Genomic DNA, 139753 nt, shown 5'->3' with positions numbered 1-139753 from the left:
GCAGGAGAGACGGAACGCGGACATGTACTCTGCTCGGGTGCATGGTCCTTCTCGGTGTGGTGGTAGGAAAGATGCTAGGGCGCGCCGTGTAGGTGGAGGTCAGGGAGACGGTGGTGGTTACCGGGCTCCAGTGGGTGGTTGCTTTGCCGGCCGTGCTCCTGGTCGTTTTCAGTACGGCTATGGACTACGGGACCGAGGCTTTGAAGGAGGTTTTGAGGCTCCATGCTTTCCTCGCGGTGGTGTTCGTCAGTCACGCGGTAGACGGGACGGGGGATACGCTTTGCCTGGTTTTGCTAACCCTTCTGTAGAGCAAATGGCTCGACACTGGTTTGCTTCTCACTTTGCTAACCCCAGTGTTGAGACATTTGCTCACCCTTTGTCTTACTACTGATGTGCAGGTCGGAGGCTTGGAGAACAGGTGGATCATGGACTCCGGTTGTTCGCGCCACATGACCGGAAATGACAAATGGTTCTCCAGCCTCACCCCGATGCGCTCAAAGGAGTATATTGTGTTCGGGGATAATGGAAGAGGAAAGGTACGTGGACTTGGCGCTGTTCGAGTTTCTGATCGCTTTACCCTGAGAGAGGTTGCTTTGGTTTCGAACATTGGGTTCAATTTGCTTTCTGTTTCGCAACTTCTTGATGAGGGGTTTGAGGTTTGCTTCAAGGAGGGTTGGTCGCGTGTTTTGGATTCCAGAGGAGATTTGGTTTGCCGGATTATACCTCGCGATCGGGTTTTCTTGGTTGACTTCTCTGGAACTCCTCTTGGCCCTTCTCGTTGCTTGTTGGCTGGTCCTTCTTCTGATTTGTGGAAGTGGCATAGGAGACTTGGACATTTGAGCTTTGATATGTTGTCTAGACTGAGCTCATTTGGCATGATCCGAGGATTACCCAAATTAAAGTTTGAAAAGGACCTTGTTTGCCATCCGTGTCGCCACGGGAAGATGATTGCTACTTCACATCCACCTGTTAATCAAGTGATGACCGCTCACCCTGGAGAGTTGCTACACATGGACACAGTTGGTCCTTCTAGGGTGATGTCTGTTGGTGGGAAGTGGTACGTTCTTGTGATTGTGGATGATTTTTCTCGCTATTCTTGGGTCTTTTCATGAGAACCAAGGATGAGGCTTTCGAGTTTGTTCGAGACTTGATCTTGAGGTTGAAAAACGAGCTACCCCAGGCCATGTGAGCGATTCGTAGTGATAATGGCACAGAATTCAAAAACGCTCGTTTTGACGCCTTTTGCAGTGATCAAGGGCTTGAACACCAGTATTCTTCTCCTTACACTCCACAGCAGAATGGAGTTGTAGAGCGGAAGAATCGGACGTGGGTTGAGATGGCGAGTACGATGCTCGATGAGCATAGGACTCCTCGCAAATACTGGGCTGAGGTGGTTAACACCGCTTGTTACGTGTCCAACCGCATTTTCTAGCGTGCTTTCATGCACAGGACTTCTTATGAGTTGCGATTTGGACGCCAGCCCCGTGTTGACCATCTCAGAGTTTTCGGTTGCCGGTGCTTTATGCTGAAAGATGGAAATCTTGATAAGTTTGAGTCTCGCTCGTCTGACGGCATTTTTCTCGGTTATGCTTCTCACTCTAGAGCTTACCGTGTGCTGATTATTGATACTAACATCGTCAGAGAGACATGTGAGGTCACTTTCGACGAGACTGCACCGTGCAATTCTTTTGTCTTTGAAGTTACAGGAGATGATGAGCTCAGCACCTCCATCTTTGAAGATGAGGAGGAAGAAGCTGCGGAGGGCGAGGCTGAGGCTACCATGCGTGTTGTGGACCCAGTTGCCTCCGCCACGAGCTCGGACGATGATGACGGCCCCGATCTGACTACGTCTACTTCCCGGGGGCCGATTGAGGAGGTGACTCAGGCTTCACCAGCTGCACCTGAGGAGACACCAGCTTTGGTTGAGGAGGAGGCGACTTCGACACGGGAAGCACCTCGACACATTCAGCGTCGCCATCCACCTCAACAGATGCTAGGTGATCTCAACGAGCGAGTCACCAGGTCCAAGGTAACAAGTATCGCTGGCTTTGCTCATTCAGCGTTTGTTGCCTCTTTTGAGCCCAAATATATTGGACACGCTCTTTCTGATTCTAATTGGGTCAATGCCATGCATGAGGAACTTGAAAATTTTGAAAGAAACCAAGTTTGGGTTTTAGTCGAGCCTCCACCTGCTTGTAATCCCATCGGAATGAAATGGGTTTTCAAAAACAAGCAGGGTGAGGATGGGTTGGTTGTTCGAAACAAAGCTCGACTTGTTGCCTAGGGGTTTTGCCAGAAAGAGGGTATTGATTTTGAGGAGACTTTTGCCCCTGTTGCTCGTTTGGAAGCTATTCGAATCTTTCTTGCATTTGCTGCTTCCAAGGGATTTAAAGTTTTCCAAATGGATGTTAAATCTGCCTTCCTGAATGGATTTATTGAATAAGAGGTTTATGTGAAACAACCCCCTGGTTTCGAAAATCCCAAGTTTTCAAACCGTGTTTATAAACTTCAGAAAGCTCTTTACGGTTTGAAACAAGCACCTAGAACCTGGTATGATAGATTGAAAACATTTTTTGCTGGCTCAGGGTTTTAAAATGGGATGTGTGGATAAAACTTTGTTCCTCATGCGATCTGTCACTGATTTCCTTTTAGTTCAGATATATGTGGATGATATTATCTTTGGTGGCTCTTCTCACGCTCTTGTCTCCAAGTTTTCTGAGCAGATGTCCAGGTAGTTCGAGATGAGCATGATGGGTGAGCTGCAGTTCTTCCTCGGGCTGCAGATCAAGCAAACTCCTCAGGGCACTTTTGTCCATCAAGCCAAGTACAATAGAGACTTGCTGCGGAAGTTCGACATGAGCGACCTGTCTCCTCAGCCGACTCCGATCAGCACATCGACGGCGCCTGATGAGGACTTGGACGGTGAGGCGGTGGACCAGAAGGAGTACAGGAGCATGATTGGCTCTCTCCTGTACCTAACGGCGACGTGACCGGACATCCAGTTCGGCGTATGCCTCTGTGCACGCTACCAGGCTTCTCCGCGCACCTCCCATAGGCAGGTGGTGAAACGCATCTTCAGGTATCTGAAATTCACCCCTGAATTTGGTCTTTGGTATTCTGCGGATTCTTCTCTGATTTTGGTGGGCTTTTCTGATGCCAATTTCAGTGGGTGTCGGTTGGATCGCAAGTCGACATCCGGCACTTGTCAATTTCTCGGTACATCTTTGGTGTCTTGGTCCTCTCGCAAGCAGGCTAGTGTAGCGCTTTGTTCTACAGAAGCTGAGTGTTGCCGCTGCTACCTGCTGCTCTCAGATACTTTGGATGAAACAAACCTTGCAGGATTATGGCTTGAGTTTCGGTAGGGTTCCCATCTTTGTAGAGAACATGTCAGCCATTAGCATTGCAAAGAACCCTGTCCTACACTCCAGAACCAAGCACATAGATATCCGATTCCATTTCCTGCGAGACAACCATGAGAGAGGACACATAGACTTGATCCATATCCCTTCAGAGAGGCAAACCGCAGATATCCTAACCAAACCGCTAGAGCAGGACACCTTTGCTCGCTTGCGAGGGGAGCTTGGGGTTTGTTACCCCTTTTGATCGCTGACTTTTCTTTGGTTAGCTTTGTAGGTCTTGTTTGCTCTTCTTTTTGTTTTCTAGGTTTGGTAGTTGCATTGTGCATATGCATTGTACATATTTGCATTTTGTATTGCCTCACTTGCACTAGCATTCTTGTATACATTGATATGATCTTCTAGTGCCTGCTAGTGTGAGTTGATAAATTTGATCATGTATAGGTTGCTCCACTGTGTATATGACATCATCTGAGTTAAGCTATTTTTCTTTGAAAATCTGAAAACATGATCACCCTGTCTTGGCTACTAGCATGTTAGGGCGTGTTGATATGATTTGCTATCTTATTCATGCTAGTGTAGCTTCTCGTTCAGCAATTCATACTTGAAATGATCTAAAATCTGATAAAATTGTTTGAACTGCTCTTGAAATGGATTGAAAAGATCCAGGTGGGATTGCTTGTCGCACTGATCGAGCTTTCGGGACGGCTCACTTTGCACTTGTGAGAACCCGGGCAAGGCTGTGCATGACTGAAACGAGTGCTTTAAGCTTCTGATTGTCTTTTGGCATAGGCTTGGCCTCGTTGCTAAGTGAAGCATGACAAACTTTCAACCCCTGGCACTAAGATTTGCTTGATATAAATTTGATTGAAAAATGAATGTTTGCAACTTGTTTTTGGCTGAGTTTGGATCACCTGTATGAGTATGATTAGCACTGCTTTCCATTCCCTACTTGTTAGTGCTAGATCATGGGTGATGCTTTTATTTCTCCTAAACTGAACTTGCCTAGCTCTAGGCTGATTTGATATACCCTGTTGAGTTAGATGCAGGTCTTGTTTATGAATGTACATGTGCTTGTGACTAGATGTTGCTCATATCTTTGTATCTCTGAATGCTTTCACTTACACCTTCTGCATTGCATTGTAATAGGGGACCTCAGAGAGATCTTTCTCACAAGTCCAAGAAGAACTCGCAAGAACAAAGGTGTAAGTCACTCATCAGCAAATCAGCTGGAATATCATATCGGTTTATCAAATGATCAAAAGTTCTTTTCTGAGTACACATAGGGGATATTTATACTAGGAGCAACCCTCCTAGATAGGTATGAACTGAAGTCTCCACGTTGGAAGGTAGAAGGCCAACAGGTGAAACATTCACGAGATGGTCATCAATGCCCGCACGTCTCCTGGGCTTCTGCGCAGTCTTCAATAAAATGACCATTTCTCCCTACTCGGAAGTCAAAATGATAAGCCGTTGGTTGGGTATGAAACTAGACTTTATAAGCATTCCAAGCATATGTAGCATGCAACATGAAACATTGTAGAGTAGTACAGTCTTGCACGGGAATTTTAGCAAGATAAATCCTCGGGCAGACTCTTGACCTTCTGAGCAATCTTCAATGATTCGACCATAAATCATTATTGGGAAGTCTAAATGACATGAAACTTATTGGGTTGGAAAGTAGACTTCATAAGCTTTCCAACGGGTACTCATGGGCCTTTAGAGGTTGTGGGAATTAGGAGATAGAGCCATTTCTTTTGGTGGTCTGAACTGGTGGTCCGAACTGGCTGGTCCGATCTGGTTGTTCCGATCTAGCGGTCCGAACTGGTTCAGACTGGTCCGAACTGGTTGACGTGAACTGGTTGTCTGATTGCTTGGTGTTCCAATCTTCTTTATGTATATGTCTAAGTAAAATCAAAGTATAACATTTAGGCAGTACAATATTCTCAAATATATTGAAGTTACTTTCAGATAGGAGTGAGTTCACCTCTTTTTGGAGTATTTTTGCACGGTTACGCGTAATGGTCCATCATAAACATGTTTATCTGTAACTTGAGTAGCCTTTGGTGGCATGTCCTCATCAGGTTAGGCCACCAATTTTGGAATATGTGTGCTTTGGGTGAGCGAGAAGCGGGATGCCCAACTCTACACAGTGGGCGTTCTCATTCATCCAGTGTAACCATTACTGGGTAGGGGTTAACCCTTTTGGCTCTTTAATCCAGGGTTTGTTGAAAATTGACTCGCTGGATTTTTTAGGAGCTTTAGATTTTCCTTTTTTAAGCTTGACTTATTCCCAGAGGGCATCTGCCATGCCCGGTGGACGGGCCATGGCTTTTGTAAACAAGTCGACGTCGTCTGACCAGTCCTCGAGATCATCAAATGGTTGAGATTGTCAAGGCTTTCCATGAACTGATCGAAATCCTGATCAAATAAGGGATCGGAGATATCGGTTGGTTCAGAAGTCCACTTGTGAGCAGATTTCGGTGAAGGGTTCTAGGGTTTCCCAGAAGGAGACGGTCACATCCAAACAAGTCGGGGGTTTGCCTCTTTGGGTTTCCCGTAGATCTCTCCTCCTGAGTTCTCCTTCTTGTTTTGCAGAGTGCTCTTGGCCATGTTGATGCAATCGATGAGCTTAAAATCTACTCGATCGATCCCTAAGAACATGTCGCCCGACCGTTCTTGTGGTGGGTTTAATATTTTTGGGTTCTGCTGTATTTTAGATGAGCCTAGAGCGGACTCTGCGAGTTTGATGCGCCCCTCAATCGATCGTGAAACCCGATCTACTCCATCGAGTAGTTCTGAGTTGATGATCTTAGGGCGTTTGATTAACTTGAGATAAGATACGTTCTCTATGATATCCGAGTCAAGCTAGAGTAGAGCTTGTTTTCCGTCGAGTTCTGTAGGCTTGCAGGTTTCGGCGGATTGGTTGATGGTTTTCAATTTAGGTGATCTGGGCGTGGTGAGGTGGCTAGAGAAGCCGCCCAATCCATCAGCCGTGCAAGCCCAGGAACCGAAAACGAGGGTTGTGCCCTTAGGCACGCTGTTGGCGTCGCTTGATCCGGGCATCAAATTCACTGGCGAACTCGCTGAAGCCCCTACCTGGCGCACCAGCTGTCGGTGTTTACTACCAAGCCTGCTCAGGGATACCCTTAGCAGTAGGATTGTATGTAGGGATCGACTACTCTGAAACTCGATGGTGCAAGAAACACAAGGATTTAGATAGGTTTGGGCCGCGAGATGCGTAATACCCTACATCATGTGTGGTTGCTTCTATTGCCTTAGGTGTTGATGTTGTTTCGAAGGGGTCCCTGCCCGCCCTTATATATCCGGGGGGACAGGGTTACATGGAAAGTCCTAGCCGAGTACAGTTGGAATCCTACTACAATACAATCGGGTAGTTTTCTTGTACTGCAACTAGTTCTACGCCTATTCGGGTAGTTACAAGAGAGATAAGGTACATCCATGATCTATCTCTTACTCTAGAATATTCTATGGCTATAAGCAGTCCCGCTGCCCCAGGTCTGACAGAGCTAGAGCTTCAACTTGTGCTTGCTTCATTTTTGCCCCCCCCCCTCTCATAATTATAGGGAGAGCCAATGGGGGGTCTTGCGCCAAGTTGCAACAGTCCTGGCACTTGGAACCGGCCTTGGGAAGGTGCAAGGAAGCTTCCTGCAGAGGGGGTAAGATGGTGGAGCCTGGGCCCACCCAACCGACCATGGTGGTCGGCCGACTGACAAGTGGGCCCCACTATCCCCCATTGCTCTGGTGGTCTCACACATGTCCTCTTATCCTTTCCCTATGTGCCTGGACCTCTAGTATGTCAGTTTGCTTCTGCTGTGCTCCCTTTGATCCATGTGAGCATGTCTATGCTCTGATTGGTCGATGATTTTTCACGTGGATCACAAGGCCCTCACAACCTGCATTTTAGTCCTTTTTCCAACATTTTGTAGTTTCTAAGAGCATAGTAGGTTTTTGACTTTATTTAAGATAGATATGCACATGAAATATTTAAACTCTAAAGATTTTCTAGTCAAATTGACGCTTGAAATTGGACGCTAATAAGCGTCAACACCTGGCAGTGCAACTCGCAAAGTCGACGAAAGGCATCCACAGAAACTTCACCACTAAAGGTTCGAACAATCCAAATAAAGTTCGATATCTGAAACATGCTGTTTGGGGTAAAGTGATGAAGCTTCGCGTTAAAGAGAGGAAGAAACTTCAGAACAATGGGATCTACTGGTAATCGTAAGCTAGCGGTGAAAAATTCCCTAAAGAAAACGACTTCCCCTTCTTTTGGCTCGGGAGTAGTTTATCCAACCGAAGGTCTGCAGACTCCCTCCTTAAAATATCCCGTAGAAACATAGAACTCGATGGTGTTGGCCGAAACAACAGAAGGTTCGAAGACCAAGGTCTTACACTTTTCTGGCTTTTCTGGCGCCGTAAGATAAGAAACACTTGCAGAAACCTCTGACAGGTTCTCTCCAGAGGCAGCCGGCTCCGGCTAAGAAGTACCTTTGGCCTGAATATCTGCTGAATCGACTTCGCGTTCTGTACTACGCGTCACACGCCTGATGTTAGCCATAAATGAAAAAATGAGAAAAAATCAACAGTCAATGAGTGCAAACCTTCGATGAGCCTCGCAGTTTGCTTAATATGAGCCATAGTTGCAAGCAAAGCAAAAACACTTCGACCCACTCACAGAAGGGGAAACCTTCGCGAAGAGCCTCATGGACCCAGCTACAAATCAAACAACAAAACGTGTACACTAAAGGAGACGAAGCGAAGGTTCTAGCGGTAGTGAGGGCACAAGTCTCTATCAACCCCCCACCCTCGCCTTTTATAGGGACGGTAAAAATCAACAGTAACTTGGCACTTACATCAAGAAGAATATGAACCGACATCCAATAACGCAACGACACGTCAAGATTTAAAATACCTCAACCTTTGGACCCCAATAAAATTTAATGCGCAGGGGAGATGCTTTCTTCGGATGGCATCATTTGATTCCTTATCGCTGACTTGGGCCATCTGCGGCAACCCTCCCCAGTGAGGGGCTACTGTTGGGGATCGTAACCTCCGAAGGTGATGTACCCGAAGGTCGAGGTTTTGCACATGATCGCGGTTAGCCTACGCTTGGAACCTCCGAAGTTTATCTTATGACATAACCACCATGCTACATAGCACATCTTGATGCAGGATGGACAGCTCCAGACTCCCCCTAACCTTCGAATGGGACTCTCGAGGATCGAGGCAATCCAGTACCGCGGGAAGCTTGCAAGGAGAGATCGAAGGTGGGTGATGCGAAGGACAATCAACATTGGAGGTTCGCCTGACCTCCGGAGTCACGAGGATGGTGTGGCGCTGCGGGCCCAATCACGTGAAGATCGCTGGTCAAAGTAGATTGCGTGCCATAAATGGCACTCGGCTGTAAGACTCATGCTTGTGGCGTGAGTCAAGTGAAAGACCATGATGTCCTTCGCGACAATGTACTCAGTAGATTCGCCATGGGCAAGGATGTAAATGGATCCGAGGGTTGGGGGATATAAATACCCCCCTCCCCATTTTCATGATGTAACAACTTTTTGATCATCAGTGAATATACTCTGTATTTTTGCTCAAAGGTCTTGAAGCCCTTGTGTTTTCGTTACTTTCTGTTCGGATAAATCGGCTAAGGACCCAACAATACAAAAAAACTGATGTTTTAGTGTGAATATTGTAGAAAAAGATTTAGTGGATTTGTCTTTTAATGGCTTACACTCTCATATCAAGGAAAGATTAGAGGGCTATGATTTCTTTACTATAACTCAGGTGCACCAAAGAGCTTTGGCTATAGAAAGCCGAAGCAAAGAATCTCGAGAGTCTCATAGGTATCATTGTTCTAGTATGCATACGCTAGAATGCAATTCAGATTGTTCGGACGATGAGTCTAAAGATGTAAATGTTGCTGAGTTCATTTGGCCATCTCAAATCAAATCTTATATTTGTTCTACTCTTAAGCAAATTCACAAAAATTGGCAAGAAGAAAAGTTTACATTTGATGTATCCAAGTGTGAAAAATATTTGATGAGTTGTATAAGAATGGATACATCAAGATGTCACATACTATACCACCGCTTGAGGAGTTAAAGTGGCGAGCTCATTGTAAATGTCATAATACTTTTTCACATGCCACCAATGATTGTAATGTTTTGCGTAGACAGATTCAATTGGCCGTTAATGAAGGATGATTGGTTCTTCCTACCATGCAGGTTGATCAGAACCCTTTCCTAGTGCACACACTTGAATTGAGGAATCCGAAACTGCTAGTTCGGCCAAGTCAATCTGAATCATTGGTGATGAAAGACTTGAAAAGAAGCTGATACTGAAGAAGGTCCCTCTAACCTGTGCACAGATCGGTCTAACCTGTGTGTCCCCTTGACCGTTCTGACCGCTCCATGCAGGAGGAGCTACAGCGAGCCCCTCCTCGCGACGCGCGACTTAGCGCGTTCGTGTGTTGATCCAGAAAAGGCGTCAACACTAAGTTATCTTTTGTTACAATAACTCCTTTTTTAAAGAATCACATAAAAATCTTAATTTTCAGCGGTAACTTCATATGCCAAATTTCCTGAGTAACTTTTAACTCCGTTACTAACGAGATGCCTGTACATCGATCTTATAGTAAAACTTTCGTTTTTATGTAGAGACCAAATGAAAATATATTTCCCTTCATTAAGGTTGACTTGTGCTATTTTAGCAACGAGGCTTTGCCACTCTAATAGCTTATCACCAATTAATGGCCTCCTATATGATATATTAAGCGGTATAGCACTAAAGACATTAGCCATTGTAGCATGTTTGTTTGGGACTGTATTGTACAAGTTCGGATATTGGGACCTTAATGTGCTATTTCCAAACCATGTATCTTCCCAGAATCTTATTTGTTCGCTCGAATGTATTTGGAACTTTCACGAGTTCAAAAAATCCTCTTTTACTCCAACGAGACCCTTCCAAAACTGTGTGAGTCACCTGGTTTTTCGTAAACCTAGCTGCCCTTGTGGTTTTTCCTAAGGTCTAAGGTATTTGTTCCTTCCAAAACTTGAAAAGCAAATTACTTAGCAAACATTTATTCTGAATATCTATGTTCATGATCACCATACCTCCTTGTTTCGGTTGGCAGAGCACCTCCCATCTAGCTAGCCTATATTTTTTTTATATTGATCATTCTGCCAAAAGAACCTAGACCTGAAATGCTTATTTTCTTAAGTACTCCTCTTAGGACCTCAAAGAATGAGAGCATAAACATTGGCAGAATTTATCAACACTAACCTACCTCTATATGATAGCATTTTGCATTTCCATCCACTTAGTCTTTTTTCAATTCTAAGTTCAATGGCCTTCCAATCTTTGTTATTTATTCTCCTATAATGCATCGGGATTCCTAGATATCATAAGGGAAATGAGCCAATTTTGAACCCAAACAATGTTGAGTATATGTGCTCGTGTTCCCTTGCTTGTCCGAAGCAGAAGATTTCACTCTTAGGAAGTTTATTTTAAAATCAGATAATTGTTCAAACATGCATAAGAGTACTTTCATATTCTTTGCTTGTTCAATATCATGGTCCATAAAAATCACAGTATCATCCGCATACTGCAGAATGGAGAGTCCATCATCTACCAAGTGTGGAACCACTCCTTTTATCTGTGATCTTGTTAATTTACCTAGTTTTAGAATCACTACTAGAAAACGGGCCAAAGGTCCTGGCCAAAGGTACCAGCTGCTGTTGCAACCGGTACTGATGCCACGTATCAGTACCGGCTGCAAAAGCAGCTGGTACCTTTGGCCAGTGGCGATCAAAGATAAGGGGTTTGGTACCAGGTTAAAGCATCACCCGGTACCAAAACCCTAGTATAGGAACCGGTTAGTGCCACCAACCGGTACCAAAAGAACAAGGAGAAATAGGTATCAGTTGGTGGCACCAACCGGTGCCTAAAGAGCAGACAATGGCACCGGGTTCTGCCATGACCCAGTGCCGCCACGTGCCCACCACAAAGGCACCGGTTGGTAACTTCAACCGATGTCTAAGCCTATTGTTTGGCACCGGTTGTTGAGCACCAACCGGTGCCTTTGGCCCACGCCTATAAATACCCCAACCCCTCCCCCCTCCAAGCTGCCGTGAACTCACTGTTCATGGCAGCTGAGTGAGGGGAGGGGGGTGATTTTTTGTTTTTTTTCAAAAAAGGTTAGTTATTTTTCTCCATAACATAGCAACTGGTTTTTAGAAGCAGATATCATTTAATTTAGTTTATACATGTGATAATTATTTTTATTTGTAGAATTTTATTGTAGTTATATGTGTTATCGATTTATTTGATATGTGAATACTATCAAATTATTGTATTTATATGTTTTATCAATTTATTTGATAAGTGGATAGTATCTATTTATTATAGTTATATGCATTATCAATTATATATTTAAATTTAAATTTTGTATGAAAATATTATCAATTACATATGCAAGGGGGCTTTATGTAGTTCCCTTCAAAATTCCAAAACTTTACAAGATTCCACATTCGAGATGCATGCTGCGCCAATTCGAGACCCGCAGCTCAGCTAGGCCTACCGCTGCTGCACTGCAGCGTGCGCGTCTACAAGAAAAAAACATTATCATGCCACTGCCATTAATAGCTAGAATTACCGTGCCAAAGAGAATCATTGCACAGACGATGATCCCAAATCCTCAAGGCTCTAGGCATCGTTATAATTTTATAGTTAAGTTTTATTAATAGCGTATTCAATGTTAGTTATAAATTGGTAGTATGAATAAACTATTTGTACACTATAATGATGTATATAAACGTATTGTGGACCCAGATGAGTCGGCAATGGATGTACATGGCTGACCGGCATTCAAAGGAGTTCATTGATGGCGTGCATGAATTCGTAGAAGCGGTCGAGAAACACAAATATGGCGGTTTCATTTGTTGTCCATGCAAATTCTGTAAGAATGAGAAGGATTACTCATCATCAAGAACCATCCACAGTCACTTGTTCAATAGTGGTTTCATGCCAAACTACTATGTTTGGACCAAGCATGGCGAAAGAGGAATTGTGCTGGATAATAATGTAGAAGAAGAGGACAGGATTCCTGACTTTGCAGCCAATTATAATTCCTTTTTCAATGACACTGCAATGGGTGAGCCTAAAGAAGATACTGAAGGATATGTTGTAGAAGATGATCTTGGTCAGATGCTGCGCGATGCTGAGGAAGGTTGCGAAATAGAAAAGAAATCGAGAGATCTGAAGCATATGTTGGAGGACTACAGAACATTGTTGTACCTTGATTGCAAACAAGACCAAAAGAAGTTGGGTACCACATTGGAATTATTGCAATGGAAGGCATCAAATGGTTTGTCTGACATGGGATTCGAGGAGTTGCTTAAACTTATAAAAAACTTACTCCCTGAGGGTAACACCTTGCCGGAGACAACATACGAGGAAAAAAAAGTTGTTTGTCCTTTAGGATTAGAGGCACAGAAGATACATGCTTGTCCTAATGACTGCATCCTATATCGAGGTGAGTATGAAAATTTGGATTCATGCCCTGTATGCAACGCATGCCGGTATAAGATCCCTCGAGATGATCCAGGCGACGTTGAGGGGATGCGTGTCAAGAAGAGGGTGCCTGCCAAGGTGATGTGGTATTTTCCTCTAATAACACATCTGAAACGTTTGTTCATAAACAAAACGAATGCTAAATTGATGCGATGGCAGAAAGAAGAACGTAAGCAAGATAATATGTTGAGACACCCCGCTGATGGGTCGTAGTGGAGAAAAGTGGACAGAACATTCCCAACATTTGCAAATGATGCGAGGAATATAAGGTTCGGCTTAAGTACGGATGGCATGAATCCTTTCGGTGAGCAGAGCAGTGGCCATAGTACCTAGCATGTGACACTCTGTATATACAACCTTCCTCCCTGGTTGTGTATGAAGCGAAAATTTATTATGATGCCTGTGCTTATCCCCGGCCCGAAGCAACCCGGTAACGATATAGATGTGTATCTGAAACCACTAATTGAGGATCTTCTATTGTTGTGGAAAGAGGAGGGTGTTCATATATGGGATGCACACGCAGAGGATCATTTTAACCTTCGTGCATTGCTTTTCGTAACCACCAATGATTGGCCAGCACTAAGTAACCTCTCCGGACAATCCAATAAGGGTTATAGGGCATGCACCCATTATTTAGAAGAAACCGACAGCATGTACCTCAAGCACTGTAGGAAGATCGTGTATATGGGTCATCGTCGATTTCTTCCGATCAAGCACCCATTAAGGAGGAGTGTAAGGATCACCGAGGTGTCCGACCCTAGAGGGGGAGGGGGTGAATAGGGTCGCTAATCGCTTTCTATCCTAGGGCTCAATCTATTTGCATAAGATAAACCTAACATGTCCACATGCTAGTTATGACTAATTTTTATCTATGCTACTCTCTACTTACCCCTAAAAGACTTGCAACCTATAGTCAATCCTAATCAAACTAACTAGGAAAGTAAAGGCACACAAGATAGAGTAAATGCGAAAACGTAATATGGTAAGTAAAGAGGTAAGGGAGAGAATATGAAACTCCCGTGAAGACACAAAGACACACGATTTAACGTGGTTCGGTTAGGACACCAAGTCCCTCCCTACGTCCACGGCCACTTGTCCAACACGAACAAGTATGATGCCGAGTCTCTTCGCTTGATCACCGTCTTGCGTTCGCTACCAAGGCTTTCGGCAAGCAAAGGCTAAGTGACCCCAAGTCACCAAGACAAGGCCACCACCACCGTCTCTCTCGAAGCGTCACCAACGGCACCGTCTTCATTATCGAAGCTTCTCACCAAGAGGGGTCTCCTTCCCCGCACAAAGTGTCGTTGCCTCTCCACACCAAGTCGGAGGGTCACAGGACGATTACAATGATTGCTTGCCGCAGCAAGGCTTCTCTCAAGGGAGCTCTCGCAAGAACTAATCCCTATTACAAGCACTAAGCCTACTCTCGCAAGAGTGCTTAAGCTTATATGATGTACAATGAAGCTCTATGGTGGTTGGAGGTGTTCTTCAAGTATAGTAGACTTCTCTATCTCTTCAACAACTCCAGCACACCCCAAATGACCCGGCCTTGGTGGAATATATAGCCACACATCCAAAACTAGCCATTGGGAAAGACCGACAAAATTCCTTAACGCCGGTTAAACCGAAGCTCCATTTTTGTCATCACCGGTTCAACCGGTGAATGCTATTTCCCAGCAACTAGCCGTTACTGCTCCAACGGCTACTTGATCAATTGCACCGACGCTCTTGAATTCATCGTCGGTTTAACCGGTGAGTGCAAGTTCAGAAACCCCCCGAAAAATGGAGACTCTGGACAACTGCACCGACACTCACTTTTTCTTCATCGTCGGTTCAACCGGTGCCTCTAGGTCTGTCTTCACTTCAAGTCATTGCCCCGACGCATTGTCTTCAGGCATCGTCGGTTCATCCGACGCAAAACCCTAGCCTCAGCTTCTAGGTTTATTGCACCGACGCCTTCACTCTTCTCCTCGTCGGTTCATCTGGTGCACTCTGCTAACTGAGTCTTCTCTGAGCTCATTGCACCGGTGAGTGTAATTTGCCTCACGTCGGTTTAACCGGTGAGTGCAAATTACCTCTGTCTTGGTCCTTTCGACCTGATTCCTTCGGGGTTTTGTACCTTTTCATCCCTTGGACCTATAAGCCTGATAATGATCATCTTAACACATATATTAGTCCAAGTGTTGTGTGTGTCATCAATCGCCAAAACATTATATTGAAATATGGCATGAGAGGCCATTTTCGCTACAATCTCCCCCTTTTTGGTGATTAATGACAACACAACCAAAGCAAGCAAGATGAATTGCAAGAATATGAAATTGATACCAATTTGAAAAGTTAGAAACTACTTAGCTTGCTCGGATGACATTTCAATGCTCATTTTAAAAGCCACCGGCATTTGATTAGTCCATAGGACAAAATGCTTCCGGCTTGATAGCAATTGTGAAACAATGGCTTGTGGCCAATGTTAGATAATTGTGTGGTTTGAACCATATGAGCAATGAAAATTTTTGTACCTTAGTCCATGGGATCATCAAATTGCACTTCTCCCCCATATTGACTAAGTACCTCCCCCTATCACCATGCATCCTTTTGCATTGTATTTTCCATTCCTCCCCCTTGCTAATGGCATCATTTACTCCAAACTATTTGCTTGCTTTTAGGGTACATTTCTCCCCCTTTGTCATCAAACACCTAAAAGCTTCATAACCACTAGAAACAAAGAGCATTAGTTGCAAAATGAATTAATTTGGTGATAGGTGTTTTACCTAGCCATGCCTCCCTATATCATTTATCTCTTTAACCTTTGGAAGTTATGGCTTGGTCTTCTTCCCTTGTCCAATCTTTCTTGATCAATTGATACCAATTGTAAGGTTAATTGCAATGTGCATCATTTTGATATCGAAGGATTGAGTGAATTACCATATGGACTAAGGGAGTGTGACTACAACAAATATCACTTTGAAAGCATGTTAGTCACAAAAACACAAGCTATAGAGTTAGCTCCCCCTAAATGTGTGCAATAGTGTTTGAATCACCTAACCAAATGTATGCACTTGTATTTCACATAGTGGGGATCAAACTATATAACTTGAAAAACATGGCACCAATTGAAACAACATACCTTTGTTGAATTTGAGATACCACTTGTAAGATTTTATTTGTGGAAGGTGGTACCATTTTGAAGTGCATGTGCAATGCAAGAGTGGTGCATTTCACACCAAGATTAAGCTCATGTAGAATGCTTCAAGAATAATTATTAGTACAAGCAAACTACCATATGATAGTCTAGGATTGCATATTAAATGAAAGATACCAATAGTAAAGATAAGATCATGCAATCCTAGAGAGGCATTGAGCTACAATGATGCATGAAGGATATCAAATGAAATTGAGATCATCCTTTTACCTTGCTCATTACCTCATATGTAGGGGACGGGAATTTGGGTCACTAATCTTTAATCCACAACTTGGCTTTAATTCAACTTTGCATGATGCATCCCTACTCATGCATCCCAAACCTTGCCAAGCCTCCAAATTCCCCGTAACCGCTCTCATCTTCTAAGTCTTTGGAACCCAAACCCTTTGGGAGCCATCCATGGTATTGATTATTTCCTTAGGCACCCAAATAGGCCAGTTCCATCCATGATGTCTCCACCCCTGTGACAGCCCAGGTTTTTAATTAGCTAATCAAAGGTTGTTAGCACCAAATCATGCATTATTAATCAGAAAACTTTGAAACAAATGCCTGAATGTCAGTGTGTCCAGGTGTATATGTGCTTAGGTCGAAAGCTTTAAATAGTTTTTAAACTGATGCAAGTTTGCTTATGAAATTTCATAGGCACCTCACTAAAATCATAATAAACCAAAGTCTAGTTGAAGTCATGGGAAGAAAGTGAGTTTTTGCACATGAAATGATAAGTCGATCCACATTACTTTTTCTCCCATAATTAATTTCAGAAAATGCTGAAACGATCCGAAAATACAAAGTGAAAACCATAGCTTAAATTAATTTTTGCCCAAAACAAAAGTTGTAGAGTTTCATATAACAAACAACTTTCATGTTCAAAGTTTTTCAAGTTAGCACACAAAATTTGGAGAAAAATTTGAAAAACGATGTGTTTAGGGTATTTTCTTTTGCATTTAAATTAGAATTTGTAACTTTCAAACCAAACCTCAAATGAAAATGTGCCTGAAATGAAAGTTGTAGGATTTTGAATTTTGAACAACTTTTGTATTCAAACTTTTTCGAGCTCCCATTGAAAATTTTGAGAAAATTTAGAGTCAACTCTCTGACTTCTCTCTCTTTCTCTCTCTTCTCTCTCTCTTCACTCCCTGTACTCGAGCGCCGAGCAGAGCCGTGCTCGCTGCTGCGCCGCTACACCGCCCGCGCTCGCTGCCCTGCTGCCGCCCCGCTGCGCCGCGCCATCACCACCCCACTCGAGCGCGCACGCCTGCTCTCGCTGCGCCGCCCGCACGACGCCGCGCTGCTGCCTCGCCGCTCGGCGACAGCCGCGTCCGGCTGAGCGCCGCGGCCGCTGCCCGCGCCCATCCCCTCCTCCTTCACCATGCTCGCCCCTAAAAGCCGAGGCCGAGCTCGGACCATGCACGCGCGCACCCAGAGCCGAGCTCTCCCCTTGCCCAGGCACGCCGCCGCCGTCCTCAGTGGCCGCCTCCCCCTTGAGCCGCCGCGGAGCTCTCCTTTTCACCCCCTCCCAGCTCCAACTGACCCCGAGAACGGGATCCCCGCCTCCCACTGAAGCTCACCGGCCCGTTCCCGCTCGCCCTCGCCCGCCTGAGCAACTCCCGTCACCGCCATGGGCGCCGCCGCCCCTACCTCACCGTGGAAACCCATCCTCCGGCCTCCCCCGAGCTAAACCGACCCCGCCACGACCTTCTCCATGGCGCAGTGTAGCTCGCCGACCCCCTCCCCGTCGCCCAGGGCCTCTGGAGCGCCGCCACCACGGCCTAGCACCGCCGCCTGCCGCCGGCGCCCATGGGCCGCCCTCCTCAGACAGCCCCCAACCCCGTCCAAGGCCACCTCGAGGTAGAGCGCGACCTCCTCGATCCTCTCCACCCATCCCTCGCCGCCGGCGAGCCTCGCCCTCGCCGGAATCGGCCCGGCAAAGGCCGCCCCTCCCCTGTTTCCCGGCCAAGGGCCCAACTGCGAGCCCCCAATTCTTCTTAGGGTCTTCTCTACAAAATCTAAGGACCCCGATGCAATATCTGTTTTTGTTACTAAAATTTCGCAGCAAACTTGTAAATTCAATTGAAAATCATAGAAAAATCATAAAATAGCAAATAAATACTTTTTGGAATCCTTAAGAAAATATCTACATATTGGAACCATAATATGTCAGGCTTTAGTTTAAAGTTTGTACTGTAACAATAGATATTGATATATGCTTAATAGTGTTTAAATGCTAGTTGAAATTGTCTATTTCATAACTGTAGTTTAATACTCTCAGTTGACCTGAAAATTTTATGGTAGCCTACCCATGTAATTCTAGTGTTGTTATAAAAATTTCGTAGTCAGTTCTCATGTCTAGATATAGATGCTATTAAATCTTGATTTATGATTTATGAATGAGTGTGGTAGTTTTAATTTTTCACCATGTTATGCTTTTATTTTGAGTTTGAAATTTCTACAGTAGGATCAACCCAATGAATATATTTTGTGGTAAAATTTGTAAGCACCCTACTACTGTTTAACATGTCCAAATAATTGATCTAGGTTTAGATTCACTAAATCATCATGGATAGTTTCTATTCTTAGAAAATTATTATATTTTAACCAGTGAGTAGTTTTGAGTACATTATCATGTTGGGAAAAAAAAGCTTGAGACCCAAAAACTGAGTTTAACTATCTGTATAAATAAATCTTAATTAATATAGATCTAGCTCGACTTATTTTTCTATACTCTGTAACTTGCAAAATAAAATATGAAACCAGTAGGTTTAGTCGTGTTATGACCTGTAGTGCGCAGTAAAATATTTCACGTGCTGTTTCTTAAAGGTTTGTAAGGTAGTGCTTTAATCGGGTCTATTCATGCGAAGTAGGTTCAGTGGGTTGTCTATAAAAGAAAAACAACGCACCCAGCTCTTTTATGAGTTAGTATAGATAAAATTACTACTCTATAAATGACTGCCCAGGAAATATTAATTAGGAAGTTTCACGTCCAAACTCACTTTATGTTGGACTACAACTTTATCGTGAAGGAAAAATAATAACATCTATGTTGTTGATCAACTCGGAACTTTGCATTCACACATATGCATTGTTGCATTTCATTCAGGTACGATAGATGAATCACGTGAAGGACGCGACATTGGAGTCGAGCCAGAAGACGGTGAATGCTGGACACATCTAGAAGATGGATGGATCCAGATGTGCATGATCGAAGGAAGATGCTCGCCGAGCACTTATCCTCTAACTAACACTAACCTAGTGTTATTCTCAGGCAAGCCCCGGAGCATGTCCTATCTACTGTAGATTTATGCAACTGCTTATATTTCTATATACTTGTGCATTTACGTTTACAGGAGTTGATTGAAACTTTAGTTGCATGATCCTAGGTACCTATGCTTGAACACTAGTTGGTTTAGGTCGCTAGTTGGCTAGGCTAATAGTTCGGTAGAAGTCGAGTGATTTCCTGTCACTCGCGAGAATTATAGGAATTGAATGTCCTTTACATACTGCAATTATAAGGCTCACGGGCGGGGCTGTGGTACTTGTGATGCCCCGTCTGTTTAGTGAAAATGGATAAGGCCGCAGTGTGTGGTAGTGGTGGTTAAGCGTTTGAACGTACTAACTACATGCCGAGAATATGGTAATCAGTAAGCTTAAGTACTGGATTGAACCGAGGCCGGAACATACTCCCCACCGTCTTGAACTTGTTCACATCTAGCTAATGGCGAGTACAGAGTCGTCGTACTACTGTACTTGAGGGCGGTGGGCCTGTTCCGTGAAGCGGGAATTGAAGGGAACTGTTGCGTGGGTGACTCTGTTCCCATGCGTGTGTTTAGGTCTGCATGACCAGGTTAACAAACTCGATTCGAATCGTCCGTTTCTCGCGGTTATTGAGACTGCTTAACCCTTTTGCCACATAGAGTAAGAAGTGAAAGATGATAATGATGAAGATGGTTGTTTGGATGATGAAAGATAATTGTTTCCCACCATGTATGCTATTGAATAGATGCTCACCTAGAATGGTTAATTGAACTAGAATTTGGAAGCTAAAACCTGAAATTAAGGATCTACTCTTTAATGCTTTTCGGCAAAACAAACCCCTCAAGGAAAAAGCCTTGCATGTCTAGATTAAGGGCTAAGTATACCCTTAGTTGGGTAAGCCTTGCTGAGTATTAGTATACTCAGCCTTGCTTGTGGCTCAACTTTGTTTTCAGGTGATACGTTTGAAGATTAGGTAGCTAGCTTGACTTGGCCGTGTACTTTACCCCTGGTTGGTCGGTGGAATGGGATACGACTCCGGCTAACGATGACAATGCCGAGTGATGTCATGTACGGGCTTCATCATGACATCTTATATCGTCGTTTAGTACTCGCTTTATTCCCGCTGTAGTGAACTCTGAACTACTTTCAATTTGAATTTTCAAGAACCTTTTTAAGATTTCAAACTCGGTTTGTAATATTTTAAGTTAAGACTCTGTGATGTAAGAATTTGTGAAATGTTGTACTCTCCGGACTCACCTTCGTGTGAGTTGCATGTAAGCTTTGGGTTTCGAATGCAGCTCAGGTGGTTTTATCGGGACTTTACCCGACTGGACTGTCGGATTACTCCATTTGAAGTGCGTGTTAGCCGGGATTACCTTTATGGTGATGGTTAGCGCACTTGAGCCGGATTAATTCGGGCGGTACTGCCACAACCCCATGGCATGAGCAACCACCTTGCCATTTTCATTCTTCTTGAGAATGTAGTGGTCGCTCTTTTGCTTGAATTTGTGGGTGGGCTTGGTATACACCAATGAGGCCATCAAGTATGGAGATGTGTTTTTCTTGATCTCCTTGGCTTTCTTGTGGCCCTTTTGCTCTTGTTCAAGTTCTTGGGCTTGCCATTTTCTTTGCCCTTTGCTTCGCCCTCTTTCTCCTTGCATTGGTAGGACTTGTGGCCTTCTTTGCAACACCTAAAGCAAGTCACGGTTTCTCCCTTCTCAAGCTTCTTCACGCCCGCGGAGGTGTTATCTTGAGAAGGTTGGACTTGCCCTTGTATGCCTTTTCCTTTGAGCCGCCTCAAGTCCGCCATTAGCCTTTCTACCTCTTATTTGAGTTCATCATTCTCCTTGGCAATGAGATCATCACATGTTTCTATAATCACATCCTCATTGCAAGGGGTTAGATCACAAGAGGTAGATGCATATACCTTGAAAATAGGAGTATTGCAAGGAAATGATTTATCCGATGATGATTCATTTTTAGATTCAAAACTCTCATATTTTATTTTAAGTTCTTTATGCTCATTGTCTAACAAATTGAATTTGTTTAGCAAGTTCTCATATCTTGTGACAAAAGAAGCATGAAGTTTTTCTTTAGCCTTGAGAGCTTTGATTTCTTCATTTTGTTTAGTGAGATATTCTTGTTGATTATGAAGAAGTGTCATCATCTCACTAATTTCATCAGTTTCAACATCGGATTCATCATTGGAGGAGGAGTCATCACTTACATCGTTATTACCTAGTGCCTTAAGACACATGGGTGGTGGTGATGTCCTCCGAGGGCGATGAGTGGTGGAGCTCTTGGAATTTTTGTTGTTATTTTTACTTGAGCTTTCACCACCTTTCTTGGGCTTGTAGATGACGGAGAGAGCTTGGGGTCTTGACTTGTTCTTTTTCTTCACCATCTTCTCCATCCCAACCGCACTCCCTCTAATGAGAGTTTTGTACCCAAGCTCATAGAGCTCATATACATGCTCGGCAATCTTGCGGTGATGGTATAGCACGGCCCTTGGATTTTCTTCATCGGTTGAACTTGATTCATCATCACTTTCTTCCTCATCCTCTTCTTCTAATTCACTTGAGCTTGATGAGTCTTGTCACCTTGGTTGATATTTGCATGAATGCTTGGCGGCAAGACTTTTGCGGCTTGAAGAAGAGGTGGACTCTTGCTCCTTCTTTGTCATTCACATACTATACTCATGGGCAATGATTTGATTGATGACTTGGTTGGGTGTAAGCTTGACCAAGTCTTCTTTTTGCAAGAGAGCGTTGATGATGTCATAATCGGGCTTGCGAAGGCTTCGGAGGATCTTGCAGTTAATTTCTTCATCTTTAACTTGATTGAGACCTAAGGCATTGATTTCATTGACAAGAGTATTTAATTGTGAGTACATGTCATGAGCATTTTCATTGGGAAGTTCCTTAAAGCTACTAAGATCCTCGCCGAGAATATGATATTTTTGATTGGCAACATCCTTTGTGACCTCATGATTCTCGACAATTTGCTTCCATAGCTTATGAGCATTTTCATTAGCAAAAACACGATTAAACACACTATCACATAGAGAAGACAATATAATTGATTTTACAATGGTATCATATTGTCTCTCGGCCTTATTCTCATTTTTCTTCTCTAATTCGGTGGCACGCCAAACATCAAGCCCACGGGCTTGGAGATGTGCTTGCATAAGCACTTTCCATCGTGGAAACCCCATGCCATCGAAAAACGGAGCCCTATCACTAATCATCCCTTCTCCGGACATGATACTCACTCGACGGTGAAGTCGACGGGTCTCCTACGAGCTTTCTCACAAATTTACCAATGGAATTGGCTAATCCTCGTAAGAGGTGTGAGACCAAGCTCTGATACCAATTGTAAGGATCACTGGGGTGTCCGACCCTAGAGGGGGAGGGGGTGAATAGGGTCGCTAATCGTTTTCTATCCTAGGGCTCAATCTATTTGCATAAGGTAAACCTAACACGTCCTACACATACTAGTTATGACTAATGTTTATCTATGCTACTCTCTACTTACCCCTAAAAGACTTGCAACCTATAGCCAATCCTAATCAAACTAACTAGAAAAGTAAAGGCACGCAAGATAGAGTAAATATGGAAACATAATATGGTAAGTAAAGAGGTAAGGGAGAGAATATGCAAACTCCCGGGAAGACACCAAGACACACGATTTAACGTGGTTCGGTTAGGACACCAAGTCCCTCCCTACGTCCACGGCCACTTGTCCAACACGAACACATATGATGCCGAGTCTCTTCGCTTGATCACCGTCTTGCGTTCGCCACCAAGGCTTCCGACAAGCAAAGGCTAAGTGACCCCAAGTCACCAAGACAAGGCCACCGCCACCGTCTCTCTCGAAGCGTCACCAATGGCACCGTCTTCACTATTGAAGCTTCTCACCAAGAGGGGTCTCCTTCCCCGCACAAAGTGTCGTTGCCTCTCCACACCAAGTCGGAGGGTCACACGACGATTACAATGATTGCTTTCCGCAGCAAGGCTTCTCTCAAAGGAGCTCTCGCAACAACTAATCCCTATTACAAGCACTAAGCCTACTCTCGCAAGAGTGCTTAAGCTTATATGATGTACAATGAAGCTCTATGGTGGTTGGAGGTGTTCTTCAAGTGTAGTAGATTTCTCTATCTCTTCAGCAACTCCAGCACACCCCAAATGACCCGGCCTTTGGGGTATATATAGCCACACATCCAAAACTAGCCGTTGGGAAAGACTGACAAAATTCCTTAACGCCGGTTAAATCGACGCTCCATTTTTGTCATCACCGGTTCAACCGGTGAATGCTATTTCCCAGCAACTAGCCGTTACTGCTCCAACGGCTACTTGATCAATTGCACCGACGCTCTTGAATTCATCGTCGGTTTAACCGGTGAGTGCAAGTTCAGAAACCCCCCGAAAAATGGAGTCTCTAGATAACTGCACCGACGCTCACTTTTTCTTCATCGGCGGTTCAACCGGTGCCTCTGGGTCTGTCTTCACTTCAAGTCATTACACCGACGCATTGTCTTCAGGCATCGTCGGTTCATTCGACGCAAAACCCTAGCCTCAGCTTCTAGGTTTATTGCACTGACGCCTTCACTCTGCTCCTCGTTGGTTCATCCAGTGCACTCTGCTAACTAAGTCTTCTCTGAGCTCATTGCACCGGTGAGTGTAATTTGCCTCACGTCGGTTTAACCGGTGAGTGCAAATTACCTCTGTCTTGGTCCTTTCGACCTGATTCCTTCGGGGTTTTGTACATTTTCATCCCTTGGACCTATAAGCCTGATAATGATCATCTTAACACATATATTAGTCCAAGGGTTGTGTGTGTGTTATCAATTGCTAAAACATTATATTGAAATATGGCATGAGAGGCCATTTTCGCTACAAGGAGGCATGCTCACTACGATGGAAAGGAAGATCATCGTACCGAGCCTAGGCACCGTTGTGGGAAAATGGTGTTTGAAATGGTCAAAGATATAAAAGTAGTATTCGGAAAAGGACTCGGCAGCAGATCAGTGCAGAGTGATGACGGACGTGCACCTATGTGGAAGAAGAAGAGTATTTTTTGGGAGTTACCTTATTGGGAAGTCTTAGACGTCCGCCACGCAGTTGATGTGATGCACCTAACAAAAAATCTTTGTGTGAACCTTCTAGGCTTCCTTGGTGTCTACGGTAAGCCAAAGGATACATTGGAAGCGCGGCAAGATCCTCAACGTATGAAACAACGGGCCGCCCTACATCCAGAAAAAAGGGATAAAGGACGTCATTATCTAGGTCATGCGTGCTACACTCTTAGTAAGAAAGAGAAGCAAAGTATGTTCGACTATTTGAACAGTTTCAAGGTCCCATCAGGCTACTCTTCGAATATAAAGAGGCTACTGAACTTGAAAGAGAAGAAATTCGCACACATAAAGTCCCATGACTGTCACGTGTTGATGACGCAATTGATTCCAGTTGCACTTAGAGGTATTCTACCAGCTAATGTTCGAGCAACAATCATAAAGCTATGCGCATTTCTCAACACAATTTCTTAGAAGGCAATCGATCCATCGAGTTTAAGCAGGCTACAAGAGGATGTTGTCCAAAGTTTAGTCAGTCTTGAAATGATATTTCCTCTATCATTCTTCAATATTATGACGCATCTTCTAGTTCACCTGGTCAAAGAGATTGGTATTCTCGGTCCTGTTTTCCTTCATAATATGTTCCCTTTCGAACGATACTTTGCAGTCCTAAAGAAATACGTTCGTAATCGGACTCGTCCAGAAGGAAGCATTGCGAAGGGTTACGTCACAGAGGAGGTTATTGAGTTTTGTGTTGACTATGTGGAAGAACTCTGCCCAATTGGGATTCCAGTATCATGTCATGAGGGGCGGCTGATTGGAAAGGGCACACTTGGAAGAAAATCAGTAAATGCCACAGATCATGTCACGTTGAGCAAAGCACATCTCACAGTTCTGCAACAATCAGCCTTGGTGGCTCCATACATGGAGGAGCACATGCAAATTGTGCGAAGCATATACCCTTTAAAGTCTGAGACATGGATTACAAAATATCATAACGATACATTCGCCACCTAGTTGCAGAAGGAAGTCATGGCGAACGATCAAATTCATGAGCAGCTAGCTTGGCTGGCCAGGGGTCCGGCAAATTCAATCCTGATGTACCAAGGATATGAAATTAATGGTTATACATTTTATACAAGAGCCCAAGATAACAAGAGCACCAATCAAAATAGTGGTGTACGTATAGATGCCACCGACTCTAGTGGCCAAACGAACTCATATTTTGGTTACATTGAAGAGATCTGGGAACTCGACTATGGGCCGTTGAAGATACCTCTATTTCGTTTTCAATGGATTAAACTCATAGGAAAAGGTGTCGATATCGACGAGTACGGAATGAAAACGGTAGACCTCAAAGAGCTTGGCTATCGAGACGAACCATTCGTCCTAGCTAAAGATGTCACTCAAGTTTTCTATGTGCAGGACATGTCTAGCAAACCGAGAAAGGACAAGTCCAGGAATAAATCAAGTTTTGTAGGTGCCGGAGATGAGCCAAAGCGCCATATTGTTCTGGCAGGAAAAAGAAAAATTGTGGGAGTCGACGATGTCACAGATGAAGAAGAATACAATAAGGTTGAAGATATGACTCCGTTTGCAGTGGAGGTTGACACAAGTATTCTTTTAACCGAAGAGGAGGCTCCGTACGCACGTCATGATCATAATGAAGGGACGATTGTAAAGCGAATCATCGTTAATATTCTCTTAGTTGAATGATTATGTCTTGTAATATTTTCTGTGAACATTATTAGATTTCTTATGCAATGAATTAATTTATTGGGCAATTAAATGATTTATTATACAATTATTTGATTTATTATGATTTCTTATGCAATTAAAATGATTAGTTATGCACCTAAATAATTTATCATGTAGTAATTAGAATTATTGTGCATTTAAACAATTTATTATGCAATTATTTGATTTATTATGCAATTAAAATAATTAGTTATGCACCTAAATGATTTATTATGTAGTAATTGAAATTATTGTGCATTTAAATGATTTATTATGTAATTATTTGATTTATTATAATTTATTATGCAATTAAAATAATTATTTATGCACCTAAATGATTTATTATGTAGTAATTAAAATTATTGTGCATTTAAATAATTTATTATGCAATTATTTGATTTATTAAGATTTATTAAGCAATTATCAAATTATTAGCAATTAACATATTTATTAAAGAACCACTCACACACTCTCCCTCTCTCACACACACAATAATTGATTTATTAGTCATAATATTTTTTTCGAATATTTTCAAGCAATATTTGATTTATTAGGCAATTAACAGGTTATTAGGGAATTAACAGATTTATTAGGTAATTAAAAGATTTATTAGTGAATTAACAGATTTATTAGAAAATGAGAAAGGGGAAAAGAAAAGAAAGCCTTAGGTACCGGTTAGAATTATCAACCGGTACCTGAGGCAGGCAATTCGAAAAAAAAAAGGGGTTGGGCGCGGGTTCGAACCGTGGCCGCGGTGCACAAAGTACACAGAGTTACCATTGAGCTATCGAGAGATTTCAGATCACATCCCGCCAGCAATCTACAAAAGCAAATATCAAAGACCCTAAGGCACCAGTTTTGCTTCTCCACCCGGTGCCAAAGGGAAATTTCATTCCCGCACGTTGGGCCCCTAAGGCACCGGGTGGAACTGCAACCGGTGCCTAAGGCTTCACTAAGGCAACGGGTGGAACTGCAACCGGTACCTAAGGAGCTCTTAGGTACCGGTTGAAATTATCACCCGGTGCCAAAGGCTTAGCGTATTTAAGCCCCGGCCCTTCTTCCTCCATCCCCCCCCCCTCCTCTCACGAACGCCGCCGGCCTCCGATCGTCCACCTCGCCGCCTCACTGCGCCGCCGGTCTCGATGACGCTCGCGCCCTCTGCTCCGGCAGCCGCGGCATCTCCTCGACCCACCACCTCGACCTCCGCGCGTGCCCTCGACGCCCAGATGCCCCCTCGACCGCCGCGTACGAGAGACGCCGCCGCCCACCGGCCTCGACGCCGCTCCCGTCCACCTCCGCCCAAATAGAGCTCGTGGTGAGCTTCCACACGCCCTCCTCATCCTATCCGACCCCTTTCCCCTCTCTTTCCGGCGCCGCCATTGCCGGGGCGCAGCTGCACCGCCGCGGTTGGCGTCCCGCAGCCGCCGCGCGCCCCGAAGCCACCTTGCCTCCCTGGCCGCGGGCGCGCACCGCACTCCCGCCGCCCGGCACTGCGCCGGCCGGAACGCCGCCGCCGCCGTGCCATGGCGTGCGCGAGCTGGGGCTGGGCTGGGCCTCTCACTGACCAGTGGGGCCCAGCTGTCAGCCCCTGTTTAGGGTTTAGGGTTTTCCAAAATTATTTAATTCGGCTGAGATTTTGTAAAATGCATAACAAATCACAGAAAAATGGTAAAAATGCAAAATCAACTTTGTTAGTTTAGTTGCATCCAGATATTCGAAGGAAAAATACTCGTGCATGTTAGATGTCAGTGTTATCTCTGTTAATTTAGTCGTAGATATAGTGTTGCCATTATTATATATTGACTAGAATTTAATTATAGAGATATTTTTATAATTTAATTATACATATAGTATTTTTATTATTAGATATTAACTAGAATTTAATTATAGATATAGTGTTACCATTATTATATAGAGATATTTTTAGAATTTAATTATAGATGTAGTATTTTTAGAATTTGATGTCCTTATTCAATGTACATGTAGTATTTTTAATACTTTATCACCCGGTGCCAAAGACTTATATTTATGTATTTATCATGTATTTCTGTAACTCATGTATTTATCATGTAACTCATGTATTTATTATGTAACTCGTGTATTTCTGTAACTCATGTATTTATGTATTATGAATTCTTCATTCTTAATTATGAAATCAAACACGACACTCTCTCATTCTTAACGACTTCTTAACGGCGATCGGTCTCTCGCTAACTCTCGTTGTCTCCTTGTCCCCGACACTCTCTCACTGTCTCCCCACCGACGCTCTCTCACTGTCTCCTTACCGACGCTCGGTCTCTCGCTCACACACACGCACACAGACACACACACACACACACTCACTCACACACTCACACACACTCACACTGACTCACACACACACACTAACTCTCTCTCTCTTTCTCTGTCCCACTAACACACAAACACACACACACACTGACTCACACACACACACTCACTAACTCTCTCTATCTCTCTTTCTCTGTCCCTCTAACATACACACTCTCTCCCCCCCTCTAACATACACACACTCTCTCTCTCAAGCACAAACACACACTCACACTCACAAACACACACACTCTCTCTCTCCCTCTAACATATACACACACACTCTCACACTCTCTCACACACACACACACACACACTCACACACACACACACACTCACACTCACAAACACACACACTCTCTCTCTCCCTCTAACATACACACACTCTCTCTCTCTCTCACACACACACACACACTCTTTCTCTTTCAAACACGCATATTCGTTCAATGAATTGAATTCTCCTGCTTTATTTAAGGATGGACACATACTCTAACACATTTTTACGGTTTCATTTAAGGATGGACCCCTTCGGTGATGACGAGGTCGCCAGGCAATACATGTTGGACGCAATAAACGAAGATACGAGGGCCAACACCACCCAGCCAATCGGTGAAGAAGATGCTGACTTTGCGCTCCACCCAATCAACAGCAGCATGTTCCAGTACGAATCTTAAAACTATATGCATGGTGACTTCGATAGATTAGTTTTGCGATTAACATATCTTTTTTGTAATTTAGTCGACCTCCGCATCGACTTCTTTGAGCCAGTCAAAAGGGAGATGCCGGCCAACCAAGAAAATGGAGGGAAGACAGATCGTCACAGAAGTGGACGCAGAGGGCTGTCCAAGTGCTCCAGAGACTGCTAGCACAAAATTTGTCAACCAATGTGGGGTTATTGTTCGGACAAAAATTCCGATCACCACAAGACTATGGAAAACGAGCAAACCCGAAGAACAGCAACACGCCGTGCCTACACATTAGAAGGAAATGCTATGGGCAGAACTCAAGGATATGTTCACTTTTCCTGAAGGAGTTGACGAAGAATTTGTGAAGAAATGTGCCTTGAAAAAGATGGCCCTTGCCTTTGCAACTTTCAAGAAGAAGTTGTACATCAATTACATCAAGAAGGATAAGGAGCCGAACTGGGACGATCTTCCTCAGGTTAAACCATACTGGGAGGAGTTCAAACAATACAAACTATCAGAGGAAGCCCAAGAAAAATCCGAACAGGCCAAGGTGAATGCAGTAAATAAGAAGTACAGCCACCACCTTGGGGCTGCCAGGTACAAGAAGTCAGTCAAAAAATGGCAGAAGATGGAGCAGGACCTTATGGATAGAGGCATCAGGCCGACAACTTGGGATTGGCCGGCTAGATCCAAGTGGTGGTTATTTGCTAATGGCGTGACACTAAACCAGTTGGATGGAAGTTTGGTCGTGCCCGAGCATATGCAAAAAGTGTCCCGCGATCTAGTCGCTGCAGTAGATGAGGCCCAACAAGGAACATTCCAGCCTCAAAGGGAGAATGATGAGCTAACAAGGGCATTAAAGAATCCGGAACACCCTGGACGAGCCCGCGGCATCGGCGTGGTCCCATGGAAAGTTGCTTGGGCCGGAGATTCCTCTTACAACACTCACCGAAAGAGCAAAGACAAACAGGAAGAGAAACTACGTGCCATACAAGAAGAGATGAACAGGAAGGTTGCGTCCTTGGAATCTCATATGGACGCCAGGGTCAATGAGGCAGTGCAGCTAGCTCTGAGCCAAAGGGGCACTGCCGGGTAACACCCGGTTATTGTGATAAGCCCGGCCTCTCAGTGACGCAGCAGCTGTGCATCCACGGCAGCACCCGACGTACAAGCTGAACAGCAACCCCAGATTGAGCCAACGACGGTAGATGACCAGAGGTATCCAGTGGATGATGTCACCATGCCGACACCGTGCGAGCTTCATGTGTGATCAAGGAATATATCCATTCATGTCGCATACGGGTCAGCCCTACCCCCGAATCCTTCTACTACAATTCATGGAAGGCCGATACCACCTGGCTACACCTCCGTCATAGTCGAGCAGATAGTAGAAAACAATGAGGATCTTGAGCTCGACTTCGTTGGAGGGGATGGAGAGAAGACATTGGGAGACGCACTGCACGGGGTTGTTCTATGGCGCAAGACCGACATCAAACTTACTGTAAGCACAACAGCTCCCGTGCAGACCGATCGCCCGTCTCCGCGGCCTCCCTCACCGTCGTCCCCACAACCAGCTCCTTCACCACCGTCTCCACCGGCGCAAAGGGCCACGAGTACTCCAACTCCTCCTGCACCAGAAAAAGGAAAGAAAAAGACAGCATCCCTCCCAGCGGCTGGACCCTCAAAGAAGAAGCAGAAAACGGTCGAAAGAAAATTGACCTACGAGAAGACCGCTAAGGAGTTGGAAGAGGACACTGCTCGATATATAAAAGAACAATTGAAGCCTAAAGTCCCCCCGCCGAGGGAAAAGGTACCTCCAGAACTAGGGAAAAAGCTTCTAGCAAACCTAGACAACCCACCAAAACCAAAAAGCTTACCCTCGGACTATGATCGTACTCTGACAAAGGCACACAAGGTGAGAAATCTGAAGAAAAAAATATGGCAAGACCATTCCTCAGCTTGGCACACAACAAAAAGAACTCGAGCCCCTCTGGGTGCCAGGGTTGCCACTCCTACACCGGACGGACGTACAACTCCAGGCGGACCTACAGGCCGCGATATTTTTTCTGAAACTAGATTGATGCTAGAGGAGGCAACGGGGCAAGTGGAGGCGGAAATCCCTGTCGCTCCCGTTCTTACTCCATTCCAGCATGAAAAACCTTTTGTCACTGAGGAAGAGGAGAAAAGTCTAGGCACGCAGATGTTCAATTTGCATAGATGGTACCTGCGAATGTCGAATGACGAAGGGAAAATATTTGGAGTCAAGTATCGTGACCATGATTTCTTCCGCGGGGAGGACGACTTCTGGGTGTACTTGGAAAATTTATATCACATTTACCATCGACAAGCCCTTGACGCCTCTATCATCACCATTTGGATTTTGTAAATATCACTTACCTCTACATTAATACTTTTTGTTAACAATAACATAATTATATGTGTGCATTATAAAATTTCTATTGTATCATTTAGACAGGAGACCCAAAGAAGCCGAAAACATGGATGGCACCATCAGATCGGCTTCATGTCTCCTTTGCTAGTCAACCAGAAAATGCTCAATGAAAATTACAAGGAAACGTGCCAAAACATGTATGATTCGTTGACTAGGCTAAATTACAAATCATATATATTCATACCATACAATTTTGGGTAAGCCTTGGTCGACTCAATCCTCTGTTATATTACTAAATAAATACTAAGTCGTCTAATGCATGTATGTATATATCCTATCTATATCTGCAGTTATCATTGGATTATACTCATACTTTCCGTAGAGACCGGCAATCTTATAGTCTTTGACTCAATGAGAAATCCAAAGTCCGCAATCCAACATATCCTAGACCCCTTGAACAGGTAAGCTCAGTTTGCATAATCAAATCCTTTTTTTGTTAATAACAATTCCTGAATATCAAACTTAACTTTGAGCGCAGGGTTTGGAAAAAATTTGTGAAAAATAACAAAGGACATGGTCAATGGAGGCCCGAACTGAACGTTAACATGGATTATCCGGTATGTTGATTCATAAAGATTTGTCTAGTTAAGTATATAATCCCATATTGTTCTAAATTGAGTAATTTATTTGTTTCTCCTTAAGTGTGCAAGACAACAAGGAACTGATTGGTGCGGGTACTACGTATGCGACTACTTGCACATCATGACTCCATGCGGGAAGGCTACTGATGAAGACACGAGAGTACGTCCAAACCGTTCACTAGTACATTTTCATAATTGTACTAACGCACATGATGTTAATCCTTTTTTCCTAAATGATAGATGTCTCAAATGGGGAATGAATGTTACTCTACTGATCGGATCAACGCCGTGTGCGAGCAGCTCACCGAATTCATTTTGAACAAGATCTTGGATCCTAGAGGCGAGTTCTATAACGACGGTCACATCCATAGAGGACTTCCATCGAGCTCCTGAGGGGACCAGTAGTTGGACTACAAACATGACTTGTACATTTGTAAATATTTTTAAACGTTATGCCTTGATGTTTGTAAATTTGTAAATATATTAGTTCACCTAATTAGCTTAATTATATGCTCGCATTTCACTTTTAGTTAGTTTCAAATATTCTCTGAAAACGAACACAAACGACCAATGAACATATAGTACTATAGAGCTTGAGTGCGTTTAGCAATTATAAAAGAATAAATAGTAATAAATATAACAAACAAAACTGGATTTGGAAAAAAAAAAGAGAAAAGGTCATTGGTACCGGTTGGAAAAAAAAAGTGGCAGCATGTTTGGTACCGGTACCAATGGAAGCCTAAGGCACCGGTTGAAAAACCCGGTGTCTTAAGGCGAGGCCATTGGTCTCGGTTTGCGGGAACCAGTTGGAAAACCGGTGCCTAAGGCCTTTTCCAACCGGTTCCCATAGCCTGTTTTCCAGTAGTGAATGAAATGATATGATAACCCTAGAACTCTTTTTGTAAGAAGTAGCCTTTTCTGGAAACAGATTTATTTTTAAAAGGAATTAATTCTTGCAGATTTTCTTAGAGGTTTGGGTTCATAAATTTTGAAATTGAAATGGCCATATCCAAATTCCATTTGTAGCACCAACTGAATCACTCTTCTCTAGTTCGCATGAAACAGACATGACACAAGCACAGAATTAAGAAAAGAAGATGAGCATGAACCTTCACCAAGACATGGAGAGGGAGCATATGAGGATGGCCAACCTGAAGCAAGAGCAAATCTTCAGGCAACAGGTAACAACGCAATGGCAATACTATCACTATTAGGCCTTTCTATCATACACCGTTAAATGCTCTGTTACTCACTGAAATCTGAATTATATCAAAGCTTTGTGTTCCTCATCACTCTATTTGTACTTCTTCTGAATCAGGTTCATGAGTTGCACCTGTTGTACCATGTTCAGAAGCAGCTGATGGAGCAGATGCCAACCACCGCCTTGTCGAGTCGAGCTGCGGTGATCATCGACCCCAAGCTGAAACCGCAACAGGACATTTGACACGACGAGGAGGCAACAAAACTTTAACAATTCATCAGCTTCTCAAGCTACAACTACAAGGGCCATGCTCATCCTGCCCCTTCCGCTACCCCTGCCACTCAAGAGGGTTGCAACCTTAAGCTGACTCTAGCAACAGGACCTAGCTACAGCGGTAGCGGCGATAGGCAGCAGGGGAAGCATCTCAAGTTGTCGTCCAACTCGAACTCCTGACGACGATAGTATCGTCGATGTTAGAGCCGGCACAGTTCAGGAAGGTCGATGTGACGACTTTGGTGCTTAGAATTAGGTTGTAGATTTCAAAGCCAGACAGAGTACATGTTGGTACATGCACAATTGTACATCAACAGGTGATTTGAAAAACAAAAGGAGGCGATTTGTTGCATGACATGGTGATGATAGACTTGATAATTTCTGTGAACATACTAACTACTGATCATGCAAAACCATAATGATCTGCCTCTGAAGCACATAATGCTGAAGCATTTTGAGGACCAATGGTGGTCACCCTTGGTTGTGAGTGATTGACAACCGTTGCATGTGATGTCTCTTGGTCGTGATGTGCAGGTGTAGGATGTGGCATGGCGGACTGTGCGCGATGAAGGTCAGGTGAAAGGTTCATGCCAAGGGATCGTGGTGAAGGATGAGCGCAAGTAGGCTTGGACCATGGAGATCAAGCGAAAGGTTCATGCCGAGGCACCAAGACGTTGAAGGGTGAATGCGAGTAGGCTTGGACCGAGGGACAGGAAGAGTCAGGGCAAAGTCATGGGCGGTCCATATGATGCATGAAAGAGCAAGAACACATGGTGATGAAGACAACATCGGCCAAGTCGAGCGGGAAGGAGATGGCAAATTGAGTAGGTGGCTCTGTGCGGCGGGAGTGTGAAAGAATTGAAGGCGTCAAGGCACGGCGGGAGGTCGGACACGCATCGACATCTGCAGTTTGATCGGTTTGGCCTTAAAACCAGGGAGTCAGTCGCGTTATGTGGCAGCGTGCAAGAGGGTCTTTCAGTTCGGGCCTCAAAACTAGGGGTGCCTGGTGCGGTCGTGCGTCTGGGATGGAGGGCACGTGGCATCATCACGGAGCCTACTTCGAGGTGAAGGGAAGTCGTAAAATTTGATAGTTTTACCCACGAGGGGTATTTGGGTTCTGTACTTAATGTAAGGGGTGTTCTGGTCATTTGTCAGGGTGCCTATATATATGTGGTGTGGATGTTTGGGGCAGTCATCTCTTGGGTGGTGGGCATCTCATTTGTTTGTGAGAGAGCCTATGCTAGGGTTTGAGAGAGGGAGAGATGAGGGATCTTTGATTTGATCTTTTTGCCATTCTAGCATTGTTAGTGCTAAGAATTGGCTTGTAACCAGATATGATGTGGTAATACAATGTTCAATTTCGTGTCAATTTATTTCCTCCTGTTTGAATCTGAAACTATTGGAAATACAATGTTCAATTTCGTGTCAATTTATTTCCTCCCGTTTGAATCTGAAATTATTATTTTTGGTATCTCCGGAGCTATTTTTGGGTGAATTTGTGTTCTTTGTGTTTGGCTCCAAATCCCGTGAAATATGTTGGGGGTTTTTGTTGCTAGCATCCTTGTGAGCAATCTTGATGTGATCCTCTCTCAAATTTCTCACAGATTTGGCTCGAATTTATGTTTTCTCTAAAATTGTTCTTCACGAGGAGTTCTCAGTTTTATCCAAATTTGCGACCGTCGACCGCATCGCTCGTCGACCGTGGGTTTGGGTGGGTGCGGGTGAATGTAAGACCATCATTGGGTGCGGGAGGGGAGAAGACCATGGGGGCGCGGCGTCGGAGGAGTTGACTTTTCTGTTTCTTTTTTTTTAGCGAACCGGTACCTAGTGCTGTGTAATTAGTGGTCTGAGTAATTTTTTCCGAATCCACATGCTCTAAGTTTTGGTGGAGCATCTTTTTAGAGTAAATATTATAATGAGCTAAAAAAAACTAAATTCTAGGTGGAAGAAAGAGAAAGTGAAGAAAGAAAAAAAAGCGAGCGGTTCGCTTGCCGCTGGCCGAAGAAAGCTTTTTACTGTCTGCTTGTGGGCCCAAATGAATTAAAACGGCAGCATGCAGCCAGCAGCGGGCGGATGGCCGCACAGTCAGCCTGCTCGCTGGCTGCGTTATTGCCCATGCTCTTAGGGCGTCTCCGGCAGTCGTAGCCAGCATGGGTGATTTGGCTGGGGAAAAAAATCCGCAGAGTAATCTTGAATCTCATGCGTATGAGAGGGAGGCGTCTCGAGCTGAGTGCTTCGCTCCTCGCTAGCGACTACTGTGTGACTACTGTTCATTGATTAAAAAATCAATTCACCGGTCAAATAGCCAGCAATTGCGGGTGCTCTTAAGATGCTCTAGTTTTTTTTGGAGTGGAGTAGAACAAACTAAGACCCTGTTTGACAGGGCTCCGGCTCCAGCTCCAAAATTGGCTCCAACCGGAGCCCTGCCAAACGGTGCTGAGACCCAACTCTGGCTCCAGCTCGAGCGCTGAAGCCCCGGGAATCCCGGTGACTGGAGTGGGACGGAGGGCGAGGAGCCATGAAAGGGTAGCCCCAAGCGACTCCGGCGGCTCCTCCATCTTGCCTCCCACCTTTGCCCTCCCCCCTTCCTGCGCACCCTGCGTCTCCTCGCGGCCTCTTCGCGTGCTCCTCGGCCAGCCTCGCCAATTGCAGGAGGCTGGGCAGTGGCGGCAGCCGAGGCGCGGCAGCGCAAGACAGGGCGGGAGGTCGAGTGGCGGCGGGCCACGGCGGGGGCGGAGGACGGTGGCGCCGCGGCACGAGCAAGAGCTGGAGGACGGAGCAGCCGGCACCGCCATGGCCGAGCGGGAGGAGGGGGCCGAGCTGTCGGCGCCGCCGCGGCCGAGCGGGAGGAGAGGGGCGGAGCTGCAGGCGCCGCCGCGGCCGAGCGGGAGGAGGGAGGTGGAGCTGCAGGCGCCGCCGCGACCGAGCGGGAGGAAGGGGGCGGAGCTGCCGGCGCCGCCATGGCCGAGCCGGACGAGGGGGGGCGGTGCTGCCAGCAGCGCCGTGGCCTTGCGGAAGGAGAGGGTGGAGCTGCCGTGGCTTGTTGGTCAGGAAGGATAAGAAGATGAATTGAAAAAAATAGATAGACAAGGGTAGTATGGTCATTTTATATTTTTTGTGTATATTAATAACTAGAAGGATTTGTTTTGCCAAATATTTTCTAAAACGGCTCCAGCTCCACCGAAAAAGCCGCTCCACCAAGGAAGACAGAGCCGGAGCTGTTTTTGAAGGAGTTGGAGTCCTGCCAAACATGCCCTGAAGGTGTTTGAACAAATTTTTAAAGAGTAGAGTTAAATTTGGTGGAGTGGAGTACTCTCAAACACCCCATAACCACGAATCACGTGGATCTGAGGCCCAGCGCATAAATCACCTCTGCGCCGACACGGGCGGTGGAATCGACAAACTTAGCTTACGAGCGGGCGATTGTAAAACTGACATTGGGCATTTGGGCTACCAACATCAGGTCGAATATGAAAAAACCGAAGCGGCGACCTGCATGTGGGCCCCAGGAAATGGAAGAAAATCGGGTGCGCCCGGGGCGCACAGAAACCCTGGTCCCGATGTGATTCGAGTTCCATCGGAGCGCGCAGGATCACGCGTGGGAGCCGGATGTTGAAGCCGAGCTGAGCTGAGAGCTGGAGCTGAGCTGAGAGCTGGAGCCGAGCTGACCATGTGAGAGCGGAGCCGAGCTGGAGCGCAGGATCACAGTTGCAGGGGCACGTGGCGACGATCTGCACGGGGGCGCACGGAGGCAGCTGTGCGCCCCGGGTGCACCTGATTTTTTCCCCCAGGAAACCGGATACGTGGCAACCTCTTCCTCCGCCTCGTCGCCGTTTCGAACTGGGCCAGCGCCTCGATCAAACCGAAACGCCAGCGAGCCCGATTCGCCTGAGCCCTGCCCAAGCTAGGGTTTCCTCCGCCGCGCCGGCGCTTGGCCACCACCCCCAGCCGCCGCCATGTACAACGGCATCGGGCTGCAGACCCCGAGGGGGTCCGGCACGAGCGGGCACGTCCAGGCGAGCAAGTTCCTCGCCAAGCCCCGGCCGTCCTCCTCCGCGGCCGGCGGCGGCGGGACCCCCGACCCGCGGCACTCCGGCTCCGGCCTCGAAGGGGCGCGGAAGCCGAACAGGGACATCCTGGAGCACGGCCGGAAGCGGCAGGTGGAGCTGCGGCTGCTCGTGCTGAGGGACGCGCTCGAGGAGCAGGGGTACACGGAGGCCGAGATCGAGGTGCGCGTCGAGGAGGAGCGCAAGGCCGCCGAGACCGAGGCGGCGGCGGAGGAAGGCCGGCCTGCTGCCCAGGGCGGAGGGTATGACCGTGACATTGACAAGTTCCTTTCCTGTTCTGTTATTGTGTGTTCCCCTTTTTGATTTTGGTAGTTATCCTGGTATCATCAATGGTTCAATTGCATACACACAGTAGGATGGCAGAGCGTTGTGATTTGTAGGTTGTAGCAATAATTTACCTTCATGTAGGATGTCGAATTATGTTGCTGCTGGAGTGCAATTGTTGCATAAACTTTTTGTTTCGTCTGCGTTCTTTTTACTTTATTATGCTCAATTGTGCATTGGATTGCTGTCTCATACTATGTGCTGTACAGTAATACATTCTTAGCTGGATGGTGGACCATTTTGCTTACATGTTTATATGTCCATTACTTTATTCTTCCGTTTGTATATCATTTTTTGCCCTCACAAGATGGTAATTCTTCTCAGGTTCATGGACACGCATGGTCACCATGCCGCTATGCGGAAGGAGAACCAGCTGCAGACTATGAGGGCTGCTCTTGGGCTTGATCCTGAGGATGTGCAGAAGAAAGGGGGCTGTAGAAAATGATATGGAGCCTAGAGAGCTTGTTCCAAGGAAGCAGGGGAAGACATGAATGTAATTTAGATGCAGACTATGATCTCGGGGGCCCCGTGATCTCGACATCAAGAGGATGGGGATGTAGGAGAGTTTGGTGTTTGTGTACTTAGAGCGCACCTAAATTAGAGTACTGCCCTGAAACAAAATATGGTAGTAGTATGCAATTGTTCTGAATCTGTGAGAAGAGGTCACCTGGATGTATATACATCTCCCATCTTTTTAATTTTAGCAACTCGTGAGAAAGTAAGCCTGATCTCAGAAGTCACATTTTAGGAGCTGAGTAATCTTCGGTTATATACAGTATATATGGAAAGATTCAACTATTAAAAGGTGATGTCCGAAATGTTGCTAAGGTTGAAAAGAGCAGTGTTAAAAGCTGATGTTAAAAACGACGCTAAATTCAAAAAGATCTTTCCATATTTTGTTTCATGCTGAGTTGCCTCTTAAGAGCAACTCCAACAGTTTGATTTTTTCCCATCCTCTTTCCATCTTTTCTCAATATAGGAAATTAATGCTGAAAAAAATCTTTCCAACAGATTGATTTTACATCTCCTTTTTTTCTTTATTTTTTTCTCAATCTCTAATATTATATCTCCAATCCCCAATAGAAAGGGGACTCCCTTTCCCGTCCCGACTCCCTCCCACGTCGCCTTCCCGCGGTCGCCAGGGCCGCGCCCACCGCCGCCAGGGCCGCGCCCAAAGCCGCCGCCCCGCCTCCCTGATTGTTTATTAGCGTGTTGACATTTTGTATAGAGAAATTGATCGAAAATTTTCCATGGTGATTCTCCAAGCTGCCTTGTTGGAGGCTGATGAGTTTGTCATGGGGGCACCGGAGGGGGTGGACGCCGGTAGCCTGCGAGGCCCGCACCAGAGGCCTGCGTTGTCGCCGCCTGGGCGGCCTTCGCGCGCCGGTCGCCTGCCAGCCGCGCACCAGAGGGCCACACCATCGCCGCTCGGGCAGCCGCCGCGCGTCAGAGGGCCGAGGACGCTGGTGGCCCGCGAGCCGCGCCATCGCCGCCTGGGCGGGCACACGCCTAAGGGCCACGCAGCCCTTTTGCCGCGGGTGTGTGCCGAACTGCCGCGACGCCTCCTTGCCCCAGGCTCAGCCGCCACAACAAGAGGGCGCCGGCGGCGACTCACCCTGCTGGCCACAACACGAGGGCGCCGGCGGCGGCTCCCTGCTCGCGACTGGGAAAGGAGCACGAGGGGAGGGGAGGGGAAAGGAAATGGAGATGAGACAATGACAAGCTGACCCCATCTGACAGGAGAGGGAAAGGGAAAAGTCAAAAATCAAGCTGCTAGAGCACTTCTCTAAAAATTGAAAGTTGGAACGGGGATTCCCCTGTATGGTGAGAAAGAAAAAAGGGAAAAATCAAGCTGTTGAAGATGCTCTAAGATAGGAGTTCATATCAGAGTACTCAGGCAAGGATCCATGCTGAGTTCCTTGCCTTTGATTGAAGATGGCAGGAACACATGCAAAGCTCCTCAGGGCTTAGGCAATTCCACCTATGGTGTGCATTCTTTGATTACAATGTTCAAATCTACTTCAATTTGTATTTGGACCCCTGTTGATACTCAAAATTGACATGTACCAAGATATGCAAGTTTCATAACTTTTTACGCCAAAAAATGGTCCTGTTGTCAGGTACTTGGAAAAGATGTAGACTTAAGCTTGTAGGTAGGTGCACTTTGGTATATCAACGAGTCGAGTGGTTTATACTTAACTAATATGAGCTGAAAAAAATCTGGATAATTTCCTTTCAACTTCTAGTCAGATTCACATTCTCAAAATTAGGCATACTCCTAACACGGACGGGGTCTAAAATCTTCAGATAATTTTTAGGGAGCAACTCAGGTTCATTCGCCACCAATCACCTCCACTCTCATTCGTAATCCCTACTTCCTACTGAGAAATCTTTACAGAAACAGATTCATCAGGCTCATATGCGACTTCGAATATTTCTGTAACGAGCATGGCACCATTTATGCCATTTCGAGTGATTTTGGTGATCGTATGACAACGCAATTAATGAAACTAATGGTTTTGTTAAGTGAACATTTCTAGATCCCAGGGATGAAGTAAAAAGGCCATATAAAGCAATACACGAAGAAAGAACTCAAAGAAACGCTGAATTGGGTGAGTTCTGTAGAAAACAGGAGCACTGGAAAAACCGATGCATGTAGCATCGGTGCATCCGATGGTTGTCGAAAGTTCCGACGCCCTGGCATCGGTGCAAATCTGAGCACCAAATGGAGATCAAGCAAAGATCAAGTCAAGATAGCCAAGTCACCGGTTGAACCGACGGCGTCAAGCTAGGCATCGGTGCATTGGATGTACTATGTTTCAGAGACGATGTCAAGCACGCAGGAGCCAAGTCTTCAGCACCGGTTGAACCGGTGGTCCATCGGAGCATAGCACCGGTGTAATGACGTCAGCAGGAGAGAAAGAGGCCAACGGCTAGTTGAGTGTTGCGAGTGACCGGTTTAACCGACACACAGTCATCGGTTAAACCAGTGGTGTCGCAGACAGTGTGTCAGAAGCTCAACGGCTACTTCAGGCCTGAGAGTGACCGTTTGAACCGACGCCGCCCCATACAGAGGCATCGGTTCATCCGATGGTATGCTGTTTTCTGCTGACCGTTGGAGCAACGGCTACAAGACTTGGTGGCCTATATATACGCCTCACCCCGGCCATTTAAAGTTTGCTGGAGTTACTAGAAGTCATACATACACCCAAGAACACCTTCAAACCATACAAGAACTCATTGATCATATCCTTAGTTTTAGCACTAGTTTTGTAAAGTGTGAGTGCTAGATTAGCTCTTGAGTGAGTGAACAAGCAAGGTTGAGATCCTTGTGGCTAGTTCTAGAGTGAACCACACTTGTATTACGGTGCGCCAGCCCCTTGGAGCAATTGGTGGCTCGTCGGCAAGTCAACGACCCTCCGGCTTGGTGTGGAGCGGCGTCGACGATATTGTGCTGGGGACGGAGACCCCTCCTTCATGGGCAATCTCCCTTAGTGAAGATCGGGATCAAGGTGACCGTGATTGTGTTCACGAAAGAGACTTGATTGCCGGGAAGCGATACTATTCGTGAGTGCTTCAACAACGTGGACGTAGGTGCGTCTTTGTGGCAATCCGAACCACGGGATAAATCCTCGTGTCGAGAGTTCGTTTTTTCTCATCCCTCCCTTTAAACTTCCGCATTTCATATTGTAACTTATGTGCCTTTACTTTCTTAGTGTAGTATCTTGCTAGGATTGGCTATAAGTTGCAAAACTCTTTTGGGATAAGGGTTTCACACTAAGGTGCACCGTAGTTGCACATCTAAATAACTTGATCTAGTTTAAGTTTTGTGCAAACGAGTTGGAGCCCTAGGTTAAAGTTTTAATAGTGCCTAATTTACCCCCTCCCTCTCTTAGACTAGAGCACCCGATCACTTTTAATTTCCCACGGCATCAATAATGCATCTGCATTCAGCTGCTCTCGTACTCTTGAGACACCCAATTCATGTTGGAACTCCCCGCAGCAGCACTAGCGTCCGCGACCGCAATAGCAAAACCATGAGCAACTTCAACTGCCTTCAACATTTTCGCCGGACAATCTCATTGCACACGTGCCCTACAAGTGTGCCTACCTACGTTTGTTCTTCAACTTCTTCTTGTTCTAGTTGCTTGGTCGTTGGAGGAAGAACATCTGAAACATTGCACCTTAAACATTTTCTTGATGCCATTTCTTACCTTATGTCCTATCCTAATTCATATTCATATTCATATCCCATGAGAGAGATTTTTTTCCCCCAAGTATACATACCGAATCTTTTGCAGTAATGTTCAATTCAACTTATCAAACGGAGATACCATCTGGAGTGCACGAAATTAGGATTTTGCGGGAGAGTTCAAATCTGGCACTCCATCAATCAATAAATGCGAACCTCCTCCCGGGAGATTACTACATTTTCGTTGCACTTCCCATTTGCGCCACCGGCCACGAGGAGCACCATGGCCAGCAGCAGCCTCCTGAGCAAAGTGTCCATCGCCGTGGCCGCCTGCGCGCGCCGCTTCACGCGCCGGCTCCTCCGCGCGCGTCGGCTCCGTTGGGGCGGCGGCGCCTGCCTCGGCAGGCAGCTCGTGGCGGCTGACGGCGGTGGCGCTGCCGGCGATCGCGGGGACGGCGGCGGCGGCGGGCAGGAGCAGGGCGCCCTGTAGCGGCGCGCGGTCCTGATGGGGCAGCGGTGCGAGCCGCTCGACTTCCCCGGCGCCATCCACTACGACAGCTCCGGCCGGCGGGTCGAGTCGCCCCGCTGCGGCAGCAGGAAGGCGGCAGCGGGCGCGCTGTTCTGCCGCTCGTCGGACGCCGTCGACGGGGCCGTCACGGCGGCCAAGAAAGCCACCTAAGCCAGCTAGCGGTGCACCCGATTTGCTGATGTCATGCATGTTGTAGCCGTTGCTGTAACAACCCGATCCGGGATAACGGCTAAAATCTACTCTGCACATTGAGTAAATCACACATGCTAAATAACTCTCTTGTGCTTTCGTCATCGCTTCGCGCAAAAAGTTGCAACCGGAGTTATTCAACTACCCTGGGCCTGGTATTTAAGCTGGCTCGTCCCTATCTCAACTTCCATTCTGGGACTATACTCCCGCCGCTACAGTATTTTTCAGTGCTACAGTAGCCGAGCTACAGAAACCCGTGATTCGGCCCAGCCCATCTGGCCCGTTCTGTTACAATCACCCACCCTTTAGAATTCGACGACCCGTCGAATCATCGAACCAACTTAAATACCACCAGGATCTCCTCTCTTGGCCACGTCACATACGTCTAGTGCTAACGGTTTCATGTACCACGTCCGTGCGTCCAGTGCCAACGGTCAATTCTTGATCGCCGATCCTCGGCATGCATGGTTGCGGTTCTTGTGTAAACTCATATGGCATTTTTTGCACTCTTTTTGCAATGCCGTAGTTTCAACTGTACATAGCATGGCAATTCTTCATTGAGGAAAAGAATTACACAAGACATTATCATGCTAATTCATAGGTCATGACAACCCTGTCGTTTGAGCCGGGCACAAGTTCAGAAGCCAATCGGCAACAAGTTCGTTAGAGATCCATGGTACGGCCCCCAAGAACAGTCTCTGCAACACTGAATATCTGTACGAGTACGGCGCACGGACAATTACATGCCTTGGCATCCATAGTATTATTCAACAACGGAAGGACACAGTTAAATGCTCCAACAGGACAGCGTCATGTTTTTCAGAAATTGTTGCGTGACACATACAAATTCGGTATGATATTGTACCAGTTGATGGCCTAAATTGCAGCTCTGCAATTTGTTGGCCAACGCAGTCTGAACTCAGTGTTATAGCAAGATAAGACTTTTGTACAAGGTCTACTGAAATTCTTGTTCCACTGATTCTACCAACAATGTATCCTGCATTTAACCACTTCCGTCGAGTTGCCCATGGGAGAGGAGATGTGCCAGGTATTTCTGAAAAAACACAGAGAATGTATATATCAAAATGACAAAATTGTATATCGGGCAACAAGATTTGTTGATGGTAAGCATGTATAGCAACCAGTGAATGAAAGACAAGTGGGTAAATCCTTACAGCGTGGTATGCATAGGGTGGTTTCCCCTGCCTGTCAAAATGCTTTGCCATGATGGAGAACTCAATCGGGCCCCAGTCATCTATTTCAAAACAATTACCTAACGCGGCCTTGTAAAGCTGCAACCACCAAATGAAATCAGAACATCTCCTTGTGCAAGTTGGGATGGGAAATAAGCAAATAGTACTGTCGTGGTGTGGCAAACCACAGCCGGGTGGCGGAATGCACCCGCCTAAGCCCAGAGGGTGAGTACTCGGGGGTTAGTTAGGACTAGTTCTATCTCGCTGGAAGAACACGATGAACACAGCAGGTTTAGAGTGGTTCGGGCCGCCGGAGCGTAATATCCTACGTCCACTGTGTGTTGTATTGCCTTAGTCTCGAGAGAGTCTCGGCGTCTCTGGTGCTGAGTCTAGCGTGAGTCCTGTGTGTGTAGCGAGCGCCTCCCTTTTATATCTTAAGGGAGGCGCGTACATGGCCGTTGGGTCCCCGACAGATGGGCCCAACAATGCAGTATAAAATAACGTACTGTTCATACATTATGACATTGCAGACGAAGCAGATCTCATCCTCGGATTTCCCTGGTTTGTCCATGGGAATCTTCCGACCGCCGTGCTTTGCCCTGTCTTGTCGAAACGGCGCCAGGGTGTAGCGTGCGGCGTCGCCTGTAACGTATCCGAACGGGCCGTGTAGCTTGCGGCGTAGGCGGCATGATGTAAAAGTGACATGCCATCGTATCCAATTAATGCGGCAGACGGGCTCTACGCAGCCGCGGCGCAGGCGGCTACACTGTGTACCTTGGTAATATGCGGTCTACAGTGAGGCCTGACCAAGGCTGCCCCGCGTGCCGCGGCGGCAGAGCACACCTCAACCACCCGCATTGAATGCGGTGGGTGGGTGAGTCTTCCAGCGGAAGTCCCGCGCCCGCGCCCGTGCCTGCGGGACACGTGGCGGCTCCGAACCCCCCCCCCCCCCCGGCGGTATGTTGGTTCTTCGCGCGTGGGAGGTCCGGATGGACGCGGGAGGTCCCGGACCCCTAAGGGGGGTCCGCGCCCTCGGCTGTTGGTTCGGAGCTTCCCTTCCTCAGGGACACGTGGCGTCACCGGACCCGTCCCAGAGCGGGGAACGGGTCCGGGGCCGTTGGCCCGGTGAGGTCAGAGCCTGACCCGTGGGGCCTGGTGCTCCGCCCCTTAAGGCGTAGTTGGATCGCTATGCGAGTCCTGCCTTGCTGCAGTAAGAGTAGGTATCCCTGCTATAGGGTACCAACAGTGGCCCCCGGGCCCACCTCGGGAGAGGTGACGAACCCGCAGGTGGGGCCACTACTGCGATTTGGCTTGCATAACTTGAAGCCTCTTACTGCAGGAGCCTTGTCCAGCCTTTACCATCCATCGTGTTTTTCGCTGCCTCATCACATCGCAACGGCTTACTGACTCATGGCTCCCATGCACAGTGGTTCACCTAGTCATGCGTGTGACGCTCGGCATTATTGCGGCTAGAGTAAACAGGATATTTACCAACAGCGCAGTTCCCGAAAAGCTTGGTCATGCCAGCGCTTAATGCGCGCACGTCAGCTCAGCTTCCGCCTCGCTTCGCGCACGAGCGACGGTTCAGATCCCGCCCTTTCACATCTTTGTTTGTGAGCCACCCTCCCTGACAGGCGGGCCTGGGCCCCCTTGTCATGGACTGGGCGGTTAACACCAGGCGTGAGCATCGCTTGGGTTCCAGCGCCGGTTTCGGGGTGCGCCGGTTGGGTCAGGCTTCATAAAGGGACGAACCGCATACCGCGATTACTTTCCCGCATTTGCCTTCTTCCTTCCAACCTTTGCGCCACTTTGCCTTCGAGCCTCCTCGCACCTTGCTCTCCTGCGTAGATTGCTCCTCGCCATCATAGCAAGATGGCATCCCTTGCTCATCCCCGCCATTTCCAGACTAAGGAAGAGCTGAACAAGGTGCGCCGCTTGCTTGGCTGGAGTGCATAGGAGACTGCTTGGGGGATTCGAGCAGGCTCGGTTCCCCTCGGCAACCTGCGTGCCGGGGAATTTGTGCTATTCATCTCGCATATTTCCACCGGCCTGGGGCTGCCGATCTCCTCGTTCTTTCTGCTGCTGCTGGAAGATTTCGGCCTCCAGCTTCAACATCTCACACTGCATTCCATCCTCCTGATGGCCATCTTCGTGCACCTGTGCGAGATGTTCGTGGGGGTGCAGCCCTGCGTCATCCTCTTCCGCCACTTCTTCATTCTGGTGAAGTCCAGGAAGGGCAAAGACGATGTGGTGGCGTACTACTTCCAGACGAGGAGCGACCTGCGAACACCGTACATCCCCGGGCTCACTGGCGGGAAGTGGGAGGAGTGTCGCAGGGAGTGGGTGATCGCCACCACCGAAGCCAACGAGCGCTTGGTCATGCCGACCGGGGGGCCGCCTCCAACCGTCTGTCCTGGAGGGCCAAGCCGTCCCTGCCGCCGGATTTCGACTCTGTGCTGGGCAAGATCAGGGCGCTGGCAGAGGGCGGCCTTACCTCGCTACACGTGCTCGGGGACTTCTTGAAGCGCCGGATCGCCCCCCTGAAGCAGCGGCTGCATCCTGCTTGGACCTTCACCGGCCCCAACGACTGCAGCAAAACCCACCACGGAGAGGGGAGCGACCTGACCCAAGAAGCCCTGGAGGTCCTAGTGCGGGCGGTGACGGGGAAAATCTTCATCCCGGAGCACCTGATCCTTCCTCAGGGCGTCGTCCCTCTCTGCGAGGACTCATGCCTGAGGACCGCGGTGCTGGCCGCCCTGCCGACCCTCGACGACGGTGGGCTGGCCGCACGTCAGACTGGAAGCGACCCGGACCGTGGGATCCGGATCCCTGGCGCGTCCGGGGAACAAGCCGTGCCGAGTGCCACGGGGTCCGGCCCCACTGCCAAGGGCAAGCAGACCGTGGCTGGTAGCGCCACCACGAGTGGTCCCAGCCAGGCCCAGAGTAGCTCCGGCGCGTTGTCGGGGGAAGCGGGCCGGCGCAGGTTGCACCGGGGCGACGGGACCCCAGTTGTGGAGCCCGCCGTGAAGCGTCAGAGGACCGCCGAGGACGCGGGTCAGGGTAGTTCCCGGGCCCCCGGACCTGGCGGGACCCCTGGAGCAGCCGCGCCGCCACCACCACCGCCGAGAGATGCCTCCCCTCGGCAGCAGCAGCAGGCACGGGTTGCCCCTCCGCCGCCGCCACGGGAGCAGCAGCCACAAGATGCGCCTCCGCCGCCGCCACAGGAGCAGCAGCAGCAGCAGAAGCAGTCGCCGAGCCTCCGTGGGCGCTGGAGACCCGGTGCTTCAGGGTAAGTGTTCTTCCGTTCACTTCCCTTATTCTTGGTGCTCCGCTTTTTACTGAAGGCTTCTCCTCTTTGTTTGCCAGGGCCTCTCGCCCAAGCAGTTCTTCCACCACCGCTGGCTCGTCAGCAGGGGTCCAGGCGACCGGGGCCTCGGCGGCGACGGCGGGAGCGACGGCGGGTGCGGGGAGCTCGGGTGCAGCAGCTTCCGCTAACCAGGCGAAACAACGCCCGACGCGGCGACAGCGGGTGCGCCAGTGCTAGGCGCAGCAACGCCCGACGCGGCGACGGCGGATGCGCCAGTGCCAGGCGCAGCAATGCCTGACGCGGCGATGGCGGATGTGCCAGTGCCAGGCGCAGCTGCACCCAACGTGGTGGCCCTCGAAGCTCCCGACGTGATGGCCCCCGAAGCTCCAGCAACGGCGGCAGCTGTGCCGACACCAGGTGCAGCGACGGCGAGCACAGCGGGAGAGGGCGCAGCAACGACGAGCACCCCAGCAGCCGAGGTCCCGACGCCTGTGCCGGAAGTTCCCACCCCCAGCTCCGAACCTGCAGCAGAGGAAGAGCTGGAGGTGGTTTCTGGAAGGCGGCTCCTGCAGGGTCCCCCAGAGGAGGAAGCGGCTCCCCTCCCCCAGGTGCTGGTCCAGGTCCGGCAGTCGATAGAGGAGGTGACCTCTACCGCCGAGGCGGCCTTCCGGCGGGAGTGGGCTGCTCTGGAGAGCGAGCGCCAGCGCCTCGGCAACTGGCACACCCGTCTGGAGGAGCGCACGAAGGCCGAAGCCTCCCATGCTGCGCGTGTCCGGTCTGAACTCAAGGCCGACCAAGAGGCCTACCGAGCTAATCTTCGGAAGGTGTTCGACTGGGAGTTTGCGGTAGCGAGCCGGGAAAAGGCCCTGGCACTGCGGGAGGAGGTTTTTGCCAAGGAGGTGGCCAGCCTCGCGGCTCAGCGGTCCGAGCTTGAGACTCGCAGCCAGGGTCTCGAGATCCGTAAGCAGGAGCTCGAAAAGCTCTCTGAGACCCTGCAAGGATGGCGCGAGCAGCTACAGGAGGCCGCCAGCAAGCAGGCTGTTGTCAAGTTGGAGCTTGAGGAGGATAGGAAGTCCCTTGCGAAGCGGGAATCCCTCACCGCCAACATGGAGCTCCAGCTTGAACGCCAGCGCGAGGCCCTCAAGTCCCTGAAGGAGTCGGCGGCGAAGAAGAAGGCGGAGCTCGAGGAGAGGACCCGCGAGGTGGAGGTGGCCAAGGCAGCACTAGACACCCGGGTGCAGGAGGCGGTCTAGGAGGCGGTCCAGAAGCTGCAGGAGGACCAGCTCAGGGGGGCTCAGCGGATCGTCGATTGGGCGAGCGAAGCGAGCTTAGCGCTGGTGCCACTTGGAATGAGCCCAATCCAAGTGGCGGAGCTACCAGCTTCGATTGATGACGCCCTCCCAGTGCTGAACTCCGCTTCGGATAGGCTCTGGCGTCTGGAGCCGGTCCTTGCTGGCCAGCTTGAAGTCGAGGGCCGCGAGCTGATCCGGATGGTGGCGGAGCACATTTTGACCTGCCTCCGGAGCCACGACCCGGCCATCTCGCTAGCCCCTGTGGTCGATGGTCCAGTGACGGAGACGGAGGTCACCGCTCGGGAAAGCGTGCGGGAGGTCGTCGACTTCGTAGCCGCCTACTTCAAGCGGGAGCCTGCAGACTCCTGAGCTGGACATTGTACTTTTGTTTTTTTTTGCGTTATGTAACAAACATTGTACTTGTTGAAATTTTAATAAAGGAAAATTTTAATTTAGCTGTTTGTCAGTTGCTCTGGTTGCGGTATGCAGCACCCCGGCGCCCTGGCCCCCTGGGAGACAGGCTCAGTTGTTTTGAGTCTGTCTACCATAGAGACTGGACCTCGATCTGTATGAAGTCTTAAAGCGGATGCCGGGACCCCCTGGTAGGTAGGCTCAATGGTTTAAGGCTAGCTACCACCAGTCAAGGCTTAACCTGTGTACCACTCAAAGTCACAGCTTAGTAGCAGACCCGCGTGACCTATTCTGGACCGGCCCTCAGGCTAGTACGAGGTCCGGAGCTCCGGATGCACAGGTCCAGGCAGTTCAATGCTTGTTACAGAGTGGTGGAGTGTGTAGGCTTAGGGTGCGGAACCAGGCTAAGGCGCTACACAGGGCTCCGGACCACTCCAGGAAACAACACGACTTTACCGGACCTGGCTTCGACGCTCCAGACCCCTCCTAGCAGTGGGTGAGGTCATTCGGTCGTACTCGATCCTTTGAGATATGGAGCTGGACATGCCGTGTAGGACTTAGGAAGCCAACCCTTGGGCTAAAATGAGGTCCGAGCCCCTAATTACCCAGCTTCGGGTACAAGAGCACTCATTACAGGGTGGTGGAGTGTGTAGGCTTTGGGTACGGAACCGACTAAGCGGCTACACAGAACTCCGGACCACCCCAGGAAACAACCACCCCCTCTCCAGAGCAGGTCCCTAGGGGTCCGGACCCCTCTCCCAGCAGCAAGAGGGTTCGGACCTGTACGGCAGTCCAGCAACTCAATACAGATCTTAGCTGTAGCGACCAGAGTGGAAGTCCGCGCAGGGGTTAGAAAAGTAAAATCTCGAGAATTGAAATGCGAAATAAAATTTTGACACAAAGACAGAATCGGGGCAAATCTTTCCTTTGCAACTTGATATACATGGCTTGCGCGATGGATGCCAGAGGCCGGGTTTACGAGGACGGACCTCTACCGTTCTGGGCCGCGCGTTAATGCTAGCCGACGGTGCGATGGATGCCAGAGGCCAGGTTTACGAGGGTGGACCCCAACCGCTCTAGGCCGCACGCTGATTCTATCTTATTACAAAGAAAAAATTCATTTCCCTGCTCTGCTTAAGTGTAAAACTTACACAGATGCACTATATTCCATGGGTTGGGCAGCGGCACCCCATCTTCTGTGGCAAGGCGAACGCATCCGGGCCGGCATACTTGTGTAACCTTGAAGGCCCCCTCCCAGCTGGGGGAGAGTTTGTGGAGCCCTGCTCGGTTCAGGATCCGTCGCAGGACGACGTCGCCAGCCCGGAGCTCCCTACAGTGCACGAACCGTTGATGATAGCGCCTGAGCGCCTGGTTGTAGCGTGCATTTCGGATTGCTGCTCGCCACCTTCGTTCATCAACGAAGTCCACATCGTCACGCCGTAGCTATTCCTGCATGGATTCGTCAAAAACCTGGACTCGTGGTGAGCCCAGGTGAATTTCCGGGGGAAGGCATGCTTCAGCCTCGTAGACCAGGAAGAATGGAGTCTCCCCGGTGGCTCGGCTGGGTGTGGTCCGGTTGCCCCATAGCATGCACGAAAGCTCATTAACCCATTTGACACCATGCTTCTTTAAGCAGTTGTAGGTGCGGGTCTTGAGTCCCCTGAGGATCTCTGCATTCGCTCTCTCGATCTGTCCATTGCTGCGGGGATGTGCCATGGACGCAAAGCATAGCTGGATGCCGATGTCCTCGCAATACTCTTGGAAGAGTCTGTTTTTAAATTGGGTCCCGTTGTCCGCAATGATGCGGTTTGGGACGCCAAATTTGCACACAATGGACTTGAGGAATGCGACTGCTGATTTCTTAGTGATATTCACTACAAGGGTAACCTCCGGCCTCTTTGTGAACTTGTCGATGGCGACGTAGAGGAACCGGTACCCGCCGACGGCCCGGGGGAACAGCCCCAGGATATCCACGCCCCATACGGTGAATGGCCATGAGGGCGGAATCATTTGCAGAGCTTGAGCCAGTGTGTGTATTTACTTTGCATGGAACTGGCATGCTTTGCAGGACTTTACCAGCTCAGCCACATCCTGGAGTGCTGTCGGACAGTAGAAGCCATGCCGAAAGGCCTTGCCAACAAGCATGCGAGATGAGGAATGACTTTCACACTCGCCTCCATGGATCTCCGCGAGCAACTCGCGGCCCTCTCCCTGGGAAATGCACCGCATGAGGATACCATTGGCGCCACGGCGGTAGAGATCCCCTTCTACCACCACGTAGCGTTTAGCCAATCGTACTATGCGCTCAGCGGATACATCGTCATCAGGAAGGATATTGTCTTTCAGGTAGTCCCGGATCTCGGAGATCCATGCATCGGGAGCTCCCTGAGCAGGTGGGAGTGGAATGCCGCTGGGACCGCTAGCTTCGAGGTGCTAGCTTAATCCCCTTCACCCAGTTCGGCAGGCTGGGCGGTAGGTCTCAGCAACCGTCTTTCGAAGACACCCTCGGGCACGGATGCCCAGGTAGATGCTCTCGCGGAGAGATCATCTGCTGCTGAGTTGAGTTCGCGGGGAACATGTTGCAGTTCCAAGGCGTCGAAGTCCTTCTCGAGCTTCCTCACGTGGATGAGGTATGCCGCGAGCTGGGGATTGTTGCAGCTGCAATCCCCTCGGACCTGCTTGAGGATTAGCTGAGAATCTCCCTTCACCAAAAGTTGCTGGACCCCTAGAGACAAGGCTTGCGTCAGGCCAAAGCTCAGAGCTTCGTACTCCGACATGTTGATGGTGGCCTTGAACTCAAGGTGCACCATGTACTTCAACTGATCTCCGTTTGGGTCGATGAGGACCGCACCAGCTCCAGCCCACTTCTTGCGGACGGACCCGTCGAAGAAGAGTGTCCAGTGGGGCTCGATGAAGACTGGTGTCCTGGCTTCCGGCTCCGGGGGGTCCGGCGTTGAGGTCCGGACCCCCAGAATTGTTTGGGGAAGGAGTCCATTCCGCTATAAAATCAGCCAGGATTTGACTCTTGACTGCATGGTGAGGCTGGAAGTCCAACTAGAACTCAGCCAACTCTGCTGCCCACTTGGCGATGTTGCCCGTGACGTTGGAGTTGTGTAGAATCGCTCTTAGCGGGTAAGAGGTCACTACAACAACTCAGTGTGCCTGAAAGTAGTGGCGCAGTTTCCTGGACGCAATAAGTATGGCATAGATAAACTTATGCATCTCAAGATACCTGGCCTTTGCCTCATGGAGGACTTCGCTGACGTAGTAGACTGGCGTCTAGATGGTCCGGACCGTAGCGGCCGGGTCCGGCTCGCCTTTATCCACCATGTCAGGTCCTTGGGCCCCCAGTGGTTCTGGGTTCCCACTGGGACGAGGCTCTTCCGGACCGCCTTGGCCGGGGTCCGGACCTTCAGACAGAGGAGTGGTCGCCGGACCCCGATGTGCGGGGTCCGGCTCACCATCCTTGGCCGGGGAGACCCTGGTGTCCCCCTGGCGAGCTTGCTCCGTCCTCTCGACGACCAGCACCATGCTGACCGCTTCTGCAGACGCAGCAAGATACAGAAACAACGTCTCACCTGGCTCTGGAGCCACCAATACTGGTGGCGAGGTGAGGTGCTGCTTTAGCTCCTGGAAGGCTTGTTCAGCCTCTTCGGTCCAAGAGAATGGACCGGACCTCCTCAATAGCTTGAAGAAGGGGAGGGCCCTCTCAGCCAGCCTCGATATGAAGCGGCTAAGAGCGGCGAGAGATCCAGTAAGCTTCTGGACGTCCTTGATGCGGCCAGGAGGCCTCATCGCTTCGATCGCCTTGATCTTGGCTGGGTTTGCCTCGATGCCTCGATGTGAGATCAGGAAACTGTAAGGATCGATGGACCAAGAGGGGGGGTGAATTGGGCCTTTTTCAAAATTCTAAAGCAATAAAACAACCTTAACCTATGCAAGGCTAGTAAGGCTCAATTCACCAACCGGCTAAACAAAGCAAACTACACAAGCTAACAAAGATATGAAACTAAGCAAGGTAGAGCTAAGCTATGATCTCTAAGGTCAAGCACATGAAAGAAAGCATGAAAGTAAGTGCTTGAAATTGAAAGAGAGTGCAAGAGACAACCGGATTTTTCCCGTGGTGTCGATGTGTTGGCACACACCCCTAATCCACGTTGTGACACTCACTAAGAGTCTTGTCACCTCCCATGTCACCGAGACTTGGGCGCTCACTAAGAGTCTCCGTTCACCATCCCGGCGTGGTGGAGCTCAAGCCACGTACAATCTTCTTCTCCGGGCTCCCACAATCCTTGGCAAGCTCCGCGAGAAACACTTCGATCACCAAGATCGTCTAGGTGCTGCCAAACACCAAGAGTAACAAGTTCCTAAGCCTTCACTTGACCTACACTCAGTTGGCCCTAGCTCAAGCACACTTGCTACACTTGCAATGGATGAGTTCTTCAAGGTTGAAGCATAAACTAAGCACTAGATCTTCTCTCTTTTGCTCAAAGCTCTATCTCTTCTTCTCAAGGGTGGCCTCAGGTTTTCAAGGTGTCAAAAGGCAACTGAAATGAACCAGGGGGTACCCTTATATAGAGTGGAGGAGGTCACATAGCCGTTGGAGGTTTTCTGCACAAAAACCGTGACCACCGGAAGAACCGACGGTATAGAAAATGTGTTCGTCGGTTCAATCGGTCTCTCTGTGTCAAAGAAGTAGCCGTTGGAGTTCTGACACAGTATCCACGCTTGCGTCATTGCACCGGTGCATGCTCCGTAGGGGCATCGGTTCAACCGGTGCTGAAGAGGTTCGCTGATCAACTCAAACAAGCGTTCTGGAACAAAGTACATCCAATGCACCGGTGCTTTGATTCTTAACCGTCGGTTCAACCGGTGCTGAAGAGATGTTGAAGTCCACCAAAACATGCTCTCTGGAACAAAGGACTTTCATTACACCGGTGCTTTGATTCTGATCCATCGGTTCAACCGGTGCTGAAAGGAGGTTGAAATCCATCAAAACATGCTCTCTGGAACAAAAGACTTTCATTGCACCGGTGCTTATCTTCTTGACCATCGGTTCAACCGGTGCTTTACTTGATGTCTGCCTTCATCCAGAGAAGATAGACCGACAGGGCATCGGTCCTTCCGCCATGCATCGGATGCTCCGATGCTAGTGCACCGGTTCAACCGGTGCTACTGATTTTCTTTGTTTTCAGCTGTTTTGACTTGGATTCGAATGTGACTTTGATTGTTTCTTCTTCCAAGAGTTGTGTTGACTAAAATTGACCATCTTTTGCTGTTTTTGAGTGAGTGTGTAATATTTCTAGGGCCAACTCAAGTTTGATCAAGCTACTAACTCATGAACCCCTCTTAATAGTGCGATCGCTACAAAACTATAAAACCTATACTAACCTAAGTGTCCTTCTCAACCTTGTGACACTTAGGACTAGAAAGATCCTTAGCCTTGACAAATATAAGTTAAAAGCCGAGATCGCCTTTTTGAATGACCGAAATTGAGGGGCCTCTTTTGACATATGACCAAATGAGCGATAATGATTTATTAAGCTGCACAAACTCATTAGTCACAATAATGGTTGTCATTAATCACCGAAACATACCTTGAGGGCCTAGATGCTTACAATCTCCCCCTTTTTGGTGATTGATGACAACACAACCATAAATAACGAGAGAGCGAGAATGATAAAGCAAGATAAACACATAAACACAAGCGAACTCGAAAAGAAGGACCAAAGAGCTCAACGGCTCAAACGAAATTCATAGATATGTCTCAAGGCACGGCATACTCAAGCGACAAATGTACATATCCATGAATTAACACCAAATGTGATACAAAGAATCAAAGTCCTGATAACTACGAGCTCTCTCTAGCTCTACCCTCCCCCTAACTCTCTACCCTCCCCCTAACACCTCTCCCCCTTTGGCAACAAAGCACCAAAAAGGAAGGCGATCTAATCCTGAGCTGGAGAAGGCGGGGTCTTCCGGCTGGGTCCGGTGGAGAACTGAGCGGCGGAGTCGTCGGTGTCGTCATCTGTCCAGTCGTCGTCGACCGAAGAAGACTTCTGCTCGACCGGAGTCGTCGGAGCAGCAGAAGTAGCTGGAGCAGCGGTAGGAGCTGGCGCGGCGACGATCGTGGAGTCCGTCGGAGGAGCAGACGTGACGGGAGTCAGGTCTGGCTGAGTGGGGCGCACGACGGACGGACGGAGCACCTCGGGCTGAGAAGGAGAGTCGAACGTGAGTGACTGAGCCGAGGGGTGCTGGAGCTGGTGTAGGATCTGCTGCTGTCTATGAAACTCTGCACGCTGCTCGGCTGTCCAGACACTAGGCTGTGGAGCAGGAGCCGGGGCAGCAGTAGGAACAGGACTGGCAAACAACCCGGTCGGTAGAAGTGGTGACACCGGGAAAGATGACAAGGGTGTCTGCATGAATCCGCCAGCAGGTGGAGGAGGAGCAGTGGGGTCGAACTGGAGCTGCTGGGGTGTAGGGAGCTGAGGCTCTGGCAGTCCAGTGTGTTGGTACAGCTGACCGAAGCATCCCGAGAAGAAGGTAAACATCTGCTGCTGGATCTGGGACTGCTGCTGAAGCTGTAACCTCATGGCCTCCTGCTGCTGCCGAATCCCCTCAAGTACTAGAGTCTGGGCCTCCTGCTGGCGAGCCTGCTCGGCCTGCATGTTCAGCTGAGCTGCTGCAAATCTGTCCTGCTGATCTGAGAGCCGAGTAAGAATAGCAGCGAGTGCATCTGGCTGAGTGACCTGAACGGTGGAGACTGGAGGAGCGGGGGCTCGAGCTGCACCAGAAGATCCTGCCTCATCATCATGAGCTCCTCGAGGGACGGTAACAGTGGGAATGAAGTCCTCGTCATCCTCCGAGTCCTCTGAGTCAGTGATCAGGTAGTGTGGGAGCTGGGCTTCTGCAGCTGCTAGTGAAGCGTCCTCGGCTGCTGTCGGATCATCTGCAACTCTGCCCTCAGCCAAGAAACGCTCATCCAGAACCCGCTGTGCTCGGCGCTGGCCTCTCGAGCCACGACGACCGTCTCGAGGAGTAGCTGGTGAGTAAAAACTGAACTGTGTCCTCGAGTGCTCCAGCTCATCCATATGCTCATTCTGACTTAGCTGAGCCAGAATCCAACAGATCCAATGAGCAAACGGATGCCGACGGTGAACTGTCATGCCATCCAGAATCACATCCTCTAGCTCGCAGATAAAGAAGTCGACTAGGTCAAAGTCACGACCTGTCATGATATAAAGTAGAAGCCACTGCTGCAGAGCTGTGATCCCCTCGTTGTATCCAATCCGAAACAACAAGCTCTTCCTCAAGGCTAGATGGATAGTGTGTGCCATGGGAGTCAGCCTGTCCGGAGTCCTCGGTGTGCCAGGCAGGAAAGGCTGCTGAAACAGAACACTGATCTCCTCATCAGATGGAACGTGAGACTCGTGAGGACGTCGAGGAGGTACCGTGCTGCCATAAGCCTGATAGTGTATGAAGTGTGGCTCCTCGGCAATCTGAACTCCAAGATAGGTAGCCAGTCGTGCTCGGGTCAGACGATAGTGCCTTTCCTGGAACATGAAGTCTATAAACTGTCGGTCCTCCTCAATAAACAGAGTGGCGTAGAAGACTCGAACCCACTCTCGAATATACCTGGACCTCTCACTGAGTAGAGCAGGCAATCCAACATATCTCTCAAAGAGAGGAAGCACTGGAGTCCCACCTGCTGCTACACGCATAGCTACCCAGTGGAGCATCTTGTGCTCACTAATCTTGATGTCCAACTGGCAGTAGGTGTGGTAAAAAGACTCCTGAAGCAGAGTGTAAAAACGACGATCAACTCCGACATCCCTCTGCTCGGGAAACCACTGCTCTGGGGTCACATAACGCAATCTCTTGACCCTAGGTCCTGGAATACCCCTGAGATCGAACAACTCAACCTCGGGCAGCTCCTCACCACTGTCCTGACCACCTGTCTGAGTCTGACTGTCGGTGTGCTGCTGCGGTGCATGACTTGCTCCCCTCTGAGTGCCACCACCTCGAGTCCGTGGACGTGAGCGGGACTCAGGTGTGGCCTGAGCTGTCTGAGTACGTCCTGAGCGACGTAACTGCTGCTGTGGCTCCCCCTGAGCCTGAGGCTCTCTGATCCTGAGTGAGCCCTGCCTGTCAGCTGCATCTGCCACTGCCTCGGCCTGCTCTCGCTCGCGGTCCTCACGGGTGCGCTTCTTCTTTTTCTGCACAACCATCTTGCTCTTGCCCTTCTTGTCACCAGCCATCTTACATAGAGAGTCAAAACAAAGTTTTGATTTGAGCTTATGACATGAATTCTAGTGGATAACTTCTGAAAGAACACACTAATATAGATCTCATCAAGTTAAAGAGCCTATGTGTGTGAGTGAGAGGCAAAGATCATGTGTGGTCATGTGTGATAGATATGAAAAGTGAAACATGACACATGTGAAGATCATACCCTGGAGGATTAGAGAAGAGAACTCGACAAAGATCGAAGAAAACCCCTTTGGAGCAAAAGCTCGAACACCTTGAGCGCGCTTGAACCAAAGGTGCAAGGAACTCAAATCAGGGCTCGAAACGCGGTGGAAACTCCAAAGGAGTGGAGCAGGAGGGGCTACGCGCGTAAAGGAGTCTGTTGGCGACGGTGATGAGCGGCGGCGCGGCGAGGAAGAGTCGGAGCGCAGGTGCACAGGCGCGGCGAGGGCGTGAAGCAGGCGGCGTAGGCGCGGAGCGGGCGAGGCGCGGGCGAGGAGCGGGCGAGGCGCGGGCGAGGAGGAGCTAGGCGCGTGCGGTGGCGCAGGGGCGGAGCGTGTGGAGCAGTGGCGGCGAGTGGGCGCGTGGCGGCGGAGCGAGGGCACGGGCGGCGGTTCGCGAGGAAGAAGGTGAGCGTGAGACTGACTCGCGGGGCCCGCGGAACGGTTAAGAGAAACAGGACGTGCGGGCCCGCCAACCCTAAAGCACCGGAAGGTCCGACGGTTTAAAGAAAAAGCATCGGAGTAACCATCGGAGCAAAGTTGACCGGATCTGGACGAGATTGAAACGTGGTCAAAAGGGGCACCGGAAGATCCGCCACTGAGGCACCGGAACATCCGACGAGCGTCGGTGCATCTGCAGGAGTAAGGTCCAGAGGCTATGCAAGGCCCATTTACTCCACGCAGTAGCACCGGTTGAACCGATGCTGAAGCGTCGGTTCATCCGCCATACATCGGAAGCACCGGTGATCCATCGGAGTAACGGCCGGAGGTTGTTCCAGAGGCGTTGCAGAAACCTAGCCACGAAGACTTAAGCACCGGTTGAACCGATGAGATGAAAAGCAAGGCGTCGGTTTAACCGGTGGTTAAAGAAATTTTCTGCTGAACTACAAACTCTACTTCTGATCCAAAAACTTAAAGCCAAAGCCATTAACACTCAGTTTTGGATCATTTTCGAGAGACAACCTCACCCCTCAAACACTCAAACTAAATGCTCGCAAGCTTTTATATTAACTTAGGCAAATTAAGATCCAAGCGAGGTTTAAACACAAAAACCAAATGTATGAGCCACTTTGCCTATGAACTTAGAGATAGAAATTTTAAGTTCGATAGAACGTGACTCAATAGGCATGAAAGCACAACATTGATCTTATCACCCTTGTAGAGATGATATATCATATTTAGCATGAATATCTTTCTCGAAGTGTGATTTGCTCCCTTGTGATGCTACTAACGTGATGCAATGCCAATGCAAAGCGTGAAATTAAACATGGATGCATTCTATATGACAAGCACATGCATTGCAAAATTTAAATCTATCTTGTCAAGTTTGAACCCTCGTCAAGCTTCTTCATGATGAACCTTTCTTCATGCCATGAGCAAAACCAAGACCACCGGCTCATGCAAGACCCATGTTCATCACTATCTTGACAAGGTTAGACAAGCCCCTAGCTCATGTACATATGAAATGCATCTATATGACAAGGCAATTATATGACGTTAGAAGCATCTAGAACGTTAAGCTCACTCCTTAGCCTAACAAAAGTACTCTCGTCTAAAGGTTTTGTGAATATATCCGCCAATTGCTCCTCGGATCTCACACCTTGTAGAGATATATCTCCTTTGGCTTCGTGATCACGCAAGAAGTGATGGCGAATATCAATGTGCTTTGTGCGAGAGTGTTGAACCGGATTTTTGGCAATTTTTACGGCACTTTCATTATCACAAAGGAGCGGGATCCTATCTAGTTTCACACCGAAGTCCAAAAGGGTTTGCTTCATATATAGGATTTGGGCACAACATGCACCGGCCGCTATATATTCCGCTTCCGCGGTGGACAAAGCCACGGAATTTTGCTTCTTACTCGACCAAGAAACTAGAGAACGCCCAAGCAAGTGGCAACCCCCGGAGGTACTCTTGCGATCCACACGGCTTCCGGCAAAATCCGAATCCGAGTATCCCAAGAGATCTAAACTAGCGCCTTTGGGGTACCACAAGCCTATGCTAGGGGTGTGCTTGAGATACCGAAGGATCCTATTCACAGCCGAAAGGTGTGACTCCTTTGGGTTAGCTTGAAAGCGGGCACACAAGCACACACTAAACATTATATCGGGCCTAGATGCGGTAAGGTAAAGCAAAGACCCTATCATTGAACGATAGAGGGATTGATCAACCGGTTTACCGTCCACATCCAAGTCGAGATGCCCATTGGTTGCCATGGGTGTCTTGATTGGCTTGCACTCATCCATCTTGAACTTTTTCAAGATATCTTTAGTATATTTTTCTTGATGGATGAATGTCCCTTCCTTCATTTGTTTGACTTGAAAACCAAGGAAGAAGGTCAATTCGCCAATCATGGACATCTCGAATTCCCTAGACATCATGGTAGCAAACTCATGGCTTAGTAAATCATTAGTTGAGCCAAAGATAATATCGTCAACATAAAGTTGACAAATGAAAAGATCCCCGTTGACGTCTTTTGTGAACAACGTGGTGTCCACCCTCCCGATCTTGAAGCCTTGCATGATTAGGAAGTCACGAAGCCTCTCATACCAAGCCCTTGGAGCTTGTTTTAGCCCATAGAGTGCCTTGTGCAACCTATAAACATGGTTAGGATTCCTCGGATCTTCAAACCCGGGAGGTTGCTCAACATAAACAAGTTCGTTAATAACGCCATTTAAGAATGCACTTTTCACATCCATTTGATACAACTTAATGTTATGATGTGAAGAGTAAGCAAGAAGGATACGGATAGCTTCAAGTCTTGCGACCGGAGCAAAAGTTTCACCAAAATCCAAACCTTCGACTTGAGAGAACCCTTTTGCCACAAGTCTTGCTTTGTTGCGTATCACCACCCCATGTTCATCTTGCTTGTTTCGAAAGACCCACTTGGTGCCGATGATGTTCTTGTCTTTTGGAGGAGCTTCGAGGACCCAAACTTCATTGCGGGTGAAGTTGTTCAATTCTTCTTGCATGGCCATCACCCAATCCGAGTCCTCAAGCGCTTCCTCTATGCTAGTGGGTTCAATACAAGAAACAAACGAGTGATGTTCACAAAATGAAGCATGCTTAGAGCGAGTTCTTACTCCCTTGGAAGGACTACCAATGATTTGACCAATTGGATGATCCTTGGAGATGCGACCATGCTTCACTAGCGGTATTTGCGTGGATGGTTGTTGGGGTGGATCTTGTGTGACTTGTACTTGTTGTGGAACATTTTGCTCTTCTTGTTCTTGGACTTGGGGTGTTGGTGTTGGCACATCTTCTTGAGGTAGTGGATCATCTTTTTCTTGATCTTTATCCACTTGGGGTGCCTTGGAGGTGCTTGGTGTAGATGAGGAAGGTCCTCCCCCTTGATCATTGCCTTTATGCACCTCTTCCGGCTTGATATCCCCAATGGACATATTCTTCAAAACTTCATCAATCTCTTCATCACCTACATTTTCATAGCCAACAACCTCCTCTTGGGAGCCATTAGATTCATCAAACTCCACATCACATGTTTCTTCAACTAACCCGGAGGTTTGATTGAATACTCTATATGCTTTGGAGTTTGATGCATAACCAAGAAAGAAACCTTCATCACATCTACTTTCAAACTTACCGAGCCTTTTCTTCTTGTAGATGAAGCATTTGCAACCAAAGACTCGAAAGTATGATATATTTGGTTTCTTCCCGGTGATGAGCTCATATGGAGTTTTCTTGAGGAGTCGGTGGGGATACACTCGGTTGGATGCATGACACGCCGTGTTGATTGCTTCCGCCCAAAACTTCTCGGACGTGCCATAATCATCCAACATTGCTCTTGCTAGGGTGATGAGTGTCTTGTTCTTTCTTTCCACCACTCCATTTTGTTGAGGCGTGTAGGTGGCGGAAAACTCATGCTTGATGCCCTCTTCATCGCACCATTCTTCAATCTTCATGTTCTTGAACTCGGTGCCGTTGTCACTACGGATCTTCACAATTGGGGAGTTGTACTCCCTTTGAGCTCTTCTTGCAAAAGTCTTGAAGATTTCCGGAGTTTCACCCTTATCGCCTAGAAACATAACCCAAGTGTAACGTGAAAAATCATCAACGATTACTAGGCAATAGAGGTTACCACCAATGCTCTTATATGTAGTTGGACCAAAGAGATCCATGTGAAGTAGCTCGAGCGGCTTGGAGGTAGACAACATCGTCTTGATGGGATGATGTGTTGCAACTTGCTTCCCGGCTTGACATGCTTTACATAGCTTGTTCTTGTCAAAGGTGACGTCCTTCAAGCCGGTGATCATCCCTCTCTTGTGGGCTTTCTTGAGGTTGCTCATGCCAATATGAGCAATTCTTCTATGCCAGAGCCACCCAAGAGAAGACTTGGTGAAGAGGCATGTCATGTTGCTTGTTTGCTTTGAAGAAAAGTCCACTAAATAGATGTTGCCATGCCTAAACCCCGTGAATACCATTGACTTGTCTTCTTCAAGAGTTACTACAACACCATTCTTGTCAAAGGTACATGTTAGTCCAAGATCACATAATTGAGCAATAGAAATGAGATTAAAACTAAGTGCTTCTACAAACAAAACATTTGAAATAGATAAATCTTTAGAGATAGCTATTCTACCCAAACCTAAGACTTTCCCCCTTGAGTTATCACCATAGGTGACATGTTCATGATCGCCGGGGTCTTCAAGAGAGGTGAACATGCTATCATTGCCGGTCATGTGTTGAGAGCAACCGCTATCTAGTACCCAATGTTTTCCACCGGCTTTGTAGTTCACCTACACACATGAGAATTCACTTTTGAGTTTTAGGAACCCAAACAAGCTTTGGGCCTTGCACATGTGTGACAAGAGCTTTTGGGACCCAAAGTTGCTTGGGGAGCTTCTTCTTTGACTCCTTAGTGAGTTTGCCAATGAATTTGGCCTTCACCTTGCCCTTCACTTTACTCAAGAGAAAATGGTTATTTTCAAACGTTGAAGAGTAATTCTTGGGTAATTTAGGAAGAGGACGTGATGGTAAAGTGCACTCCCTAGTGTGGTGCCCGGTGACTTGGCAATGTTGGCAATATGATCCAACTTCCTTGATGAAGCTAATCTTGATCTCCGGAGAAGGAGTAGTAGCTATGTTTGGCTCCGGAAATGAACCAAGACCTCTCTTGCCATAGTCACGGGCATTGTTGAAGAGAATCTCCTTGTGGATGTATTCTCCTCTTGAGAGCTTCTCCACACTACTCTTGAGGCTTGCAACTTGATCCATCAATTCCTTTTCCCTAGAAGGTGCAAGCTTGGGCAAAGCATTAGTAGCATTTGCATTAATGAGTAGGTCATCACATGAAGTAGAAGCATTGACCTTCTCAATAGTTTCATGAGCAAAGTTCTCAAGACTTGGGTCAATTGCTTCATAGGCAAATTCAAGTTCTTGATATTTGTGAGCCAACTCCCTATGCTCTTGTTTAAGCTTTTTGTGGCTCTCTTCAACTTGCTTAGCAAGTACAAGTGACTCATTGTGCTTTTTGAGCAAGTCATTGTACTTGCCAAGCAAGTCGGAGTGGGCAAGCTCTAACTTGGCATGAGTGCTCTCAAGAATCTTGACTTTGCCCTTTTCCCTCTTGATGACGGATGTATACTCATTAATGAGGTTAGCAAACTCATTAGGGTCAAGCTCATCATCACTATCATTTTCACTCTCACATACCTTAGAGTTACCTTTGGCCATGAGGCACATTGGAGGTGGAGGTAGTGATGGTTCTTCATTTGTGAGGGCGATGGTGACTATGTCTTCTTCATCACTTGATTCTTCGCTTGATGAGATATCGGTCACCCACTCTTGCTTTTCCACCAAGAAGCTTCTCTTGGTGTGCCCTTTCTTCTTTGGGAAGAGCTTGGTCTTCTTGTCATGGCTCTTCTTCTTCCCAAGCTTCTTGTTCTTGTTCTTCTTCTCATCTTCTTCATCATCACTTGAATCATGGCGATGTTTGACTTTGTTGTCCTTCTTCCTTTTGTCCGGCTTGGGGCAATCGGGAGAGATGTGGCCTTTTTCTCCACAATTATAGCAAGTTTTGTTCTTGACATCTCCCCATGGCCGGAACATTCTTCTTTTGGGGTCAAAGTTGAAACCCTTCTTGTTGATCTTGTCATTCAAGCGTGTGAACTTTCTCATCATGAGAGCAAGTTCTCCATCATCTTCTTCATCGGATGAGCTCTCATGATTATCCTCTTCTTCATTGCTTGAGCTTGATTCTTGCTTGACCATCTTGAGCTTGCGGGATTTGTTAGCCTTGGTTTTGAGAGCAATTGACTTGCTTGTTGTTGGCTCTTCGGTCATACCAAGGATACTCATTTCATGAGCGCGAATTTCGCCCACAAGCTCTCCCACTTCCATTGTATCAAGATTCTCCTTTTGAAGCATAGCATTGATAATGTTGTACTTGGGCTTCGGAAGGAGCATGAGAATCTTGCGGTTGATGGAGCCACTGTCAATTTTGGAAACTTCAAGAGCATTAATGTCCTTGACAATGACATTCAAGCGGGAATACATATCATTGCAATTTTCATGAGCAAGCATTTTAAAAGAATCATATTTTGCTCTAAACAAGTGATATTTTTGTTCACGGACTTTTGTGGAGCCTTCATGAATTTCAATTAGCTCTTTCCATATATCACTTGCTAAGTCCATGCCATTTACTCTAGCAAAGACTTCCTCACTAATGGCTTCGAAAATTGCATTTCTAGCCTTTGCATTCCATTTTAATTGCTCCGTGGTGGGAGTTCCGGTGAACCCGGTCTTTGTTGCCAACCACACTTCGGGGGCAATCGCATCAAGGTATGCGGCCATACGAACTTTCCAATAGGCAAAGTTCTTGCCCTCGAAGTGAGGCGGCGAACCTCCCATCTTGGCCATAGCTCTAGGCGGTGAAGCCTAATGATCCAAATGAGCAACGAGGCTCTGATACCAATTGTAAGGATCGATTGACCAAGAGGGGGGGTGAATTGGGCCTTTTTCAAAATTCTAAAGCAATAAAACAACCTTAACCTATGCAAGGCTAGTAAGGCTCAATTCACCAACCGGCTAAACAAAGCAAACTACACAAGCTAACAAAGATATGAAACTAAGCAAGGTAGAGCTAAGCTATGATCTCTAAGGTCAAGCACATGAAAGAAAGCATGAAAGTAAGTGCTTGAAATTGAAAGAGAGTGCAAGAGACAACCGGATTTTTCCCGTGGTGTCGATGTGTTGGCACACACCCCTAATCCACGTTGTGACACTCACTAAGAGTCTTGTCACCTCCCATGTCACCGAGACTTGGGCGCTCACTAAGAGTCTCCGTTCACTATCCCGGCGTGGTGGAGCTCAAGCCACGTACAATCTTCTTCTCCGGGCTCCCACAATCCTTGGCAAGCTCCGCGAGAAACACTTCGATCACCAAGATCGTCTAGGTGCTGCCAAACACCAAGAGTAACAAGTTCCTAAGCCTTCACTTGACCTACACTCAGTTGGCCCTAGCTCAAGCACACTTGCTACACTTGCAATGGATGAGTTCTTCAAGGTTGAAGCATAAACTAAGCACTAGATCTTCTCTCTTTTGCTCAAAGCTCTATCTCTTCTTCTCAAGGGTGGCCTCAGGTTTTCAAGGTGTCAAAAGGCAACTGAAATGAACCAGGGGGTACCCTTATATAGAGTGGAGGAGGTCACATAGCCGTTGGAGGTTTTCTGCACAAAAACCGTGACCACCGGAAGAACCGACGGTATAGAAAATGTGTTCGTCGGTTCAACCGGTCTCTCTGTGTCAAAGAAGTAGCCGTTGGAGTTCTGACACAGTATCCACGCTTGCGTCATTGCACCGGTGCATGCTCCGTAGGGGCATCGGTTCAACCGGTGCTGAAGAGGTTCGCTGATCAACTCAAACAAGCGTTCTGGAACAAAGTACATCCAATGCACCGGTGCTTTGATTCTTAACCGTCGGTTCAACCGGTGCTGAAGAGATGTTGAAGTCCACCAAAACATGCTCTCTGGAACAAAGGACTTTCATTACACCGGTGCTTTGATTCTGATCCATCGGTTCAACCGGTGCTGAAAGGAGGTTGAAATCCATCAAAACATGCTCTCTGGAACAAAAGACTTTCATTGCACCGGTGCTTATCTTCTTGACCATCGGTTCAACCGGTGCTTTACTTGATGTCTGCCTTCATCCAGAGAAGATAGACCGACAGGGCATCGGTCCTTCCGCCATGCATCGGATGCTCCGATGCTAGTGCACCGGTTCAACCGGTGCTACTGATTTTCTTTGTTTTCAGCTGTTTTGACTTGGATTCGAATGTGACTTTGATTGTTTCTTCTTCCAAGAGTTGTGTTGACTAAAATTGACCATCTTTTGCTGTTTTTGAGTGAGTGTGTAATATTTCTAGGGCCAACTCAAGTTTGATCAAGCTACTAACTCATGAACCCCTCTTAATAGTGCGATCGCTACAAAACTATAAAACCTATACTAACCTAAGTGTCCTTCTCAACCTTGTGACACTTAGGACTAGAAAGATCCTTAGCCTTGACAAATATAAGTTAAAAGCCGAGATCGCCTTTTTGAATGACCGAAATTGAGGGGCCTCTTTTGACATATGACCAAATGAGCGATAATGATTTATTAAGCTGCACAAACTCATTAGTCACAATAATGGTTGTCATTAATCACCGAAACATACCTTGAGGGCCTAGATGCTTACAGAAACCCAGCAGCTTCCCTGCCGAGACGCCGAAGATGCACTTCTCGGGATTCAGCTTCGTGCGCTTGGCGCACAGTCGGTCGAAGACGAGGGACAGGTCCTCAACTAGTGTTGACCATACCTTAGTCTTGACCACAATGTCATCAACATACACCTCAACTATATCTCTAATTAGATTACAAAAGGTTTTGTTCATAGCTCGTACAAACGTGGGTAAGGCATTCCTCAGACCATATGGCATGACAATATAGCAATAAAGTCCATCCACTATTACAAAAGCAGTATGCTTCCTATCCTCTCTAGACATCTGAATCTGGTGGAAACCAGAGTACGCATCTAGGAAAGACAAAAGGTCACACCCGGAGGTGGAGTCCATGATCTGATCGCTACGTGGAAGAGGATAGGGATCTCTAGGACATGCCTTGTTGAGGCTGGTGTAGTCGATGCACATCCGAAGCTTCCCGTTGGCCTTTGGGACGACGACTGGGTTGGCCAACCACTCAGGGTGGTGGACCTCCTCGATGAAGCCAGTGTGCAGCAGCTTGCGGACTTCTTCGCGGATGAAGTTCTGCCGCTCCATGGACTGCTTCCGAGGCTTCTGGCGCACCGGTGTGGCGTCAGGGTAGATCCTCAGATTGTGCTCGATCACTTCCCTGGAGATCCCGGGCATCTGTGATGGTTCCCAGGCGAACACGTCGACATTTGCCCGGAGGAAAGTGATGAGCGCGTCTTCCTATTTTTTCTCCAGGTTTCCCGCGATGAGGGTGGTCCTGGAGGAGTCCGCTCCGATCTGCACCGTCTTCACGGGAACATCGTCCGGATCAGACGGCTGAACCCTTGGTGCCTTTGCGGGCACCCTGGATTGCGAGGTGGATGGATCCTCCTCGAAACGTGCAGCCTCTGCCGCCAAAGCATGCAGTCTCTCAACTGCAGCGACGGCAGTGGTGCGGTCGCCCCGCACGGTGAGGACACCGGCAGGGGAAGGCATCTTCAAGACCAAATACCCGTAATGGGCAATGGCCATGAAGCGGTAGAGTGCCGACTGGCCAATGATGGCATTGAACAGGAGGTTCACCTCCGCAACATCGAACTGGACGCTTTTTGTGCGGAAGTTCTCCTCGGTCCCGAACGTGACCGGCAAGTTGATGCTCCCCAGAGGGAACACCAGATGTGGGCCCACTCCGGAGAAAGGGCGAGAGGGAGTCAGCTTGGACTCCGAGATCTGCAGCTGATTGAACGCTGCATAGCTGATGACGTTGAGGCCAGCCCCACCGTCTATCAGCACGTGATAGAGCCTGATGTTGGCTATGACAGGGGCGGTGACTAGAGGTAGTACACCGGCCCTGGCCATATTCTCTGGGCAGTCGGATGGCCCGAAAGAGATGGTGGTGTTCATCCACCTTTGGTGCAGCGCCGCCTTCGGGACCCCTGGCTTCACCGAAAGGTCCTCTCGACGAAGAGTCTTCACGTCCCGCCGGTAGACAAGCTCCCAGCTTCCGCCGTACATTACGTACAGCTTCTTGCGGCGGTCGTCGTTGTCATTGTCGGAGTTGTCTTCGTGGTACACGTTCTTCAGCTCCCGAGCGGGGGATTGGTACCCCAGCTCCTTCTCCCCGGCAGCGGTCCCGCTGTCGGAGGCTTTCTCCTTGCCAGACCGCTGGCGAGGAGGGGATGAGCCGTCCTTGGAGGACTGCTCACACCGCCCACTGACCCGCTTCGCGAGTTTCTGGATCTCGCGGCAGTCAGCGGCGCTGTGGCGAGCGGTGGGATGTACTGGGCATGAACCTCCGCTGCCACCTTGCGGGCGCGGGCGTTTGCCATGCGCATTCTGGCCCCCAGCCGCTGCCGCAGCTGGAGCGACTGGACCGCCAGGTTGCGGCTCCCCGCGACTCCGGTTCTTGTTCTTCTTTTTCTTGCCACCGCCCTGGGCAGTAGCCCCGGAGCCACCAGCCTTGACGTCTCCGTCTTGGGGGGCTGAGTGTCATGCGCGACCCTCAGCGGCCCTAGCACACTTGTCTGCCAGGGAGAAAAGCGTGGTAACGCTTTCCACCTCGTGCGTCGCCAGCTTCTCGAGTATCTTCTCATCACGTACCCCTTGACGAAAAACAGTGATAATAGATGTATCAGAGATACGAGGAAGGTACCCGTATCTCTGATACGAGTTCAAATATGGCACTCCATCAATCAATAAATGCGAACCTCCTCCCGGGAGATTACTACATTTTCGTTGCACTTTCCATTTGCACCACCGGCCACGAGGGGCACCATGGCCAGCAGCAGCCTCCTGAGCAAAGTGTCCATCGCCGTGGCCGCCTGCGCGCGCCGCTTCACGCGCCGGCTCCTCCGCGCGCGTCGGCTCCGTTGGGGCGGCGGCGCCTGCCTCGGCAGGCAGCTCGTGGCGGCTGACGGCGGTGGCGCTGCCGGCGATCGCGGGGACGGCGGCGGCGGGCAGGAGCAGGGCGCCCTGTGGCGGCGGGCGGTCCTGATGGGGCAGCGGTGCGAGCCGCTCGACTTCCCCGGCGCCATCCACTACGACAGCTCCGGCCGGCGGGTCGAGTCGCCCCGCTGCGGCAGCAGGAAGGCGGCGGCGGGCGCGCTGTTCTGCCGCTCGTCGGACGCCGTCGACGGGGCCGTCACGGCGGCCAAGAAAGCCACCTAAGCCAGCTGGCTAACCCATCAATGCACCCGATTTGCTGATGCCATGCATGTTGTAGCCGTTGCGCCATTCTTGATCGCCGATCCTCGGCATGCATGGTTGCGGTTCTTGTGTAAACTCCTATGGCATTTTTTGCACTCTTTTTGCAATGCCGTAGTTTCAACTGTACATAGCATGGCAATTCTTCATTGAGGAAAAGAATTACACAAGACGTTATCATGCTAATTCATAGGTCATGACAACCCCTGTCGTTTGAGCCGGGCACAAGTTCAGAAGCCAATCGGCAACAAGTTCGTTAGAGATCCATGGTACGGCCCCCAAGAACAGTATCTGCAACACTGAATATCTGTACGAGTACGGCGCACGGACCATTACATGCCTTGGCATCCATAGTATTATTCAACAACGGAAGGACACAGTTAAATGCTCCAACAGGACAGCGTCATGTTTTTCAGAAATTGTTGCGTGACACATACAAATTCGGTATGATATTGTACCAGTTGATGGCCTAAATTGCAGCTCTGCAATTTGTTGGCCAACGCAGTCTGAACTCAGTGTTATAGCAAGATAAGACTTTTGTACAAGGTCTACTGAAATTCTTGTTCCACTGATTCTACCAACAATGTATCCTGCATTTAACCACTTCCGTCGAGTTGCCCATGGGAGAGGAGATGTGCCAGGTATTTCTGAAAAAACACAGAGAATGTATATATCAAAATTCAGGGGCGGATCTAGGACCGGGGTGGGGGGCTGTAGCCGGGTCCAGCTCATATGCTCGTTGAAGTATATGTATACGTTATTAGTTGGTTAGCCCAAGAAACATGATTTTATATAGCTACAGAAAAGTAAGATTCAGGATGAAGCCAGTTTTAGAGTTTTGCACCAATTCTGGCTCCGCCCCTGTCAAAATTGTATATCGGGCAACAAGATTTGTTGATGGTAAGCATGTATAGCAACCAGTGAATGAAAGACAAGTGGGTAAATCCTTACAGCGTGGTATGCATAGGGTGGTTTCCCCTGCCTGTCAAAATGCTTTGCCATGATGGAGAACTCAATCGGGCCCCAGTCATCTATTTCAAAACAATTACCTAATGCGGCCTTGTAAAGCTGCAACCACCAAATGAAATCAGAACATCTCCTTGTGCAAGTTGGGATGGGAAATAAGCAAATAGTACTTTTAACATCGGCATGTCATTGACATTTACAAGCACTCCTGGACATAATATTGAAACAAGAAGTATATTCAGACCACACCTTTGCAGTGTCAGTTAGTAGCTCAGTATCAGCTCAGTTAGTCAGCTTAGATCTATACCCTTAATGCCTATAAGACAGTCATCTTTTGTGCGGCTTTCTAAGGAATGATTTTAGAATCGGATTCCATAAAAAATGAGAATCCCAAATGACCACATCTAATGTAAATTTTGCTGTCTTAGCTATTGCTCTTAGAAATCACATCTGGCCCCCAATCACCATTTCCTATACTCCACTGGACTCTGAGTGTCACATTGATTCAACAAATCAGTTGATCCACATACAGCTCACATGCATAAAGGATATCCATCTCTACAGCTCAATGCTGGTTTCATAAGGGGAGGGGGAGACATCAATTACACACTAACTTAGCTCTACATAATAGCCAGGTGACAGGAAACTGCGCGTAGCATAATATTGATAGCCATGCCCACAAGAGTCGGTATTTTAATCTACTTGTAGTGAATCCCAAGTTGCTAGTCCCAACAACACGCATTCAGAGTGAAAAGTGGTGTTCTGCATCTCCAGAGCTTGGCAAGTTAAGCAATAGTTTGGGTATAGTTTGTTGAGAAGATCACGGAACTCGGAATACTACATGGATATGGAATAAAAAGTAAAGGGCCAGCTAAACAAGGAGTGTTTATGATTGTTATTTTTGCTTAGACCGGATGCTTACAGGCTAAGCCAATGGCGATGAAATTACCAAGGTTTTCATTTTGCTTTGAATTTTCGTTAAGCATTTTTGCTACAACACCAACATCACCGGGCTCATTCAACAGGTGATCAGCTCCCAGCGAAGTTATCACAAACTAAACCAATCTACAGAACCTATGCAAGGATGATATTTCAATTTCAAATTCAAAAGTTATCCATTCTATACTCCTATAAACAATTATGCAGTTTTTTTATCAAATAACCAAAGTACCAAATGGTGCATCCCACATCAAATGTAAATCGTTCTGTCTTAGCCATTGGTTTGAGAAATCATGTCTGGTTCCCAACCATTATTGAGTATATTTCATATATTCACTAGGCAGACGCTCACCAGTGTCTCGGTGTCATAATGATTCAAAAAATCAGCTGATCCAGCTTGCATGTCATATTAATTCAAAAAATCAGCTGATCCTGATCGCATGGCATAGTCATTCAATCTGAACATGATAATCTAACGAAAGCGCGCAGTGAAAATTGAAAAAATGCAAGAGCATTCCTCTCGGGAATTTCCACAAACAACTGTGCTACATGCCTGCTAAACGCCCCTGCATCTAAGGTTCTTTCCTCTAGAGAACCCTAGTCCCTAGAACTGCAACCATGTGCCGAATATGACTAGAAAACTCACGTGAATTCCAAAAGGCAGGAGGATTTGATTTTAACCAACTCTATGGCTTTGGGGCATCCTGCTCTGAAGTCCAAACTCGAGTGCTGGATGTGGTTGTGGAGCGGTGGAGGAGGCAACGGAAAACGCAGAATGGGAGGGAAGGCGCACAGAACAAACCTTGACCACCGGATGTCACCGCCGGCATCCGAAGGCTCCGCCGCTGGCCACCGCCGGCTCCGCAGGCGCCGACGATAACAGTGGGACGCAAGGGAGAAAGGGAACTGGGCCGTGGGTCCAGTATGTTAAGTTCTCTTGGGCTTCAATGGGCCCGGTGCAGGCCTGGAAGCCAGTTGGCGTCCGCGGCGCTTGTCTTCTTTTTGTCCCGCAGTCATTCATGCTGAGAGCAGAGCTAATAAGCCCGCCGACCGCCGGCTGCAGGACGGGCGAGGTAGTGGCGGACCCCACTACTAAGTTTTAATGAACAGCAACCAGTATCAGCCAGTAAAAATGCACAAATGCTCATCCGCCCGCTCGGAGCCGCCGGCTCACGAGTCGCCCGCACATGCTCTCTCTCCATCCACGTCGGACTCTACGTCGGCTCCTCACCACCCACTGTACCTGCTCTTAGGTGTTGTTGTTCATCATTTTAGGTGATGTGGAATAGCGCAATATTATTGGAGGCATGCCTACTACACGACCGGCCCAACACGGCCCATCCCCTCCGCTATCTTCTCGCCATCACGATCCGCTGCCGCCATCTTAAGCCCAACGAGCTCGCAACGTCGTCCTCCTCCATCGCTCTGGCGTGTGGAGCCTAATTCACCGTCGCCAGCCGCTTGCTACAGCCCAACCTAGCTTGAGCAGTGATCTCATCCGAACACCCCTGCCTCCATCAGTGCCCATCAGATCTTACCACCCATGGTCAGCGGCGCCCCCATTGCCTCGGTGCCCGCCCGCAAACCACCACCACCACCGGCTACCTTCCACCCAAAGCCATGGAGCCTACCGTGCCACCTCACCCTCCGCCGCCCCACCACCACCGCCGCCCCCGACCCCTTCCTCTATGGTCGGCGGACATGGAAGCCACAGCAACCCGGAAAAATAAGTTCCGTCGCCGCACTCCACAACCCCGCCCGCGGGCGACCTCGCCGGCCGCCCCCCACCACCCCTCAACAGCCACCCCTCCCCCTCCCCTAATTCGCCGCCACCTCCCCTCGGAGATGAGGAAGAAGGGAGGTCTTCAGGCGATGGCTTCCCTCTGTATTGCGCGTGCGATATATAGCCATTCCGCATAAGCATACCCCTAGAGCCGCCCTTTGCATGGAGGGTGAGTTGGACTACTGCTGGAGGAAGAAGATGCGGTTCGTTTGGATCGTCCGTAAGTGGTTGGTGCAAGCGGTTTGGTGGAAAAAATTGTGAATGGGTCATCCAAGCTCTGGAATGTGTATGTAATAAAATCAGTGTAACCATAACTTTTGTTAGATGATTGGCAGCAAACCAAATGATAACTAGTTTTTGTATATAGGCACTGCCAATCTTTTATATAGTATATACTTTAAGACAGTTGTACTACAATATACAACTGTCGGTAATTTCTTAGAGGATTTTGAAGAGGATAATATATCTACACGCCTATGTATTTTCTTGCTTGTGTTTATTGGAGCCTTTTTCTTTTTCAAGATTTGGAACCGTCAGTAATTAATACTCGTCATTTATAAATTGGCAAGATTTTAGATTCTCCTTTTCCAAGAAGACATTCAAGTAATTTCAAGCCTACTTTATCAATAAATAAGGACTCCGAGAAAAATATAGATTTTCAATTCCAGTCTCCTGCCCCGCTACAACCACAACCAGGCGAGCGCCCACCACCACCACCGACTACCGCCACCGGCCACCGCCACCGCCCATGCCGGGCCTACTCAGCAAGGTGTCCAGCGCCGTGGCCGCCTGCGCCCGCCGCGTCTCGCGCACGACGCGCCGCGACCGCAGGCAGCCTCTAAAACACGGATACGGCACTGTGCTCGCGTATCCCGTATCGGAGACGTATCCGATACGGATACGCCTGGGATACGGCCGGGATACGTATCCGCGGCGTGTCCACGTATCCCAGGTTATGTGGGCCGGAAACTTAAGAATGGAGACGTTTCGGCCGGTCGATACGGCCCAGCAGAGCCCAGTCGCGAGTTCCGTGACCTACTCCCAGTCCCGAGTCCCGACCTCACGCAGCCGCCTCCGCCTCACGCACGGCATCGGCCTCCCTGTCTCCCGCTCCTCCTCGCGCCGCCGTCCTCCTCCCCGTCGCCCTTCGCCTCGCACCGCCGTCCTCCTCCCCGTCGCCCTTCGCCTCGCCTCGCCGTTCGCGTCCCAGATCGACGCCACCGCTCCCGCGTCGCCCTTCGCCTCCCAGATCGACGCGGACAAGCCAGCGCTCGCGTCGCCCTTCGCCTCCTAGATTGGGCCCCCTCCTCGGCCGCCGACTCACGCTCCGCCTCGAGCCGCCGTCCTCCGCGCGGCGTCGTCGCCCTCCCCGAGTCGCCCTTCGACTCCCAGATCGGGGCAGCAAGGCGGCGACCCTCCTCGGTCGCCCTCGATCCGAAGCCGACGACCTGCTCAAGACGAGGCGGCGCCTCCCCGCCGTCGTCCTGCTTCCGCCGTCCTGCTCCTCCTCTCGTCGTCGCGCCGCCTTCATCCTCGAGCCGGAAGTTCCCCGCCTCCCCGTCCCGGTCAACGTCCTGCTCGAACCAGGAGGGGAGCGCCTCGCCATCCCCGATTCGCCTCCACGCAGCCGCCGCCCACGAAGCCCGCTCTCGATTCGTGCCCCCTGCTTAGGTGACTAGGTGAGTTCCTCCCCAATCCCCAATCCCCAATCCCCAATCCAATTTAGCTCTAAAACACGGATAGTCACTGCAGTCTATGAATAAGAGCATTTTGACATGCTTTGGTTGTTGCTCAATCGCTCCATGTGTCCTTTGTTTGATGAGAGCATCTGAACAACCGTGTCTATTCTGGGTGAATATTCTTTGCAATCGTTTTACTCTATCTGTTTGTGTCTAAACTTGAAGATAATAATCTACCAAACACAGTTCTTTGATTCCATTATGAATTTGTTTCGCTGCTGTCTGTTCTGTTATTCGCGTTGTCCCCTCTTGATTTTGTCCAATACTCATTGTCCAGTATGGCATCTCCAAATTTGAGTAGTGCTGGAAGTGGTACTGCTAGTGCTAGTGGTAGTGTGGGATCTGGGGCCACAAGAACAACTGATATCAAGGCTCCGCTGTGGGATCATGTCACCATTCTAGAGAGGCCTAAAGCTGGTGGAGGAAATGCTTCATGGAGATGCAACTATTGTGGATTGGAAAAATGCACCAGCTACACTAGAGTTGAAGCTCATTTGCTGCAGAAATCAGGGAAGGGGATTGGCAAATGTACGAAGGTTACATATGAAATGCTGAGTCAGATGAGGATGGACGTGGAAAGGTGCCAGGAGCTAGTGGAAAGAGCGAAGCAACGCACAGTTTCTTTGCCTGTAGCTCCTTCAATCAATAACAGCAAGAAGAAGAGGGGACCTGCTTCTATATTGGAAAAATCTTGGGCATTGGAAGACCGCAAGCACTTGGATGCTTTAATTTTTAGAGCAATGTATTCTGATGAAATATCTTTCAACTTTCTGAGAAACCCATATTTTAGAGAAGCTTTTGCATTTGCTTGCAGCCGCCACAATTTGCAAGGTTACACAATCCCTGGGTATAACAGGGCTAGGGAATCACTTCTGAAGCAAGAAAGAAGGCACATAGAGACTCTATTGGAGAGTACAAAGAGCACATGGCCAGAGAAAGGGGTCACAATCTGCTCCGATGGTTGGTCAGATCCTCAGAGGAGGCCAATCATCAACTTCATCGTTGTTTCTGAGAAAGCACCAATGTTTTTTAGGGCTGACAATTGTGAAGGCGAATACAAGTCAAAAGAATATATTGCTGAGAAGTTGAGGGCTATCATTGATGAAGTAGGTCGACAAAATGTGGTACAAATCATCACAGATAATGCTGCAAATTGCAAAGGTGCGGGTCTTTTAATTGAAGCTGAAAATGATCACATATTTTGGACACCTTGTGTAGTGCATACTCTCAACCTTGCTATGAAAAATATATGTGAACCTAAACTGCCAAGGACACCTACTGATGAGGATATGCATGTTTGGAGTCAATTAGAATTTATAAACAATGTCAAAGTTGAGGCTACTATGATCAAGAATTTCATAATGAATCATGGCATGCGTCTTTCCATGTTCAATGAGTTCAGCCATTTGAAATTGCTCTCTATTGCTGAAACAAGATTTGCATCGGTTGTGTGTATGCTAAAATAGTTTGTTGAGGTAAAAGCAGCTCTCCAACACATGGTGATTAGTGACAAATGGAGCATCTACAAAGAGGATGCTTCAACTGCCCAACATGTAAAGGAAAAAATACTAAGTGATGTCTGGTGGGGCAATGTAGAATACATTCTTAGGTTCACTAGTCCTATCTATGATATGATACGCTTTGCGGACACCGACACCCCGTGTCTTCACTTAATCTATGAGATGTGGGATTCAATGATTGAGAAAGTGAAGAAAGAAATATATTTGCATGAAGGGAAGGAACCAAATGAGGAGTCAGACCTCTACTCTGTTATTTATGATATATTGATTGCTAGGTGGACAAAAGGCAATAATCCATTTCATTGTTTGGCTCATTCACTCAATCCAAGGTAATATGCACTGTGCAATTAAAATTCAGATTGTTTGCTCTTCATTTTTTCAGTTGATCATGATCTAAATTGCTGCCCATTCCAGATTTTACAGCAACATGTGGCTTCAAGAAGGTGCTGGCCGACTACCCCCCCCCCCCCCCCCCACAAGGACAAGGAAATATCACAAATGAGGATGACTTGCTTCAAGAAATTCTTTCGCATACCGCAAGAGTTGGCTGCAGTAAAGGAAGAATACGCAAGGTTTTCTAGTTGTTCAGAAGAATTCAATGACCCTGATTCTATACATGATAGATGGGCTGTTTCCCCAATGACATGGTGGACAAATCATGGACAATCTGTCCCTCTTTTGATGGGTTTGGCCATGAAACTGCTCAGCCAACCGGCCTCTTCTTCTTGTTGTGAAAGAAATTGGAGCACATATAGCTTCATCCATAGTGTCAAAAGAAATGCCTTAACTCCTGAGCGAGCTGAAGATTTGGTCTTTGTGCACTCAAATCTGAGACATTTGTCAAGAAGAACTGATGCATACAAGAAAGGAGAGACAAGGATGTGGGATGTTGGGGGAGATTCTTTTGATTCCCTTAGTGGTGTAGGTCTTCTTGAAGTTGCTGAACTCTCCATTGATGAACCTGAGCTGCAGGCTGTATCATTTGGATTGGATGATGCCGAGGTTGAAGGTGTGGAGGAGAGTGGAACAATTGAGGAAGACCAAGAAGCTTGAGCCTATGCTATCAGCCACACTTGATTTTATCTATTTCCTAAATTAGAGACTGCTATCATGATTTTCTATGTTTGTTATGTGGACTGCTATCTATCAGACTATCACTATCATGTTCTATGTTTTGTGAACTATTGCATATGTTAAACTTGGACTATGTACTATTGTAATATCATGTTGCTGTGATGTGTGATCACTGATCAGTGTACTGCCTCGTTGTATGTTGAGTTCATGAGTTAGTTGTACTTCTATTTCTCTTCACTCAATCACTTATTATGGAAGAGGAAGGCTGCTGATTGCTGAAAGCCTGAAACTACAAAGGTGATGTACTGATATACTCTAAGTCTCCAAATTGTGAAATTACACTTCTCTAGTTCTTATACATTTATATTGCTTTTGCAAGTTTGCATGTAAAAGATGCGGTTGGCCGGTTGCGGACTTGGAGAAGGAGCATTGTATTGTGGTGGACATTGACAATACCATCGCAAGGTAATTCACTAATTTGCTATTTTTTAGTTAATATGCATATTATTTATTTTTTTACATAAAAATTCAAAACGTATCCGTATCGGATTTTGGGGGAAAATGCCGTATCCGCGTATCCGTATCCTTCCGATACCGATACACGTATTCGTATCCGTGTCGCTTAGCAGTCAGCTCCTGCCGGCCGACGACGATCACCAGGAGTACTCCGCCGGCGACGACTCCGGCGGGGAAGAGGGCGGCCTGTGGCGCCGGGCGATCCTGATGGGGGAGCGGTGCAAGCCGCTCGACTTCCCCGGCGCCATCCACTACGACAGCTTCGGCCGGCGGCTCCCGGCCGCGCCCGCGCCCCCGCCCCGCGGCGGCAAGGCGGCGGCGGGCGCGCTGCTATGCCGCTCCGCGTGCGACGTCGACGAGGCCGCCCTGGCCTACAAGGTACAAGAGGGCTAGCTAAGCTATCTAGGCACGCGCTGCCGCTCCCAACCGATCGGCGTCAATGGCGGCGGTCCGTGCTCGATCGTTTCGACGCCATGGCGTTGTGCTGAGTTTTTTTTTTTTTTTGCTAGATCGATTGCTAACTTGCGCGCACATGTCGCTTGTGCTCGCCATGTTTTTCCTGTTGAACTCTGCAGTACATTTCTCAGTGAAAACTAAAACGTCGAAGGCGATTGCTCAAGTTTATCCCGTGAATTGCCAAATTACTGCCAAAGCTTGAGGCTTATAAAACGAGTTTGCGGTTGCTGTGTTGTCCTTATGTTTCAACGGATGGCCCACCTTTAACAGGCGGCTTCCTAGGCTACACTTGCGCTGCACGATGGCACCACGAGAGCCACGTACGTGTTGGAGTTCAAAGATGATACCAAAACAATCACAAGGTGCCATTTCTGCTGAAGATTCATGTACACGTACAATAACGCCAACCACAGCGTGCACCATCGAGTTCCATCAGGCAACAGCTCCCGAACTACTGTAGTATGCATTGGAGGCATTATCCAATGGCAGAAAGGGCAAAATCAATGGTTGAATTGGGCATTATTATCAATTTATCATGATCTCTGTTTCTTTTAAGATCCAATGACAATGAAACCTGCATTTACTGATGATGCCGGTATTACAGTACTATAGTTGAGCCTCACAAATTTCAACTAAAAACATCATGAGTTCAACCACTTCCATCGAGCTGCCCATGTGAGAGCAGGTGCGCCATGTATTGCTGATAAAAAGTAGAGGTAAATATAAGGCATACAAGATAGTGCAGGAAGAATATTCAGATAAACATGAAAAAATTCTCCATAAAAATAAAAACATGTGAATGCTAAGTGTGAGAATAGGACACACTAAATGAAACTATGGAAGACAAGAGGCCAACAACTTACAGCATGGTAGGCATATGGTGGTTTGCCTTGCCGGTCAAAATGCTTTGTCATGATCGAGAATTCTATTGGGCCGCAGTCATCTATTTCGAAACAATTACCTAATGCTGCCTTGTAAAGCTGTGAAGCACCAGATGAGATCAATCATTACCGCTCCGTAATCGATCATTTGATACAGGAAAGAAACAAAATCAACCATTCTGACATCTACATACTATTTGGACTTGCATAACTTCGTGGTCACAGGCGATAATGACAACAAATTTCAGTTTGTCCATATCCACACCTTTGCAGTATCAGTAAGTAACTCTCAGTGCCAGCAGGGTAGGAAGCATAATACTGGTCAGCTCTAGAAATCCCAGCTCTTGTCCTACAATAAGCTCAAACAGGAAATATTGTCAGGAAAGAACAAGAAACGTGGAGATTCTGTAAACATGTGCAAGGGAGGTGATTCAGCTGTGACATACGTGTTGCTCGTGTAGGCATAGGTAACGAGGGTCCTGAAGCAGTAAAATCCAGCGTAGGACGCTATACGTCGAAACTTCTGGATCTTCAGGATCTCTTGGCACTGATAAAAGATGTCCATCCCACAGCAGCTTGATGCTAGTGCGACGACAAAGAAAAGAAGAAAGGAAGTCAGCTGAATGACAGAAATATACAGAATTGTCAGTTGACAAGATAATGCCATCTGCAGCGGTCAGGAAGTATCAAAATGGAGTGCTTATCTGCTTCTAAGAGCACAAGTCCTAGGTTTGTGTGTTAATGGCAATAATATAATTGGCACAAAATTGAGAAATGCAATGTGACTAAATAAATCTTGGGCAAATAAAAGAACAAGATATAGGCATAATTTCTTGAGTAGATCAGTATCCAAACAATAGCCAAAGGCCATTAATAGAAGATCTTTTATGATATGCATTAATTCCTCATCACAATAGATAATTAGAGATTGCAAAGTGGTTTTTTAACACACTAAAACAGACAATCATAGTACTTATGTCGAGCTTAACATCATGAAACCTATGGCAATAGACAGTTGCGAACAAATCACCCCATTCATCATAATACATAAAGCATAGAAAACTAGCATGACAATTTCACAAAGCCTAACATAAATAAACGTCCCATTCTGGCATTTCCACGAACACCTTCCCTTCATGGGCCCAACAAACTCCACGGAACAATGCATACTACCACTACGTATACATCCCAGAGGTTGGAATCAGGGTTTTTTTTGCCGACCGGTGGGATCAAACCGCCGCCCACCGGTAGTGGTAAACCGGTCCGGTTTGACCGGTTACCGGTAAAAACCAGCCAAATTCAAAATCCAAACCAAAAACGTCTGTTCAACCGGTTTCTACTAGTTAGCCGACCGGTTAGGCCCTCAAACCGGTCGGTTTGAGTGGTAACCGGCCAAATTCAAATTTTTTCTTTTTTTTCGTTTAAATTCAAATACCCGCAAAGTATACTAAATGAATATTTGTATAACATGTTTTAGCCTAAATGAACCCTCCAACCATCTTTTGTACTACTTTTACATGTTTTACATTGTATTTGTATACTTTTGTATGTACGTTTTTTTGTTTAACTTTAAATGCTCGTAAAGTATACTAAATGAATGAATATTTGAAAAAAAAATTAACACCATTAGATTCGTCGCAACTTGAAGTATTTTTAGGAATTTTTTTGAAAATTTTCTATTTTTTTAAAATTCAAATTTAAATTTTGAACTTGTGCCGGTTTGAAACCGGCCGGAACCAGAACCGGTCCGGACCGGTTTGACCGGTAACCGCGGTTTCCGGACCGGTTCCGGTCGAGATTTTTAACACCGGTTGGAATTAGTAAAGCAACCAGGGGAAAGGAGGGAGCACCCCACGATACGATAGTTCACCAAGCTAATTAAGAATCTCTGCTCTCATTCCCACAGGTTCAAATCAGGTCCCAAATCAAAGGAGATGAGGAAATAGGGAAGGAGACTCTACCAATAGGACCTCCAGCGTCTGCGCTGCGCAGCGAATTCCTTAGATAGGTCAGTAGCCTAGCAGGCCGCCGCCGCCACCGCCGCAGAGATCATGGTTGCCATCTCGTGGTGTAGTAGTCTACAAAATTGCGAAGAGGAAATGCAGCCCCGCTAACGTGCGAAGCGGAATTCGTTAAGGTGCGAAGCGGAGTGGGCTGGGTTCTAGAGAGTATGCCACTAGTGCAAGTTGGACCAGGCCGATGTGACGTGAAAGGAGTATATGGGCCATTTTTGTGTCCTAGCCTCCTCGGCTTTTTTTTTCACCAGCCGAGTGTCGACTGTTAAGTTTCTTTAGAGAAACAGGAAGAGTCCACAAATTTCCGCCAAAACTTAACTACTCCACATGAAGAATCTCCGGATACAAACTTCCACCAGCCGAGTAGTACTGTAGCATTTTCTGCATACAAGGTTTTAGTTTGAACGCAAAATCTCCACATGAAGAATTAACGGATAATATCACAATCAAAACGTCGACTGAATCTTGTGAAGAACAAGGCCATAAAAGATTAGAATGAAAAGGTTCAATTTTTAGCTGAATGCCTAATCAAGTGCTTTGAAACCTTGCCGTGTAACCTTGTAGTTTCTTTGGATCTTTATAGAAGAAAAAACAAGTCCTTCGAGAGAAAAAAAAAATAGAAGAAAAACAATGGCGCCAATCAAGAGTAACGGACCGCACTCTGCAAACCTATGGGCTGGAAGACCTATCACAAGCTGCTGGTCCACTCGTGGTGTTACAAAAATTGCATAAAACGCAGGCCTGCCCAACAGATCGTCGCTGATGACCCACGCATTGTATTGTACCGTACGGTCTCGAGTACAGCTTTTTAACAATTTTGTTGGTAGATTCTCTATGAGCCGTGCAAGATTAAGCAAGTCGATCGGTTTCCTGTTCTTTAGCATTCTTTTTCTTGCAGGAAGAGCGAGTAGAGCCAGTTTTGCGTTCCAACATTAGAATTTTTTTTGAAATAAATTCCAACATTAGGATGATGTTGTACCTACCCGTATCATGCGAGGTTACTTGGCGAGGTCGAGGAGCTTCTGTTGTCAACTTGTCATGTTGCACCTGCTGTCCGAGCCTTGTGTGTGTGTCATGTATGCTTGGCGTGTCTCTGAATCCGCAACTGCTACTCACGTTTCTCTGCTGAAAAGACGGTTTTACCGTACCCCGGCTGTTCAATATATCCCTACCTGCAGCGCATGAGCTTTGCAGTGTAGGAAAAGCTGTTATGAAGTAGCCAAAGGATGTCGGGCCAATTGGTTCCCGCAGTCCGGCGGCACTCCGGAGGTCGTGGGTTCGATCCTCGGAAGGGGCGAATTCCCGCCTCCGGTTAAAAAAACTCTCTCGCCTGCCTCATGTCCAAAGCACTGTGGAGCCCGGCCTAACTCATAAGACGACGGACCCCGTGTATGGGTGGGACAGAAGTTCGGGGATTTTCTTGGCCTGCTGTGAGAAGGTCATTCTACCTCTCAAAAAAATACCGTGGGGGCAGTCTTACCCCCGCAGGTCAAGTTTTTTTAGCTGTATTCCAGTGTCACCTGACATAGGCATCGCTAAATGAGAGATGGCAGTGACACGTTCAGGAATTCTGAGCAAGTTACGTACGTAATAAGTTGGTGACAAAATGCTGAGAAAGCTGCAGTAGTAGTAGATGATTCCCTTTGCTAAAGATAGAGCTCAGCTTGCATAATTTGTTTAGTGTACGCAAGTGGTGGGAGCCACCCACATTGGGCACTCTGCTTCGGTCATTTTCTACCGGATACCAGCATCCCTGCTCTCCAGACACCTATCCCTTTCGACAGAGACAGGTCTTACTTCATCACCATTTATCCAGATTGACATTCTTTGCCAGGTAAGTTGATCAATACAAATTGACCATCTTTTCGCCGAGGGTTGTGTTTAGTTCCGCGAAAAATTTCCAAAATTTTTCACTGATGCACATCATCGAATCTTACGATACATGCATAGAGTATTAAATGTAGTTAAAAAATATAACTAATTGCACAGTTTAGTTGTAAATGACGAGACGAATCTTTTGAAACTAATTATTCTATGGTTAGACAATAATTGCCAAATAAAATCGAAATGTACTACAATAACTCTTGCGCAAACTTTTCGCGAACTAAACACATAGGTTCCTCCATCTATCCAAAACTTCGCATTGACCCGAGTGCACAACTTTCCCGAAACAGGACGACGAGACCACAGAATCTGTTGCGCAACGTGGCCGCGTCACAGCGAGCGCCAGCAAGGCATCGCTATCTCCGCCGGTCCGGCCCTCCTTGGCGTGCCAGCAGCTGCCGACCTCTGAGGCTCTGACCACCAAAGTGCTCGTCTCCTTTTCGCCAACTCTGGCGTACGAAAAAGTCACCACCAAAAAAAAATGGGTCGAGTAAAACGCGATCAATAATCTCAAACAGTCTCTTAATCTGTGTCCCATTGAAGAATCGAACAGTGGGATTGGGAGCCGGGATTAGTGGCAGCAATCAGACGTGATTGTCATTATCTCAATCGGCGAAGGGATACATTAACTGTTCATGGCACGACACACCGGGCAAAACTAGCACTAACTATTGAACCATCATCCGGGAGGAGAGAGCAAACCACGACTCAACACTAAGGCAAAACTACTACTACAGGGACTAAACCACGTCTCGTCGAGTTCTTCCTCGACGGTCGCCGGCGGCTACCTGCCGCTTCCTCTCATCTATCGCTCAACGGTGACGGAGACGTTGCCGCCGGCGCCGCCGCGGACGTTGCCGGAGACGACGGTGGGCAGCTCCACGTTCTTCTCCTTCTTGGGGGTGGACTTGTAGTAGCAGGCGTAGAGGATCAGCTGGACCGCGCCGAAGAAGGCGCCGAGGGCGTTGGGGATCTGCATTAATTAATTTGCGTGCACAAGCAGGGCAAACAAATTAAATTGAAGCTTAGCAGAGGTTCGAGTTCAGCTTGGATGTGTGTCAAAAAAAACTGAGAGATCCAATTCAAAAATACTCCTAATTCATTGACGATTAGATAGAAAGGTGCTGACCGTGACGTAGAGGTCGAAGCGGATGAGGGCGTAGGCTGTCCAGCAGACGCCGTTGAGGAAGCTCACCAGCGACAGGAAGAAGGGCATGTACTCAACGCTCTTGGTCTTGATAACGTTCCCCTGCACAAAAACCCGTCGTCAGTTCAGAGTTCGAAAGGTGACATCCATCCATAAACATAGTATAACAACCACATGTATCTGCAAGTAGTGATCGGTATGTTTCAACGGCGTGGTGTGGAACACACAGGTAACGGTGACCACAAGAAGGTACCAGCATAGTGATAGTGGCCGCCACTGTACCTTCCTTTTATCTGCAACGTGACGGCTTCACAAAAGTTTGGCAAAGAGAAGGGTCACGAAAAGCTAGCACAGCACATGTACTCCCATCCAGGGAATCCCAAATCCATGTAGTATCAGACACAACCACTACCCCGCATACGTTTGTGATGGAATGTACCTGCCAATCGAACCACTTAACCTGCACACGTTTGCGACGGAAGGTAACCGCCAATCGGTTCCTTTCGTTCCAAACCCGTCACCTCAGCACCACGCGAGTTTGGTGAGCGCAACAGAACAAGTTTGGTTTTGCTAATCCAATGTGCACAACAAAGACAGAGACCGTATATGGAATGCAAGGACACCAAGATGAACGAGCACGCACCATGTACGGGTATGGCTGGTTGCGAGACAATAGCCTTTTTAACGAACACCAAAGGAAACCATCTTCTAAAAGATGACGAGGTGTTCATTGTCCAGGAATACAGAGACAATTTGACTCTAAGCAGGGGCACGTTGTTTTATACCCAGAGAGCAAAGATTTGACACGATGGTTCAATGCCACTTTTAGACATTTTAGACGAAACAAATCTAAGCTTTTCTGAAGAAAAAAAAACTAATCTGTGCTGCTAGTGCATATCAACTAACTACAAACCTGATGAGTCACACTTGGATGCCCTGTGTAGCCTGCAAAATCCCTACCAAATCCACTCGTGTCTATCATGCAACAAGTTTTAAAGGTGATGGGAACTCCTGACTAGTTAGCAATCAATTAACGCTATAGCTTACACACATAACCTGGAGAAGAAGGTGTGTAAACATATTTTGCATGTTCTAGAACAACAAGCCGAAAATAACCTGAACTGTAAACTCCCTGAGCAAATTCAATCAGCAGATAAACATTTCCCTGGCAAGCAGGTCCACCAAATCCTTGCTGGGCCCACCAGCCAGCGCCCATGTATTAATGTAGTATACCAGATTAGGCACACGCATCCTTTACACCACCAGCAGCATCGCGGCCGCAGCCGCCAGCAACCAAATTAGGCACTCATACCTCGATATCTCCCCCCAACAGTACCAGAGCTGTATGTACACTAACTTCCATCCATATCTAATTAGCCAAACTATCCACTGACTTGTGGGCCCCAAATCAAACCCATGCAGATAAGCACTCACAGATATGCTCAATCATCCTTTACACCACCACCAGCATCGCCGCCGCAGCCGCCAGCAACCAAATTAGGCACTCATACCTCGATATCTCCCCCAACAGTACCAGAGCTAATCAAGGAAGATGTCCAGCAGTTTCAGCACGCGATAGAAGCAGTAAACTGATGTTTTTGCTGTTGGAGTGGCGTTTTTTTTTCTAGTAGTTTGTAGTTTTTGTTGGTGGCTTGCGGTCGTGGTGCGTAGTCGGGTTGGGTGCAGTTGTATTTTTAAACTCCTTTTCCTTCTAATAAAATTTCGGCAAAGCTCTTGCCGTCCTTTCGGAAAAAAAACAGTACCAGAGCTGTATGTACACTAACTTCCATCCATATCTAATTAGCCAAACTATCCACTGACCTGTGGGCCCCAAATCAAATCCATGCAGATAAGCACTCACAGATATGCTCAATTATGGCACCCTGATTTACCCCCGCAATGGCAAATATTATCCACGCAATTAAGCAGCAAAATCAGGCAGGCGACGGATTCAAACACACCACTACACGACGCACAATGAGGGAGAGGCAGAATTGAATGGATGTTCGTTCACGTACCATGACGGTGAGCGGGGAGGCGTACATCATCGCGCCGAAGATGACGCAGAGGATGCCGACGATCATGGAGCGCTTCTCGTGGGTGTGCGCGGTCAGGAGCACCGAGACCACCACGATGACCATGAACACAATCTCCACGGCCAGGACGGCGAACGCCCTCTTCTGCACACGCGAATTAAGGCACACGAATCAAACTCGAAACCAGATCGATCGGATCGATAGAGGGGGGGGGGGGGGGAAGCATGGTACGCAGGATCGCGGCACTCACGCGCTTCTTGTTGTCGCTGTAGATGAAGAAGATGATGAGGTACGCGGCCTCTATGACGAGCCCGATGCCGTTGATGGTGACGACGAGGATGCTGTTGGGGTGGACGATGGGGATGCCGTAGAAGACCCAGAGCATGCAGTTGAGCAGCGTGGCCAGGTAGGGGTCCGCCTTGAACTCCTCCACGTCCTTGGCCTTGCAGATCCGGTAGAACGTCGGCCTGCACACAGACACGGACGCAAATGCGGGCGCCGCCGCCTCACCGTCAGCACGAACAAAACCCTAACCAGAACCACCACGTAGCTCCTCGGAGGTGGATGCGCGGCGCGACGCGGGGCGGGGGGCTTACACTGGGGAGAGGAAGAGGCCGAAGGAGATGACATTGCCTGCAACCAAAGCGAAACCACTCGTGAGCCGCCGACCCGGCGAAATCGAACCAAATTCAAACCAAGCCCCAGCGCCCGCGGTCGATCGATCCAGCGTTTGGATATTTGGATCGGCCCCAAGGTCCCAATCGAGCCGAACCAACTTACCGATGATGCCGACGACGTTGCGGGCCGCGTCGGCGGAGATCATCTTGCTCGCCGGTGGTGGGGGCCCCTTGCGGTCCTCCTCGATCAGAGAGCGAGAGGGCTCGGCTGCGGCCGGCGAGGTGCGGGTTGCTTTTGGAACTAGGCTAGACGACGAGGCGAGGCGAGGCGTGGGCGCTGGAGGACGCGGCGCTCTCTGCGATGCGCGATTGGGGATTTGGGGGGCAGGTGGTTGGCGACCGGCTGGTTCGCCCCGGCCTTTATAGGCGCGCGGCGCGTGAGGGGGGCCGCCGCGCCGCGCCGCGCCCGAGTCCCCGGTCGCCAGGCGGCGTGTGTGCTTATCCCGTCATCGGGAGTTCGGGACGGACTGGGGTAGGGATGCAAGCGGGGCGGGTTTTGTCGCAAGCCCGCTGGGCAAACCCGCGGCGCAAGCCCGTTAAGCGCCGCAGTTCAGCCCGCATAGCTGAAGCGGCTCTTTGCGGCGTGCCCGCAAGGCCCAGCGGCGCCGTGAGCCCGCAAAAAGAAAGGACATCACGGGACAGGGAGGCGAAGGGGAGAGAGGGCGTCGACCTGAGATCCAGAAGCGAGGGCGCCGGTGCGCCGCCCCCCGCCGGCCTCACGTGTGTGCGTCCATGGCGTCGTCGTCTTGCGCGCCGCCGCCCGCTTGCGTGCTGCTGCCACCAACTGCCGATGGATCCACAGCTACCCGCGATCCGTTCTCGCCTCTTCTCCCCTCTCCACGAGAACAATGAGAAATCAGTGCAAGTGTCTGCGGCGATGGTGTGCCCCAAGTGTAAGATCTCGCTTCCTCCTCCCTATCTAGATGATTCTCCTGCTGAATTTTCAATTCCTCTTATTTCTCTCTGTTGTTCCCTAAGAGGAGTTTATTGGATTTTGGATGCACGTTGGGAAAAGCTAGGGAAGGAAGGCTGGAACAAGGGCGCCAGCTGCATAAGCGAAAGCAGCGGCGGCAAGAACAACAAGATCGGACTCCTCCCCAAGAAACCAGGTCAATGGTTAGCCTACCTTCAATTAGCCATGATAGTATTAGCCTGCACTGGATACTGGATGCTTGGCAATTCTCTGTTTTCAGATAGCTCTTGCAAATAACAGGTTGGTTGCCTGCTGTGTAATTTGCTTATTAATGTATATGTGTCAAATTAGAGGCTATCTGTTTGTTGATTGCTGCATTCGACCACTTGTTCAATGGTTATCACATTGTTCATTTGTTTCCTGTGAGGTGAAGGTAATATGCAATATGAATCTGAATTTAGAAGTTCATGTTTTATGATATCTCTATCAACATTCAGTCTATATATCCAGTTTCAATACTACAATCAGCAGATTCTTGTGACTAGTTGGACAACTCATGCAGTTTCTGTAAGAGCTTAATGAATTCTACATGTGAGATGAACACCAGTTTGCAATAACTGAAATTTCAAAAAGAAAAAATTGTGGCTCTGACTTCACATCCATTGATGCTCCAATTGATTTGGTTATATGTGCACACAGGAGAAGATGTCAAGCTCAACGCGATTAATGTCAGTGCTTACTATTGTAGTAAAAAAGTTAATGTCCATGAGTTATGTTAGCATTTCCTTCCATATTATTTTTTCGAAGAATCGTTTCCTCCCATATTCTAAAGTTAACTTTACTGCACTTTAGTCATTGAGCCATTTGCTAATTCCTTGGATTATAGTTGCAATATATCTGAATGACTTTTTCATTTTGGGATTGCAGCAAGGCGATCGTTGTCACAGTTCAAGAACCTTATCATCTCTTTATTGGGGCATGTTTTATTTGGGGGCACATTAGTATTTGCTTTGTCAGGAAAAAAGATATGACTGCGCAATGGTGTTTCAGATTGTTGAAGCTTGAACTTTTGACTGCGCAATAGTGATTTTTGCTCTTTTGTACTAGTTCACTAAATTATAGATGGGTGACATTTTGCTGGTTGTTCTGCAGACGGATAGGAAAATGAAGCATGAGAACTACTTTCCCATTAGCATTGCTGAGTGTTGTCGATTTAGCCATATTTCAGAAACAGTTGTGTTTCATTTATCCATTGATATGTAATAAGGATAAAGTTGTTTTTAAACAAAAAAGTATGCTTTTATTCTTTGTCTTTGATTCCATAGATATTTCATTTAACTTGTTCATTATCGGTACTGAATACTGAGACAAGCTCAAAAGTCATGCAAAAGCTTACAGCCTGCATGTGTAATACACTAGTACAATTATCCCGCATGTCTCTTCAGCTACATGCGGCACCATGCGGGCTGCCGCAAAGTCCCACCTAAATAATGCGGCGACATGCGGACTGCCGCATCGGCCCGCAAAACAGATTGCGGCGTGTGCGGACGCGGGGCGGCCATCCGCATCCCGCCCCGCTTGCATCCCTAGACTGGGGTCTGGGGGGCGATGGTTAACCGCACCCCGGCCGCCGTGTTTACCGTTGGGTGATTAAGGCCTGGGGGAGGCTGGCGCGTGGGGCCGGCCGGAGGGGAGGGCCCGCGGGGCAGTGGCTCGGGACAGGAGGTTCGGGCAGCGGCGTTCTGGCGTACGTGCGTGGGTGGTAAATGCCGTGGAGGATATCTCGAGAGCTATTCACAAGTCGGGGAATTTTGACCGCAGGTGTAAACCGCTGCCAGCTAGGAGTATTGTAGTATATACTTGATCGGCAAGAAGAAGAGAGCCAGGTGTTAATCTTGATTACAATCCGATTAACATTGTACTACGATGTGTAAATGTTCTTATCCACGTGTAATACTCGGGCTCCTGTACCGATATTATCCTAGGAATACGTCCTGTCCACGGTACATTATTGGAGTAATTTTGTTAGGATAACACTAATCCTTGTAATTATACTCCTTATCCGATCCATATCCAAATCGCCGGGAGCCCCGAATCTTTACTAGCTAGCTGGCTGTGTACTAATAATCCGGTGTTTATCTTAGGGTAAAGACTTCAGTACAGCCGGCCGTATTCTTGTCCGTGCGCACGGCCGGCTGCATCCACCGGCGCCGGCGCACCGCCCACGCGCTTCTGACTCTGCGGGCCCACGTATCAGCCAGTAGTTGGCATTTTTATTCAAAACATCGAATTACGCGCCTGTTCATTTTCTCATCTCTCTCTACGGTTCCTCCGCCTCCTCATTTCCTCCCCCATCATCTCTCTCTAGGGTTCCTCTCTCTCCTCCATTGGAGGCATTTGCTCACGGTAGGCCTGCATCCGTGGGAGGCGCGGCGCAACGAGGTGAGGGGAGGGGCTGCAACACTGTGCGCGCAGGGGAAGGGCGTCCGGGAGCGGAGGGGCTGCGGCACCACGCGCGCAGGGGAAGAGCGGATGGGAGTGGAGGGGCTGCGGCACCACGCGCGCAGGGGAAGGGCAGCTGGGAGCGGAAGCGCGATGGGGTGAGGGGCCGCGGCTCCGCGCCGCACACCGCGCGCCCTGGCCGCGCACGCCACAGGCAAGGACACCCCCCCCCCCGCCGCACTCTTGCACGAGGCCCCCTCGCGGCGCACGCCTGTTGCGGCTCCGTGCAGCACTGTCGCGGGCACGCGCGCTGCAGGGGAAAGGCGTCGGGGAGGGGCCGCGCGACGGGTGAGGGAGGTGCAGCGCGGCCACGGATGGCCAGGAGGGCTGGCAAGGGAGGTGAGGGATGGCAAAGCGTGGTGAGGAGGGACGGAGAGAGAGGTCAGAAGAGATGGGGGGAGAGGGGAGGAAGACGAACTGGATTTTTGATTTTTTATGCCCCATTTTCACTGCATCTGATCCTCTATTGCGCGTGCAGCGATTTTGATTTTGTGATTGTTTTTTGGTGAAGGTTATCGTCGATGTCATTTGGAATCGAGGGGGGACGGGCAGGAATTTGCAGTTCAGTTTAGGTGAGTTGATGCCTCACACACCCCTCCAAAACAAATCCATGCGCCCCCTCCCCCTGTGTCTAATCTTTTTTTGTTTGTTTTTGTTTTGTTGGAGCTCATCGGCAAGCACATCTGCAAGGTGTCAGTGAATCATTCTGGGGGTTCAGCGCAATCTCAGATATAAATTAGGTGAGTGATTCCCTAGCAACATGTTGTTCACTAGGCACCTAGAAAAAAATATGCTACTGAATTGCTATTATGATTAATTTGCATGTTGGTTTAGCATAAGTTACATACCTGAAATTCAAAAAACTATCAGTAGGGACACCTGAAAATGCTATAATCAGAATGGAAAAAAATGCTAAAGTAAAATGAATAAATTGCATGATGATTTAGTTAAACTTGCCAACAAAATAAATCTGAGATGGTACATGATACTGCCTATATATTGAATATTATTGAAATGCTTATACTGATTTGATATTTGGACTTGCCTAAATGGACAAGTAAACTCCTCCACACTAGATTCCATCTGAGATCTCTCATCCGTGATGTGTTTTTGGGGCCTGATTTTTTCAGTATTGTGGAGTCGAAGTCTTTCTGACAAGGAGAAGGCTCACACCAGAGCAGGGAGAAATTTTCACCAGGTGAGTCAACTCGTTACCCCATACAAAATGAGAATACATGCTGTGCCCCTGCTGATGCTTTTCAAATCTGCTGTAGCTCTGTGGTTTTTTTGTTAGCTTTTTTTTGGCTCATGTGTTATATAATCAAATCTGAATCTGCTAATTTTTTTCGATCAGCTGATGCTTCCAAACTGCTGAATTTCTGTATTCTTTTTTCAGCTGATGCCATGTGTTATGTTATTTAAACGCAATGGCTGTGGGTTGATTTGAATTACATAGTTTCCCCAGTGTTGAATAGAATCAAGCCTATTTTGGGTTTTGCTGCTGCTTACTTTTAAGCACTGTTGGATACTCTGATTAATAAACTTCATTGATACATGCTGATATATGCATGATTTTCTTGTTTCCTCTCTGAAGCTCATGATTATGGAACTACCAAGTTTTTGTTTTATGGAAATTTTAGTGTAATTAAGGCTGTATAAGTTCAGATGTTTCGACACAATTTGTATGATTCAATTTTAAAATCTATTATCTGAGTTGTTTTTTTATACTACCAACTGACTTGTTAACCGAAACGTATGCAATGGATAACATACTTGTCTTTATGTGCCATTGTTATTTGAAAAGAATTTATTGCAACTGCAATAAGTTGGAGGATGCATTGACAAATTAATTTCTGTATTTTTTTCAATTTAGATAAGTTTTTTTTTGCTGAATATTGTAATTGGTGTGTCTATATACATGCTTAATTTTATGAAAATATTCAGATTTAATTATATCAACACAGCACCACTCCTAATGTGTCTATAATCTGAACATGTTTCTGAATTTACTTTTCTGAACATGTCTAGTTATTAGCTTCTTTGTATTAAAACCTCAACATGTCTAGTTTTTTTTTTCTGAACATGTGGTATATATGCATGTTTACTTATTCTGAACATTTTTTTTTGCTTAAGCGAACACTTGGTCCTGCTATGGATCAAGGTTTTTTAAGAGACTAGACACTAGATGTTACTTTAGACATTGACTCCCACACAACACCACCACCAGCATCATTACTTATTCATTTGTTAACACCACCACCAGCGCCATTACTACAGCATTAATTTATTTCTTTTTCATTTGTGTAATGTTCAGTTTTTGTCTCTCCAAAATACAAACCAATTACAATGCCAAGAGCAAAGAAGCAGCGACACACCTGTGCTCCATCGGCCAATGTAGTATGTTCTCCTCTCCGTTTTTTTCATGCAATAGCCCCAAGTCACAGTTAGGCAACAAATTTTTTTTAGTAGAGCAAATTCATGCATCTCATTAGGTCATCAAGCTTGATACAAATCTCAATGGAACATTTGGCAAGTTAAAGGTAATGTACTGACCCACATATTCACTGCAGTAAAATCAGGTTATATAGATGGTCTCACTAACTTTTGCTCTAGTTGTCCATTACAATGGGGGTGTAGGCAAGCCTGACAGGGTGCCATTCAGGGACGCAATGGTGGATGTGGGAGGGAGTTTGTGCTAAGTCGTACTTGCTGCCACTTGTGTTCGAGAAGCCATGTTATTAGTCAGGCAAAATACTGTTATTCGATTTTGTTCTGCTCAATTGGAATTGCTTGCATTTTTCACAATTTCTCCACTCCACTTCATGCTGGTAGGGATAACTTAAGCTCATCACTTATTACTTTGATTGGGTCGGCACAACAGCGGCAGTAGTTATTCTTATGTAGCAACTTTTTGTGTTCTTATGATCTGGTAATGTTTTCTACTAGTTTAGTTCCTGCTTGGTGTTTGGTGTTAAGAGCAGGCTCACACAGACCATGTTGCAACCAATTTATGCTTTTTTGAGTTTACTATATGATTTTTTTATGGTAGAAGGTATGCACTTTTAGCAAAACTCATAACCATTTCAATTAGATCACTTATGTGTTTTTTCAATCTCATATAAGTATTTTAATGTTGGTTCTCAATAAAACTGTTATGTGGAAGCAATAATATTGATTCCCAATAAGCAATTTTATTGTTGTATCTAGACATAACAATACACTTGTTTAAGCAATTCTGTCTAAGCATTTTTTTCAAAATATAATTAAATGATCATGCCATCATTTGATTTTGGATGTTTCATTTTGTAGATGCCATGTGATAGGTTTTTGGCACCAACAAACAACCTAGCTTCCTGATCTGCTTTTGTTTTTCAGCATTCTCTGCACATGGATTTCTGAGGAAACAATGTTCAGCTTCTGAAGAAAGGCACTACCCTCTTGGTACTATTCTACTCGATTGGAGTTACCTGCATTTGTTGTAGTTTCTCTTCTCTGCTTCATGCCAACAAGATCCCATGGATAAAATGATCTCATCATCTCTTCTTTGATTGGATCGGCACAGCCGCAGCAACCATTGTTTTGCCACCCCCACCAGCAGCAACAGCGTGCCAACATTTGTCATCAGCTTAGGGAGGTAAGCAGCTCAGCGATCCAGCAAATTTTTAGATGTCATTTTTCATGCGATAGTGATGCAACTGCTGGCTACAGTTTTTTAATCATGGCTTGCTTGCTTTTGGCCATGAATTGAATTCAGTACAATGAATTTTAGCTCATGTGCTTTTGTTCATCTCATTCGACCTGTCCAGTAGCTTTTACTGGTATGTTTTAATAGAAGCAGGTAGCTGCAGCTTGACTTCGTTTAGAGAAATTGAACAACACTGAATATCTTTCCATTCCATTTTTCATTAGGTAATAACTCTAAATTAGGCAATAATATAGGAGGAATTATGCAACCATGATGTTCTATATAGACAGTAATGTTGATTCTCCATAAAATTGTCCTATATAGGACATAATATTAGTTCCTAGTAAGCAATAATATTGTTCTATCTAGGCATAATAATATACTTCATTAAGCAATTTTGTTTGAGTATTTTATAATTCATTAGGCATAACAATAACATGATTTTCATTCGGCAATAACATTATTTTCTTTTAGTTAATGATGTTACTCCTAGCTAGACAAAAGTCTTGCTCCCATTTTGGGCAAAATGCTATTCTTTGTCAAGCAAAGTTCTATTCTCAGTTAGTCGAAGTATCATTCTTAGACAAATAACTGTTAAAATCGTTGTTAATACTAGCAAAATATTGGTTACGAATAAGCAAAACAATGCATTTGCTTAACCAATTTCCAATGACCTTTTGTTTTTGGAGTGCCTCTGTTGATTATTAGGATACCCAACCTAGTTCTCCACCTGCCTAATGTTTTTGTTAGGATGGTTGGGATCCCTAATTTGTTTGTGCTGAAAAGTTGGTAACCTTAGTTCCTACTTCCATCCAACGAACGAGAGTACTACCAGTTCTGTCATTTTCTTTTTCTGGTTTGATCGAAAATGCTTATGGCGTTCCCAACAAGCTAGCGACTTAGCTAGGTGATGTGAAGCTGAGAGAAGAAAATTAACTATACTGCTCTCTCTCCTATCATGTATTACATGTGGCTAGCCAATTTTTGTTACACTGATTTGGTCTTTTTTTTGTATGGCTTATAAAGTAAGCTCATCAATCATGCAAGTTTGAAGTACAATAATGTGTTAAGAAAAGGCAATTCAGTGACTAATTATTTAGCTGCCTAATTATTTAGCTTGATCTGTTTTTTTAGTCTAATACATGTCCATTGCAGAAAGGAAAATTGTAGAAAAACAATACTGGTAGGTCGTGCAATTCTAAAATGACTGAGTTGATGTTCTTTTGTGCATATGCTGCCTGATCATGCGTGATGTGAATGGGGCCTGACTTGCTGTTTTGATTCAGATTTAGCACAATGAAAAAGTTACTTTAAGGACGCACCAACCGCATATTTGGTTGCAACTCTGGATGATTTGCCTGGGAGCATATGCTGCATGTGAATATGTTCGATTTCTGCTTTTGCCCAGTAACTTGTAGAGTGGATTGTTTTTATTGAAGTCTGGTGCATGATAACTGAGCCATCAGAGCAATTTTAGAATATTGGTTCAGCGGCTGCTGCAACAAAACTTGCCCTGAGTGTTTCAGTTTTAGAATCTTGTGTAAAAGCATGTCATGTTCGGTAAGAAATGTAGAGTACATGTGTTTTTCTTATACAAATGGATGCACTTTGTTTTGTATGGTAGCATATCATTTGTTTGGTCGGAGATGATTCTTTGTATAGATGCACAATGTACAGATTCTTAAAAGCATTGCAGGTCATGATGTGGTCAAGAAGGAAAACAAATATGCATTTTTCTTCTAATGTTGTTTGTTTGTATATTTTACTCTAATTTTGCTTCTAATCAATCTATTTAAATTGTTTGTACATTTATTCTAAATTGCTTCAGAGTTTATTACAATATACTTTCAACTTTTAACAAAACTGCTTTTTGGGACTGCATGAGAAAAAATATCATCGAAATATATTGAAGTGAGATCTTGTTTTGATGTTTTTGTTGAGGGCAACTTAATGGTGCAATCAGATTTTAATTTCGATGGTCTGGTGTAAAGTTACAGTTTTTTTAAACTTGAGATTGCTTTTGCATGCTCTGATGTCATGTTTTTTTGTCTTTATCCTCCTCTGATAATGAAGTTGCACTCGAATAGTAGTTTTTTTATTAAAAAGGGAAAATATGTTATCCAAATAACAAAAAAAAGGCAGGCCGTACGGCCGGCCTAATTTACGGCTGGCCGTACGTTAACTGCGTCCTTTTTATTGGCGAGGATTTAAACTTGTTTCTTATTTCTTTTCCGCTGGAACTCTTTTGAGTTTTGACCGCATACCATGTGACCCGTGAGCATGCAGCCGTCGTCGACATTATTCTTGAATCTTGATCAGCAAGTAGCTAGAGATGCATGTATCGGGGGCCAGTAACTAACTAAACAATTAATGATGAAGGACAACAAGCTAAGGGACTTGTTGGATTATCATCGAATAAGCAATCACATTCCATTATCGTGCAACGCCTAGACGTTATCTTTAGATTATATCAAAACATATGACTGTTTGCGGCGACACGACGAAGATAGGCTCTCATCCATTTTCATGTCAGTTGTACTCCTACTTGCGAAACAATCCGTTCTTCTTCTCATCTTATTGCATTCAAATTCTCAAAAAAAAAATCTTATTGCATTCAAAACAATATCTGGAATCGGCCAACCCAAAGCCGTCATCATCCGCGACGCAATCACTTTGCTCAAATTTGGCGATGACGGGCTAGTTCTAGCTAGACCGGCCCAACAGCCTGGCTCAACATCTAGCATAGGGCTCCGTTACTCGAGCTGTCTGAATGGGCAAAAGAGATTACGGATTTTTGTGCCAAAGCCGGATCGAATTAAAGACCACCGGCGGTTCATCCTAGACCTGCCTTGATCAGTTACGAGGGAATAAAGGCTAAACACGAGGCGGACACCAATCACCCAACACGATTGGCATGTCGCCAGTACTCGTTATGCAGCCGCACGCAATTCGCGTCAGGAAGCCATGGGGCATGGGTGGCACGGCACAAGCATTTTGTTTTGCTCGAAACAGGAAGACACAAGCACGGCAGTGCCGTTGCCAAGCCCTTTTACAAACTGGATTCTGTACTTCAAGCACATCAGATGTTTCAGCCACAGGTGAATCAGCAAGGAGTCAAATTGTTTTCACATATCAAAATTCTTCCAGGGTTTAACAGTTTACAGGCGCTTGTGCAGCAATATAATAACCAATGCAATGCAACAACATTACTAAGCTACAAAATCACGGTGTGTATGCCCAGCGAAGCTGGTTATAAACGGGGAAGAGGTAAGCAGCTTCTACATTTTCTAACCACCACAACGAGAAGTGGAAGCTCAATGGTTTTTATGATGGCAGTATCGCTCTGGAATAGTTGGTCAAGTCACTCATCCTTTCCCTACATCTGCCCGGGAGTATCTGTACGTCGCACAAACATCAGCGTAAAATTTTCCGACTTCCAATTCATATGGCTTTCTGCTTTTGTGCCTTGGTATGATTAACTGTTTGAGTTCGAACCCCAGCCTTTCGAACAAGTGGATGCAGTTCTCAGCTCTTCTCTGATTGCTGTATCCTCCGCCTTTTCGGAGGTGGTGTCATGAAAAGCTTTCTAACAGATGTAAGAGGGTCATCCTCCTGAACCATAGAAAACCAACTATGAGATGTGTTCTAGTGATACAAGGCATGATTCAATGGAAGGAGCCTACCTCATCGAGAAGGCCAATCTGAACCTCCCCTCGCGAGTCTCCATCATATCTTTTGTCCTGAGCAAGTAATGCTGTGAGAGTCAGCCTCCATCCAGGCAAGGATTCACTGATATCAGGGGAAACCCAAGGGCAGAATGTCCGGTGCTGCTTGATAGGATCAAACTCATTCATTCTGTCATACAATCCTTGTTTTTCTGTCACAGAAAGCGAAAATTCACAATTAAGAACTGTGGATACTGATGAAGAATTTTCATCACATCTTAACTAGATTAACAAAAGTAAGAAACATAAGAAAACAATGGCAAACATGCAGAGTCTTCAGTCTAATTCTTTAAGACAGTAGTAAGAATAAATAAAAAAATATGCCTCAAGAAAGAAAACTCAGCACCATTAGAGCAGTTTGTGCTAAACACTTTTTCCTTTCAATATTCTAATTATAATCAAAAGTTACAGCAATATGAAGGTAGGCTAACAAACCGCTATCAAGTTACACGTACTATAAGCCTTTTTCCCCATCCCCTTCAATTTCACATTACTACTTGTTTAGTGACTTACTGGCTTCAATCCCTTCCAATTGTCACAACTACAGAGAAATGACTTATTTACCTGATGGCCCATATGCACCTTTTTCCTTGTTGACTAATGATTTTGTTACTGTGCTGAGCTCAGTTGGCCTGGAATTGTTGGCATGGGTCTCTGCCAGGGTCACACCATTAGAAGGTTCTTCATTCGTACCCTGAACTGATGGAAATCTAGGTTCGGATCCATGTTGATCAAGTGCGGCATCTGTGCTTGTTATACTTTTTCTTGAAGGAGAACTTGATTCTGGTTGTTTTTCATTGGAAGCTCCATCCATATTAATATACTTATCTGTATCTGAATGTGAACCACCTTGTTCCTGTTCATTCATCACTTCCGGGTTTGGCATGCTCTTTTCAGAATTATCCCCAGGCTGGTGTGACTTTGCTCCTATGGGGGATGTATCAACATCATCGGTATCACCTTCCAACAAATCAGGCTGATCCGTGCTTCTTTTCCGTTTCATGGAACCTAAAGCCTTCGAAGCAACAGGAACCATGTGGCCATCGCTTCCAGAGGAAAGCGAATTGCCACGGGAGTTCAAGTCAGCTTTCAAATGTCGACTAACAACAGGAAATGAAACTTTTGGTCGGAAACTCTGTCTAGTTGGTGGAGGACCACCAGCAATGGTGAAATTAAAGCCAATATTCGCATCCTTTGAATGTCCTACTCCACAGACTACATTGGCATGTCCATTGTCCTTATCATCTTGTCCATTAGAATCTGAAACCAACTTAAAGAGTTGAAGAGGTCGTTCTACAAGAGAAAAAGGCCACAAGGCAACACATGCTCCACAAAATTGGCAATCCAAAACAACTGACAATGGATCATAATGCTGATCTTCTCGATTAGCATCTGCAGATGCTCGGGCACCATTAGCATCATTAGGTGAGTAAAGTATGATACGATCCTCCATTGTCTTACTTATTTGCTGTGGTTGGGCCAATTTAGGGCTAGAGCTGGCATCCGAATGAGATTCAGTTCCACAGTCAATAGCATAAGGAAGTAGACGGGGCTCCCATCCACATAAACTTATTATCTTCAGTGCCTGCTACAAATTAAGTGTTAAGTTGGAAGAGAGTTGAATGATTTGATGCAGCACAGAAACGCCATTAAAAAAAAGATTGTAAAGGAATACAGATATCTACATGAACGAATATAGAAGGTTTTTTGGTGTTCTTGCCCCTGCTTTCAAGAGTAATTGTAGTTTTGTCCTCATTTTTTTAACTTTGTGATTTTGCCCTTTACTATTCACAAGTCAATGCAATTTTACCTCTAGTCAACGGTCAAAACAGTGCAATATACGCAAAGACCAAGGGTCAATGTCTATACAGATAAAACATTCTAATTCCAACAAAACCAACAAATAAGGTTGCTACAGACATAATTAAGTTCTCAAACATGCAGTTGGACCCTATTCCTTTTATGGAGATTATTTTATTTAGAACCTAACAATGTAATACATGTCTTACTATTTTCTAAGCATATTTTATAGGTTTACATTTGCTTCATGAGAGGTACTGCTAAATTTTCCTAATAGCACAGTATTATTTCAGATCAGACCTAGCATATTTCATTGCATATGCCACTGGATGTTTCAACATGATATAAACTACAGCCATTAATAGGTTCTAACTAAACAGAACTTATTCAGTTACAGTAATACCACACTTAAAAAGTTGCATATGAGCATTGTGCAGGGTCAATATCATACACTTCAGACCTAAAAAGTTAGCCGATTCAGCATGGGCTCCTGTATAGAACATATAAAGAAAAATCTCACAGCACCTCCACCAATAGATGAAAAAGAAAAATCACCTGATAATATGTGTCAGCATCTTGAAAAGCATCATCCAAATCCTTAATTGTAGAGTCCTCAGTAAGCACAAATCGCCCTTTGAGGACAACTGATGAAGAGAATGGTTCTGATAGGAACTGCTCTAGCTGTGGACTCCTCTTTTTCATGATCTCCAGAGAAGAGCACGAAATTCTTGGAAGTGCTACAAGTCGCAGCAGAGAGGAGAAACACTCATAGTAGTTCTCAACTAAAACAGGAGGAGGCGTCGGTGGGAATAAGGCAAGTGATTCATCACATATATTATCAATCCATGGGCATAGAAGTTTATGCCCAGTGTCCAGCTTCAGGCTGAAAACAGCAGCAGCCTTTTCAACTGCATAAAACACGGCTCCCGATAAATAAAAGCGAATATAAACAGAGATGCCATATCAACCTAAATGAAGCATATATGCTCTCTTACAGATGAAAACAGAATGTGTTATAAGCATTCAATAAATCATCACTACACAGACATTAAGGACTTCTAATTTGTTGACATAAATTCACATAAGTGTGTATTTTATATGAGAAAGGAAAAAGTCCAAATTACTACCCTGAACTATGACCAAAGTCCAAATAACCCCCTAAACTATGTTTTAGTTAATTTTACCCCCTAAACTATATCATTTGGTACAATTTACCCCTTGATGGAATTTCTCTTTTTTGTTTCTCCACACACAAGTGGAATCATAAGTTGGTTTTTTACAGGATGATAGCGTACATCATAACGTATTTTAGAAAAATATATCATCATTTTTTTCATCATTATTTGATAGAGTAAGATATTTACTAATAAATTCATTCTTGAAATTCAAATTATATAAAACATATTGATGAAAAATTCATAATACATTTTATTAAAATGCATTGTGATATCCACTACCACCATGCAAAATTTTAAATTAAGATTCAACTTATATGTGGTGGAATAAAAAGAACAAATTTCGTTAAGGGGTAAAATGAACCAAATGACATAGTTTAAGGGGTAAAACGAACCAAAACATAGTTTAGGGGGTTAATCAGACTTTGGTTATACTTGAGGGAGTAATTTGGACTTTTTCCTATGAGAAAAGCACCCAAGAATGTCTTCTTTAGTCATAGACTCAGCAATTCAGCATAGATGCACCGACCTTGCTGTGTTGTCCATGAGGAAGGAGTGGAGAACAGGAGCCGGGCGCCACAAGCTTCACATGTTATAACATCTGGCTCAATGTTAATCCATCCTCTTCTAGCACAGTTAACTGGACTAATAACCTGGAAAAAGCAACTAGTTATCAACCACCAATACGAACCACCTGAACGCATGATCATCAGCTGTAGTACTACATCAGGACACAATTACCCACCCAGCTCTTAAAAAAAACTTTACCCACAATACAAAATACATACTCTGACCAATCGACAAAATTACAGAACATACCAAACCTTCATTTGCATTTTAACTAGTGTACTAAGCAAAAAAGTGCAGCGTTGGTACCCAAAAAATTAGCTCAATAAACATCATTCAGTTACAAAATATGCAACGTCTCCAAAGAGGAGTAAAAGGTTTACATAAAATCAGTGGCAGGTGCCCACCAGAATACCATCAATCTAATAAGCAGCACAAAGCTAAATGGTACTGTACAAATGTGTCTGGACCTTTGGCTTGGCGAACCAGGTCATCGCCTTGAATGACCCGAGCCGGCGCATGAGGTCGGCGCGGTCCCAGGGGCGGCACGGCGGCGGCGGCGAGATCGCCGACATGGCCGTCACCTGCGGCGGGAGCCGCGACCCGCGCACCAGCCCGAACCTCCTCGCCGCCTCCGCCGCTGCCTTCCCCACAGGCCTCCCGGAGCTGTCGCGCCAGATCAGATCAAACGCACGTCAAAGCCACAGTCAGATGGAGAGAGATGCACGGGAGAGGCGGGCGAGCAAGGGTAAGGCAAAACCTTGGAGCCGGGGCCGACGAGGAGGAAGGCTTGGAGCCGCCGGGGCCGCTGGGCTTGGGCTTGGGGAAGTGGTAGAGCTTGTCCATGGCCTTCTTGAGGCGCCGCTCCGAGTCGGCGCCGATGTCCCCACCTCCGCCTCCGCCGGCGGCCATAGAGGTGGCTGGCGCGGGGTGGGGGATCGGCGGTGGAAACGCCGATGGGGTGGTGATGCCGGATGCGTGCTTACAAGCTGCCGCTGCTGCTAAATGCTGCCTGCCATTAGGCGTAGTAGCGGTGGGCCGCCCGGTGCCGATAAGCTTGGGCTTTGAAACTATTGGGCCCTGTTCGCATCGTATTTTCATTTGGGCCCTGTTAAACAAGTGCTTTTCTATCACCGTTATACACCTTCATCGTTTCAATCATATCAAATAGAGATGTCTCGTATCTTAGCTACCGTATCAAATAATTATTTTTATAGGTTGTCTATTTTACTCTCTCTTTACCAATTCACTTTGTCCACTAAATCCCTGAGCAAAATTTAAGCTCAACTTACTCCCCCGATAATTTTAATTAGTCCAATCTATGCTCTAATAATGATATTTCTCATTCTTTTCTCTACGTACAAATTGAGTTTTAAGTTCAAATTCTATAAATGTATAGAGAACATGATGCTCTATGTTCAAAATATCATGGTTATTTTCGTAGGTTCGAAATATTTAACATGAATTAATCACAGAGATACAATTCAGCATGAAAAATATTTATAAAAAATCATAATATATTTTTTCTAGCATAGGGCATCATAGTATACTTTATGAGGAGAAATCAAAAGGAGAAATCTCAGTAGAGGTAGATTGGATAAATTGAAATATTTTAGGAAAGTAAATTAAGCCTCAATCTTTTTCAGGAGGTTAAGTGGACAAAATAAATTGTTAAGAGGAGAAAAATGAATTTTTTCCTTACTAAAATAGTATTACACACTACTTCACTGTACCTTTATCTTAAATAATATTTATGTAAAGTTGACCAAATTTATAGAAAAGTATAAACATATAATAACAATTACAATACTAGACAAGTTCATTATCTAGCTGTATTTAATATTAGATTCAATGAAACTAATTTGATATTGATTCTGTTCGGCTAGCTATGGTTGGTGGCGAGAAAAGCACTGCTGACTGGTTGGCTCATTAAGATGTTGGTGTTTTTTTCTATATACATTTGGTTAAAGTTAGATAAGTTTGATTTTGAAAAAAAAAGTCAAATAAACTATAATTTGAAACCGATGGAATACTAACTAACTAAATACAATTTGACAAAAGAATTCCAGGATTCTACACGGGCCGACTTCTATCTCCTCCAATGAGACATAAGATAGGCCCCTGCGATGACAATATGTGGGCTGTCTCTTTGAGCATTACTTCAAAGAGACGAAGTAGATACGTTAGCGCAGATGGCAGGGATAAGAACATCTCCAGCAGTCCCCCAATAATTCTTTCCCAATAACTGGTATTGGGAGATGTCTCAATAGCAGTTTTAGGATTATTGGGGGGAGTTGCTTTTGCAGTCTCCCAATACTCTTGTCCCAATACAATAACATATTGGGAGAGCATGAAGCCTCTTTTTATTTGAGGAGAGAGGGGTGAAATATTGAGACATCTCAATAGTTATTGGGGAAAGGGATATGTATTGGGGAACTGCTGAAGCACATTTTTTTCCCAATAGTAGAAGATTATTAGGGAATGAGAGTCTGCTGGAGATGCTTTTAAGAACCCATCTATGCAGAGCAAAGGGGAGAGAAAATAACCCAGTCAAACAACGAGAAATACAAATGAAAATGAAATTCAAGGAAATTACAAGTCTACTGTAATTGTAAGCGGTTGCATGAGAAGTTGCTTCCTGAAGTCCGTCCATCCATGAAGAATTTGTTTGGGCAACCTAAAAACAACATTCACGTGCATCGAAAATCCAAACAAAAACCAGTAGTACAACTCAAAAGCCGGCAGCTCAAGTACTTAGTTTCATATTTTGGCCTTCCCCACCAGTCGAATCACTCAACTCTCAATCATTACCCAAATCATGCGCAGATTACGCGTCAGTTTACCAGCTGCTAACCCGCCGCACCATCATAGAAAATCAGCACCGCCATGGCAGGTCAAATGCAACACGAGCACGCGATCAGCGAGCCGCTTAGCCTGCCCGCGGGGCCTCCTGTCAGCGAGCACCTCTCGACCGTTGTAGCCTCGCAGGGCCCAGGGCCAGGTCCCAGGCGACGAGGCGACGAGGCGAGAGCCTACGGAACCCGACCGTTGGAGCTCGATCCCTCCCCGGGATTTCAAACCCCCGTCCACGCATCCGCCGTCCGTCCTCATCCCCGTTCTGATCCGACGGCCACAGGGCGTTCCCCCGGTTCCACCACGTCGTCCCCCAGGCCCCAGCTGCCCTACTGTTACCACTCGCTTTACAAGAGACGAACGCCTTCTTCCTCCGCATCCCCTCCCAGATCAAGAGACCCCTGCCCCCGTCGAGCCCGGAGATTTTGCGGAATTCGAGGGCGTTTCGTCCTCGGTGTTGAGAAATTCTTCGATCCGGTGCGCCGGTTCGAGCATCTTGCCGGGAATTGGAGGAGGATTCTGGATCTTTTGTCCTGGGGAACGGGAGGGCGTTGGGTTCGATGCCGGTCGCGACGCGGTCGCGGGTCACGGCTGCCTGCGGCGGCGGCGAGGGCGCCCTGGCTTGGGGCTCGGCGTCGGCGGCGCCGGCTCCGCGCGATGGCGTGGCGAGCCACCACCACGGGCTCAAGGAGAAGATGCGCGCGCTTACGCTGCTCTACGACCAGCACAAGCAGCAGATCGCCGCGTCGCAGGCAGGAGGGGCCGTCGCGCGGCCGCTACGCCGCAGCATCCGGTCCCTCAGCGCGGCGGAGGTCGTCAACGACGAGAACGCCAAGAACGCCGAGGAGGAGGAGCAGGGCGGCGGGGTGGCAGTGCGCCACCGCGACGCCTTCGCCCTGGTCCCCGAGGCCGCGGTGCTGAGGGAGAAAGTGGCGGTGGCGCCTCCGCAGCCGCGAGCGCCGTCCAAGGACAGCCACGTCTTCGTCTTCGCGCGGCCGGCGGAGCCGCAGGAGAAGGAGAACGTGGTGGGCCACGCCGGCAACGCCATGACCTGCCCCATCAAGAAGGCGGTTCGGGTTCCGGTGCTCCCGGCGCCGCCGGCAAGGAAGCTCTCGCTGGGAGGCGCGGTTCGGGTTCCGGTGCTCCCGGCGCCGTCGGCAAGGAAGCTCTCGCTGGGAGGCGCCGTGGGCGGTAAGCTCAAGGCCGCAGCGGAGGTCGGGGCTGGAACTGGCGAGGCGGCGGAGAACCGAATCCTTGTGTTCGTGAGGCTGCGTCCGATGTCGAGGAAGGAGAAGGAGGCCGGGTCGAGGAGTTGTGTCAAGATCGTCAACAAAAAGGAAGTGTATCTCACGGAGTACGCCTCGGAGAACGACTACCTCAGGCTGAAGCGTTTGCGGGGCCGCCATTTCTGCTTCGACTCTGCCTTCCCTGATTCGACGACGCAGGCAGAAATATACAGCACCTCGTAAGAGCACAGACATCCCCAGGCTACATGCAAATGGAGCACCCAATTTTCGATTAATGCACATATTCCATAGTGTTAATGTATTATCTGCTCATCTTGTTACGGAATATGAAAACAACAAAAAATTTCAGACTACTTTTTTCCTTATGTGATGATGACAAGCAGAATCTGCTGATGAAACCTCACAAGTTGATAGGATTGTATTAGTTTGATTATCCGTTGGAAAATAATCCTGCAAAACAGAAATGTCCACCTTCATAAAAGATTTTATACTATTGTTTGCTTACCCAGCATCGGCTGAGATGGTTTGGACATGTCCAACGAAGGCCTCCTGAGGCGCCGGTGCGTAATGGGGTTCTTGAGCAGGTCGATAATGTAAAGAGGGGTAGAGGTGGACCTAAACTGACGTGAGATGAGTCGGTTAAGAGAGACCTTAAGGATTGGAATATTTCTAAAGAGATAGCTTTGGATAGGAGCGCTTGGAGACTAGCTATTAATGTGCCTGAACCTTGAACTTATTTCTTTCGGGTTTCATCTCTAGCCTACCCTAACTTGCTTGGGGAAAAAAGGCTACGTTGTTGTTGTTGTTTGCTTATCAGATGTAAAAGTATAAATATAGCACCCAATTTTCAATCATATACTTATATTACAGACTATTATTTGGTTATCTTGTCAATAAGAAGACCAAAGCTTTGTAATGTTGTTTGCTTACATCTGATGATGCTAACGTTTGAATCTGCTGATGCAGCTGCACAATGTGATAATTTATTTTAGATACGTGTCACTCATTTCGTGACGAGTATAGTACTAGTATTGTTTTCTTTAATTGCTTATCACATCTAAATGACAAAAATTGCAGACAAAAAATCCATGCCTCTACTTCATGCAGAATTCATGTCCTTGTTTACTTAGTTATCTGATAGTGACAGCTCAATGTTACTGTTGGAACTGACCAATATTCATGACATCTATTCCAGTATTAATCATTTGCAAGGCTATCACAATAATTTGTTTAAATTTAATTCTCTGTTTCTGGTTCTGCAGAACAGCAGGCCTTGTGGAGGGTGTTGTGCAAGGTAGGAATGGGACAGTGTTCTGCTATGGTGCTACAGGGGCCGGCAAGACCTACACCATGCTTGGGACAATGGAAAGCCCTGGCGTAATGGTGCTTGCAATAAAGGATCTGTTCTCCAAGGTGAGGCAGAGGAGCTATGACGGCAACTACTCAATACAACTGTCGTACCTTGAGATATACAATGAGACAGTGAGGGACTTGCTGTCTCCTGGTAGACCCCTCCACTTGAGAGAAGATAAGCAGGTACATGAATTCAACTGCTTAACCATGCTTTCAAAGCAAATTTTGTTCAGTGAATTGATTATTATTAGTGAATCCTAACTAGTTGTTAGTACTGAGTATGGTAAAAGTAAACCCTGCTGCAGAAAAAAAACTCTGTTCTGATAATGAAAAGTACTAAATTTTATTATTATCAGTGAAATGAGTAGTCAAATACATCAATTTTCAGTTCTGAATACGTGTCTTTTTGTTACGTTCTCTCCATAAAATTCGATAAGCCTCATTACTGATGCTATTCTAACAGAAAACATGTTTGTGCTATTTCAGGGAACTGTTGCTGCAGGTCTTACTCAATATAGAGCATATTCCACAGACGAGGTATCGAGCTATTTATTGGGTATGGTTAACTTGCTTGGCTTTCAAGCAAAATGGTAGGAATCTTTATACTTGAATATTTTCTTCTTTTGTAGGTTATGAAATTACTTCAGCAAGGTAACAAGAATCGAACAACTGAACCAACTCGAGTAAATGAGACCTCATCACGCTCCCATGCGATATTGCAAGTAAGATTCCTAGATTTAGTTGATTTTTGGTGAGTAATTCCTAGATCAAAACCACTCACTGCCTTTGATAATTTACAGGTTATTGTAGAATATAGATTCATGGATGGAGTTAACATAGTAACACGAGTAGGAAAATTATCTCTCATAGACCTTGCTGGATCTGAAAGAGCTCTGGCAACTGACCAACGTACACAGAGGTCAATTGAAGGAGCAAACATTAATCGCTCTCTTCTTGCGCTCAGCAACTGCATCAATGCCCTTGTGGAGGGGAAGAAGCACATACCCTATCGCAATTCCAAGCTGACACAACTCCTGAAGGACTCACTTGGAGGATCCTGCCATACTGTGATGATTGCCAATATTAGCCCCTCCAACCTTACCTTCGGTGAGACACAGAACACTCTTCATTGGGCTGATCGTGCAAAGGAGATAAAAACAAAGGTCTTATACTGTCATTTTGTGATTAAACATTTTACGTTCTACTCAGTAGAACCATGGTTAATTGTAATCATTTTATGATTTTATAGGCACTTACCATTGAGAATGAAGAGGTTCTGAATGTACCAGATTCTGAAACTGATCAAGCGAAGCTATTACTGGAGCTGCAGAAGGAAAATGGTGTCTTGAGGGAGCAACTGGTAAAGCAGCAACAAAAGCTACTGACGGCTCAGGCTCAGTCACTTGCTTCAAACACATCGCCACAGCAATCTCCGGTTCCCTCGTCTCACGTTTCAACTCCGTGCTCAACTCAAAGAAAGGTCAAGCGATCTATCTTGGCTGTGAACTTCAACACACCAGATTCCAAGAGGCCCGCAGCCGACAACACAAAGGTTGGGGAGCTCCAGAGGAAAGTTAAGACATTGGAGGCCGAAATAGAGAAGATGAAGAAGGAGCACATACTGCAGCTCAAGCAAAAGGAGGAGTTCATCCGCGACCTGATCAACAGGAAGGCTTCCAACTACTGTGAAGAGGCAACAGGTGACAGAAGAGTCGTCACGAGGGCAAGCCTGCGAAAGGCGCAGAGAGATGCATCAGCTGCAGGTGAACTGAAAAGCCCGAGCCACCGGTTCACATCGCCAGCCCCAACTGCGAAGAAGCGTACTTTCTGGGACATTGGAGGCGACAGCCCTTCAGTTCTCGCTGCCAATGCAAGAAAGACTCGAAGCCATGTTGCTACAGAGACACATAAGAAAGGTCCTTCCATGCTGCGTCAGGTATAGACATATAAATAACCTGTTCAGTTCGTGTTTCAAATAAAAAAACGTTCAGTTCTTGCGTTCACACAAGATTAATGCTGGAGGTTTTTGAGCATCTGTATTGTTTTTATTGATGTTTCATTGCATTTCACTTCCTTTCAGCCGGGATTTGCACGGCAAAGAGCAATCCAGTGAAGCATTTAAGATGCAAAGGAGGAGACTGCCTCCAGAGTCCAGAGGATAGATGTCATAGTATTTAATTTTAGCCTACCATTTTCAGCTTTGTTGATTGGGGTTTAGTTGAAATTCATTATCCTAATTTGATTTCAGTTTGCCTGAGCAAATTGAACCAGTGTAATGTTTTTTCTTAGGCTTTTTAATACATTTGAGCCACTGGAACTGTAAAACATTTGCTCCAGAGATATAAATGAGTTGATATTTAAATTAACTTGACATAATTTTCGTTGGCTTCTACCTTTTTCCAGTTTATACTTCTTTTCCCATCTGACTGCTGTTGAAACCGAAACGGTGGTAACAATTTACTTTTTGAGCCAGCTGAGCTTGCAGAATTGCTGCTCTTCAACGTGCAGTGGCCAAACTAACAAGATGAATAACAGGGTCCTCTTGTATGGATTTGGCTGTGTGTGGCTGTAGAGGCTGGACATTTATCCATCTTCTATTATCTTATTATTTGGCTAACAAATGGAACCTCCACGTTCGCTCTCAAGGTCTAGAAATTCTCATGTTAATCGGAGAAAAAAAGAAAAATTAAAATTACCCACCACTGCAATTACAAAAAATTAGCCTAAAATATCCATATACATGTTTATAAATTACCCATCAGTGCTATTAAAATATACTTCTATTTATAAATATAAAAATATCCACTGTTTTGCATATCAAGCTACATATCGTGCATACCTATGGGATATAGCAGCAGAGAAGCACTCTTGATTACTGAAGCAAGTAGCATGTGATTAGAAAGATTTGAGTTTATGAATAATAGTTAGATAAAAATACAAAATATATTTAAAATATTGATACTAGCTGCGCAAATGCGTTGGTCATCCTGCTAGTTTTTTAAAAAAGAAAAGATAACAGTGTTCCGCCTTTTTTTTATGAAACGGGAGGGATTGATCCCCTGCTGATCGGCCTCCATTTTAGCCAAAAATGTTAGCCCTGACGCTGCGGCGCACCGCCCTCTGGCCAGCCGCACTGCTCTTTCAACGGCCGTACTACGCCTTGCGCGGTTGCGCCTAGCCCGCCAAGAGCCAAGCCAAGGATTAGCAGACGAAGAATGCTGATACCCCCGGAAAAGAAGAGCACAATGAATACACTCAAGCATTCATGTAAAAGCAGACGAAAAATAATTGATCTGATAAAAAAAGAGAGGCACACCTGGCAACTGGCATTCTTTTTGAGACTTTTCAATTTGCCACATTGTAACTCTCAGGTCGTCTTCTTTGTCAAAAAACAGCGACTTGCACCTGGCTTCTATTGCAAGTGCAATCATGCTTGTATTTGAAAAAGATTAGTATAGAAACACAGGATGGATTAGATTATTGTACATTATTGAAATTTTTAATAGTATAGGTAGGATATATGAGTGATACATGTGGTATAAGGGTAACATGAGAAAGATGTCAAGGTCCATTTCATTTGGAGCCTAGGTCGGCTAGAGCATATGAAAAAACTACCCCTTAATTATATCTAAAAAATAATTATAAATTATCCTCACTAATGAAAGGTTAGATCTCTCTACTATATACCACTGAGTGGTGGTATTGTGCACTACAAAAAAATGTCAAGTTCTTTCATCTAAGCCAGTGTAGGATGGGTAATTAATGATGGTAAGAAAAAAATGCTGGAATTCAACATAACCATTGAGCAGAGGTTGTGCAGTGCGCTCCAGCGCAGGTTACAAAGAGCATTGTAATGCCAATTTCCAAATTCCTTACTTGACATTGATAAAGTCGATGCTTTATTATTTCTCATTGGAAAATTTTAACTTTCTTATTTCACACTGAGTTAAACTTTCATTCCCATCTGACACCTCCGTCAATTTTGTCAATTATCTCACATGAACAGTAACTTGTGGACTTTCTCCTCTTTTATTGGCTAAAGAAACTACCTAACTACATCCAAAATACATAAAATTACTTTTAGGATATAACAAATGGAGATGAACCCACTTTGCATAAAAAGACATATGCAAAATTTAAAATCGTAAAATTAAGTTTACCAAAATAGGCTACTTTTTAAGACTATCTAAATTTTTTAAGCCACAACATTACTTTTAAAAATTATAAAAATATACACAATAATCCTATATCGTATTGAAAAATTCTAAAGTTATTTTTAATCATACGTTACTTAGAGAATCTTGAAGTTATTTCAAAATTTTATATTTACAAAACAGATTTAAATTTGTTTTTATTTAAGAAGTTCAAATTTTCTCTATAATGTATTTTTATAAAATTAGTTTATACCATCATATGAAAATTAGTTTTTTTGTTAATATTTCTGTACCCTAAAAAATTGGACAATTTTTAAAAGTAGCCCACTTTCATGAATGTCAGTTTTAAGACCTTGAATGAGTTGTTTTGGTCTAGAAAAGAGATAGGAGAACCCACACGTTACAGTTCGTCTGAGTTAGCTAACACAACGGGTGAAAGTGTCAAAAAGGAAAGAAAATTTAACTCAGTATCTTGCAAAAAAATGAAAATTTAAGTCAGTATCAAATAGAGAAGTTAAAATTTTTTAGTGCCGAATAGTGAAATTTCTTCTCCTTGTATGGCACACCGACTTGACCGCATGCTAACTTGTAAAACAATAGTCATACTACACTAGAACAGAGCAGATAAGCATGCCAAAACATTATTGTCCTTTTAGAAGCATTGCGAAGATACTCTAGATACTAACAAGACAGTGCAATGAAATCCTCACAAAGTGAGTCCATACAAAATGTCCTACGCATGAAGTGCTGAGTAACAAATTGGCACCACAACATGCTAGGCTAATCATTTCAAGATTCGAAGCGATTTTATTCAAGCAATTTCAGAAGTTAACCGAATAAAGAAACCTCCCCGAATCCGGAACGTTTGCCACACACACAGAGAGACCGAAACAAACGGGGGAAGAAAGGTAGTCTCTCTCTCTCTCTCTCTCTCTCTCTCTCTCTAATATTGCAATTATTTCATCTCGAGATCTATTACTCCAGATAGCCACTTCTGCATCTCCGCCGCCACGCCATGGCGGGAGAAGGATCTCCTCCGACCAATCCGCCGCCGGCGAAACGCCAAAAGAAATCGAGCGCGACCACCGCCGCCTCCCTCGGCTTCGACGTCCTGCTCGACATCTTCATGCGCCTCCCCTCCCTCGCCACGCTCGTCCGGGCCGCCCACACCTGCCGCGCGTGGCGCCGCGCGGTGGCCTCCTCCCGGGACTTCCGCCGCCGCTTCCGGGAGACGCACCCGGCGCCCCTGCTCGGCCTCTTCTTCGACCCTCCCGGCGCCGCCCAGGTCCCTGCTCTCCCCGTCTTCCCCTCCTTCGCCCCCTCCCGCGGCGCCGACAGGGACCAGGCCGCCGCCGTCCGTGGCGGCGACTTCTTCCTTACCTCCCTCCAGGAGCGCCCGGGCGGCCTCCACGGCTGGCACATCCACGACTGCCGTGGCGGGTACATCCTCGTCGGTAACAGTGAGAAGAAAACAATGGCAGTACTGAACCCCATGGCGCGACGAAGCGAAAGGTTCCTTGATCTTGGCCATGACCATCATGTGGACACCCTTCATGGTACGCGCGGCTTCCCCCTTGTGTCCCACGACACTTGCCACCTCTGCTGCTCCAACTCCGAGGTGTCCCTCGACGGCCGCTTGCTCTGCTCCGAGGAAGACCCCATGTCGTTCCGCGTGGTCACTGTTGCCCACGACAAGCCGTCCAGCAGGGTACAAGCGACGGTCTTCTCCTCTCGGACACCGGCGAGTGATCCGTTCATCCCTGGGTGGATGTCCCGCTGACACCACTGCCAGAGGGCTTCAAGCTGTGGCCTCTCAACAGCAACATTCAGGCGAACGGGATGCTGTGTTGGGCTTACAACGATCTGACACAGATGCTCACACTTGACACGGCGACAATGGAGTTCTCGGTGGCCGAGCTCCCTCGATGCGTGAAGGCACTGGACTGCAGCTTCGTTGTTGGCGAGACGATCAACGGCACGCCCTGTGTTGTCTATACTATGAAGTTCAGAGTCTGCCTGTTCTTGCAGACATTGGACGGTGATGGTGTCAAGAGGTGGGCAAGGGACAAGGCCACCTCCTTAGACCCACAACTTGATGGGGTCCTGGGAAAACTGAAGGGCAGGTACAGCGAGCTCAAGGTTGTGGCAGTCAGGGATGGGTTTGCATACTTGGCAACATCGATGAAGTACCGTTCCGACATGATCCCGAGCTGGGTGTTGTCCCTCTGCTTGGAAACGATGCAGTTGGAGAAGATGTTTCAGAGGCCTTATGAGTGTTGTGTGCACCCCTATGTTATGTCATGGCCTCTTTCATTAGTTGGTAACTACGGTTGTTTCGCCCTCAGAGATGGCCCATGAACTATCCCTCCATAGAAGCCACTGTAAAGCTTGCTAGTTCAGTTTACACGCAGTGCATGTGGCGAAAGCATCAATTGTTTGGTAAACAGAGAAGCCTATGAAAGAGGAATAATTATTCTTCAGATAAACTCATTCTGTGTGTTTATTTATGTGCAACTTTCAACCAGCAGAGTAGCCGTTTTCAAATTTGTTAATGGGAATTCAGTTGAAATCTATGTATCCAAGTTTAATTTCAGTTTGCCCGAGCCAGCATAGTATTTCTTTAGCCTTTTCAGTCCATTTGAATTATTGAAATCAATTTTTTAAAATTAAGATACAGTTTTGCTTAGTTTCTACCGTCTGAATAACCTTTTTCCATTTTGTGTTGTTAAAACTGGGAAGTCTGTGATAATTCTGTGGTAGCTAACCTAGCTTTGGGTGATTGCTATTGATAATTGTAAGTATTCATTCTTGTCGGTGTCTGAATGGTGGTCGTATGCACTTCAGTATCAACCTACGCACAATATAACAACAATAGCGTACTTCACCTTAAACTTTTTTGTAGCCATTGATCTATGGAAAATATTTATAAAAATTAAATTAAATTAGTATTCCGTCCTACTTTTTGGTACTTGGTTCCATATTTTAGAAGTACCAAATATTTTATCTTAGATATTTCTAGGTACTTCCTATTTTTATCATCGTAGAATTTTATCAGATGTACGACTTCTATTTTTTTCAATCATTGTAAAATTTCTCTAACAAATATCCTGGATTCTTTGGAACATGACTACTCTGCGTAAGTAAAAAGTAATTGCTGGAAAGACTCCGCAGCAGTAAAGAGTAAAGATTTACATTGAGTTCCAAGTCGTAATCAACATGGCCATCATATACGGCTTTGTCAAGGTACTTCAGTTAGTTGAAGAGGTTCGCCTCCTCTTCAGCGAAAGTCTCTTGATGAAGATAAAATCATTTACTGTTTCCATCCGTTCTTCCTTCTGTGATAAGACATGGCCAGTGCTTCCTGTTCCAGTGCTTCCTGTGCGTTGCTCCTCGACGAACGAAGGGTTCGTGAAAACATGAAATGGGGATCCCACATCTGATAGGCATTCTTCCTGAACTCTCTCTGCAATATTAGCGGTGCTGGAAGGTCCAGCCTCTTCTACTGACTTCAATCTCGCGTCGATATCCGTATCTCCGGAGCTAGTAGAACTGCAACTCTCGCTATCGTCAGAGCTGCTGCTGGTAGAGGTATCACTCGGAATGTTGAAGACATGAATGCTCTCGTTTGGTGAGCTGTGGAAGGAATGGCTCTTGTACTTGCCATGATACAGTGGCAAGATGGGGGAGCCTTGCTTCAAGCCGAGCCTGTCCCGGCCCAGGCTGTATGATGCGTACAGCTTCCTCTCCACGCCTTCCTTTGCTTTCACCATTTCGCCCAGCTCTCCCAAAGTTTCACTCGAAGTGTCGTCTTCTGCTGCCTGCTGCTCAAGCTCTGAGATCATCTTGCCTAAGCCTCTCTTCTTACTCTGGAGAGAGCGCTGCATTTCAGAAGGTGGAGTGGAGGTGAGACCTAGGTCAGTGTCAAGCTGAGAACTCTGAACAAGGTGAAATCAAAGGATATGCGCAGATTCCCTCGTGCCTACCCGCTTCTCCAGGAACTTCTGCAAGCCTTTGCCTCGGAGCTTTTTCTTCCTCCAAAATATGCAGCAAAAACAAAAGGCTTCGGCTTGTATTACGATTATGATGAGTAGGAAGACCAACAGCAGAAGAACAAGGTTATTTTCACCTAATGGACAGAAGTTCTTCAGTCTGTAATCATGTCATTTTGACATAAAAGCATAAGGGGAAACAGTTAAAGTTCACCTGGATCAGCTTGCAGAGACTTGGTTTTAGTTTGCCTGCAAGTCCAAGCAATTGTTTGTTCTTGCACAACAAAGATGTTAGGACCATTTTGTAATGACAAAAAAATGTTATGCTTAAGAGAAGAAGCAAAAAAAAAATGTTATGCTTAAGAGAAGAAGCATACTTTTCGTGTCGCACTGCGTTGCGTTGCCGAACCCTGTGCCAAGAAATTTCAGGAGAGAAAGTCATCACAGATTAGTTGATTTGAAATATTTAGGTTCTGTCAGTTAATTTAGGATGTATCAATTTCAGAGCTACACAAAGACTTACTTGATGCAGATAGAAGAGTGAGAAGAATAGTCTCATCTACCACAAAGTCATTCAGATCACCACTGGACATCAAATTTGATAATTCCCCTGGAAAACAATTGGTACCGCATATGATACTCAATGTAACATTCAAGAGAGAAATGACATCAACATTTCAAAATTGATTTATAAACATATAGAGGAACAAACCAGGATACTCTCCAGTCCAGTAGATTGTTCCATTTGCTGGATCCAGCAAAGTTACCAAAATGTGTGATGGCTTCATCACCGATACGGAGGTATGTTCACCGGTTGTCCAGATTAATTTTCCTTCCACCACGGTCTTAGCGACATACATGGAAAACCCTGAGCAGTCAAGGACTGGATCAACAGGGATCGCTGAATCAAGTGCTGTTTCTTCAAAAAGTTTTCTCATGTCACCATCAGGAGATATTGAATAGAGGATCCCATCTAGTGAGCCAATCGACATCCAACCTGTTACAGAAATTGAACAACCTACCATCAGAGATAGCATAAACAAACTAGTACTGGAGACTACTTGAGACTACGAAGAGAACAGCAAAGAAAAGAATGGAGAACCCCGTTTGGTTCTGATCAACCACACTAGGTGCAGCAAGATGGAGATGGCCTTCTGATTGAAGAACATGAAAATTTTGGGTCTACCAGGAAAACAAGAACATGAATTTTTTTCCTAGGATAACCGTGGAACACGAAAATACTATGGGCACAGTGAATTTTAATAAAACCAGTTAGGATAAATATGATCTGGAATTCTGGATTGTAACGAAATAAGGCATTTAATTTCTTTACCGTTGTTATCTACAGTTGGAAAACTCTTCTCATTACTTAGTGGACCAATACTCTGGTTCCAAGAAACGTTTCCTGTGGCAACATCAAGCCCCACCACAATAGACTTCCGTGGAAAGACAATGTATAGGCACCGGCTGTTCCCCGGCACAACCGTCATCACTTTGTCAAGTGAGGTCAAGTCCTGGATCCACCTCAACGCGCGACTTTGAAAGTTGAAGGAATAGAGCAGGCCTTCAGTGTTCAATATCTGCAAGAACACTGTTGATGAATACTCGAGCTAGTATATAAAGTGGAAGACAAAACTGTGGGAAGCGTAAACACAAATGAATCAGATTGAACCTTACATAAAGGGCGCCCCCAGTGTGATCAAGGACAGGAGCTGAATCGAAGTAGCAGACGGAGATGTTTCCCTTGCAGCCAAGACGGTAGCCGAACCAATCAAGCACAGGCCCAAGGCTCCACTGGAGGTCGCCCTCCAGCGAGAACACGAAAAGCCCCAGGTTTCTGATGGTGAGGAAGAGGGAGGAGTAGCTGCCAGCGACCGACAGGCCGACGATCTCCTGGGACCTCCCCGGCGTCGCGTTGTAGCTGAAGAACACCTCAGATGCTGGCTTTGCGGCGCGAACGTTCGGCGGCGTGACCTTTAGGACCTTGTCCTCTGCCACCAGATACACCTGCAGCACAGCAGCAGCCAACACACTTGATCGTCAGACATCACAGTTCCTGAATATGTAGCAATGTGTTGTCAGATCAAGCCTCGAGGAAAAGATAGAGAAGATATCAGGCTTAATCTGCGTTTCATGTGTAGCAATGTGTTGTCAGATCACGCAGAGCTTCAGATACTGAATGGAAGTTCATCTGGGGGAAAAGAAAATCAAAATGCAGAGCTTGAAGTAGTAGCACGATGGGTTTGCCTTCTTCCCGTCGGAGACCGGGCTGATGGTATCGTTGCACGTCAGGTTGAGGGGAGCGACCCACGCGAGGGAGCCGTTCCCTTGGAACGCGAGGAGGTCCTTCCCGGAGCAGGCGACGACGCGCCCGTCGCCCGCGATGAGGGGGCGCGACAGGACCCTCCGCGGCGCGCGACCTGCAACGGGGAACCGTCAGCGTCGGTCGTTCGCCGGGACTGAGATCGGTGATCAGGCGCAGCCGCGGCCATGTCACCACGGCGAGGAAACTGGGAGAGGCCTCTTACCGTTCCCGGCGATGCCGCCGCCTGCGCCGAGCAGGAGGCACGCGAGCAGGCATAGGGGCCACCGCACTCCCATGGCCATGGCTCGGAGCGCGTGCTGCGCCCGGAGATGATGGAACGACGGGGGCACTGCTCGCTCGGAGTCGAAGAACGAAGGCTCCGCGGCGAGAGCACGAGAACGGAGCGCAGGCGCGGCGTAGGCAGTGGTGAGGGCAAACTTGCAGTTGGGGCAGCCAAAAGTAACTGGAACCGCCGTCGCCCGTCTCTTGGGCCATGCACACTTGACACTTGTACAGGCAGTTACTGCTTTTGGGGACGCTCGCTTTCGCGTCGCCGGCCCGCAGTAGCGCGTGCCCGACGCTTCAAGTACAATTACGGAGACACCCGGAAAAAAAAAAGGGATAAACCTCCAATACTGGTTCAGTGCATTATACATAGCGGCTAAAACTGAATTGCATAGGTAAAGTCTAGTTCTTAGAATTTGACTTCCAACAAAAGGATGTGCCGCCAAAACAGGATCCAGAGTCCAGCGTTGTCGGGCGGCATCGAGTAATCTAACACACGCATGGCATGATCTACCACAGAAAGAGACATAACTTACTAGAAGTATATATTGGAATACTCGTCTTCTTCCAAGGATTTACGACGCAGCATTAGAAAGAGCAAGAGCTCCGAAGGAGGGTAACATTAGGTTCTAAGCTTTTTTCTTTTTTTAGAAAGACAGGCCATAAAGTGCTGCCCCATTAGGTTCTCAGCTTTCCTGCCAATCGTCTCCGCATCAGTGACAACCTTGACCTCGGGGGCCTTTCGCGTTCATCTTCGCTCTCTTCACTATCTGAAACGACGATGTTCTCCACGGCAACCGCGTTTTGTTTCACAGAGGAATTGCCTGAGCTGGCGTCTTTCTGTTCAGCAGCAAAGCTGCGGGTCTTGGCTTGACTTTCAAGGACTGTTGGAGCTAACAATGGCCGTTCACTGGGTGCCACGGCCTCACCTTTTGGGATTGGTGCTGGTAGTTCTGACAATTGCAGTTCATCGGGCTTCTTATCGCTTACAGAACAATTGGGTGGCTTATAATCCTTGTCACAGGCACTGTCCGCTCTGAGCAGCTCAGATTTCAATGACAGCCTCCTGCTTAGTGAACACAGCTTCTTTCGACCTTGATTGCACTCTTCATTTGACACCATCTGAGTGTTTGACTGCTGATGTTCCGTACTTGGATCCTGTTGAACCAGTGCAGGACCTCCACTGATTTTTTTTCCTTGAAACAACATCTAAGGGCCTTTTCTGCAATTTGTTGAAGCCAGGCTGTGGAGGCAGGTGATTTGGAGCCATATTTTCCTTCTGATCATCGCTCTGCTTTTCAGGATTTACTGATTTCAGCGACAACTTCATACCCAGTGTCCTGATATTCCTTCGGTTTCCTTCTGGTGGTTTATATGAACTATCTGATGATCCACCAATGCTCCTTGGCAAACTGTTCCCTAAAATGTCATCAGAAGATTGCACGGCGTGATCATTAGCAGCAGATGCAGATGTTGGAAGATGATTAGGTAACATATCATTGCCATCGCTCCTTTTGCTAGGAGCTTCTGACTCTGAGATAACAGAAAGCCCCAGGCCAGGTAACTGCAAGTTCTTATTATTTCCTTGGTATTCTTTCTTTGAAACCACTCCACTAGCAGTCCTGACAGACATGTTTCCTGAAGTGTCATTCTGTCTGCCTGAAACATCAGAAAAGCAAGCAGTAGGATTGATGGATCGGGCCGTGGATGGTAAGTGGCTAGCAACAGGATCTTGCTTGACAATTTTCATATTATCTTCAGATCTTTCAGACTTCAGCGATAACTTTTGTCCCAGTAACCGCATCTTCCTTTGATTCCCTTCACAATCTTTTTTAGAAGCATTTGGCAATGACCCTTGGCTCTTTGTGTCCTCCATTTGGGCATTCTGTGCCTGAAGTTGCAGAACACAATAAATGCTCAATAAAACATCAAGAGGAGTTCTATTATATGTTACGAGTATAACACAAAAGTAGCAAAATAAAAGTTGGATTCTTGTTTACCAGGACACCAGCATCTACAGAACCCCAACCGCTAGCACCGACAACAGAAGGACTAGCATACTTCTCAGTCCATAACCGAGCATTTATGTCAAAAATTTGCCTGTTGTATTTGTATTCTCGACTCTGTCCCAGAAAGAAAAAATGGTTGGATAATAAGCAGAAGTGCATTTGGTATCAATATATCATTGACCATGCAGCAACTGCTACAGAAATGTGCTTACTATTTCAGCCATAAGTCCATCATCCGGGTTTGGTTCACTTAGCAGCAAGCCAATACTTGTCAAAACAGTAGCAATGTTGAGTGATGGTTGCCAGGCTCCCTGTGCAGCAATAGTCATCATCAATGACAAAAAGTTTTGGGATTTATAATATGAGTTTCTAAGATTTCTAAACTTCCATTCAGCATGTGCCCAATTCCTATCAATTACCTTTGGGGGTAAATTGAGAATATCAAGGCAAATGCGTCCTCCATTGTCAATATTCGGATGATAAATGGGAGTGACAAAAGTCGCATTGGGTGGTTGAAAAGGATACCTGCATCTCAGCAAAAGTTTGAACATCAGAAATGATAATGTAGGGGGGGGGGGGGGTAAAGATGAGCTTCTCTTCTCTGTGAGGCATAGGGGTTTGGTTTCCATATTTATATAAAATAAATCACACACCTTTCAGGAATTTGTATCTTCAGAATGAAAACTCCCTTAGCATATACTGTTCCCTCAGGCCCCTCAATTCCTTGATTTAAAGAGTAGGGAATCAGCATACAAACCGACAAGCATCAAGTTGCAATGCCAAATTTATAGAAGATTAAAAGTAAATCAGAAGTAATAAAATATAAAGGACATACTGGCTTCAATACTTGATAATGATGATAGGACATTTTCATCTTTAGAAAGATTAAGTGAGACCCCATGGGGTGGATCATCCAATAGAAGCTTAATCTCTTTCTGCATTCTCAGGCTCAGCCTTGCAGCCTGAGCCATCTTGTGGTTTACAGAAAATTCTGCCTGGACAAAACATAGGGAATTACCTTTCAGGTGTAAGCATATTAACTTTCAGGCGTAGCTCAACTGCATAACATAAGATAGAAATCCCAGTTATCTTTTCAGGCAGAAGTCACAAATGGCACCATATTTCATTGAGTTCTCCGTATCAAGTATGCAACTATTTTATATCTTTTGAAGAAAAAAAATGCTACTATTTTATAACAACCAAGCCAGACCATTAAAACAAAAAATTAAACTACAATACTGCAGGATTCCCATAAGTCTCCAAAGTCTGACATACTTGTTTATAGTTGAATGAACCCAGGAAACTGTTTACACTTAAATATATATCCACAAAACTGCCCACAATATAATCATGTCACGTATTTGCTTCGCTAAGGACGACGGCTTCACTGCAAGTTGTGCAACTATACGACTACATATCAGTCCCCTACTTTCAGGAAGCAGAAATAGAGTCATCCAACCATCAAATCAGCACTTCCCCAGATCCCAAATTCGAAACAAACCTACCCTGCCCAGCCCACCGTCTCATTGTCCGATCGGTGACCTGCGGCGCATATTCGATCCGCACAGGCCGCCCTACAGCAGGCCGCTTTCCTATCCCTCTCCATGCCGGTGGGTGGGGAATTGCGCCGAACAGCCAGCGGCCGTGCTCCAAACAAGGAAATAATAAAGCACAGAGAACAGAGCAAGAGGCCTTTACCTTCGGCGTCGACGGCGACCGGCTCCGCCAGCGAACGAGCGGGGATTTCTCCACCGCGCTCCCCGTAGCGATCGGGGAGCTCCAGATCCCGCCCCCGCGTCTCAATTCTCAATTCGAATGAAGATTTTGGCCGCGGCGGCGGGAATGAAAGCGGCAACACGCGCGGGGAGGTGGAAATGAACGGGGGAAATCGGAGCTGCGTGTGGGCCCATCTGCTCAGAAGGAAAGAAGCGCTTGCTTTTTGCCGGACACATGGCTAACGGGCTTTTGCTGGGCCTCACGTACGGCCGGCCCAGTTACTTGTTCATCCCCTTTCTTCCTTTCTCCTCGCTGACGGCAAGCGAATCCAGTAGGCGGCTATGGCGGCGGCGGCGGCGGCGTACGGCTGCTCCTCGGCGGCGGCGCTGCTTCCCTTCTCAGAGTTCCCGGGAAGCCTATACTCTCGCCAGTCGCGACCCCCTCCCCGCGTGTCCCTCGTCGCCTCCTCGAAGCTCAGGGCGACGGCGCACGGGTGCGCTTCGATTTAGCTTCTCCTCGCGTCGGTCTCGGCTCTCCGGTGTCTAAGCTAGTGCTCCTCTTCTTGCAGGTTGAGAGTTTTGTGCCGTAGAAGGAAGCTAGTTGTCTCTGCTTGCTCCTCCAGTGAGTCCAATTCGGACGCGGCGGCGTCCCGGACGGTAAACTCTCTCTCCTTCGGCTCTACTATATGATTTTTCGTGTGAGTTGGTCTGAATTCAGGACGCTCGGTGATGGAGATTTGTAAGGTATTCAGGGAATACGGATGGGATCAGGCAGCCGGTGGTAACTGGGATACAGTAATTAGTTGGCTTATTGAAGCAATGTTGTCTGAATACTTTGTGGATAGAAATAGGTAGCATCGTGCATCATACCTGATTTTTACTTACAAGAGAGTGATTATGGAGTACTATGCAAACGAGATAAGACCTGTTGTTATCATCTCTCGTTGTATGCTTGATGATCTATCAGTTTTAAGATTCTTGGGTTCTGCTTTTCCTATTTTAAGGATAATGCCAAAGGCCCTTAGACCAAGTGGTCAAGGCGAACCGGCGGCACCCCCACAGGCGGAGTTCGATTCCCCACGGGGACGAATTTCCGGGGCCGTGGGGTAAAAAACCCCCCTCACTGGGCATGAGCAGGGGCTTGGGCCCTGTGGGCATGGGCCAGGGTTCGGGGGGTTTCTCGGCTGGGGAGTAAGCCGTTGTCGCTTCCTCTTAATGAAAACGGATGGGGGCCGTCACACCCCACCCAGCCGAGTTTTCTATTGTAAGGATAAAGTGTGGTTTTTCTAGCATCATGTCTTCTTTCTTCATTGGGTAAACTAAACTATACGCAAACACAACAATATTGTTGTTCATATGAAATTGCTAATAATTTTCAAGTATTACTCTGAAATGATCTTTCATTGTTTGAGTGGGTTACAGATTATGGTGTTCAAAAGATGACATAATCTTTAATCTGTAAATTTGTTAGGTTGAGAGCTTACTGGGGGAAAGGGGTATTGAATTTTATTAGATTCAGCGGTCGATCAAACGAAAATAATGTGCTTGCTGATTGAGGAACATATTAGGTTCAGAACAGTAGTAGCTCAAATTTCTAGTACATGCTTCAGAAGTGCTGATTAACCTGTAGGCCAGAATGCATGTAATGCAACTTTTGTGTGTGATGTTTCAGGAAGCCACTGTTGATATAAAGCTTCCAAGAAGAAGCTTGCTTGTCCAATTTACATGTAATGCCTGTGGTGAAAGGACCCAGCGGTTAATAAACAGAGTAGCCTATGAAAGAGGAACAGTTTTTCTTCAGGTAAACTTTATTTGTGTGTTTATGTGCAGATTTGAATCAGCAGCTTTGCTCAAATTTGCCCAAACACCAATCCTGTTGGTTATGCTTTTGAATCACTATATTAGTAAAAAATGCACATCTGTGTGCTCATCTGTATTGTTCATTACAATGTAAATTTCTATTCTAACATACATTGCATGAACAGTGTGCAGGGTGCCAGGCGTACCACAAGTTTGTGGATAATCTTGGTCTAGTTGTTGAATACGATCTGCGAGAAGAAAATGCACTACAAGAAGACAATGTGGTGAACACAGATTCTGAAGATTGATAATATCTTGAGAAGCCATGTCGGTATGCAAAATGTCGTCTGTAGATTTCAACAATATTGACTATTTGGATACTGTAGACACATTCATATTAAGATTGAATTGCTGCATATACTCATGTGAGTTAACCTGGGCCCATATGTACTTTACAATGTGGTATCTGATTTAAAGAAGAAAATAAAGTACTATAGTACCAGAGTATTCTCTAGTTCCAAAAATGATCTCTTATTAATACCAAAACATACATTTTTGGCTGATTTTTCTGGTACTAACATATGATATGCACACTACTTTGGCATCATTCTTTGCCTGCATCGTTCAGATTTTGATCGCCTGAGAGGTCTTGTTTTGTCATCTCTTTGGCACCCTCTTTGGCCACATGGTCCACATTCTCATCTTTGCTATCCTTGGCATCACTCTTCTTTCCCTTGAGGAACTGGATAAGGCCCTCGAGTGCGATGTCAGTGTCGTCGTTCCTCATAAGCACTTCTGCAACCTCTGCTGGAGTCACCTTTACCTCCCTGATCAACTCTTCTATCTCAGGGTACGTGTCATGGTCACTGATGGAGTGGTAGTTGGAGGCCAGGATTCTGAAAGACTCGAGGCAGCAGTACCCCATGTGGATGTGCATGTCCATCCTGCCAGGGCGAAGAAGCGCTGGATCAAGTCGTTCCTTGTAGTTTGTCGTGAAGATAATGATTCTCTCCTCCCCACTTGTTGACCAAAGGCCATCGACGAAGTTGAGTAGTCCAGATAGTGTCACCTGTTTCGCAAAAGTGAAGTGCCCAAAGCCACATCAGCGCTGCAAAAGGAAGCCAATAAGGAACCAAGAAAGGGAGTGTATGATTCCAAGTTTCTTACCTTGTCCTCTGAAGGATTGGATTTGGTACCATCCTGACCTTCGTCCCGCTGTTGCAGATCGATAGAGCAGTCAATGTCCTCGATGACTAGGATTGACCTGTTGGTCATCCCGATGAGCAGTCGTCGAAGTGTTGAGTTCCAGTTCACCTCAGTGAGCTCGAGATCATAGACATCGAACTTGAGGTAGTTGGCCATGGCTGCAATGAGGCTGGACTTGCCGGTCCCAGGCGGGCCATACAGGAGGTACCCCCGTTTCCACGCCTTGCCAATCCTCTTGTAGTACTCCTTCCTCTTGACAAACCTCTCGAGGTCATCCATGACCGCCTGCTTCATCTTGCGGTCCATGGCGAGCGTGCTGAAGGTGGACGGGTGGTGGAGGTCGATGGCGAACCAGGACTCGCCCTCGTTCATGTAGATCTTGAGCGTCCTGTCCTGCTCCTTGATCTTCTTGGCCGTGGCGAGGATGTGCGGGAGGTAGGAGGTGATGGCCTTCTCCTTGTGCTTCTTGTGGAAGCTCATCTCGAAGGAGCGCACCTCGACGCGGTAGCTGCCGTTGCCGCCGCGGCCGCCGTTGCCGTTGCCGGCGCCGGCGCCCAGGTTGTCCCGGCAGACGAGGCGCCACCTGAACTCGGCGCCTTCGTGGAGGTCGGCCATCTCCTCGCCCTCCTCCATGCTGAACATGAGGCTCTTGCCCTCGTCGACGCGGCTGACGCGGAGGCGCTGCATGTCGGTATTGATCCGCGTGGCGAGGTAGGCCCGCGCGGCGTCGTAGAGCTGGTTGGCGGCCCAGCCCTCGGTCTCCTCGATCACCACCGTGTGCTGCGACGACATGCGCGACCGCAGGTAGCCCAGCCCGGAGGTGAGCAGTTCCCGCACCTCGTACGGCAGCAGCTCGTTCACCACGCCTCGCACCAGCATCGCCGACGCCGCCAGCGACGCCGCCGTGGTCACCGCCTTCTTGTACGACTCGATGGCCTTGTCGTAGGTCGCCATGGCCGACCCACCACCCGGCGCTCGGCGCTCACCCTCTCTCCGAGCTCGAGTAATTCTCTCGCTCGAAATTCAGGGAGAGGACTGGTTCAGGCGGCTGGTTAGTTGGCTCTGCTGGGCGACGGCGGTGGAGTGGAGGGGGTGAACAAGAACAATGGGCATGGGGGCGTGGAGCTGGGTCTGGGTGGTGGGTTTTATGGACGCCGTGCCAAGTGACCGAGAGCAGCTTCAGCGTATAAATTTTGTGAGGATGCTCCAAACTGCCACGTCAAGAGGACCCTAAATTTTAGAAACCTCTCCAGCGTATGTCACCTTCATCTTCATTTGGTCTAAGATGGGTCCCACAACTTGTTAAAAAAAATCTCCACCATCTCTCTTCCAGGGGAATCTGAGAGCCCGTTTAGTTACCAAAAATTTTCACCTCCCATTTGAACTCATGTATGAAGCACTAAATGTAATTAAATAACAAAACTAATTATATAGTTTGGATGTACACGACGAGACGAATCTTTTGAGCCTAATTAGTGTATGATTAGCCATAAGTGCTACAGTAACCCCATATATGCTAATGATGCGGTCAAAGGCCTCAAAAGATTCGTCTCACGGTTTCCAAGTGAGTTCTGAAATTAATTTTTTAATTAGTGTTCGAAAAACCCTCCCAACATCTGGTCAAACATTGACGTGACACCCAAAAAATTTCACCAGGAACTAAACGCCCCTGATGGACATGCAGCCAATCCTTGTTGAGATCTGACACATGCTGTTTTTTCTATTCCTTAGGCTATGTTTAGATCTCAAATTTTTTTAAAAAAACATCACATCGAATGTTTAGACATATATATGGAGTACTAAATGAAGTCTATTTACAAAACTTTTTGCCCGGACGGGTTGTAAATCGCGAGACGAATCTAATGAGGCTACTTAATACATGATTTGCAACAGTAATGCTACAGTAACCATTCACTATTTATAGATTAATCATGGATTAATTAGGTTCATTAGATTCGTCTCATGATTTACAATCCATCTGTGCAAAATTTTTTGTAAATAGATTTTATTTATTACTCTAAATTATCAAGATTCTTTTCTAATTTTTTTTGGAAAGGTGATCTAAACAAGGCCTTAGCATGGGTGCCCAAGTAGGCCCTGTTTAGAGGATATTTAGTTGGTGAAAAAGTTTGGGTTTGGGTACTGTAGCACATTTCGTTGTTATTTAGTAATTAATATCCAATCATGGATTAATTAGGTTTAAAAGATTTGTCTCATCCTAATTAATTAAACTGCGTAATTAATTATTTTTTTTCAACTGCATTTAATACTTCATGCATGTGTCCGAAGATTCGATGTGATGGGTACTGTAGAAATTTTTTTAGGAACTAAACACCCCCTAGTTTCTAAAAAAGTTTGCACATTACCTGTCACATTGAATATTCGGACACATGCATAAAGTATTAAATGCAGTTGAAAAAATAACTAATTACACAGTCTAACTGATTAGCACAAGATGAATCTTTTAAGCCTAATTAGTCTATAATTGAACATTATTTGCTAATTAACAACGAAATGTGCTACAGTGCTAACAACCTTTTCACCAACTAAACACACCATATGCTTCGGGTGCTAGCGGAGCACTGGTGAAAAATTTTACTCCAGCATATGGAACCGTGCTTAGTAGACCTGATCACGGGCCACCCGACCCGATAAATCCGAACCGACCCGCCCGAAAAAAACCCGACCCGACCCGATCAAGTGACGGGTCGGATACGGACTCGATCCAACCCGAAAATTACACATAAAATTGTGGGCCATCCCGACCCAACCCGAATCCGACCTGACCCGATTATGTTATGGGCCGGACATGGGCCAACATTTTTTTGACCCGAAACCGAAGTGATCCGACCTGAATCCGATCCGACCGACAGATAATCAGGCCTAGTCCTCAGCTTACTCTCTCTCTCTTCATAGCACCAAATTAAAATTACGCTGGAGCTGCTCTGATGAGTCGCCGTCAAGTTTCCCTTAGAAAATGGGGGTTAGCCCTATGCGTTGTCCACGGAAGGAGGCCTCTCGCCCTTGGGCGCGAGTAGAAAAGTACTTCCTCCTTCTAAAAAAAATGTAAATCTCATTTTTCGAGAAGTCAAACTATTTTAATTTTGATCAAATTTATTCAAAAAATTACTAGCATTTGTGTCTCTGAATAGATATAGTATAAAAATATATTACATGATTAATCTAAAAGTACTTATGTTGTAACATAAATATTAATATTATTTTGTATAAATTTAGTTAAATTTAAAAATTTTTGACTTCTCGAGAAACGAGATTTATAAATTTTTTTTGGATGGAGGGAGTAGCACGGCGAAGTTTTCTAGTAATTTCCACGCGTACGGGCATGGCTTCTTTTTTTTGGCCGTGGGTGGCGGCAGGACGGAACAGACGCAAAGCCTCTGTGTTAGTTGGGTACTAGTGGGGCGGCCTCGCTGGACGACCCCGCTTTTGACGGTTCTATGTGCTCGCTTTGGACTTGCGGATGTTGACCTGCACGGGTCATGATGGACACGATCGACGCATTAGGTGAGGTCATTGGAGTTCAGAGGCTAAGGAATCCGGTCGTGGTTGTGGTTCGGTTGGGCACCTAATTTGCAGCTAGCCCTTCTTGGGTGCAGTGTAGTACGTGTGATCTTCTGCAGATTTTTTTATGTCAAATCGAATTTTGATCTGTTTCCGTAGATGTGATTCTCGAAATGAATTTCGTTCTGTCGTCGAACTGGCCTTCAGAACTTGCAAATTGTCATAGATGTGCACGGAATATTTCGGGGTTTTTTTTGAAATAGCAGCTCGTATCAGCAAACGTGGAGTTTGTTCGGCTTATCGAGGTTTGGATTGTCTCGGCTTATTTCTTCTCACAGAATACTATTTATTCTACCAGCCGAGTACTATTCGTTTTTTTTTTGAAATAACAGCTCGTATCAGCAAACGTGGAGGTTGTTCGGTTTATCGAGGTTTGGATTGTCTCGGTTTGTCTCGGCTTATTTCTTCTCACAGAATACTATTTATTCTACCAGCCGAGCACTATTCATGTGGTCAGTCGAACATAGGCATAGCCATGGTCATTCTAAAATCCAGATAGTTTCTTCTTGGATGCTGCTCGGGGGGCAGGTCTCCCTCTGGTTGTTGTCAGGAGAGCTGTCGCCTGTACAATTGCCGGCGCGTGTTCTGGGTGTGTTATTTTTTGGCGTAAATTTTTAGAAGAGAATTTTACTATTTGGGAGCACCAAATAAAGTTTATTTGTAAAACTTTTTACATGGATTGATTGTAAATCACGAGACGAATCTAATGAGTCTAATTAATCCATGATTAATACATAATTAGTGAATGGTTACTGTAGCATCAATGTTGCAAATTATGAACTAAGTAGACTCATTAGATTCATCTCGCGATTTACAACCCGTCCGTGCAAAAAATTTTACAAATAAATTTTATTTAGTACTTCATATATGTGTCTAAATATTCGATGTGATATTTTTAAATGTAAAATTTTGGAATCTAACGGGCACGCACGGTGCCACAGTGGCGCCACTAGAGGCGGTACCGCCTGGCGCCACCACCGTCTCGGGTTGGGCCGCCGATCGGCGTCCGTCTCCGTGTCGCGTTTTCCACGGTCTCCACGCGTGCTGCGCTGCCCCGATTCCACACGGCTGCAACATGTGCCGTCTGGACCGGTTGGTGACGAAGAATGTTTGACATCCGAGCTGGATTTTTTTTTTAAAGCTGCCACGACCACTGGCCCGTCGTTTAAGAGAAAGGAGTGGCACCCGCGCCCAACCCCAGGTGAGCTGCCGAGCCCTAGCTGGACAGCCTACCCAGCCCCCAGGCTCAGTCCCAGGTGCGGGAACCGGGGATCGAACCCCGGTTGGCCAGCTCCCAGACCGGAGCTGCTACCACGACGCCACAACGTCGCCCGCATCCGAGCTGGATTTGTCCGCCGGGGGCAGGGAGAGGGGAGAAACGGTAGCTTTCATGGGGGGCCACCTTTGAATCGCCTTTTGTTTTATGGGAACCTTTGGATCGCTTTGGATCCAAAGGTTCACTCCCATCCGGTGGTGTTTGAGTTGAGTGAGTGTCACGTTGGGCGCTTAAATTAGGCGTGACGATGATGGGTTTGTGGTATCGTTTTTTGTTTGTTAGAGCAGCGTGTGCCATGCTGTTAAAGATTTGCCGTTTCAGAGTACATGCTCACTGAGTTGGAGCATGTGTAGCTAGTACTACAATATACTTGCAGCTGGTGGATCGTGATAGGGGAAAGATGCACGCGTGGCCCTACAGCGACGAGATTTGCGTCGACCCGTGAGTCATCAGTCGTGGCTCGACGAGTGAGCCGCGTCAGTGGCGCAGTTTGGCGACGAGAAAAAAGTGGGCAACGGGCCGGGGGGGAGTATCAGCTCGATGGAGAAAATTTAGGAAACTCCTCCTTGCCAGTTTGCGATGCGGATGCGTGGGGCTTGGATCAGGTCCCACCACTCGTGTCCAGGTCCAGCGTCCACTCCGGCAGGCCCAGCCAGTACTAGCTCTGCCCAGTGGCGCGCCAGCCGGTGAGATCTTTTGCCCAAAAAGGACGTGACAGCGAGGGAGCACAGGCGCGGGCCCGGTGCTCTCCACGTCCGCCGCGCCTGGCCCGACCCGGAGCGAATCGGAGCAGCGGCCGGTGGTGGGTGCACGGTATCATTGAACCAACCGCGAGGCGGCGCGTCCGAGATTGTTTAACAGGCTCATGTCGCCTGATCAATATTACTTGTAATGATGACCATTAATAAAGTTTGAGCTTTTATATAAAAAAAAGGGGCACAACATAGCATAGCAATGTAGCCACCATTGTTTTTCCTCGCAAGGTTTTAGGGGGGCATGCGGTGTCGAAAGAACAGTCGTCGAGAGAATGTGATGATGGTGCCTCGTGGGCGGCTGGCAACATGGTTCAATTGGCGCTCATGGCTAGTACTCAAGTCCTATATATGACGTGTCGTCAGGTGCCCGCCCTCATATATGACGTGTCTTTTAAGTGTTGGTTTTGATTGGCGACCGTTGGATGAACAGCTCTCAATTCTCATCAGTGACGTGTTGCTGGATGGGAAACATATCGTATTAGATTTATTTTAAGTCAAACTTGATAATTTTGACTAAATCTATTTTTTGAAGCAAAATTTTGACTAAATTTATAGAAAAATATAGCAACAATTATAATATTCAACATATGTATTATCAATACATACTTTATGGTGTATTTGATGAAACAAATTTGATATTTTAAATATTATTATTTCATTCTATAAATTTGATTAAATTTGACTTAGGAAAAACCTACGAGTATGTATGAACCGGAGAGCCATGCATGGTCGATCTTGCGAAGACGCCTTCAGGGTCTGTTTAGTTGGTGAAAAAGTTTGGGTTTTGGTATTGTAGCACATTTCGTTGTTATTTGATAAATAATATCTAATTATAGACTAATTAGACTTAAAAAAATTCAGCTCGTGCTAATCAGTTAGACTGTGTAATTAATTATTTTTTCAACTGTATTTAATATTCTATATATGTGTCCGAAGATTCGATGTGATGAGTACTGTACAATATTTTTTTGAAACTAAACAGGATCTCAGTGAACACTTTGTGACGAAAAGGAACATGAACTGTATGCATACATCGAGAAAAAGCTGGCCAAGGCCGATCTGAAAGATGTCGATGCATCTTTTCCTCTCTGGTGGCAAGGCAGGATGGCAGCGTTGCACTTGTTCGCCCGTTTGCCGGGCGGCCCCCTATATGAGGGCGTGCACCTGACGACACGTCATATATAGGGCTTGACTACTAGCTTTGGAGCTTTTTTTTTTTAGGGATGTGTTTAGATCCGTAAAATAGTGGTAAAAATAGTCACATCGGACACTGTGACACACTATAGCACTTTTCATTTGTCTGTGCTAATTGTTGTCCTACCATGACCTAACTAGGCTCAAAAGATTCGTCTCGTCGTGTACATCAAAACTATGCAATTAGTTTTTTTTATTTATCTACATTTAATCTTTCATGCATGAGGTAAAAGATTTGATGTGATAGATGAATAATGAAGTTTGGAGAGAGAAATTTTGGAAGTGAACACAGCCTAGGGCTATTGAGAGGGTGTTTAGATAGTGAAAATTTTTGGTTTAAAAGTCACATCGATTGTTTGACTAGATGTCGGGAAGGCTTTTCGGGCACTAATTAAAAAACTAATTTCAGAACTCGCTTGGAAATTGCGAGACGAATTTTTTGAGGCATTTGACCGCATCAGTAGCACATATGGGTTACTGTAGCACTTATGGCTAATCACGCACTAATTAGGCTCAAAAGATTCGTCTCATCGTGTACATTCAAACTGTGCAATTAGTTTTGTTGTTTAACTATATTTAATGTTTCATAATATGTTTAAAGGGGAGACAAAAAATTTTGGCAAAAAAAATTTGGGAACTAAACGGCCTCTGATAAAGGAGATAGAGAAGTAGGCTGGGAGATTCGCATGCAGGAACACTTTCTTGTCAAAGAGCAGAGCAAGAGCCAAGAACTACAACAACTCGACCAGCTTGATCAATACAGCTGAATGGAGATCAAGGTAAAAAAACGAAAATGAGATTTGGTCATTCAAGAGATTTCACGGTAAAAGGATGTTACTATTAAGGCCCTGTTTAGTTTTCATAAAAATTTACACAGCATCAGTCACATCGAATTTTCGAATACATGCATGGAGCATTAAATACAGTTGAAAAAAATAAGTAATTACACAGTCTAACTGATTAGCACGAGCTGAATCTTTTAAGTCTAATTAGTCTATAATTAAATATTATATGTCAAGTAACAACGAAATGTGCTACAATACCAAAACCTAAATTTTTTCACCAACTAAACACACCATAAGATGCTAACCTTTGGAGGAAAAGTATGTCCGACAGCTACGACTGATTGGTATTATTGGCACCCAAAGAATATAACTTGGGGCTTGGTTAGTTACCTTCAAAATTTCAAAATTTTATAAAACTCCACATCACATCGAATTTTTAAACGCATGCATGAAGTATTAAATATAGCTAAATAAAATAACTAATTATATAGTTTGTCTATAATTTGCGAGACGAATCTTTTAAGCCTAATTAATTCATAACGGGACAATAAATATCAAATACAAATAAAAGTGCTACAATACTTTACAGATTCACTTTCATGCATCTAAACAAGACCTTGGGTGGCCCTAGCAAGGAGAAGGTTCAGAGACTACTTTAAGTCCTTCTGGTTTGTAGGAGGAGAAAACAATATATACGAATATGTTCTTCAAATGAGGCCCTCTATGCAGGTTCGGACTCAATTGGGTTTGTCGGCACTCCGTGAGAACTAGGGCCTGCTTGGTTTGGACTCTAGCACATGTAGTATAAATTTTGACCAATAATTATAGGTATTAAATAAAGTCAGTTTACAAAACTAATTCCACAACCTCTGCGCTACTTCGCGAGCTACTCTAATAAGGTCTTTGACCGCCCGATTAGAGGATAATTACTGTAGCCAATCATCGATTAATTACTGTCATTAGATTCGATGCGAAATGTCACACTGTAGGGTCGAGATGACGGACTAGAGAAGGGGGTGAATAGTCTTTTCTAAAACTTAAAACGTTGTCGGCTAACCGAAACGAGTGCGGAATTAAACTAATCGATCTAGCCAAGACTACACCCCTCTATATATAATTTGCACCTTACAAAAAGATCATAATTGAGCAACTAAGGTGCCGGGCTAGGTAGAGCTCACCTACACAATTCTAGTTTGCAAGATCACATAAGCCTATGCAACTAGTACTCAAACAACCAGTGAGCTCCTAAACATATTAGTATGCAAAGTTCACAAAAACTAACACGACTAGTAGTTCTCAAAAGCAAGGCTACACAAACCAAACTAGAGAGCTCAAAAATAACTTAGCTACACAAACTAAGCACGACAACTAATTGAGCTACACAAGCTAATTAGCTACACTATGATCTTTATTACTATGCTACACAATCAAGAAGATGATTAGCAAGCTACACAAGCTAACTAATCACTAGAGCAACTACACAAGCACAAGATATATATGAATGTAAATATAAGACTTGTAATTTGGAGAATGCAAACCACCGAGAAGAGTAGACAAAGTTGATATGATGATTTTTATCCCGAGGTTCACTTGGTTGCCACCAAACTAGTCCCCGTTGAGACAAGCTCCAAGGTTGCCGCCGATCCTCTTTCTAGTGATGACTCTCAAGTCACACTCTCCCACGTGGAGTGCTCACACCGAACTCTAGTACATGATCCGGCCGGACCACTTGTTGCTCTTCGCGTCTCGCTCAACTAGAGTTGCTCTTCGCGTCTCCCGCGGGGTGAGCACAATACCCCTCACAATCACTTCTCCGGAGCACCGCACAATCTTCTTGCGGGCTTCACAACGGAGACACACCACCAAGCCGTCTAGGAGGTGGCAACCTCCAAGAGTAACAAGCACCACCGTCTTGCAACTCAATCACCTAGTGCCAAACTCTTGCAATCTCTCAATGCAACGCACTAGAATCACTCACTCGCAATCGGATTACACTCGTTGCAAACACAAGTGAGTTAGAGGGCTCTCAAGCACTCTCACACAAGGACACAAAGTCCCCAAAGTGCTCAACCTCTCAAATGGCCGGCCACCACCTCTATTTATAGAGGGAAGTCCCAAACTAGCCGTTACACTCAAATCCCGTGAAAACAGAGGTTTCGCGGATTGTCCGTCTCATAGAGACCGGACCGTCTGCCATTTAAAACCAACGGCTAGAACTGCAATGATTGCGTGTCAGAGTCAATCGTTAGAGCCCCGGGCGGACTGTCAGCACCCCTTGGGCGGACCGTCCGCGGTTCAAAACTTCGAACCAACCGATTTGCAAACATCTCTGACTAAATCTGGAAGTGACCGGCGGACTGTTTGCACCCCAGGGGCGGACCGTCCGCCGTTCAAAAAGGTCTCAGAATTTTCAGTATGAGGCGGACCGGCCGCCCCCCAAGAGCCGGACCGTCCGCAGTACATTTGGACACCCAATACAGAAAGACCAAGTTTCTGCGCCCGTTTCAATTTTTAATGGCGTACCGTCCGCCCCCAAGGACCGGACGGTCCGCAGTTCACTTTGGACCACCATCCAGAGCCAAGAACGGTTCTGTTCGAGCCCAAACGAGACAACGGCGGACCGTCCGCCCCCCAGAAGCGGACCGTCCGCAGGTCTATTTCCAGCAGAAATATACCTCGGTAAAACGCTCATAACTCTTAGCTTCGATGTCCAAATTAGGTGATCTTGGACTCTATGGAAAGCTTATTCAGAGGGCTACACAACCCAACTAAATACTTGATTCAAAACACAATGGATTAAAACAGTATTTCACTCCAAGAGCCAACCTAGTATCCGGAGAACACCAAAAAACCTTTCCTGCTTCTCCAAGTTGGTCAACATCAACTCCAACACTTTCTCTTTTGCAAATATGCCAACAACACCAAGTGAACAACACTATGTGCATGTGTGTTAGCATTTTCACAATCATTTTCAAAGGATTTTCACTTGATCTCACCACGCCACTCGATCCTAGCAACATCGCAATGTTAGATAACTCAAGTGGCACTAGATGACCGATATGCAAACAAGTTTGCCCCTCTTAATAGTACGACCATCTATCCTAAATCCGGTCATGCACTTCTCTACACAATCTTTGACCGGTGAAATGAAATACCCTATAAGTCATACCTTTGCCTTGCGCATTCCATTTTATCTTCCCAAATGTTGATACCACACAAGCACCAATCTCCATCAAGCCTTTTGATCATCATCATGAGTCAACACTTGGCTTGATCTTCCTTGAATGATATGATCCACTCCATATCATCACATGACCTCTTTGGTCCATCGATCTTGACCTTGCTCGCTCTTCACCGTCGCCTCTGTCCATCGGTGCCAAGTCTTGCCCAAGCTTCACCGCCTCGCGGTCCATCGCTTCAAAGCCTTGACTTGCCCTTCACCATTGCAACTGGTCTATCGAGCGAAGCCTTGTCTTGATTTTCTCCACTTTGGTCACTTGACACCATGTCATGTCTCATATGCAATGAGTTCCTTCATCACACTATATGAGCATAGCTTCAACACTTTGCCATTTCTCCTCCATGGCACATGTTGCTCATACTAGTGTCTTTGTGTGGACTAATCACATATGTATCTCAACATAAGTACTTATTAGTCCACCTAAGTTGTCACTCAATTACCAAAATCAAACAAGGGCTTTTCAATCTCTCCCTTTTTGGTAATTGATGACAACTCTACAAAGATATGGAAATTAAGCATATTCCAAGCTAGCACTTCACACATGTGTAAATAGCTAACTTGGTTTAGATTTTATATTGCTTATCCACCATTAAGACCACTTGTGAAAAAGTTGGATAAGCACCATAAAAATCCGACTTGGCAGTGATAACTCCCCCTACATGTGTTCTCAAGAGATTTGGTGTTAAACTCACACACATGCATAAATATAAACTTTATGAGATTGTTAACACTACTAAGTGATGCTAAGGTATATAGGATAAACCTTTGAAGCGTGATACCAATCGGAGTTACATCCTTGAAATTCATTCCTTAGCATCAATGAGTAACTAGACATGCATCAAAAACTCAAGATACCTCATGAGATCAACATTATTAGCAAGGCTCTTGATTCACTTATAAAAATAACATGTCTAGCTACAATCTATGCATGGTAGTTATCAAATCATCAATCAAGTTCTATGACTAGCATACATCACACACAAGCATTGCATATATAAATTTTAAAACTTATGCAAATGCAAGCAAGCACATGAATATGCACATATCAAATGCAAACAACCAAGTTCATGAGCTTGCTCCCCCTACTTGTGTGCTCCTCTTGTCCAAGAATGTTGATCTTCCTCAATATTGCTCTCTCTTGATCCATGTCATGTCCATGCTTGCACTTTCATCTTCCTTATACCTTTGTCCAAACATTTTATATCTTTGTTCAAATTTCTCCCTCTTTGTCATCAATGACCATAAAAGGTCCGACACCATATGAAATTTGTGCCATGTGAAGATCAATGAATACCACTTGAAGATTGTATCATGAGAATCTCTTGTGGATTGATGCAAAGAGTTGGACTAGGGTGGATGGTTGAATTTTGAATTTTCATTTTTGATGGACACTACCAATTGATTGGAATTGACACCACTTGTAACTACCACATGTGGAAGCATGAAGACCACCTTGAAATGTCACATGTAGGTCACTTGTAGGATCATTGACCTAGATAGTATGGCTCCTCCCCCTATGTCAAAGCATATGTCAATCCACTTGAAACTTGAGATTTTTGTTGGTGAGGGTGGCGTTCTTGATTTGAATTGATCACTTAAAGTTGAGGATCACTTGTCCACCGATATCCTACACGAGATCTTCAACAAAGCTTCATAAACTCCCACATGAACTTTGACTGGTGAATGCACGCCTAGAACTCCTTGAAGTTGTTGTAGTTCTCCACTTCAATGTTCTCTTCTGATCAGCAATTAGGCAAGGGTAAGTACACTTATGGTTGATACTCAGCAAGTGGGGGAAGATGCAAGGCTATCAAGGAAAATCTGTGGTTTATAGCAGGTAGTATTTTAGTTGGTCAAATTTTACTAGCAAGCACCTAATTACTAGGTATAAGTTTATACCAACCCACTTAAGCATAAGGTCACAAAGGATCCAACATTATAAAGCCAAAGCACCACAGATTAAATCATTCTTCAAATTCAATTATCATGTGAGGGTCCAGGCCGCTCATGACCGTGAGCACGACTGATATATCAGATTTAAATACTCTGCAGAGGTTGTACACTCTACCCACAAGTCGCATAAAAGTTCCGAAGAACTTTGGACCCAACCACACTGTGCTGATCGATCACAATACCACGCTTCTAAGGTGTGGTTCCATAGGGACACAACAAGGCCTTTACAAAGATTCCCTAACAAGTGACAATCCACTAAGATTTCAAGTCAAAGCAGAGCATAAACCTCCCTAATGGTCAGCACCTTACTAAAGACTGCTACCCCAAGAGGACCGGGCTATACCCCATCGATGCTTCCCCTCTTGCCCTTTCGGTAAGACTGTCACAGGCTAGAGTTTTTAATTAATCAGCCAAGACCAGAGCCATGTGGTCCTTGTGGTTGTACTATTTTTCTGTGTGGTTCTCCATGTTCTAATTAAATCATATGATCTTGTAATTAACCACAACATAACAGCATATATAAAACATGATTAATATTTCTCAAAAGATTATGATATAACCATTTCCAATGTTAAGCAATTAAGCATTTCTACCCAACAGATATATTAAACCCGGTGTTCAAAGTTTCGGGGTAAAAGACTAGGTAAATTCTTAATAGGTGTCCCATCAAATTTATGCAATTCAACAATAAAGTAAAGTGAATTATCATGCTACTATTGGGACAAAATGGGATATGCACGAGGAGAAGTCTACTTGCCTTCCTTGCCAAACTTCTGATTCTCTTCCTCGTATACTTGTTCTTGATTTCCCTCGGATGGCATGTCGTCTACACGATCACACAAGAAAAACATGCAAAAAATAAGGAACAACACATAAAACAATAAAAACGGAGGAATATAAGGTGATAAAGATGTTGTACGCATTGCAAGGATCGCGTGAGCGCAATAATCACCGAAATCGGAGTTGAAATGGAGAAGATATGGCTAAAACAAGGTTTCAGGGGCTTATTTGTGAAAGATTAGAACTTTTAGGGGTTAGTTCTAAAGAAACCAGGGGCTAGATCATAAATAAACCTTAGATCTAGGGGCTAACTTGCAAAAAGAGAGTTTCTGGATGGCGGGTCCAATTTTAAAGAAGTTCAGGGGCTAAAATAGAAAAGAAAGGACTTTCTGGAATTATTTTTGAACTGAGTAGGACGGCGGGTTGATTTTTATAAAACCCAGGGGCTCTTTTGCAAAATTGCCAAAGTTGACCGGTATGTTAAGGGATTGACTTGGTTTAGATTGATTCTGGATCGTTGGATCCCGATCCAACGGCTTGGATCAGGCGGTGGCGGCTCGGCTCAAAAAACAACTTGGCTCGGCTCGACTCACGTGGGCGACGGCTCGGCTCGACTCGCACGGGCGATGGCTCTGGTGGCTCGGCTCTGGGCAGAGCCGGCGGCCACGAACGACGGCGAGCGGCGGCGGGGGTCGTCGGACTTCACCGGAGATCACCGAAATCGCTACTCCGGGCTCGGTTTGGGCCGGGGAAAGGCCGAGGAGGGAGAAGGGGCGACGCAGAGCACGATGGAGGGCTCGAGATGGGGCTGGCGGCGGCACAAGGTACCAGCGGCGAGCAGAGTTAGCGGCGGGCGGCAAAGCTCGCCGGCGTGGCCGAATCCGGCCGTTTAGGGCACGGCTTCGCTTGAGGAGAGGGTGGGGACGGAGAAGAGAGCGCAGGGAACTTGGTGGAAGGCTCGGTTTGGTGAGATGGTGGTCAGAGAGTGGCGCATGATGGCGAGAAGCGGAGAGGGAACTCTGATGAGCAATTGCCGGGGTTAGAGGGTGAGAAAGAGAGGGGAAATGGGAGCTGGGGCTTTGCAACCTTGACATAGAGCTTCGGCGGCGGTTGATGGCGATGGAGAGGCGGCAGATCGACGGTAGCGGCGGTGCTCCAGCGGTCGGCACGACGGCGAGTGTGGAGGTGGGCACGAGAGGCGAGAGGGTGCTGGAAAAAGGAGAAGTAGCGGCCTCGGACGCGCCATATATAGGCTAGGGGGGAGAGAAGGCCTGCGGCCAGGGATGGAGCTGCTCGGGTGCTGGCCATAAAGGCAGTAATGGCGGCGGCCGTTATTGGCTGTGGGAGGAGGGAAGGTGAGGGAGCGATTGTGGCATTCAAAGCGGGTCGAGGTGGAGGAGGAAGGCGAGCGGCATGGGGACACAGGCGGCCGGCGGCGCTCGATGTGGTGGGGAGAGGAGCTGGCAGGCGGAGGAAGATGGAGCTGATGGCCGGGGCCTGCTTGGCAGAGAGAGAGACGGGGCAGGCCGGCCTGGAGTGGGCAAGCTGGGCCGAGCGAGGATCGGACCGTGCGGAGTAAAAAAAAGGGAGTGGAGGAAGGGAGAAGGGGGAAAAGGGATTGGGGGCGTCCTCACCACGGTGCGCAGCTCCAGTGGTGGCTGAACATCGACGGGAAGCGGCGGAGAGGGAGATCGACGACGCGTCGGTGTGGCCGAGCTCGGCGGCGAGCGATGGTGCTGCGCAGCGGGGTAGAGAGGCGTGAAGCATGGGAAAAGGTATGAGGCGAGGCTCGGGCACGCCATTTATAGGGCGGGGGAGGGGAAAGGGAAGGCCGGTAGGGGAAGAGCGGCAGAGCTCGGCGGTGGCCAGCCATTAATGGCGTCCGGCCGTAATTGACCGCGGGAGAAGGAGGGGAAAGGCGAGGGGAGTTACGGTGGCGCCACTGAGCCTTGATGGCCCGCCGAAGTGGAGGGGGAAGGGAGGAGTGCGGCCGCGGGAAGGAGAGCAGCCGGCATAGCGAAGGGGAGGCGGGCGGGCGGAGGTGGAAGAAGGTGCTGACAGGTGGGGCCAGTCCGTCAGTGAGAGAGAGCAGGAGGGGAGGTGGGTTGGGCTGGAGTGGGCCGGAGAGAGGAGCTGGGCCAAACGGGCTGAACAACGCAGGAAGGAAAGGAGGAGAAAGTT

The 139753-nt window shown here is 46.7% G+C and overlaps 13 protein-coding genes, 2 long non-coding RNA genes and 2 pseudogenes across 22 annotated transcripts; 9 read left to right on the top strand and 8 right to left on the bottom strand.

The window, feature by feature from the left end:
• Nucleotides 1-37556: 37556 nt before the first annotated feature.
• On the top strand, nucleotides 37557-38890 carry LOC120676750 (pre-mRNA-splicing factor cwc21-like). The gene is made up of 2 exons (XM_039958076.1): nucleotides 37557-38039; nucleotides 38446-38890. Exons 1-2 carry the CDS (start codon nucleotides 37687-37689, stop codon nucleotides 38564-38566), a joined length of 474 nt encoding a protein of 157 aa, XP_039814010.1. The 5' UTR covers nucleotides 37557-37686; the 3' UTR covers nucleotides 38567-38890.
• Nucleotides 38891-43765: 4875 nt separating this feature from the next.
• Nucleotides 43766-44334, bottom strand: LOC120674153. Its single transcript, XR_005674997.1, has 2 exons — nucleotides 44207-44334; nucleotides 43766-44085 (listed from the first exon to the last, which is right to left on the bottom strand). It is a non-coding gene; the product is annotated as an uncharacterized LOC120674153 (long non-coding RNA).
• Nucleotides 44335-68661: 24327 nt separating this feature from the next.
• LOC120674841 lies at nucleotides 68662-69084 on the top strand. The gene has a single exon (XM_039955949.1). It carries the CDS (start codon nucleotides 68662-68664, stop codon nucleotides 69052-69054), a length of 393 nt encoding a protein of 130 aa, XP_039811883.1. The 3' UTR covers nucleotides 69055-69084.
• A 333-nt stretch (nucleotides 69085-69417) lies between these two features.
• On the bottom strand, nucleotides 69418-72558 carry LOC120674840. Its single transcript, XM_039955948.1, has 4 exons — nucleotides 72534-72558; nucleotides 70306-70337; nucleotides 70042-70158; nucleotides 69418-69737 (listed from the first exon to the last, which is right to left on the bottom strand). The coding sequence occupies exons 1-4, from the start codon at nucleotides 72556-72558 to the stop codon at nucleotides 69687-69689; spliced, it is 225 nt and encodes a 74-aa protein (XP_039811882.1). The 3' UTR covers nucleotides 69418-69686.
• A 2237-nt stretch (nucleotides 72559-74795) lies between these two features.
• Nucleotides 74796-77090, top strand: LOC120674838. Its single transcript, XM_039955947.1, has 2 exons — nucleotides 74796-75678; nucleotides 76963-77090. Exons 1-2 carry the CDS (start codon nucleotides 74796-74798, stop codon nucleotides 77088-77090), a joined length of 1011 nt encoding a protein of 336 aa, XP_039811881.1.
• A 652-nt stretch (nucleotides 77091-77742) lies between these two features.
• Nucleotides 77743-78630, top strand: LOC120673313. The gene is made up of 2 exons (XR_005674613.1): nucleotides 77743-78005; nucleotides 78203-78630. It is a non-coding gene; the product is annotated as an uncharacterized LOC120673313 (long non-coding RNA).
• Nucleotides 78631-78673: 43 nt separating this feature from the next.
• LOC120673312 lies at nucleotides 78674-79572 on the bottom strand (annotated as a pseudogene).
• Nucleotides 79573-83434: 3862 nt separating this feature from the next.
• On the bottom strand, nucleotides 83435-87184 carry LOC120673311 (bidirectional sugar transporter SWEET6b-like). Its single transcript, XM_039954090.1, has 6 exons — nucleotides 86827-87184; nucleotides 86643-86679; nucleotides 86297-86513; nucleotides 86029-86190; nucleotides 83993-84112; nucleotides 83435-83836 (listed from the first exon to the last, which is right to left on the bottom strand). Exons 1-6 carry the CDS (start codon nucleotides 86867-86869, stop codon nucleotides 83669-83671), a joined length of 747 nt encoding a protein of 248 aa, XP_039810024.1. The 5' UTR covers nucleotides 86870-87184; the 3' UTR covers nucleotides 83435-83668.
• Nucleotides 87185-87453: 269 nt separating this feature from the next.
• On the top strand, nucleotides 87454-88950 carry LOC120673310. Of its 8 annotated transcripts, none has more exons than XR_005674611.1 (3): nucleotides 87454-87616; nucleotides 87702-87936; nucleotides 88564-88950. XR_005674611.1 is itself a non-coding variant. In XM_039954089.1 (3 exons), the coding sequence occupies exons 1-3, from the start codon at nucleotides 87514-87516 to the stop codon at nucleotides 88665-88667; spliced, it is 297 nt and encodes a 98-aa protein (XP_039810023.1). In that variant the 5' UTR covers nucleotides 87454-87513; the 3' UTR covers nucleotides 88668-88950. The 8 variants fall into 8 exon arrangements, 4 of the variants coding, with proteins under 4 accessions (XP_039810023.1, XP_039810021.1, XP_039810022.1 ...); XR_005674610.1 differs by having other exon boundaries at nucleotides 87702-87832; nucleotides 88564-88944; XM_039954089.1 differs by having other exon boundaries at nucleotides 87743-87832.
• Nucleotides 88951-96922: 7972 nt separating this feature from the next.
• Nucleotides 96923-102085, bottom strand: LOC120673381. Its single transcript, XM_039954186.1, has 7 exons — nucleotides 101851-102085; nucleotides 101561-101756; nucleotides 101053-101176; nucleotides 99904-100256; nucleotides 98113-99133; nucleotides 97507-97700; nucleotides 96923-97435 (listed from the first exon to the last, which is right to left on the bottom strand). Exons 1-7 carry the CDS (start codon nucleotides 102000-102002, stop codon nucleotides 97349-97351), a joined length of 2127 nt encoding a protein of 708 aa, XP_039810120.1. The 5' UTR covers nucleotides 102003-102085; the 3' UTR covers nucleotides 96923-97348.
• A 2135-nt stretch (nucleotides 102086-104220) lies between these two features.
• Nucleotides 104221-108914, top strand: LOC120675828 (kinesin-like protein KIN-8A). The gene is made up of 7 exons (XM_039957038.1): nucleotides 104221-105408; nucleotides 106453-106726; nucleotides 107030-107080; nucleotides 107173-107265; nucleotides 107344-107706; nucleotides 107793-108479; nucleotides 108624-108914. The coding sequence occupies exons 1-7, from the start codon at nucleotides 104504-104506 to the stop codon at nucleotides 108654-108656; spliced, it is 2406 nt and encodes an 801-aa protein (XP_039812972.1). The 5' UTR covers nucleotides 104221-104503; the 3' UTR covers nucleotides 108657-108914.
• A 2709-nt stretch (nucleotides 108915-111623) lies between these two features.
• Nucleotides 111624-113270, top strand: LOC120676758. Its single transcript, XM_039958088.1, has one exon. The coding sequence runs from the start codon at nucleotides 111713-111715 to the stop codon at nucleotides 112475-112477; it is 765 nt and encodes a 254-aa protein (XP_039814022.1). The 5' UTR covers nucleotides 111624-111712; the 3' UTR covers nucleotides 112478-113270.
• Nucleotides 112477-113294, top strand: LOC120676759. The gene has a single exon (XM_039958089.1). The coding sequence runs from the start codon at nucleotides 112537-112539 to the stop codon at nucleotides 113053-113055; it is 519 nt and encodes a 172-aa protein (XP_039814023.1). The 5' UTR covers nucleotides 112477-112536; the 3' UTR covers nucleotides 113056-113294.
• A 517-nt stretch (nucleotides 113295-113811) lies between these two features.
• LOC120674837 (protein GAMETE EXPRESSED 3-like) lies at nucleotides 113812-117647 on the bottom strand. The gene is made up of 10 exons (XM_039955946.1): nucleotides 117215-117647; nucleotides 116923-117106; nucleotides 116364-116718; nucleotides 116020-116266; nucleotides 115399-115683; nucleotides 115210-115296; nucleotides 115064-115096; nucleotides 114901-114960; nucleotides 114681-114823; nucleotides 113812-114575 (listed from the first exon to the last, which is right to left on the bottom strand). Exons 1-10 carry the CDS (start codon nucleotides 117645-117647, stop codon nucleotides 113946-113948), a joined length of 2457 nt encoding a protein of 818 aa, XP_039811880.1. The 3' UTR covers nucleotides 113812-113945.
• LOC120672932 lies at nucleotides 117600-121149 on the bottom strand (annotated as a pseudogene).
• Nucleotides 121150-121258: 109 nt separating this feature from the next.
• Nucleotides 121259-123314, top strand: LOC120672935. The gene is made up of 4 exons (XM_039953565.1): nucleotides 121259-121494; nucleotides 121570-121657; nucleotides 122673-122801; nucleotides 122986-123314. Exons 1-4 carry the CDS (start codon nucleotides 121343-121345, stop codon nucleotides 123106-123108), a joined length of 492 nt encoding a protein of 163 aa, XP_039809499.1. The 5' UTR covers nucleotides 121259-121342; the 3' UTR covers nucleotides 123109-123314.
• LOC120672934 (AAA-ATPase At3g50940-like) lies at nucleotides 123192-125148 on the bottom strand. Its single transcript, XM_039953564.1, has 2 exons — nucleotides 123968-125148; nucleotides 123192-123869 (listed from the first exon to the last, which is right to left on the bottom strand). Exons 1-2 carry the CDS (start codon nucleotides 124958-124960, stop codon nucleotides 123405-123407), a joined length of 1458 nt encoding a protein of 485 aa, XP_039809498.1. The 5' UTR covers nucleotides 124961-125148; the 3' UTR covers nucleotides 123192-123404.
• Nucleotides 125149-139753: the final 14605 nt, after the last annotated feature.

The sequence above is a fragment of the Panicum virgatum genome, chromosome 5N (genome assembly GCF_016808335.1).
Source record: "Panicum virgatum strain AP13 chromosome 5N, P.virgatum_v5, whole genome shotgun sequence".
In the NCBI taxonomy this organism is placed as follows: Eukaryota; Viridiplantae; Streptophyta; class Magnoliopsida; order Poales; family Poaceae; genus Panicum; species Panicum virgatum.
The sequence above is the reverse complement of the archived record's forward strand: the minus strand, read 5'-3'. Positions and strand labels throughout refer to the sequence as shown.

Bases quoted from the DNA above. Each gene is read 5' to 3' on its own strand.
- LOC120673311 (XM_039954090.1), bottom strand. From the start codon at position 86,869: ATGATCTCCGCCGACGCGGCCCGCAACGTCGTCGGCATCATCG. The intron at 86,680-86,826 runs GTAAGTTGGTTC...CTTTGGTTGCAG, and splicing joins CAACGTCGTCGGCATCATCG to GCAATGTCATCTCCTTCGGC. The intron at 84,113-86,028 runs GTACGTGAACGA...GTTTTTGTGCAG, and splicing joins CCTCCCCGCTCACCGTCATG to GGGAACGTTATCAAGACCAA.
- LOC120676758 (XM_039958088.1), top strand. From the start codon at position 111,713: ATGGCGGGAGAAGGATCTCCTCCGACCAATCCGCCGCCGGCGAAACGC.
- LOC120673381 (XM_039954186.1), bottom strand. From the start codon at position 102,002: ATGGCCGCCGGCGGAGGCGGAGGTGGGGACATCGGCGCCGACTCGGAG. The intron at 101,757-101,850 runs GTTTTGCCTTAC...CTGGCGCGACAG, and splicing joins TCGTCGGCCCCGGCTCCAAG to CTCCGGGAGGCCTGTGGGGA. The intron at 97,436-97,506 runs GTAGGCTCCTTC...TCTATGGTTCAG, and splicing joins AGATTGGCCTTCTCGATGAG to GAGGATGACCCTCTTACATC.
- LOC120672935 (XM_039953565.1), top strand. From the start codon at position 121,343: ATGGCGGCGGCGGCGGCGGCGTACGGCTGCTCCTCGGCGGCGGCGCTG. The intron at 121,495-121,569 runs GTGCGCTTCGAT...CTCTTCTTGCAG, and splicing joins CTCAGGGCGACGGCGCACGG to GTTGAGAGTTTTGTGCCGTA. The intron at 121,658-122,672 runs GTAAACTCTCTC...GTGATGTTTCAG, and splicing joins ACGCGGCGGCGTCCCGGACG to GAAGCCACTGTTGATATAAA.
- LOC120674840 (XM_039955948.1), bottom strand. From the start codon at position 72,558: ATGGGGGCGCCGCTGACCATGGGTG. The intron at 70,338-72,533 runs GTAAGATCTGAT...TGACTAACTGAG, and splicing joins GGCGCCGCTGACCATGGGTG to CTGATACTGAGCTACTAACT. The intron at 70,159-70,305 runs GTGTGGTCTGAA...TGGTGGTTGCAG, and splicing joins TACTAACTGACACTGCAAAG to CTTTACAAGGCCGCATTAGG.
- LOC120676759 (XM_039958089.1), top strand. From the start codon at position 112,537: ATGCTGTGTTGGGCTTACAACGATCTGACACAGATGCTCACACTTGAC.
- LOC120674837 (XM_039955946.1), bottom strand. From the start codon at position 117,647: ATGTATAATGCACTGAACCAGTATTGGAGGTTTATCCCTTTTTTTTTT. The intron at 114,961-115,063 runs GTATGCTTCTTC...TTGTTGTGCAAG, and splicing joins AACGCAGTGCGACACGAAAA to AACAAACAATTGCTTGGACT. The intron at 114,576-114,680 runs GTAGGCACGAGG...TCTGAAATGCAG, and splicing joins AGAAGTTCCTGGAGAAGCGG to CGCTCTCTCCAGAGTAAGAA.
- LOC120674838 (XM_039955947.1), top strand. From the start codon at position 74,796: ATGGCATCTCCAAATTTGAGTAGTGCTGGAAGTGGTACTGCTAGTGCT. The intron at 75,679-76,962 runs GTGCGGGTCTTT...TTAGTGGTGTAG, and splicing joins TAATGCTGCAAATTGCAAAG to GTCTTCTTGAAGTTGCTGAA.
- LOC120673310 (XM_039954086.1), top strand. From the start codon at position 87,514: ATGGATCCACAGCTACCCGCGATCCGTTCTCGCCTCTTCTCCCCTCTC. The intron at 87,617-87,706 runs GTAAGATCTCGC...CCCTAAGAGGAG, and splicing joins GGCGATGGTGTGCCCCAAGT to TTTATTGGATTTTGGATGCA. The intron at 87,840-88,563 runs GTTAGCCTACCT...TTGGGATTGCAG, and splicing joins CCCAAGAAACCAGGTCAATG to CAAGGCGATCGTTGTCACAG.
- LOC120676750 (XM_039958076.1), top strand. From the start codon at position 37,687: ATGTACAACGGCATCGGGCTGCAGACCCCGAGGGGGTCCGGCACGAGC. The intron at 38,040-38,445 runs GTATGACCGTGA...AATTCTTCTCAG, and splicing joins CCTGCTGCCCAGGGCGGAGG to GTTCATGGACACGCATGGTC.
- LOC120675828 (XM_039957038.1), top strand. From the start codon at position 104,504: ATGCCGGTCGCGACGCGGTCGCGGGTCACGGCTGCCTGCGGCGGCGGC. The intron at 107,081-107,172 runs GTATCGAGCTAT...CTTCTTTTGTAG, and splicing joins GAGCATATTCCACAGACGAG to GTTATGAAATTACTTCAGCA. The intron at 107,707-107,792 runs GTCTTATACTGT...ATGATTTTATAG, and splicing joins CAAAGGAGATAAAAACAAAG to GCACTTACCATTGAGAATGA.
- LOC120674841 (XM_039955949.1), top strand. From the start codon at position 68,662: ATGGCCAGCAGCAGCCTCCTGAGCAAAGTGTCCATCGCCGTGGCCGCC.
- LOC120672934 (XM_039953564.1), bottom strand. From the start codon at position 124,960: ATGGCGACCTACGACAAGGCCATCGAGTCGTACAAGAAGGCGGTGACC. The intron at 123,870-123,967 runs GTAAGAAACTTG...TTTGCGAAACAG, and splicing joins CCAATCCTTCAGAGGACAAG to GTGACACTATCTGGACTACT.